This window comes from Varroa jacobsoni, unplaced genomic scaffold (assembly GCF_002532875.2).
Source record: "Varroa jacobsoni isolate VJ856 unplaced genomic scaffold, vjacob_1.0 scaffold_891, whole genome shotgun sequence".
Classification (NCBI taxonomy): domain Eukaryota; kingdom Metazoa; phylum Arthropoda; class Arachnida; order Mesostigmata; family Varroidae; genus Varroa; species Varroa jacobsoni.
In genome coordinates, this window is record NW_019213793.1 from 51,856 (window position 1) to 196,034 (window position 144,179).

Consider the following 144,179-nt stretch of genomic DNA (forward strand, 5'->3'; position numbering starts at 1 on the left):
TTAATGACATACAGGTTCGAGCAGCCGGAATGATGGGTTTTTCAGTAACTGGACGATATGTTACTTTCAATTTTAACGGGTTAACGTCAATGCATTTGATAGTTTTGAACTGGGTTATAATGAATACTGCCTACACATGGGGCGGGCGTTAGCTTTTCCTAGACCGACTTATAGCAGATTCGTGGATAACAATGAAAATGCTAAAAATGTTTGGTTTTTTTCGTTGCAATACCTTAACCGTATTTTTCAAAAATACACACAGAATTTTTGGGCATGAAATTGGATTGTATATAGGCATTTAGTAGTCTGGCCCATGCTCACATTGACTTAGATTGTCTGGTTGCATGTAAGATGATTTGATCCTCTGTGTTCGATAGGGCTGCGCGTTAATGGCGAAAAAGAGGACAAATGTTCCCTATGTCACGATATGCTGCATTTATATGAAATCTACGCCACGATCCAGTGATCGCTAAGTTGAACTACTAGCTTGAGGCAATGAAACACAGTGATCTAAACTCCCGTTCCGAACACTTTAAATAATATATTGTAAAACAACAATGATAATAGGCAAGAGTATTGCACAAAAAAGCTGATACCTTTCGGCTCATGCTATTCGCATTTGACGCAATAGTCCTGACACAGGGACGCATTCTCCTAGGTAATACTTATCAAGGTTTCTGAGCTCTAAGGAATAGGCCTTGAAACTTCAGACACCTAGAATAAAAGGATTGCTATACATACTGCTGAGCTTAATACAAATAGAATGTTTCTAATAGATTTTCAAGTCTTTATGGAGAGCAAGCGAATGGCGGACCCGCACTGTTGTTTTAGGTTGGCACAGACCGTGATAGCCGACTGTATCTGTCAGGGCAGTAGAGTGCGAAGAACTTTCGAATGTGTTATTAAGTTGCATAAATTTTACCATGAAAAGTCCTGATCAAGCGCTGTTTAAAGTTCACTACAAATTGACAGATGAGGTAATGGTTTTGTGGAACGAGTGGCAGAACATTTAGACGCGCCTACAAGGTGATCTGTCAAGATGACAAGCGGACAACTAGACATGAGCCAGAGTTCTGAAATAAATGAATTAACACTGCTATCCATGAACTGTATAGGATCAAAAATGATCAAATGCTTCATTAAAAAAGATGCAACATTATATTAAAACCAAACGTATGACAGTTTTTCGACGAATTTTATTTTGTAATATCAAAAGCGCTCTCGCTTTCCGCTGTAATCGTAAATATTCGAAATGGCAAATATTACGAGAGGCGTATTTAACGAAAACGCAAAGCCCTCTCGGTATGGCCATCACATCAGTCTATCGACAGTGGTTCGCCGATCGCTCCGCCGTATCAATTTCTACCTTCAGCGGAAATATCTATCGACGCTGCCGACTGGTCTTTTTGACCCGTTTTAAGCAATTCACTTCTTTCCAGATATGGTGATTTCTGCTCAAGTAGAACGGAGTAGTTTGTAGGTAACACTGAGTCTTCAGAACAATAAACACTGTAATTGTACCTTACCGTGGAAACGGTATCAATAGCTTTTCTGCTTACAGGGCGGGTTTTTTCCTTCCTAGTGGATAGAGGAGTGGTACAAGAAGTCAGATGGACAGTGGTCTGCAGCGTAGCCAGTAGGAATGACGAATAGTCAGCGCAGATTGCTCTCCATTGGGCCGTTTTGCTGCAATATCGCAGCGTATCGCATGTAATGCTAACTGACCCTCTGGGTCATTTGCCACTACTTGAGGTTACGGAGAGGTGGCACTATGGCGCGTCAATACGAGTTTGATAGGCTCAAACGCGAACAAATTCGTTTCGTTATCCGCCAGTGCCCGACTTGCGAAAAATCAGGTCACACGCTCTGTTGGGACTCTGCGGAACGGGGTGTCAGGGCGCATCGGCCTCGGCCCTCTGCCTGACCGTGGTTGGTTGGGCGTCACCGCCATTTACGCGAGTCTGCTTCATAAAAAGGGCGGTCAATTGATCTACGATGCGCTGTCCGCGTACGCTCACTCTCTATCTGTTGTTACGTTGTTATTTGTGCGCCGTTGTTTGTGCGCCGCTGGTATTTGTGCGCTACGGTGGATTTGTGCGACTTGCCGGCACTGTGCGCTGATCGCACCGACCCGACGGGTGGAGCGGGAGGGCGCTCCAACGATCCACAGGCCACCACCCGGCCCGAAGCGAAGGTGGCGCCGCCGAGTGGCGGAATCTAAGAAACTAAATAGTCTGAAGACAGCGCGTAGGGGTCCGGACCACCCAGGGAAGTCAGGCTATCCGAGCGTTTATATAGTCACAGACCTGGCGGCCGGACGCGATCTCGGTTCACTGGTCGCGATTGATGTCATCTTTTGCTGTCGCGAAGCCCCACCCGCTAGTGCAGAATCATTGACGCGGGAAAGCGCGGTAGTCTCAGCATTTCTCTAACTCGTTGCGCATGCGAGCATGACGCAATGCGATAAAATCGCAGAAACAGTATCGTATAAATACCAAATTAGCCCTCGCCCATTGAGCGAGGTAATAGAGCCTCCTCTGTGCTCGATCAGCTGATGTTTTGGCGGGAAGTAGAGAAGAATTATGTTGTATGATTGAGAACCATCGTAGCGGCGGTCTGGTCGCGACCGTTTGCCTATTGTTCTAATACGCACTGCGGATTGAGCCAGCGAACCAGTCGACATTGAGAACAGCGGCAGCGAGGGGTAGCTGGAGGGGGAAATCGCTATGGCTGTAACTGCCGCCGCTAGAGCATCATGGCTGTGGCCGCCGCTTGTCATATCGAAACGGATCAGAGATAACGGCGTCGAGTTGGGTTGCCGAGTGACTCACGTATGTTAGAGGATGAATAGAGTAAGGCTCGCATTTGTAGTGGAGAGTAAGCGGAGATGCAATTTCCAATAGACACTGAAGAACAGAGCAGCAATTCGTAGGAAAGCCAGAAGCAAAGCCATTGTTCTTAACGCTCCCTTTGGCTTGTGCTAAAAAATAATCAGGGACAAATATCCTATTCATTAATATTAAGTGGCTGCTTCAAAATACGTGTTCTATGAATCATGTCTTTGATATTATGACTAGGTACGAGAAACTTCTGTTTATCAATGTTCTAATGCTTCCTACCCTAATTTAAACCTTTATGCATCCTGAACACGTTTTGAAAACTGCTACGCCAACGCTAATTTGCCATGCAGTTGTTGGATTTGGTTGACCATTTGCACTGCTTGCATCCCATTTCCAATACGTTTTTTTTTACGTTGATGCGAGAGTATTTAGGTATTACTTCAGATAGCTGGGTGTTCGCCGGTACTCGAACTCGCTTGCGTCCCTTCACTTCAGTAGCCCAGTACATCGTTGACTGCGTTATCATGGAAACCCAATTGCAGTACTTGCAATTGCCCGGTCGAGATATACGACTAGAGCGCAACGCATAATTAGGTACTAATTTTTGAGCAAAGAGTCCTACCGTTCATTATTTGAACAAAATGATCGATTCTCTAGCTTCGTTCGAGTGATAAGACCAAGCATCAACCACAGACATAGTGAAAAAAAGACATTCAAACTTACAGCTGACATTTGCCGCAAAAACACAAAATAGTGTTCGGGTTAACTTTAAATAAAGTTAACCCGAACCATGCGGTCATTGGCAAGTTATTCAACTATTTTGTACAGAAAATTTTTACAGAACAGGACTAGTGTAGGGCATACAGTTCGGTGACCGCATAGTTCAAGCTCAAAAGACGAAAAAAGACGGTTTGATTTGTCTCCTCGCTCGTCACCAATAGACTTATTATCTACTGGGCTGAGTTAGACGCCACTCAGGAACATAGATCTCTATCCTTTGTCCGTTGTGCCATCGCACTGAGAATTCTATTACTAATTCCATATCTTTATCATCATAAAGATGTATGAATTTGATGGTTTAACTTCCCTGAGGTCTTTTTTAGAGGTTGCTTGGACCTCTAAAGTAGAGAATCGACTGTAAGATTGGTTGTGAAATCGGTAAAAAAACTTATCACTGAAATGCACGGCAATAAAAAGAAGGTAAATTATAATTTTTCATTATAATCAATTTTTAGCCTATTCTGTGGTATAGTCAACTTGAAAATGGCCAGTGGACGTTTAAAAGAAGATTTGAGTTTTTTTTTTTTTTTTTTCGCTTATTCTAACTGCCCTTCGTATCTGACGACTAGCATGTAACTTAATTTATTAAGTGACTGGCATTTAACTAACGTCAAGGACGCTGGGCTACTGTCGTACGTATTTGACAGTAGTAACTTACTTAGAACTAATGAGCTAACATCAACAGAGAAAACGATTAAGTTTATTTAATATGAAGTTTATTATTATTTCATTCCATATGCACCGTTGTTACTGGCATTGCGTTCAAGTTGTCAATTATTTTAGTGAATTATACTTTATGAAGGGGTAGAGGGGTTCGTCAACGATGAGAGCCAGGTACTCCTTTCTCCGATTGAGCCGTTTACTCTGTGGTATATCAAATAAATCGAACATGGTGTTTCGCTCCTCGTCCATGCAACACAATGCCAATATAGAACTACAGAAAAATCGTCTATGTGTCCCTGCTAAACGCGATAAAGATTACCGTTGAGATCCTGTACACAAAAAGGGCCAACGACTACCAAATTGAATTGTATTTAGTCAAAAGATGAAATGAAAGGCCACAACACTGAAAACGCTAAATCGAGCTTCGCAGTAAACAATGTCGCAGATAGATTTTCTGCGAGCGTATATTGTGGTATGCCCCGTCAATTTTACAATAGATAACCGAACAAATTGCTAGCCGGTACTTTGAGCAAAGCCATACGATTGATTAGTTCACAGTAAGATTTATAGTGCTTATTCAAAAGAGTATTTAGTCCATTAAAGGTTTTTTCATCCGCACTTAAAAAGTAAAATAAAGACAAATATTCAATAGTCTGTGCTGTTATTGGAGTTATTATCGTTATAGCCATTGTCGTCGTCGTCGTCGTCGTCGTCGTCGTCGTCGTCGTTGTCGTCGTCGTCGTCGTCGTCGTCGTCGTCGTCGTCGTCGTCGTCGTCGTTGCTCTTTGCCGAGGAACTTCTTCCAAGGGAAGTTAAATGTTCGGTGAAATCAACGTGCCTTACTGGACAGCGTCGTTCAATAGAACGGCGCCTTCTTCATATCGTCGCTATATCGAGAAAGCACTTTTTCTTAAAGGCTGTAGTTGATGAGGTTAAAAGGTGTTCTGCTTTCTAAAGGTCTAACGTGTTCTCGAGGTATTCATCGTAAAGATTTTTGGCTTCCTTCCGAATCCCGTCGACCAGGTTCGCCGTGACACTCAGTCGCTTAATCATTTCGTTCGTAGGCTCATCGAGCGTGATCATTTTCGGCGTGAAGCTTGTTGCCAACAGTCCCATAGCGGCGATTATTATGAGTCCACCCAGGAGCACGGGTATTTCGAATGCTGCAGGAATATTATGGAATTGGTCCTGTAGTACAAAGGATAAAACAGTTTCAGCAAAGATGATCATCAAACACGGGTGAGAGGACATCTATGGCTTTCCATGTACAATGCGATTACGTAAACAACAACAACAACGCAGTGCACATAATAGGTAAAGGTGGCATCGCAACTATATTAGATATAAACGCTAGTTATAAGACTGATTCTGTAATGTAGTATTATATCCATACGCATAAGCTCTCGGTCAACGACGCAGTAATTCAAATTCATCACATGTGATTCAAAAGGTTTTCGGTAGCTTTTATTACCCAGGTAACGATGACGGTGTGAGGTAAGCCGATTCCATCAACCCACTGTTTCAGTACTTGGCGATCCAAAACATAGAATACAAGCACAACAAGGGTCACCATCATTACACAGATTGGTATCACCGCGCAGGTGCCCGATAGAAAACAGCGACTCTGGACATGATACTCTTCCGAATCACGTCTTTCTCTGTAACAGAGAAGTCGTCACGATACAGCCAGTATGATTATTTGTTGCCAATAGTGATCGGATCGGCTCGGCTAAGAAAAATGCAGTGGCGGGAGTTTTGGGTGTTCGAGGGCGGGGAAGGGGAAGGGGAGGGGGGGGGGTAAGAAGACTGCGGGATCAGTGGCGAAGACTCCAGGCGTTACGGATGTAGACTATATCGGCTATTAGGGCGTAGCCGGGGATGCAAAAGGCGAGCGAGCAGGCTAACGGAATCTTAATTGTGGATGAAGATGTTCTCTGACTAATTTCCTAGCCGCATGTTCCTTTTACTAATATTATTCGCATAATTTTTTCCCAGCTGGAGAAAACATAAGGAAAGCGATTTTTTCTTTTCTATAGAATAAGAATCTCGCGATTGGAAGAGTACTCTCGTATATTTAGAAGTAAAGAGCTACATCATTGAATTAACTGTACTTTTGCATTGAACAATACTTTTATCGAGGCTATCGTACTTTTGCAATGGAAGTAATATCAAACCAAGTGATATTTACCCGATAATCTTGCTGATGTGGTCGCAGTGCGAAATCATTTTTTGCAGTACGTTATCCTGAAGGTTTATAGAGATAGCCCTTTCAATGAGTTTTAGCGATTCAGAAAGCTGGTTCAGGGCATTTGGCTGATTTTTGGATAGGCCCGGGATGAAGATCGGATAGAGCCAAAGGTCTGTGAAAGTTCGATTGATAGAACAAACACAAAATTGAAGTCAGTGTTGCCGAAGACCGTTTTTTCAAAAATTTATAGGCGCCATAAGGAACACAATGGCAGAGTGGAAGAACGCGCCGAATCAGTTGTTACAATGTTGTGGGAAAACAGGCCAAAAATTATGGAGGAGCTAAATTCGATGGAGCTTTGCACATGTGTCATGTAGCAGTATCTATAATATTATGCGTTATAATGCCTTACTTCTTGGTGATTACCCAGGGGGTACCCAGTTTTCGTTAGGCCTAACACTCGCAGCCCACGCGCGTAAGATGCGTAATGTAGTTCTTTCTAGGTTTTGATACATTTTTCCCCGATGGGTTACAGCAAAAACGTTGTACCGTAATCGTGTGTAAATGCATGCAAAATAACTGCTGACTGAGGTAACGAGCGCAAGGAGAGGGGGTGAGGCGTTATGAGGCAATGGAACATACTGATATTCGTAAAAGCGTTGAAATATCCAAAGCTTGCGTATGTTTTAGGTGATAAGACCAAGCGTATCACGCACCTGTTACTCATTGCTAGGCTGCTGCCACCGATGTGGCCATCAATCACAACGCTCATTAAGCAATGCTCCAAACACTGACCACATCCGTAATGCTATGCGTGTTGAATTAGCGGAATTTATTTACTAACATATTCATTGGACTGGACAACGAGACAGTACTATAAGATGTGGAATGCCGGCCGCAGACCTGATCACGGCCTTTGTCACATTGTCCGAAACGGACTTCTGTCAAATACGGGCGTCGCATGGTAACGAGCGGCCACAGAAAATCTGTGATTTAGGAAAGTAGGTCTTTTCAATAGACGGAACGCAAATCGCGTGCTTTTGCTATGTAGCACTAATTTGCTATGTTAAAGTTCTAAATCTCTTGTACTTACTTTTCATGCGAGCTATTTCGTATCCCAAGGTGCATGGCGCTTCCATACATCAGCAAAGCAGCCGATAAGGCTCGAAACTCGGTAAAAGTTAGAATGCAATTGGCTTTTCGACCGTGCAACTAGCCATCCCAAAGCAATAATCGGAATCAGCAATGATCATAATACAAGCAGCTTCAGAAAAATCGTGAATCATCCTTTTTTTTGTTATCTTAACGTAATCGCGCCGTATGTTGCGCCGTATTTTCAACGGCATGGCTGCCCATCTATAATAAAGTTATAGATAAGATAGGGGTGTCGCTTAACTTACGTGTCATGTGTGATCTGTTTTTTGCGGAATGCTATGCTGTTCTTATACAGTACGTACTTTCGCGTGCGATGGCTGGTCGACGTGCCAGCTCCGCGGAAACCTGCTGCATAACCTTTAGGCGATCAGCTTCGTCCTCGACGAGGTCGCATTTTGTCAGCCACAGCGACAACTGGGATAGGGTAACCCACACGTAACAACAAGTCAAAAGAAAGCACAACAGTATAGAATTATTAAACGGTAAAAACGAGCTCACTAGTTTAGCTGCTAGCCGGAAGTGCCTGCCTGTGTTAACCTGTTAATGGGTTTGTCAGCGTAGAGTTGTTCAAGCTTAGGATAAGCCATAACCTAGCACCCCATCAGTCAAATCGTACAGGATTCAGCGGCAGTCGTCGTATGAACGAAACTGATCACTTGTCGACGATACGAGCACGCTGCTAGCGTCACTACCGGTAGCACCACGACCGAAATTATCGTCATGGGGCCCGGCTATCTCCGCTGTGAGGCTGAAACCCAGAAGATTGTGCACGGTGGGAGTGAAAGGGGGTGAATAAAACGAGTTGTTAATCCAGTAGGTATTATGGCTGCCAGCGGCCTGCCAACGCTGCTAAGCCTGCTTCATCATTTCGCCGTGCTAGCCAAGCTACCTCGTTCTTTTCGATGTCATTTCATCGTATAGTGTGAGAATGTATTGCTACGAAGTACGCGGTCGTCTAACTCAATCAGGCTGAGTCGTAGTAGGTCATCGTCACGCCATTCAAGTATAGCGCTCCGTTTTCTGTCGATCCATGTATTCATGGAGAAGTAGAGGGCTAACCGGTGACCGCTGAATGGCAAAAGACCACGAGGGACGAGAAACAGCACAGCAGCGCCAGAACTGTGCTGTTATCACTTGCTAGCTTTCTGACCCGCTCCCCTTATATCAGCTGCTTACAGGGAATCGGTTGGGGCACGGTGACGACGACGACGACGATCACGATGTTGGCCGGGGGTACAAGGGGTCCTGGACTAAATGCATGCTGTGGGTGTGTGTGTGTGCGGGCGGCTGCTGAAACACATCAGGCAGGAGCAAGGACCGTTCGAACCTCTTAGCTCCCTTTTAAGGTTTATCTTTGTGGCAAATAGTCAGGGAGGCGGACAGGTAGACGGGCTAACGGTGATCGCGATGAAGGCATCGAAAACCGTCTCAGAATCAGCACAGGCTGGAACTCGCTAGTTTCTAGTTAGAGATATTCGGCAAAGGTAGGGGAGTTACGATACTGGCCGAATGATTAGACGATGCTATCGTTACTTACATACGATGATAGGGCAGAGGGTGAGTTAGTAGCGAAGATAGATAGAAGGAACGCCAACGATAGTGAACCGTAGATACTTACGTATACAGTGTACAGAAAAAAAGGTTTCTCGTTACAAGTTAGGACAATTGGCCAGACGACATTGTCATACATTGCAATGCAACTTGAGTAAGCCTATTTTCAATGAAAGTACGTATCCTTTAGGTATTTTCAGAGCAAAAACTGGAACAATGCATGCTTGTACCGAGATATATATATTATATATATATAATATATATATATATATATATATGGAGAGAGCGAGAGAGAGAGCTATAATAACACAACATTGATCGTGCAATTAGCTTAGCAATAGCTCGATTAGCTTGCCGAGTATTTGCAGAATTGAGCCACTATCGATTTTTATCATCGTGAATATCGCTCGCTAGTCTATCAAAACCTCTTGCTCTCCTTGTACTAACCTTCTGGGCATGATTTCTGCAGAACCGCTCAATATGAGTTATTGTCCTTTGACAGAGCGCCTGTCCCTGCGGATCGATGAAGACGAAAATCAAGTCGGCCATTGCAGCGATCACGTCCATGGCTGAGTCGATATCATACGTGTACCTGTCTCCCGCAACGGACCACAATGGAAAAAGGACACGTTCACAGATTCGTACACATTAAAAACAGCTGGAGCCAGCCGGTCTGTATGAGGTTGTTCCGGTACGACTTATCGCTGTTCTTTTCACAAAATATGTCTGACAATATCGAATAGGGTAAAACTATAGATTTATTTCGATAGCAAACAACCGACCTGTCTGCGCCGTCAACAAGTCCTGGGGTGTCAATAAAATTCACGAGCCTGAATTGATTCTTTGTTGACTCACTGACTTCGCCGCATAGGTGGTCCATGATGCCTGTAAAACATTAATGAAAACCCAACGAAAGTCGACTCAGTTTAACGTACAGCTTATTCTATGCTCTATATCATTTTATGCTAGTTATTTCTCAAAATGACAATACGGCTGACCTCCCGCAGATTCAAACTGGACCTATTACATTACAAAATGCCTGTGTGACAAAAATTATATAAATTAATTATTAAATATATATTAAATTATTCTAATAGGACTACGTTCGAAATCTACGCCGTGCTTGAATTTGTTCGCCAGTTGTCCGCGTCGTTGAATTTCCCCGAATATGCAATTTTAACACCCATATGATTTTTACATGTTTTTGTTTGTGTTTAGTCTATCGATTCATCCTAGCCATCATCTCCATTCATTTCATCGATCCGAATCGGGAAATTTCGTCAAAGTAACCCAGGTTAAACTGAGCCCAAAACACTTTTACCGCCCTTGAGACTATCCCACTACGACAAGCTAGTATGGGTACATAGTGATAAAATGACTAGTGGTTCCACATAGTGAAATTGCATGCCATCTGTACAGTTGACCTGGCACAAATCAGCCTATTGACAATCGCCCGTTCTGCAAGCGACTCAGATCGACTGATCGACGTTTCAGGAAATATTCATTCGCGGTCCCTTGCGCTAGCGTCTGATCGTTTCGATTCGGCCAACAAGTAACGGCCTTTACTACCACAGTTGATATGTGTACCCGGCCGTAATCATCGTCAAACATTCATATTAGGCGAAAATAACTAAACGCATAGATTGATTAGTCGAAGGCAGTAGAAACGTTTCTAAACAGCGTAATCATCGGTTTTTTTTGGGTCCAGCGATATTCTATTTTATCGTTATTATTTCAACATGTAGTCAATTGAGCGCTAGTTCTTCTTTATCCATCGACTGATGCCACGATCGTTGATTACGTCATCGAATTACGTAGGTAAGTAGATGTTCTTTTTTCTTTCTAAATTTAAGAACCTAACTGTGGCGCGGGCCACAAATGCTTCCCATTGAACCTTCATTATAGGCTTAATCCAGATTGAAGATTCGCTTATTACTAGCACAGTATCTAAGCAGATTTGGCACGAACACCCGCACATATTCCCATCAGGTTCGTCTTCTCGAACAGCTTCAACTCCAACGGAACGCGCTATTTAATTGAACCCAAAGCAAAAATGTAGCAACGGTAAGAAGGTGCGTTCTTTTAGATTCGGCAAATTCGGTGAGAAGGTAAATTCGTTCGACAGTACGCTTGCGCCATTCAGAATAAAGCCCCCCACGTCCCCCTCCCATCCTCCATCCTCGCGAACTGCTCTGTTTATAACATGTATAAACCTATCGCAGGTTGGCCAGAAGGTTCATTTACGACCACTCGGGTGATGCGTGGAGATGGTCGTGGTACGGTCTGGCCCTGCCTGCTCTTCGAGCGTTGTCTAGCCTGGTGCAACTCGGTCTGGCCTCATACGCACACATAAGGGTGTCTGTATATGCGCGAGCATATACTTACTGAGCTGAATACATACAGCCATCCCACTGCTATAAAGTAGTTTTCAGATGCGACGACGAGCTCACCGGGACGTGGACAAACTGACAAGGCGACCAAGTGCCTTCTATGGCGACTTCGTCTATGGCAAATGTCTAGTGGCAGAGCCAATGAATGCCCTCGGTGCAGACGATCAGAAATAAAATACAGTGGACATCTAGAGTGCGTCAGATCTGGAAATCAAGCAGTTAAAAGCAGATTGTGTTTCCACAGTTGACTATACATTTTCAGCATATCGTAGTATGCAATCTGCACGTATTGCTATTCTACGAAGATGATGCTTATAGTGTTAATAACAAAAAAGTGTACAATAACATTGGTTCGAAATATATTTTTGGCGGAACGTAAAATGACACAACTCCACAAGTCCGACTTCGTTGTCATGCTACAAAACGGAGACGAGGGTGTGCGTCCCGTACAGGTTCACGAGCTGTAGTATAATAAGGCATGCAAAAATTAATCTAGCAGTTGGAGGATCTTGCTCATAGCAGTATATACATTATTCTCAAGGAATAGTATCATCAAGTAAGATTGACAGGACGTCTTAAAGAAACCCTGAAAGCTTCGGTGTTATGTAACATGCAGGCTCTGTTACCTTTATTCTTGCCACCGCAAACAGCGCACTTAAGAGGGCAAATGTATGTACATTAAAAACTCATTAGGCGACGACTCACTTAGCAACGGTCACGACATTTAACGTGTCTCATTTTATCTCTCTATTGAGGCCAAACTATGGGGGGGATAGGTTGCAGATGAGGGCTATAAAGGTCTCCCATCCTCAGCCTTCAGCCACGTGCTTGCTGCCAGATTCTTGCATTGCTAGCTATAGCACTATGGCTTGGTCACCAATATAGAGGTGATGGTGAAGGCGACGGTGATGCTAGCGATTCGTTGCCTCAGTGCCAAAACTCACAGCTAGCGAACAGAGTCTCGCGAGTGGTATAATAATTTACTAGTGTGTACGTAACATGTCCGTACTAACGAACACAGACGTGCGTTTCGGAGATAATAGAAATACGGGGGTATACATCTGATGACGATTCTTTGTCTTTGAGTGCGCCGCAGCGCTTCGTCCTGACTTCGTGGCCCGCTCCGCTTTCACGATGAAGTTGTCGTTGTCTGGCTATTTTTTAGTTGATCTTATTCATACTCAGATTCAGGATGGCTGGGTCGAAAAAAACTAGATTTGCATATTGGGAATGGAGGCGACCTGAGCCATATACGAGACCCATATTAGATTAACTAAAGGTGTTCGTAATCTACAACAAGTGGAGAATCGCATCGAGATTAGATACAGCCAATTTAGAGAAACGGGACAGAGGCGCTCTGCACTTGCATGAAGCGAATCATTTATAGGTAGGAAAAAGTAATAAAGTACCATGTAGTGTTTACTTCGAAAAATGGACCCAAACAATAATAGCCGGTTGATTCAAAAGCTGTAATCAACGAGCGAATCGGCGGGGCCGGGCGATATATTTTTCGTTCCATGTTTTTCTTTGTGTTGTATGCAGCTGATAAAACCGCAGTATACCAGATACATTGCTTAGGTTGAGGGTTCGCTTTTACAAGCGCGCAGCTAAAACCGTCACAGTCTCCAAAGCATGATCACGTCACAGCTAACCACATCGTTTAGCCAAACTTGTTGTTAACACGAAAGGCAGTCACTCTTGAAGTAGCAGGCAATATTGCCATAACGGTCTTACAAGCATTCTAGGACGGTACCTGACGCCTCCGACGGCGACCGTAGTTCATTGACGGTCTCGCGGTTACCTATCACTGTCGCTGATGTCATCTGCATCCGGACGATGGTAATGGCGTTTGCCGCCTATCGTTACGGCAAAGGCAGCAATAACGCTTCACTGCAGCGCACTACAGCTGCTGTAGTGGAATATGCGCGGTACGCGCCTTTCTGTGTCTGACTGTGCCTCGATAGGGAATCGCGGTCAGGGGTTTAAGGGGATAGAGAAGGGTAGGGCACTTTATACAATATATAGACAGGTGTCAGTTTCAGGCGTCGTCCTGTCCTAAAAATAGGGCTTATTAAGGCAGCTACCGCTACTTGAGTACCGGCCATACTCTCAAGTTTGCTGCTTTCGCTGTTTCGAAGACGACCTCAAGCAGAGCGAGAGTGAAAGAGTGACAGGGGGATATATTTAAAGCAGGCGACGAACAGCGCGGAGTACGTCGGGCAGTGGTCCGAACCCCGCTCAGGGCCTGGAGCTGGATAAAGCGGAAGCTTCTAATTTGCTTGCCATGGTTTAACTATGCATACATGCGCGCACACACGGACACAGTCACTCAGACACGTAAGTAGAGAGACAGAGGAGGGCTCACATAGGTTCTCTTATCAGTTGGCCCAGATTTCCTCCGATGTCATCGTATATGCAAGAACCACATAGTAAAGAGGAGCTGCATAGTTATAACACTATATAAGCTTATCAATAATGTTAGGTTATCCAAAAAGTATTAACTGTTTTTTGGCTAGATGGTCTCTTTTTTTTTCTAAAATTATGGAAGTGCCTTGAAAATAGATCGTCTTGAATTTTTGTAAAAATTAACTATTTTTTGTAGTCCTATTACGATGCTGTCTAGGCCCATAAAAATGCATAATTGTTTATGATAAAGATGCGTTATTGGAAGAAACGGTCGCCTTCACCCTGGCAATTTCGATGTGGAAGATACTTCTCGTAGTGATCGACCAAAGTTGATAAGATCATTGCGGAAGTTACATTCGAATTAACCCCAGCAAAACCATAAGCAGCCATGATATTGCCAAAGGACATCCATCACAATTAGGCTAGTTACAAATAAGGTCGGTCTGCGGGGAGTACACAAATTGTGTTTTCGTCTGCTGCAAAACTATAGAAACGCCACGCCATTGGGTGAAATCTGGGATGGCCGACCACGTAATCACGCATTATTAGTTGCTGCCAAAAATTAACATTTTCACAATTCCAAAAAATCGATCAGAACTGAGGCCTTCTTCCACTACGACAGTGTCAGATCTAGACATATATAACCTAGCTAGACACCTGGTTTGAGAAAATATGCGTCGTATAGCCCAAATCTCGCACCGTGGGCCTACCACGCGCAGAGTTCTCTTAACACTGGTAATTTGGCTTTAATGGAGGGATGCAAAAACCATTTGCCGTAATTTTTCGCCTAGAAATCATAGAAGTTCCATGGTGATAGGATGATAATGTTACCGAGAAAAAAAAATGGCACCGAAAGCATTAGAGTGGCGCATATTTAATACAGGAGTGTTATTTTTGCTTCAATTTTGGCCTAATACATTTTAGAGGGTCCAATATGAGTGGCTTTATCGTACATTATTCTGTAAAGTATCTGAGCAAACGATCATTAAACAATCTCTTTAACGATTGTGTGGACCTCGAATGTCTTGTCGAAAGTGGAGGTTGCCTTGACGTTAGCTTGTGCTGCCGTTCCACATCTGTATCACCGGAAGTCTACTTGCGCCGTGTCGTAAGGACGGAATGTGACAGGGTCACCATGGGCGTCGTTGTTGCCTTTTCTACCGGGGTCAATAATTCATGCTCGTCTTTCTTAATACACTCCGCTTAGCGCTACCGTTCTCTATTTCGTCTCTACCAGCATAAGCAGCTTCGTTAGGAAAAAAAAGACGAAGAAGGAAGCTAGCGCGTTCCGCACCATCCCCAAATTTCTATCTTTCGCTTTTAACTCTGAAAGAAATCCAGTTTACTCTATGATGGCTTACCTGGAGGAGGAAGTGACTAACGAGCACGGAAGAGGAGCCGACAAGAGAAAGCAAACCCTAGACTTAAGTGGTAGAACAGATTAAATTCCGTGTTACACTGGAACACAGCTAGTGCTAGAACGGGAACACGACAACTCAATCCAACCGTTTCATGGGGACAAAGCCCAGTGTTTTCGAAAGGCCCGTCCTGGCCGCTACTGCAGGACTGATTTCACTATTTTCTTTCAATTTTTTTTAAGCTAAAGAGACTTGGAGACTACAGAGCAGGAGTCTTCGGAAAGAAAGATTGTTTAACTAGTTTCTCCCCTACAGAAAACAGACAGATGAGCTGGGGCCAGCGTGTAGTTGGCTGAAGACTGAAAGCAAGCGTACAGGTCGAACTACCCTTAACGCTTACCTATACTTGCGGTCTATCGTATCTGTTTGTACGCGGTCTGGTATAGCCAGCCTGTGAGCCAGTGATTGCCTGTGAACGACGTAGTGGATGCGTACATTGAGTGCCGCTGACGTTAGCCGTTCCTTTCAGGACGACGGGTCTTCGAAATGGTTTCGTGCCAATTTGGCCGACTGTGCAGCTGTCCGGAAGCGCTTTGCATACAACCATACTGCGCATAGAATAAGAGCTCACACCTGTACAATCGGCACTAACTCATATATTAGGCCACAATAGCACTACATATAGTTGCTAAGCTATTGTGTAATGGTTCAGGGAATCATCAGCTCGAGCAGGACTAGTTTACCGACTTCGAGAACGATGCTGTTGGTCATTGGAAGTTGTGCACAGCGAAAAAAACACAATAATGCAGTAGTATCGAGTAGGATAAAATGAGGTTCGCGGCGGGCTTGCGTCGACGATTCCTCCGCTTTCCACAGCCCTTCACTGGGCAGCTAGCTACAAAAATTGCTAGCTGACCCCGCGAAGAACGGTAGAAATGCAGATATTCTTCCGTTGGTCTCAGCTTGCCAATGATATTGGCGATGTACGTCATTCCGCTATTATCTTCAAATAGAGTTGACTATCGGCAATCGACATGTTTCCCTGATCACACGCCTCTAAAGAGAAAACACATTAATGCGCACGCAGCATACCTATGGTCAATTTCGGACGTGCGTCGTGACCCTCACCTGGAATTTTGGTGAGAGGTTCGAATTTTGGGAAAAGCTGCATAATCGTGTTGGACGAAAGGGTCTCACGTCTTTTGCCATGACAGATCAGGCTGAACTTCGATGTCTCCATCGCGACACCTGTTTTCTGAATATCTTCACCAATATACCTGAAATTAGAACGTATTAGGGTTATTTATCAATATATTCCTGCTGCCTAATCAATTACGTATGCAAACACATAACCAAGTCTCACAGGTTTATATGTGGGAGATTCGCAGGCTTACGGATCGCCTTTTACGATACAACAGGCTAAATGTGCTTTTCTCGACACAATGAAATCTAAAGTGTATCTGATAGCGAGGCGATAGTTATAGTGCCCACTCTGAAACGGTCTTCATTTTCCGTTTGGGTTTTCTAGCCATGGCACAGTAAGAGATTATGGTGCATACGATTCGGTCGGTAGTCAGTCACGTCAATAGAGGCTGTTGGTTTCGTTCAATTCTGCTCGGAGAGGACTCCGAGAGTTGACTCGACTGACCAGGAGACGCCAAAAGCGCCAAGTCAAGAAATCGCCGAATGGGACGACAACGATGAATCGGTTGGGCTTCTTAGCTCGCTATAGTAATTATCACATTCCAGTCGAGATTGCGCCCTTGGGAATCAGACAGTCGAGTCGCAAGTGAGAGTTTACTGTGATTCGGGCTTCTGCTGCCCCTCTCTCGCTTTCTCTCATAATCTCCCGGTTTTTCTCCCTATCTCAGATCTAACACTTGCGCAAGCGCTCAGAGAACAGTTCGAATTGCCGAATAACCGAATCGAAGTGGAGCGGACCACACAGGGCCATCGGCTGGACCTTACAATACGGTGCCAGCGATGACGATTTGTTAACATCTATGTAGTCTCTTCGGGAAATTCTTCATTGACCAAGGCACGCCGCCGGAACTGAAAATACAGTTTATGAAACTCGACCGTAGTAATGAACGCGTCGACCACGCAAGATGTATTGTACAAACACTTGAACGTCAGCCATACTGCATCTGGCGTTCAGCTGCACCAAATAAAACGAACGCTTTGGCCAAGTTTTTTATGATAAAGAAAAATTGTACATTACTCTCGTTCTTTCGTAACGTTCGTGGCTACGATACGCAATGTTTACAATCCTATATATATTATAGTAATTGTCAGCTACTAGCCAGATGCGTTTATGAGTTGTCACGACAATTGCTCGCTCCTATATAATCTATGCAGTTCTACTCCACTTTGCTCGATAACTTTTGTTGCTGCACCACTAGAGCATATTTATCTATCCACCATTGAACCCCACATTCTGTAAAACATCAAGAGGCAACCCGGTTGAACCCACCCGGCTCAAGACTCTTGCAGCTATTACTCGATCTTCTTTATTTTCACTTCAAGACTGTTTTCTAAATACAGACCTACTGAACGAAGAAATAAATGTGATATGACTTCGTGACTCGGTAAAAGCTAACGCGGAACTTGCCAAACGTTGACAGCGCCAAGATTCTTGCAAGTTTGGTAACAACTTGGTAACACTACGGCGTATTCTTGTCTGGACTGGACGTCAGACGGCACCCGGCGCCGTGCGTGATAGGCGACGATTTACGTACCGAGAGTAGAAAAACTTGTGTGGTAAAGAAGCACGGTGGGCACAGACGCCCGACAAGTAGGCAGACAAGAGAGATGGGGTATAGCAGAAACCTGAGAGGAGGCAGCTAGTTATTTCTCTCAATCCCCGGTTGAGCATCAGCCTGCTTCCTAGCGATCGAATGAATTGCACTGAAAGCGGAATCGGTAGCAGCAGTAGTAAAGCAAAGAAACGTCTCTCTAGGGGGCGCCTGCCGCTGTCTACGAAATTCGCGAGGGGGCCACTAGCCAAAAGTGTGTCGCTAGGAGATATAGGAGAAAGGCGAGCGAGTGGCGAAAAGCAGCACGAACAGGGAGAACTAAGCGCAATGATGGCAATAAGAGTCACTGCTTCGGCCACCTATCACCACCCATCTTCAGAGACTGCTAGAGTGTAACAGACAGAAGCCGCAGAAAGCACAAGGCACAAGCACAAAGCGGCTTCCCAAGAAGGGTAGCTGTTAGTCGGAAAAAGGCCACTTGGTTTTCGGGGCTTAAGCATCCCAGCACCCAAACGTTTTTTTTTGCTGCCGTTGTCGCAGCTGACGTCATTCTCCTCTCTGGAGCAGAACTAGCTAGCAACCATCCGACGGCGCCTAACGTTGCTACATCCAACTAGGGTCTCTGACCCTTAACTGGCCAATGAGCTACGTTGGAGCCTAGACGAACAGACGTTGCCGATTTAGATGGCACTCGTTCACTCTTCTACCACTGCTAGAGCTAAAGTGTGACTAAAACTTACTAGTACCGTAGCGAAGCCGAGAAGCGAGGCACGAAGTTTGCTCCACACTCTGAGTAATAGAAATACGGCGATCCCAAGCCGTCAACCGAAAGCCAGCTTTCCTTTCGTCGTCTGTTCCTTTCTCTCATCAGCCTTGAGGGTTTAACGTCCCACGACACGTTCTTTCTCTTTCTCTTCCTGTCTCGCTCTCTCCCTCTCCCTCTCTCTCCCTCTCTCTCTCTCTCTTTAACTCCAGCCGACTCTACGTATTTCCTCATTCCCGTGTTCCCCTAATGTCGGTTCAACTATGCGTCGAAATGAAACGAGCCGGTCCGAGATGAAGCTAACTGAACATTCGGTACGCTTTGGCGTCAAACACCGTCAGTTAGCAACGCTTAACGCCGACGTCACTGTCCGTTAGTGAAAACAGCGTGATGAGGACGCGAAACTATCACTTGGGCGTGGATGGAGCGGCGGTGTTCCTCCATTTCCTTTTAATATAGCAGTTTCCTGCCGCTAGACCTAACCTTCTGATCTCAGTGCCGGTCTCGGGCGGTTCCCGTTCGTTGCTCTCACTCCTGATCTCCGTTTGTCTCTTTCGCCTTGTTTTTTCTCTCTCACAGTAATGTTCAACCCTACTGGAAACGCAAGGGCTTTTAGACTTTGGCCGATGGTGGCGCTGACCCAGTGGTGGCACGACGGCGGCCGAAGAGATGTGCGGAGGCTGTCAGCAGCCGGATGCTCCTCCGCACTGCCGTGCCCCAAGCATCGAAGTTGGGAGCATAGCAGTGCGGAGTGCAATTCAAGGAGATTCAGTGGGTTCTTTGATTCGGTGAGGGAGAGAAGGCAATGCAAGGCAGTGAGTGCTCCCTAGCGAGGTCATTTGTTCAGTGCCCAAATTATGGCTGCTAACGTCGCCACTGCACCTACTCCGCTCAGAGCTGCCGCCTCCATTGTTGCTCTCCGTTCAGAGAGTGGAAGAGCAAAGCAAGTCAACGCCCTGTGTTTTGTAGCAGGGGCACCAGGCGGAACCAAGCAGGCACCAAAACGAGGCGTAGCCACTTGGACGGTGCCACCGCACCTAGCTTTGCTTGAAAGCTCGGAAACTTCGCAGTTTGGAAACTTCGCAGTTCGGTGACACCACGTTAGCGTAAAGCGCGCTGGAAAGCACAGCCGTGGCAGAACAGCGGCGCCATCAGCTATCTGCACCACGGAGGGTAGCGCACACTAAGCTATGACTCACAACTTGCAAGTCACCAACATCCGCTTGTCGGTTGTCGGCGGTCCGTTGTGTGCCGGCCAAGCTGGTGCCTAGTAAGCACTAACACAAACTGTGATTACCGCACGTGTGCACAGAGATGGTAGTTGGAAAACGGGAAATCGAGAGGAAGCCAGCAGACTCAGAACAGCCGACGCGCTGCTTCGAGGCTCACGGGTGAACTCAAAAATCGCCAGCGACCACTAATCTCGTCCGCGAAAGACGAAATCAAGCAAAGCGGATTGAGAGGAAGGGAGAAGATGCTGTACTGCATTTCCCGCTTGTGTGCCTACCGGTGCAGGTATGCATGGCAGGTTGCAAGCGGCATGCAATCAGCTAAACAGGCAGACGCAGCCGCAGCGCAGGCACTAGTAACGAATCCTAACGGGTCTCGCTGGGATCACTCCTTCGCGATTTCTTACCAGCGCCTTACGATCAATGCAGTCGGGGACAGTAAGCTACAGCGCCATCATCGCCGTAAGCCGCTCAGTTTCGATGTGTTAATCACCGCGATCGCTTGGAGCAATACAGGCTAACTCATCTAGTTTTAATAGGTTAAACCACTTTTTGCCAAAAGAATACTGTTAAAACTTTGCATGGTACGAAGCGGACTGCTACACCGACAGCCCAGTGAGATGGAATAAAGTACTTGCTGAAGTAGCCCTTACGACTAAGCTAGGCAAACAAAGGCAAAACCTAGGTTAACGCAAGGTAATTCAACTATGACCACTGTGAGAAGTTACCGGCGTTTCAGCAAAACGAGACTTGAATGTGTATGAGTTTGTTTTTGTGTGTAATGCTTTTAAGTCCGCATGACGCGCCTTGCCTGCCACGACCTGTCTTAATTAGGACACTACTTGGCTTTACTGCACAGCCGTGCAAAGTTTCGAGCCTTCATTGAACCGTCACGCTTTAATAAGTTAGACGGCTTAATATAAACTTTATCCCAATACCCATTGGCCCCAAAATATCGAGGCAGGGTCTTCGATTTATTGATGGACAGAGGAAACATCGTAAAATAGAGGAAAAAGGTTGTTCAGAAATGGAAAGGCCAATCACTGCTGCCTGCCTATCGCTGCCGTCACGATGGACGGTATGGAACACCGGCCAGCAGGCGTCTTACCAGTCGAACTGACTGATTCGCCTATTTACGAAATGTCTAGTGAGACAAAACACATAGATGTGCTGTTTGCCGTTGGGTGACGATGCTGTGAAGTGTTCGACACATGTAATACTTATTATATAATAAGTATAGTATAGGTTTTTGCATATATTTTCTCGTACATTCAATCACCGGTGTAATTGCTTATGGAATTACCATTTTTCGAACTCTTAGAGATTTATTTTTATCTCTGTACCGTCTATTTTTAAGAAGTCCAGCAAGCTAATTATACTTATTTTTCATTTAATCCTTCCTTCAACATAGCATTCTTCTGTCTTCAATTTTCTGCCATTAACATAGAAAATAGAGGTGTTGTGGTCATCATAGTCGCATACTTTGTGTGTTCTTTTTGTATGTTGATAGGGCAGGTACGGGTAACTGAACGTTGGGTATAAACGAGTCGTGTTGAAAACTATATCGTGTCCTCGGTTTTCTTACGGCAATAACGGTGTCTGTACACCCCCCCCGCCCCCCCCCCTGTACATATAATGTGTATATATCTATATATGTACACTACCATAGAGTAAAAAGTATATTGCATTCGCATATGAGTAGATGGTCAACGTTGTAGCAACGTACTTACGGAACTCAACAAACGCAACTTTGAAATTCAAAGTAGAACCGTCCTCGTGTTTTCGTATAAAATAAAATACGCATGGTTAGGGTGCGGGGTTGACTATCGTAATGGCTACGAGTACCTAAAGGAAGCCGTACAAGAAGACGGCTGCCGAGCGGATACGCCGGCCTGCAAAATCCAAATGTCAGCATTACCACTTTGCCTGTTCTTTTACCTGTCTGAACGTTGGAGGTGTATGCCGAATTTGGCGGTCTAATCAGTAGCAATACATGGGGCTTCTTCGTTTCATATTGCAGAGGACACGATTCATCTATTCGGCCTGTGTCATCCAGTTAATCTGCAGCCGCAGCTGCTGTCGCCCTCTCACCAAGGGCAACCTCGCAATTTCTCTTCTTTGAAGGACGCTCATTACAGTCTAAGAAAAAGAGCGCAAAGTCGGTGAGGCCGTAACACGAGGAGCAAAAATCGAAACTACGTCTAGCAAATCGGGTATATACAAAAACACGCGGAACGTTGGTTTGAATATCTTACAACGAATGCCGGACTGTGGATCTTCGAACAATCGAGCACCAAAAGCAGGCCGTGGAAGAACCAAAATGGTACTTCGATCAGCTTTACCCAGTTACTGCTGCTGCTGCTACTACAGCAGTAGCAACAGTCTTCTCGGTAATGTGCTGGTGTTCCGAAGTTTGTGACCTTTGGTTGGACCTAACGTCTTCACATAGGAGAGGCTTTGTCAAGTAGGCACACAAAAATGAGCCGCATCCGGTAGCGTTCGTGCCCTGTGACTAGTTTTGTTACGTCTGAATCCACCATTCTATCGTGCTTCTTTATGTGCAATGCGTCCTGTGACGGTGCCGAAGGCAAGCAGGAAGATGAAAAAAAATGAGGCAATAAGTAGAGGGGCGTGGAAGCGGCTTCACCGAAAGAAGAATATTGGTCCTCACCAAGAAGACATGCTATTAACTCTATACTGTTGGTAACTGCTATAAATACTGGGATTGTATCACTGAATGTGTAGTCTTAGAAAAAAAGGCAACTCATATACAATCCTGAAATTCAGGTTTCTGCGCAATGCATCTGCAGTGAATATGATCCTGTGATGCCTCTTTTCGAGAAAGTCTCATTTACATGTTGAAAGCGAAAGTAAACAGGGCCTTATGTCAGAGATGCAAACAAACGGCATGATATAACTAGATCATTGCTTCTAGTATACGACATTCGTACATCGAATCGTATACCATATCCTTATCATCCTGTAAAATCACTAGTAGACGTGCCTCGAGTGTACGGTACGTACACGCTACCAATTAAATGATGCCTTACTGGAAATTCTGCGCTGAATGTTGGGGTGTGTGTTCTGAGTTTTTTGGCGCTTCAGCCTTGTTGCAGCTATTCGAGAACAGCGACACCCGTGAAGTGGGGGGTGAATGTCCAAGGAACGTTTGCCGGTGCTTTGCTGCCACTGCGGCTTTTCGATGCCATTCGAAATGGCATCGTTTTTGTAAAGTAAGCTAAACAGAGGTTGGACAGCGGGGGAACAGAAGTCATGTTGCTGCTTTTGTGAGAAATTGTGGCTCTGTTAATAGCGGTGATAGAAAACATCGCTGCTATCGCAAGGAGCAGTTTATAAAAGATCCACGAGCAGTGTCATAAGCACGCCTACTGAGTGCAGCAATGGCCGCGGCGACGCTGCCTGTCGTCTCCGGCAACTCTGGCTATGCTAGTGGCAATGCAGCATTGCCACTAGCATAGCCAGAGTGCAGTTTACTCGTAACTAGTCGCAAAGCAGGCCAGACGATTTTTCCGAAGCAAGAAAGACTTCTACCCAGGCCGTAGCTGCAGTAGTCGTAGTCCTAGCGACTGTGCTGTCAAAGACAGGAAAGAGCCATCAGAGAAGAAGGAGCAAAAGAAAAGCACCAGCAGCGTTAACGGGCGTAACTGCGTGCTGTAGAAAATTACTGCATGGAGTGGTGAGCCCAGCAGTATAGTTCGCCCAGGACACACCCACGGACCACCCCCCGCACCGACACATAGAAACATATGTAAGCAATGGCCTAATAGTCGTAATTATAAAATATTAGAGTGAAAGCAAAGGGAGCGCGAGCGCACCAGCACGCTCGAAATCGATATAAGCGATAAAGACAAATCGATATCGGTGACAGTAACGGTAGTTGCGTGGGTTTGCCCTACGACTACTTCAGCTTTGCGCTAATTGTGGGCGCGTTTTTAGCACACTGCTAATCATATCAGTTGAGCTAGTGAAATCAAACGGAATTACTATGACTAAGGTGGTTCAGTAGTAGTCCGGCTGGACTATGCACGCGTGACTTACTATATTTATTCAACACACGCATGGAGTCGCATCGTGGATACGCTTCAGCTACAACACGGCTACGTTAAGCGCTCGTGATGTTTGACTTTTGTCCTATTTTATTCGACCAGGGGGAACAACTTACGCATCATCATTCGGATGTGCGTAGACACCCGCGCCTCTTGCCATCGTGTATCTGTTCACTGTTTGTCTGCGTTTGTTGCCAAAAAGTAAACAAACAAAACGTGTTTCATTTTTCGTTACGTTTCAGTCGCTACTGGTTCGCTAGCGCTGATGCTGTACTGAACTAGCACAGCCCAGCTAGTTCATTGCAGCTGGCGCCACTGATCTTCGCCGAAACGCGTACGAGTACTAGAATTTAGCTGGAAAATCACCGCTGTCGTAGGGGCGTCAATGCTACTTCGAGAATCTACTCCGGTGGCACTGTCGGCAGCGTAGGCCTCCGCTGCTTCAGCTGTTGCCGCTAGTTCTGTCCGACCCGGTATGGCATCATTTGACGTCTCGCAACGTTCGGTTAACGTAAAATAGCGGTACTGTGCGCTGACCGAAACGTTAGCACTGCCCCGCTGCCGTCGCCACGCACGAAACCCGGAAAAAAGAGGAACTCACCGGAGAAGTTAAGACGAGGCCAGGCAGATGTTCGTGATCGCACCGCCGCTCCACACGTCAACACAACGGTCAAGCAGTTAACGACGCCGGGCAGACAAACCGCCACATGGACGACGAATCACGTTTCCGGAATCGCCAATAGTCCAGGAGTGGCGGCTGCAGCGACGGCGGTGGCAGCAACAAGCAACAGAAGGGGTACTCGTAGTTCGGGCCTACAAGAAATGACTTCGGCTGCTATCGCTGTCGGTAAACACAAGCGAAGTCAGCGGCAATTTACCTGGTCAGACCTCACACGCCCTTCACATTAATGTCGAATTTTCGGTTGCTGGTAGTACCGCAAAAAGGTACTCGTCGAAATCCTTATTCGCTTGAAACTAGGATAATGCGGTTCTAACTAGCGTTCGGCACGCTCAAAACGGCGGTACACGTAAATATGGGAGGCTCAAAGGATGAGAAAAACAAAGACCTACAAAAAAGCACTGGCTTTAATGGTAGCAAAAAAAAGAAGCTCTCGATAGCTCTATGCTATTTTGCCTAAAGCTGCTCTATTGTCAGTTGCCTGTTCGCAATCTATCCGCTTCGAGCTATTCCCTTGCACCATCCGTTATCACCGCAATAACGCTCGGTAGTGGCGCTCCAGATGAAAAGTCAGCTGTGGGGCCCGTTGAGAGCGGGGGAGTCAGAAGAATGGGACAAGGGAAAATGGAGAAAAAAAATGTTGTCTTTTTGTGAATTTACCTGATCACGTCGCCGCACCACGTACGTGGCCGTGCACTTATAGGTCAGTAGGTTGCCATCACCGCGATGATGGATAAAGAGAAGGAAATCACGGCTGGAAGAAATAACTAAAAGCCCCGAGCGGGAACCGCGCTTACTTTCCTGGACTGACTTTGCCGACAACGAAAAAGCAGCAAAGACCAACACCGAAGACGAAACTGCCCCGTTTCACTGCTCCGCCCATTGGTGACAGCGATGGTCGATCGACTGGTGACTGATGCCAGAATTGAAAGCATTACCGGTTGCCGTCGGCATCTGAAAGCCCACTTTCAATGTTCATCATCTTCATAGGGTCGAGCAAATTGAGACATACGGCCACCTACATGGAGAGGTCACAGCAAGATAAGCGACCTGATGAACATGAGGAAGCAAATGGTGATTCCAGTACTGAAAAGATGTTTGTCTTTGCGCAGTCTTTCGATGGCGTTAAATGGGGACGGATGCATGGAGGACCGTGCAAACGGCCGAACTACGGTGACTGATGCGATTATCCGCTATAATAAACTAGAATTTTCTCTAGGTCGATTCAACTCGGAAATTTTTCATCATTTAGTGAGCTACTTTTTTTGCCAATACATACATACACCTGGTTGGTTCAATGTTAAGATCTATTCAATTTTCTTTGAACGTATTAGCAGCGAACGGATTAATGGCTACCGGCCGAAACGGCAAACTCTTGCTTGGGGTCTCAATTTGCTGTTTTTCGCCTTAACGACGAACAGGCAATGCTCAATTGAGGTTCTGCAGCAGCTTTGCGTAAGTAGGTCCGACTATAAGCTGGCCAGGAAAAGTGACCACATCGATGCAATTTCTCGGCAGACTGCCGCATATCCAGTTGGCCCTAAAAGTGAATGTTTCAAGCCTTCCATCCGTTCGGTGCCGCCGTCCATTCCATTAGATGGCCGGCTCCTGGCTCCCGGCTCTGGAATGGGCATATCTAACTAGTTCCTTACTGGAGCAGCAGCAAGTGGACTCCGCAAATGACGAGATGACTCGTTACTAGAGAAGGGTTACTCTCTTTCGCGCATTATACTAGCGTAACTTTGACAGAATCGAAATCACACGAGAAACATTCGGTAAGAGACAGCGGCCACTGACAGCCTTCTACAACTTACAATGAAATTTTCAATTTTATTGATTGTTGGAAATTTCAAATCGCCGGACCGCAAACATTCGTACTGCCGGGTTGTTGTTTGGTGACCACAGCGTAACAGACATCAATGAAGAATAAACTTTCGAAAGGCACATTGCGTCAGAGCACGGCTGTCCAACTGACGGGCTATGATCAATCAAAAGTAAATGCACATTTTTCTCATGTGTTACAGTTAAATATAATAGTAAAAATAAAAAAGGCAAGATCAAGCAAGGTTTGGTGTATCTAAGCGGCGTAAAACACATTGGAATAACGATTTACGTGAAAAGAGAAAATTGCAGCTTTCAATTCACAATAGATATGCCTGTATAGACAGCAGGTCCGAGTAATTAGCAGGCCCATCCTCTACGAACGGAGCTAGCGTATCCTTCCGAAGAAGTTCTTCAGGTTTGTCGAGCAAGGAGAGGCAAGCTCAGACAGTTTTTGGCTAAATCTTTCGATTTGGACGAGATCATTGTACGCTAAATGCTCTGGCCTTATGTGACGCGCGTCAGGCCGACAACGAGATGCGCGTTGGGCTGCTGCAAAGCTACGTTCGGAGACTTGCTGTGCGGTCTCTGAACCTCTCTATTCAAGAGACGAGCAAGGGATTGCCACTAAACGGCAGGCGAAATAAAGGCACTATAACTGGCTAAGCCAGGATTGCAAGCATGCTTTCTCTGGCGTGCCCGCGTGCCCGGTCGCCTCCACTTTTTCAAGGAGATACGGAGCGATTGCCGATGGAACGCTTGCTTCCGTCGGATAAACAGCGGTGCTATCAGCAACGACATCGGTAACCTTTGCAATGTAGTGTAGTTGCAAAAGTTTCCGGTTTTCAGCTCGCTCGTTTAATTGGCCGCAGCCAGATTTACTGAGAACGGAAAGTCAGCTTGCATCTCCGGAGCTCCGACACGCCATTCGGTTCCAACAAACGTAGCAGCTGCGGCCTCGGTTGTGGCTTAGGCGTTGTTTAGCTAAGAGACATTAACACAAATAACCCTCAGACAGCAGTCAGCAACAAAGAATTTACCACTACTGCCATGTTAGAACGACGGTGACGATATTTGGCAATTGTATGACTCTCTGCCGCCGAATCTGGCTTGGCCAAGAACGTTTGACTAGATTCATGCGGAGGGCGGGACGCTCTGTGGACGGCCGCCAGCTAGCTTGATTGTTATTTTATTTTGATAATAAATTTCACGGTCTACTACGATATTTTGTTAGCTTAATATTATAGTATACAGCAAGCGAAACAAAGATAGGCATCTATAGCAAATTGGTTATGGTCTAATGTAAGGGCATAGGACAAAAGGCAAGATTAGCTTGATACTCACTTATTTATAATCTTACGACCGTGTTGAATTTTGAGCAAGCAAAGTTGCGATAGATAGATCGTAGTATAAAATGTAGTTTTTATGAGCTTGGTCCACTCGTTCATCAATACAGATTAGGATATATGTATATCTGAATTTCTGCAATATTACTCGTATTTCCATAGACCTGGCTCACACCAACAGACCTATGACCAAGCGTAAGCCGAACTGATACCACAGACATTTGATAGAATTATTTAATAGGTTACCGACAAGTCTATATAAATAAAATTTGATAAGTAGTTACACGCGAGAGTTGATTACCAACCTTCTTACAGTTGAAATCCATAGTTGCCGGTAATGAGAAGGCATCTCAATTCGCCCGAAGTCGTACAAATAAGATAGCCATCTTGAAACTCTGCCCACTGGGGTTTTGTAAGAATTATTGCCATGGTCATGATATATCGTTACCAGCCACTAACGATAGTATTTCACCTCATCCTTCCTCGGTAAATCATTCACCATGTACTCTACGATTTCGAGTGGTTGAACTTTTCGAGTTACCGAGATGTGATCTTTACACTATCTTGAACTTTTTACAGCAGTCTCATTCGTTCTCGATCTTCAGAGAGCACCATCGCCATTTCCAACCAAGCACGTTATCCGACAATCCAACGTATTCTTAACGGCCTCAGCTCCACCGGTTTACAGCCCGTTGTCGTCATCCTTAGCGAATGCCGGGAGCGTATAGTTCCCCAAAGATAGGAGGAGGCTGGTGGCAGTTGTCCGACCATGGTCTCCGCTAGACAGCAGATCTGTGACGACTGAGATTACTCCGAAGTCGGAATACTCGTCATATTCCTCCGGCTGTCAAAAAGCAATAGACAGAATGGAGGAAGTTAACGCTGAGCGCTAGGCGGCCGCTATGCTAAAATGAGCACTCACTCATCGAACGGCAAACCAAGGCGGCCGACGCTGCTGCTGCCGCCGTCGCCGCCACCACCGCTGCTGCTGTCACAGTCGTCGCTCGCTCGCTCGCTCGCTTTCGCTATGGGGTTGCTTTGTCGTTTTCATACGACGTTTCGACGAAAACCACGACAGCAGAGCGACGAAGATCCTCCTTGCCAGGGTCTCCTCATCTTCCTTCGCTACAGAACAGCACAGCGTTGCGAACAGCACTAACGCCCGTTCACTCACACTGTCGTGGCTACGATTCGCCGATGGCCGCCGCCGCTGCTGCTGCTGCTGCATACTGGCACACTGACCGATTTCGAAGTCGACCGGAGTCGGCAGCATATAGACAGACAGCACCGTAGGTACGGTAGTTATTGCAGCTGGCGAATCCCCCCCATCAGCGAGTGCTGCTATTGCGTCTGCTACAACGATATTACTTCCACCCCGGCCATCACAAACGTCGCCACTCATAAAACCACCGCAGAGAGGCCCAATGAATGGAACAACAAGAAAATAGCAAAATGATGCCACCAAGAAGCCGCGATGCAAAAGTTCTTTGCGTCATGTGACGGCAACAGTTTGCTGGCCTTTGCAAGAGTAGAAGTAACGGCCGCAACAGGAGCTGCCTTCGACGGCGGCAGCGACGCGTTCGTTCGCCGCTAAGTTCGCCGCAACAATGGCAGCAGATGCACGAGCGTCGACGAGAACATGAATGTCGACGGAGACAGGACCAGCAGTAACGAAAACGATGTCGGATGAAACAATCGCAAGAGAACAGCTAAATATGAAAGCACTGTTTTTGGCACGAAATAGGCAGGCAGGCAGGCAGGCAGACAGAGACATACAGGCAGTCAGACAGCGTAACGCTGAACTGTTTCACAGCAGCTATCAAGCGACCCGCTAGCTAGTGCCAACCACTCAGATGGCTGGACGAAAAAAAGAGACACGTTGTTGCAAGGGGCTGTGAGCGGGAGATCACCCCCTCCTCACCACCTCCACCACCAGTAGTTCAATTCAGCTATAGTTAGTACAGCTTCAGTGCAGTTTTCTCCGTCACCCCCGCCCAACTAAAGCAGCTGCGGCTTCTTTTCCCTAAGCTAATGCGGATACCAGCTCCCTACTCCATAGCAGAGCCAGGTCGTAGTGCACACAAACGAAATGTAGCAGAAAAAGAAAAAGACGATAAAAAGAAGAAGAAGTCGTGGTGAGCCGTTCAGGTAAACATTTTTTTCTACTAACATCAACACGAGCAGCTTTCGACTACGATTCGTGCTAGTCCTGCGTGCACCGGGGGATGGGGGCAGATCGGGGTCGCGGGGTAGTCTTGCAACGGCAAGTGGCGGTGGCGGCGGCGGCAGCCAGCCGCGCTAAGATTTGGGCCAAGCTAGCGCCGCTGTTATCAACACCATCGTCATAGATGTTACTACAAAGCAACACTTGTCGATCGCTATTCGGCTCTGACAACAAGCAGCAGTCCATTGCAGTCGGGCGCTACAGAGGCGGCTTGAAAAGCTAAAATAAGTTGAAACTTCAATACGGCGATGTCATTGGGCCAATCTGACTTCGAATGAAGTGCAGATGGGGCGCAAATCGGGGGTAAAAATAAAGATGATGAAAGCGGCTTGCAGCTTTCGTCATCAGATTCTTCTCCGAGAAGAACGCTAAAGCGATACGGGTGTCGAGCACTCGTTAGCCGCTCACATCGGGTCGGGCTCGCAAAAGCTTCTCCTAGCAGGTCGATTCTATAAGCAACGCTGCTTGCAACGAGTTGCAGCTGCTTGTAGACGATGAAACGCGGCAACGAATAGCAGAGCGGCTAAGCTATGGAGTAAATCTATTGCGACCAAAAAGAGGATAGTTGCCGAAAATATGGTCGACATCAGGATTCGTCGAGTAACGAGAATTATGCTAAAAAAAAAAAAAACAAGGAGTAATAGTAAGCGTGAACTGGCAACGGAATTGATGTAATTTCTGGCTTGACCTCGAATAACAAAACAAATCCTTTTACAACTGTGTTACTATAAAAGTAGCAGTATACAAAAGGGACATCACACGAATCGATCACATGCGAGAGAGGTTCGATTACTACGTAAGTAGAAATTGGAATGGCTTGTCTTTAAGTCGTGATAACATGACTCGTGTGATAAAAAAACTTTTTCAAGGATATGTAATTTTCAAAGAAAAGACTTCGTAAATGATGTATTCCGAGGAGTTAAGTGGCTGGTACAGTATCATTCTAATGTAAAACTGTGTTCAAACGCAACAAGATGGTAACCCTTTTTCTTTTGCCTGTCTTGCTAGTACAATATAGAACCAACGACAGCGTAAGGCCAAAAAAGGTACTGTGGTAAAGCCGACTTAGGTCGAGCTTTTTTCCCACTCACCTAAAACATTTCCAGGACGTAGGTCATAAACCAACGATACGGCGCCATATGCTATTTGCAGGTGAAGTTAAAATGCATAGACGGTATGAAACAAACCTAGTTCACTCGTGCCTCAAATAATACTATTAAGCAGTAGCGTTAGTTTAAGCAAATATAAATTACTTTCTAAAAGAACAATGTTAATCTAAATAGGCGTCGTTGTTGAAAGAAATAGGTTGACGATTTTCGTTAGCGTTTTTTTCTGGTAACGGTAGAACTTCTCTGGTTTCTGAACGAAAACTTGTAACAAATAATCCTTTTACTGAAACAAAATTAACTATACTAAGGGAATTCTGCAGACACCTGCCGAAGGTGATCATCATTTGTCTACTAGTCCAAGATCCCAACTGTATGATGGATGCACTAAAGTTTCCCATTACACTTCTGCCAATTTTTGCCGTGCAGCTGAAGATACATATGGTCTGGTATTATCATAGTCGAAGATGACGCCCCTTCTGCCCACTTGTCCTAGTTCTCAACGGTTTGTCGTTATACTATTAGTTGTTGCCAATGGAGGTTGTGAAATTATTGATTTCACACCTCCATAGAATAGAACAGAATAGGGCGCCCATGGTGCCAGGCCTCTTTCCAGTTTCACAAAGCAAATAGCCACAACAACTGCTCTAGTGTCAACACGGACCCCGTCACAGATTATGGAGTAATGACTTTGTGCAGTACTTCGATTCGTGGTGATCAGTCACGTTAGGAACAGCCCAATTTCGTTGGGCTTCTACAAAAATGTCGTCCATATTGTTTTTGCGTCAATTCGTATGGCAACAAGGCATCAGGCTTCTCTTTGTAGTCAGTTTTGTTTGAATGCTTTGACACTGACATGCCGGTCTTGCTCAATGCTCACAACCCCTTTCGTAATTGGTTAGCTAGCGCAAAAAGCACTATTCACATTGAAACTTTCAGGACAAATGTATCATCTTTGAGCCGTTCCTTCTTTTTGGCATAAAAAGCACACTTTTCCTCCGGACTTCAGCAGCGCCGGGTGCCTTTTTGACCGTAATAAAATGCTATTTTTGCAGAAATTTAATTTATCTTTAAGGCACTCCATTTTCAACTCTGAATATAAAAGACATTTTAGCAGTTGTAACGTATTACTACGACTGGCACAGATTTCATCTTGGAAACGGCACCAACGCTGATACGACTCATGATTACTCATAAAACGATCTGTGACTTGAATGCCATCTAGCTAGGAAAAGCGTGAATGCGATTAGAAAAACTCTTCTGTAGCATTAGCTAATTTTACCGAATACCTAAAAATAGAACACAAAATACAAGGTTCCATTTTTCGAATACCCACCGCTCGTTTCCGTAGATCGTCTGTTGGGTACGTTTTGTGCCACTATCAGCTCATTATGCATTGACTATGCCGTTCCTCAGCTACCTCGCTAGGCATTCATCGTCTTCATTTCGACCATCGCATCCAACACGAATAATCTATGATGCTATATTTTTGTTATAACTTATGTAAAATAGTAAACAGTTTCAGGAAGAAAGTCGTATTGACATGCAGTCGTCAAAATTCATGAACATCACATATGAACGTTTGAAGCACGAGCCCATAATGTATAACATTTTTGTTATTATTACCTTTATACACACATAGAATAGCTACTGTCAACCCACTGAATTGTACTAACCATGAATTTCCATATCAGCAAAGTCCTCATCTCGTCGTCGTACAATACCATAGTGCCCCTTTAGATGTTGAGGTGGATCTCAGAGGAAGTTTCCTTTTTGAACTTGTGCTACCAGTTGTACTACTAGCGCCGATCGTGACCTATCGCTCGTTTGATTAAATGCCTATCGACGATACGGTAAGCTCGAAACATTTCGTTTACCCATTCACAACTAAAGTCATGTCGCTCTGTCCGAGAAGTGGTCTTGCCCTGATATACCTCAGCTGGCGTTTACCTTTACCTGACGCAACGATTCCTACGACTATCTAGTGCTGGGTCGCTAGAGCCTGCGCCGCTCTAGTGGCCCACTGTTGCTGTCGGTAGAGGGTGGAACCGTCCCAGATGGAAAATGTTAAGTCGCACCACTTCAACTGTCGCTTTTCCGATATCATTAACCGTCCTGCCATATATACTGTTAAAACAGCAGCCAGGACTCGGTAGCAGCTCTCGCGCAGCATGCTAGGATGACTTCCTGAATACAGAACAAAGCCGGACATTCAGCCGTAACCGATAAACAGCGGCGATTCGCCTTTGCTTGATTGCCAGCTAGCGCCGGTACTAGCAACGATACCGTCCAAGTTGCACAAAGTAGCAAAATGTTACCTTCGTGGGATAGCAGTTTTTCGGTTGAAGCGACAGAGTTCCCGACCAGCATGTCGCCGCAAAAACCACCCAGATTTTTTTTGACTAGATAGGGTACCCTGCCTGAGACGATACTTACAACACTGCCGATCTGAGACGAACAATTTGCTTCACACGCCTTTTGAACAGTTGGATCTCTATCCGAGATGAACCTCCAACGCCACCTTAGATGGGTCTAAGCAAGAGGACGGCACTCGTTAGTCCGTGCGAACGAGTCTACGATGACCGCGATCCCTTGATTGATTGACTGATAGCAGAAAATTGTTTGTAATAATTATCAGTGGCTCATAATAGTACAAGTCATACACACGGAAACGTAAATGTACTACAGTGTTACAACGCAAATTCGGACGAAAATAGGTTCAATTTCGGTTTTGATATAAGCACGCTATGTTGCTATTACATTACAAGAGCGGCACTCGTTATCGTCACTACGCTCCGCTGTTAATGAGATGAATTCTTCGTCAGCACATCACCACCGTAGATCGACAGGGTGCCGCCCCTCAGTAGGCGCTGTTATTTTATTGCCCTTCCCAGATTCTACTACGGGGCATTATGCTATACTGTCGATTTGTATCACAGTGGCATAAGAAACAATATGCTTGCTTGCCTAGAAATAGGCTAAAAAGCCTGTCATGACGGTCACCGCTGTCTCGTTCTCGACTTGTCACATGTGTTCCTTCGAACACCTGCCTTTCGCTCCTTCTCTTTTGCCTGCGCTTCTCACGCACTGGCAGCAGAAGCAATGGCAACAACATTGCCATCAAAAATATCAGCAGATGAGGTAGCCGAAACAAGGAGCGCGCGCCATGGCAAGTGCTTACTTGCGATAAGAGAATCTACTTTTGCTGCTGTGCCAGCTGCTGCAACAGTCGCAACGTTGTATGTATCGACGCAGCCAAGTAGTAACAAAAGCCAGGGCGGAGGGGGCAAACATGAGGAATGGGGAGAAGAGAGGTTGTGTTGACGCAGTAGGGGGCGGCAACAGAAGTAATAGCAGTAACGAAGCCCCTGCCGCCATAGCAGTAACAACAAAAACGGCAGCCATCAATGGGAACGAACAAAGCGATAACGTACACTTGCCGAGAGAAAAGGGCTTGTTCGTGCAGCGGGCCAACTGTTGGGTGCCGTCCGTGCTTTGGTCCCTATCACGGTGGGAGGTGAATCAATAGAAAAGCACAGATACGGCGTCCGCAGAACTGCAAGGACACCTAGCTATCGATTGGACCGACTGAGAAAAGGGTACCTCCGGAGGAAAACCCAGACGAGCAAGCGTCATTCGGACTTTCTTTTTCACTGGTTGTTCTCTTCTTAGCAGAAGACGGACGTGTGGGGTGACCTGGTAGACCAAACGGCGAAAAATTGGTATAAATGGACCGCTCTTTACTTTGAAACACATATATATATATATATATATATATATATATATATATGCACAGCGCCAAAAATCGTGCTGAGGCTAGCGCTATGTCGTTCAGATCTGTTTCTGCACCTGTCTGTTATAACTTCTCGGGCTACGAGCGAAGCGATGCGGTAGGTATGGTGCGTGTTGATTGCTGCCGTGTTGCAGACCGGAAACGAGAGCCTCTAGTCAATGTTCGGATGGTTCGTGGTGATAGTCGACCAACGTCGGTGTCTTTATCTCCTTATTTGCTATGATCCCGTAAGAAGCCCATGGGAAGGAAGTGAGCGTAAGTGAGCGTAGCGAAAAAACTAGGGAACGGATAACGCGCAATGCTGCTAAGGATAACAGAGGCGTTTGAACTGTAATAACCCCGTTGTAGTAGCGCTACAACTAGCGGATACCTCTCTAATTTGCCAGGAGCCGCCTATGGCCAACTGGGCTGGCTGGCTACCTTGCAGCTCAGCACTAGCGATACCTTGCCGCATCGTTTTCGCGGTTTCCCCGGTTATCCTCTTTCATTCCTCTACGTCTTGATCTCTCATCTTCGGTCTACATGTTCTCTCTACGGCGCGGTCCAATGGCACCCCCGGGCAATGGCCATCCACTACTACGCTAGCGTTACTGCTATAGCTGTAACTGTTGATAGTGGGAAGATGGTTACTCGACTGGCCATGATCACGACGCAGAAACAGCAGCTCTGACGGTGAAAAGGCACCAAATCGTTTCGAATAACCCCCGCCAGTCGGATTCAAGCAGCAGTCATCTCTCTCAGTACAGAACAGCAAACCGCTATGGCTGTATAGCATGCTGGCCGCAACGTAGGCGGGCCGTGGGTCGCTGAGTGAACGTTCCATGAAAACATTGTAAATACACTGAGATACGCAGATGCCAACGGACCTAACAGGTCAGAACATATCTCTAAGCGACTGCTACAAACCAGCATGGAACACTTTCCTTCACTCCGCCTTTGCTGGAAAGAGACATATTTATTTGCACATGGTGGACCACTGTTTGTCTTGTACTCTTGTTGTTGCTGTCCTGTCCCTCTTTTTCTCTGTTGCCTGTTAGTTACTGGCAAGACGCAGATCAACAGATCTTGCAAAGATTTTAGCCAGGCGTCCGCGTTTACTACTGTAAATAGTAAGATAGTAAAGGATGGAGTGCCACGAGTAAATTGGTGGACTGAGCCTCAGAAAGTCCCAAATAGATCTGTGATGACGGTAGCATCAGTACAGAATGGTGAATAGTGGCTTCGTTGGTCACAATGCAAGACCTACAACAATAATGGTGGTACATATAACGCAAAACATCCATGATCGGTAGCCATGTGGGGAACTGGCGAAAGCGACCGGCTAAAGCCGAAACAGTTGTCTACCCGAAAACGCCAAGCACTACAAACTACCCAAAAGAATAATGAGAGGATTACCCCTTCTATTTTCTACTGCTAAGTTAGTCGGGGCAGGCTGAGTTTTAAGTTAGCAGCGGTATGTACAGGGAGGAAGCTCTCCTTAGAGGCCATATCTTGCCGTCGCTGTCCAGTCGACAGGGCAAACGAGAGCTTCAGAGAACACTGTATAGAAAAGGGTCGTGCCCGCTATGCGCCAGCTAGAAAGCCATCGAGAGTCGATCGAACTGAGGAAGTGGACCCTCGCCTTTCGTTTGTCTTTTCTCTCTCTCACTTATACAAGCAGATGGCCTGACACAGCAACACACGTAGCGTATGGGACCCAGCAGCAATAACAGCCTTCTATCTCTGTGAGCGTCGTAGTTGAGCAGCCGACGCCGGTTTTCGGTGTCGCTACTGCCGCTGCCTGAATCGGCCTGCATTCATTTGTGATGGGCACCTGCACGCGCGTCACGATGACAACGAAAACTACGCGATGGAGCTCGTTGGGACTTTCTTGACGGAATACGTATTGTATCATCGTTAGGGTCAGAGGAAGGCGCATATGCCAGCGGCTATTTCTGCCGTTGTTACAGGCTAGCGTTGGTGTTGTTGCTTTTGTTACTACCGTTATGATCACCACCAGCTCCGCCCATCATCACCTGCAGATGCCCCTACAGTTACGCGTGCGCGTCTCAAATTTGTATAGAATAGCTGTGCGCTACAGGAGGGACGAGGCAAATGTTTGCGAATGAAACGACGAGATGGGCGAGAATAGCCCTTCGAGCAACACCGAAGCCTGCGAAGCGAATGCCCCAGGGGGACAAAATCAGATGGCGAATGTATTGTCGGCATATAGTGCTTGTCGGTCGGTCGACCATATTCAAAGAGAGCACTGCTTAAATCTGATTCTTTCTTTGTATGTTGATTTCCTGGCCATCTGGTTTATCAAAACGAACATTTACTGGGTTCATTTGGGTAAGACGGGCAAAGTCTAGTTTGATTATATCTATGTACCGTTGCCTTGCTTCTTTTGCTTGCCATGTACTATTGTACTGGGTTTCCTATCGAATCCGGAATCAATAATGCTTAAATAGCAACCTGAGTAGCGAGTCAAATGAAAATGATGAATCCCGATGGATAAACAAGTTAAACCCACACGCCGTCACTCGGGTTGGCGTGATTTTGTGGCGAGTTAAAGTCTGATCGCAAATGTTCCGGACACGCGGACAATTGCAATGGGTATTACGCCGCTTCTAAGTAACGTCTATCTCTCACGGTGTTCAATTTAAAACTTATAATTACGTACACTATGTGAGAGGAAGTAGTTTAATATCATTATAGCCTTGGTTTCGTACTACTAACCTCGATACATGAAGTGTTTGGCTACTAGGTTTATTTATTATACTAGGTTTACTAAGTTTATAGATTAAATTTAACTATATAATAAAACTACTTTCTTCATTGAAGTGAACCATTTTGGTTGTCGTAGTGTTTGTAATCTGGTGATCTACCTGTCCCAGCTTTATACATTTAACATGATGCGACTCACTGCTGCAACGATACCGCAAAGCGACCTATTCAATATAAGGCTTTTGTCGGCTAAAAATCATATTTAACCTCCTATTGCCCATCGGTCTATGTAGTCGGTTCTAGTTGGGCTTCTGACAATAAAAGGACAAGAATATTGATGCTATCTCGAAAATAAAAACGGTCCTTAATAGTGTTAAACAAGCGCCATCGTTAAGTAGATCGATATCCGATCGAACGTAGTAGGATCAAAAGATCGCAGCTCAGTAACTTCATTGTGCCAGAGTAAGTCGTTTGCTTCTTCACGTCCGTTGTGTTCCTAACTCTAGTCAGGTCTCATTCGCACCACCCAACGCCCTATATAACAGTCTTGTCCGTCGGCCTCTTACGAACACCACAAGTTGACTTATCCGTTCCTCCCCCGAGTCCCACGTGCTCTTCCCAGTCTCAACATTAGTTTGGTTGTTCCAAGCAACCGTCCACCGCTGGCTTTTGCTGTCGCCGGTGATAGTTATGCCAGTATCGTACTGTACTAGAGCTCTAACATCGAGTGGCTATACCATCGTATAGGCCAAGCTAAGCAAACAGCCCGTTGCAACTAGCACAACGTAACGCTGCTTGATGAGCTGCTAGCTGCTTTCAATTGCGGTGGGGCTGATACCGATGTTGGTCGATCGAGCTTACACCATTACGACCCGTGCTTCTACGCCTCCATGCTGCGGCTGCTTAATCGACAGCGTCGTCGCAAGCAAGGAGATAAGAGAGCACCAGGAGGACAGACAGTTGCTTCTGCTGACGGCGGTGGAGTTTGGCTGCGTGCGTTAGGAAAACTGGCAGGCTGGTAAAAGGCCTTTCGCGTTGTCTGCTGGCTTAATTCCGGAAACGGAAATGTTGTCATTTGGGAGAGGGCTAGCTAGCAAAGTGCATACTGCACTGCACTGCACCGGCTGGGCCAATAGCAGTTGTCGTGGTGGGCTTCGGCTGATGGTTGCCAGCGCGAAAGAAGCGGTAGCAGTCAGAAGAGGAGCCCAAATGCGTGGAGATCCAAAAAGCCAGTTCTAGCAGCCGATGCAGAAAGCTTCGTTGTCGACAACGCCAGAGATAGAAGCTGCTCCCAGTGGCGGCAACTGCTGCTGGGTTTCTCCCAACGACCACAGCAGAGGTTTCCTATTTAGGCAGACATATATGAACACACAGAGAAGGAACGACGCACGGCAGTTCTTCCCTCCGGAAGGGCAAGGGCAAGCCTGCGTACATCAGCTACCACGGACTACCACTTCATCTTCTCCAACCCGTCTCTTGGGGTTTGTTGGCCGCTTCTGCTATTACATCCCGTCGTTGCCGCTGTCGCAGTCGCCCATATCACTGTGAGCGACTGCCACTGGCTAGCATCCTCTCTGCAACGCGTCGCTCGATCGCCTCTCAAGCTTATGCGTATTTGTATATAGAAGGGATTCGGAAGTATCTGTGGCTGCTTGAGAAGGGGTGGCAAAAGGAGGTTGATGCAAACGGCAGAGGAGAAAGAAGCGTCTGCTTTACTGGCAACCCTTGTCGTCTTCGGTGTGCAAGGTCGGAGAGTAGCCACAGTGGAGAGCGGTGATGGCGGCCGTCACTTGGGCAGAGTCGGAGGCAAGGAACGCAGTCGCAAAGCCAGCGAGAGCTCGAGCAGGAAATAAGGGGGATAAGTTATTCGACACGAAGCCTGTCGAGTCATTGGGGTAGCCGTGCCGCGCTGATGGAATCGCCCGATGGGACGCCTGCCGGGTGTTGGCTATCAACTCGACAGTACGAGTTGCGTCTGCCGCTACTCCACTAACTTAAAGTCCCGGCTGTGGCAGCTTCAGTTCCGTCGATGGCGGTGGAGCTGCTCCTGTGAGTTTTAGTAGAAACGTGGGCCTGTTCTGGCGTCAGCAGACCAACGAAGGAATGCTGTTGGGAGGCTTCCACCTATAATCGGCAGTTGGCCGACCCAGTTAGCAATGCAAGCAAGTAAACGAACGATCGGACGAGCTAGCAAGCTTCCGATGGAGCCGACGGTTTAAATAAACCCTATCTTCACTCCCTTCTGTTTCATGGTACGTTATGTTTTCAACATAAGGTATACAGCGCGATGCCCCTTACTGTTTGCCTGCTAAATGAAACGCCAATTAACATCGATATTTAAAAGGTAATGAGGACAATAACAGAGCATATGTACACATGCAGAGACACACGCACCCGCGAATACGCTGAGGTCACACAGTAACTGGAAACAGCTGTACCAGCAGTAACGGCAACCTGTTTAATGACACAACGTGCCGGCCCGTGCCTACAAGATCCATCACGTTTACCGCAGCTGCTGCAGTTTCCGCTGTGTTCTCCACTTGCCTAACGTTTGTTAAGAATAACACCAGCGGATAGCGATTAATACCAGTGCAGGGCAATACGGGACACGAATGTAGTTAATAGAGAAATGAAAAATTTTCGTTTTCCTCGGTCTAGGATTATCTTTATCCCTATTTCACGAACAATTTCTATTATCGAAAGGATTAGGAGGAAGTTTATACGTGTGACTTGTAATTCCATTACGAAGAATCGACGAGCCACGAAGCTACCATGTATATGCTACTGTGTCATATATATTGATAACGTTAACTTTCGTGCCTTTACATTTTTCATCGTGCAGAAATACTATTACTATTAACTACCCAACACAAATACAGATAAGTACATATATATATGTCATGCATCCTCTATATTACTCATCCACGAACCTGAGACGCTTTGTTTCGGGAAGCAAACGTAATTATATATATATATATACATAACAATTATACCTTTTAATGCCCAGTCTGTGATTCTCCACATGTATGACCATAACGTAATACCCTTCTACAATGAGGAGGTGATATCAGCGGCCGATACATGCATAGTTCCTTTTGTCCTTGATCTTCAGTTTATCTAAAGTACTACTAAATATTGGGTTTATTACTATAATGTAATAATCACGTAATAATATCGCAAGTGATTCCGTAAAAAAAATGACGCGGTTTTTTTATATGAACTTCTCCGATTTATAATTTTTTTTTTTTATTTCTTTGCTTTTCTTCTGTCCTCGGAGCTTTCTCTCCCAAAACCCTCCATAGGCCATCACCTTGGCATGCTGTTCCGTTCATGTTTGAGGAACCACGCGAACTCAATTCGTTTATTCTCTACACGCACTCATTGTTCTCTACCGGCCAGCTCTTTCTCTAACGATTACTTTCTAGTCTACATCAGAACAGTCAAGAATTGGCTGAGAGCGTAAAGGAAGACGCTGCACGCCAAACCGTCTCACCTGCTTTTATCGGCTGCTCGCTGCAATACGAATAGAGTTGCTTTTGTCGACAGATTGGTAGGAGCATGTCAATGGGGGCAGAAGTGGTAGGCATCTTAGTAGTAGTAAAATACAAAAAAAAGCAAATAAGCTGATGTAGGTGGCAGGACCTGACATCATGCTTTGTTCGTTCGCTTCGATTCACTCGCGTTTCGCTTACTGAATTGTCTGGCTGGCTCGCCGTAGAACGACGTCCATCGCCGTTATCATAGTTATCCTAACCAAGATCTTGCTTCCACCAGAGTTGCTCCTAGCTTCTTCATTCCAATTTCTCATTTCTGGTTCGTCTTGAGCCTGCGCTGTCCCGTACCGTACCTGACTCTGTTCCGTCTTGCACAAAGAACTATACCGCCAATATTGTGCACGTGTCTGATTGGCGCACGCAAAGGATATAGATTCTGCTGGCTGGCTTTTCTGCCACTCGCCTAGTCAGGACACCTACAGAACGGCAACTAGGACATACGAAGAGACTGTGTCTCGGTTGCTCTATCGACAGTCGTGCCGTGCCACCGTTGCTCAGACGTGGTCTAGTCTGGGCCACTGACTGGTTGACTAACATCCACCAATCGAAGTGTAGATTGGGACAGGCGCTCGAAGGAAAACAACGCTGGATGGGCGCATTACGGTCTGCGGAAGAGGGGAGGGGTAGGCTGGTGGGCGAGAGTTCTATTCTAATGCCCAGATCTCCGCGATTTGATGCCCGCTTTTCCCCAAGGCATCGAGGGTGGCTCAAGGCAGGCTACTCGTTGAGTCTTCTACCTAGAAAAAGGTTAAAGGGCTAGTAAGCTAATAAGGCTGATGGTAGGAGTAGTTGCCAGCAAGTTAGTCCACCAGCCATGATTCAGGCAGGGCTGGCGCCTTTGCTTGCTTTTTGCTTTGCTTGTTGGCCTGCGTGACTGGCTTCCCGTCGCCGCCTTTATTCTGCTCGCTGCATTCCTCTGCCATTTTTGGCCTACAGAAAATGACCTGTCGACGCCTCTTAGCATCTTGCCTTTGCGGCAGCACTACCAACGGAGTTGCCTGCTAAGTTAGCACTGCTGAATTGTGTAGCAGCCGCAGCGACGGTAGCAGCGATGCCAATGTCGGCAGGCGTCACAGGCCATGCAGACAAAACACTTGGGAAGTGGTCGATTGAGTAGCCGAAGAGGCGGAAACTTACATAGGTGAGAATGGCTTGCTGAAAAACCGAAATATGTTTTTTTTTCTTTGGCCGCTAACCAACGCCCCATTACAGCGGCTCTATAAGGTTTCCGGTAGGCCTTCCCGACACGTCGAGTGAGCTAACAGGTTAATGCAGAACAAACAGAAGGATGAAAAGATGTCGACGTGGTCAGCACAACAGCGGGGAATGGACAGGATGACGAAAAAGAGGGTTTGAGGGAGGCAAAATGAAACGTGGAACGCGTAGCTGGCCTAAACAGCGCTAGGCTTACGCGTCCTAGAAGCTGAGCTGTCCGATCAAACAACTATGGTGCGGTAACTATTATGGGGTGACGGCGATAACAGCAAGGGCGGGCAACTTAAACTGAGCCCGGTCCCACCCTCCTTCGGCTCAGGAAGGCTACACAGGAACAAGAAAAGGCTAAGAAGGAACAATGACCAGGCCGGACGTGTCGGACGACAGAAAAGACAAACGTTTCTTTTTCAAGAAAAACCAGTGGACTAGAAAACGCAGACGGAAACGAAAACACGGAAGGCAGACCAAACGGGAATGTAGAGAACAAAATACAAGAATGTGCGAAATAGAAAGATTAAGTGCGTGACTCACTGAATGACGCTGTGCGCTGAATCGAGGGCGGAGGTATAATGGCGCAGATCTTTTTGAGGTCTTGCATAGATTGTGAAACCGTTGGTGACAAAGGCAAGAACAAATGATTCTTGTGAAGTGAAACAACACGGCTCTTTGCTGTTTCCGCTACTGCTACCTTGAGTCTTCAGTTGCCTTGACTGCTGAAGCAGCTCGTAATAAAAAAAAGATCCTCTATTCTGAGCAGTGGAGTGGCCAGGATCTGAAAGAACGCTTTGCTTTTACCATCAGGTTCGTGTTTCTGGTTCGATCGTTCGCTACCAGCCAACCACCCACCCACCGCTAAGTCTTGTCCTTTCACGTCGTCCAGGTAAAAACAAGGCCTGACGCTCAACGCTGGTGACACTCAGCACCCATATTCGATTTCAAACGGCAGGCCGACTGACTGCTGCGTAGGTCGCTGCTTCAACAGCTAGATAGCTTGCCGTGTGTTAGCATAAACGCACGAGAAGAAGGCTATGAAAATGGAAAGAAGGCAAAAGACAAGCCCGCGGCTAAGAAAATGAACAACAAAAACACGAGAGAAGTACCTAACAAAAAAGGACGGTGCCAATCGGAGACGGTTGGTCGCGAAGACGATTGTAGAGAGCCTTGTACGACGAAAGTACGGAAAGTTGCCAATGCCAGGACCAACATCGAGTGCTGGCAGGACTGGTAAATGTGAGTAGTGGAAAAAAAAATGCAGTTGGGCGTTCGGTTGGTTCGCTAAAGCAGGTTAGAAGGTACATGGTACGTTGCCATATGAAGTCTTTGACGCTGACAGTAACGGCAATAATAGCAGAGGAAAAGACGCGGGCGCAGATGGGGCGGCATACAAAGCATCTTCAGTTTTAGAGGCACAAGGCAACACACGATATGGTCAGATCCCTTCTACGGACCTCAGGCCATTCGCTGTTCCTTCGCATATTTCGTCCGCTAAATGCTTAGCGCCACGGCCCGTTATGATTCATCGCAACAGCTAACTGTACCTATTACTATGGAGATGAGAGGTTTTTCGGAAGGAAGTTTGAGAACAACTGGCGCACATCGAGTAGCGATGAGTACAACGATTTGAGGGGCGCGGCACGAGCAAACAAGATGACGATGATGTCTCTGGTGCTCTGGAAGCGGCAGCAACGACAGGGGTGGCAAATACAGCTGTGTGTAAACCTGAGCGTATGTAGAACGAGGCATGCACGGGTGGGTTCTATGCCTCTTAAAAAAATTGGCCCAAATTGGCGTAATACGCGTCCGCGAAAAAAAAAAACTACAATAGCAGGAGTGGTTGCAGCAAAGACAACCGCGCCGGATACTACATTAAAATAGATCACTTAATTTTTCATTGCTTTCAGTTGTATGGTTGTCCGAATTCTCTTGATGCCCCCAAAGGTGTAGCAAAATACCTCGGGTAGATTGCCCATACACAAAAATTAACTGAAAAAGAAAACAGATGTGTGCCCTTCACACAAAATGGTCTCAATCCATTTTACTACATGCTGCTACAACAAAAAAGTAGAACGGTGAAGTTTGCCCAAGTCAGCCTGAAGATGCATATAAGGCCCACTGGTAGGTCCAAAACAAAAAAAAAATTGAAAAACCGACTGACTATATTATTTGTTCATTATGTAACAACTTAACCAAGGAGTACTCGGGCTTTTTTTTGCAGAAACTTCTTTGCAAATAATTTTTTTACACGCTCATTCGCTTGATCGGGCTTTACTAAGTCAGTAGTAAACAACTGCTCCGAACCGCTCTGTCATTTTTATGAAACAAATGTGAATGGGATAAATACTTGCGGTAGAATTTAGAAGATGTCCAAGCGATGGCATCAAAATTAGCCATTGAATAACGCCTATACACAAATGGAGAAATAAGACACGCTAAGTTAAAGTTCTGTATGTATATTTTGGTTACTGACCTTATAATGGACTATTAATGGTCCTTTATTACGGCTTAGCAGTTTGTGGTAGATCACTACGTTGAATGTGATTACCCAGTACTATCTATTATCCAGCTTGCAATAGTAGTAATATGTTCATAAGTCAAACTCAAGCAAGTTTTAAGAAATGAAAGCATTCTTTGATTTTCTTACCGAATACGCCCATCTCTGCTAATAAACGTATATAGTTAACAGAGATATTACGTGGGCAGTTTGTTATAGAGAAGAACACGCTATGCAACACCAATATGGCCAACATATAGTTGTAGTATGTAAATATATATACAAACCGACACGCAGTGTAAAAATGCTAGCGTCTTAACACGACTTATGCGTACCTCACATTTTCTCATTTAGCGCACCTTTACCTAGGAATTTTATGGTGATAAATACTAGCTGGGCGCATCTTTACATTCAACTACGCCGCGTTACTAGAGTGTGCTTGCTAACGCACGGCCGTATATTCTTCATGATTAGCTGCAACACTACTCTGCCGGTAATCGTAAAAAGCGCATAGCAGACGAAATGAGCCCTCTAAAATAGCCGGTGTTGCCCGTTCGACCTTTGTCAGTTTCCTCGCGTCGAGTTCGAATTTCCCGGGGGGCGGATCACCCTGCTTAAAAAAAAAAGCTCCTGCCGCCGATCTATGAGTTGGCGCTGCGCACGCTGGTGCAATTTTGCGGTTCCTTTTTTTCGTACGACCCTAAATTTAGGGATCTTTTAAGCTGTATGGCCGGATAGCCACAAGTCAGCCCAGTTGACGTTCTGCCCAAGCCCTGGTCTATCAATGTGTCAAGTGAAAAGGCCAGTCGAGACAGCGAGTCCTTATAGAGGCTGCAGCTTTCGTCTACCAAAGTGCCTACTTTATGCCGGACCATTTGACCGCACCATTGCATCAGGCGGCCAGGTAGCCGAATGAGTCCGATAAAGTTTCATCTACGATCTCGCGCCATATCTGCGTGTTATCTGTCATCATTGCGCCGAAGACCGATCCCAACAAAGCGGAACTTCTTTGAACCACAGTATCCTTACCTTCCTAACCAGTTCAAGATGAATGAAGCAGGCACAATAATCGACTATTACCAAAGCATAAAAACCTTCCTGGCTGGGATTTTCAATCTGATGATGGTCGTTTCTCGGTAGACAGATCCTACCAACTTGCCACCACTTCCCGAATTAAACATCAAAGCCCACTGTCGATCAAGGAGCACTTCCTTCTTTGGGTTTTCCGGAAGGCGAGATGCCTCCTCAACACCAGAGTGATAGCAAAAAGTTAGGGCTTTCTCCGCGTGGAGCAACGAGACCGTAGCAAAGTTCTTCTTCCGCCGGTCCTTTACGCTGGGCTACCATTAACCATGTGCTTTGGAATTCGAGCTCGACATTTCAAGCTTGAGATCATTGTACGCAGTGGAGGGTCTTTTCTCTGCAAGCCTCTAGATCAATACAGATCCACATCATTCACAGGCAGCCGTCAGGAAGCGTTCCTATAGGCATCGGCAGTACTCGTCCAACGGACTGTCTTAAATTCGTATTCCTAAAGGGTCTAGGCATAACAAGCCAACTCAATACTTTACCGGTACTCCAATGTAACGCAGTTGCCAGGAGTTTCACCTTGAAGGAGTGATATTTACTTCCGGCGTCAGTCAGGTGGTAGGTAGGGTAGGCGAAGATCCGCTTGTTCTCGCCTTCGGTCTTGACCAGCACCGCCGCTATTAACCTTGGCTCCAGCTCATAGAACGCGCTTCTTCGTTGTCCTAGACTTTAGCAGTGGTCAACTTGACATCAGGAAACCGAATTAAGTCCCCAGTTACTTAACTGATCTTATAGCCGTAATATGCGACCTCCTAGAAACCAAAAGCGCATTTCCTGCCTTTAAGCCGTAAGTTGGCCTAGGTAATTGTCCCAGGATCTTCTACAACCGGGATATTAGGGCAGCGAAGTTCATCGAATAGATTCTGATATCGTTAAAACAGGCAAAAATCAACTGGTATTTCATGGACCCAGCGGCCTTTGGAAGGTTGCGGATGCATTTTTGACCAGAATGGCTTTTGCACGAATTAATTAAGGACATCCCTGCAGAAAGTTGTTGCTGAAATGTATACTAATATGCAAACATCCGCTGATCATGTTTAGTGTGTAGAAGCAGCAGGAATACGCGAGAATGCGGAGAGTGTTGTTTATGTCCGGCAGCGGATGCACTTCCCGCTTTATAACAGCGTTTACTCTGTTAACGTGCAGTCTAACCGTTCCGTCCATTCTTTTCCTCGCAAGTACCAACGGACTGACCGATCATTTGAAGTCTTCGTTGCATCGCATGTCTTAGATCTCTCTATATAGAAGCTATCTTTCAGTTCTTGCAAGATGTGTTGCCTTCACGTAGATTGACGGTGAATCAGCGCCGCCTATGATTCATCGTCGTATCGTGTGTTAGACTCATTACGCTTCTTTTTTCACATTATATTTGTTTCTCACAAATTGTCGTCGGCGAATTTCAATTGAACAGAACGTTGCTTAGTTGAAGGGAAATATCTTTTGAACCATTGTTATTATACGAATTGTTTATAGTTGTTTGAAGTCAGCCAACGACGACGAAATGGACAATACTACGAGGACCGCCACAGACAGAAAGGGTATAAATACCCCGGAAAGTGAGCGACTGAGGTAAATGGAAGCATATACCTAATGTTATATTAGAACTAAACGGTCTCACCTGACAAGTTCGTTACCGAAGTAAGCAGCTGGCTGGCCTCTAAAGCAGCCAGTACTCTACATTGTTCGAGCCGTTATTGTTCCTTTCACGTAACAGGGATTAGGAGTGGCCGACTGCTCCGTCGTAGTGCGTCGACCTCACGGAGGTTTCAGCCTTACGGGATTCAACCCCGGTCCATAGCTCGTCAGAGCGATGGCGGCTGCTACGGAGTCGTTTAGTATCACAGCCAACGGCCACGGTTGAACATCGAAGGATTGAAGGTTACGTTGCCCCGCGTCATCTTTCTGTCTAGTGCGCACGTCAGTGCAGACCATAGCTGCGCGCAATGAATAGCGAAATAGGGCACGTCAAGACACGATGGAGCTAAATGAGCACCTTTAAAGGTCTAGGGTCTGACAAACGTTAAACCCTTGCGTTGATAATGCTTGTTCCCCAGTCCTCCTGAAGCTGTAATTCACTTCGAGGCGCACTTCGTTTCAGCCTAGTTTGAGGTAGTATCAGCTCATAACTATATATAGTGAATTACGTAAGCGCACAGTCATATGATAATCATACGTACACCCACCAATTAACTGCCTTTACACAGCAGGACGTCGAGGAGACACGAATGCGAGGTGGCATAGCGTCGAGCATTTTTCAGCAAAGGTTAGGACAGTACCATGAACACATCGAAACAAGTCCACTTCTCGATGGTTTCGCCTATTTCACTGTATCTTAAGTTTTGCGTCTTTTGTCCATGTCCTTCGTCTTCGTTTTGCTTCCACATAGAAAAATAGTAGCGAGTATCAATGGAGCAATGTTGCTTCTTGCTTAGCTCTGCTCTGCGCACACTCACTGCCACACTGGACATTGCTAACACGCGTCGTGACGGTTGGTCTCGCTCTTCTGCACACACTGATAGCCTCGGTCCCGTCGTTTCATTGTTAGGCCATCGGCTTTCAGGTTAGGCAGCACACGATCTGGGTGGATAGACTGACGTTAGTCTTGACTTCCTTGATGCTTCTTACTCCTCCGAGCGGCGACCTTGCCGACCTCTGAATGCTGCTGTTCCGTTGCTTTGATCTAAAACTTCCTCTCATACACAGAGCGTACAGTCGTTGCGACTGTCCGACAACTGGTGTAACCGTGGTCACCCAACTGGTCTACTGAGTAGGCGGCAGCATCCGAGGGAACACCTTAGATTTTGCCCCGCTATAATCTCTTGGTGAGAACTGCCGTCGGTGGCATTGGATTGGACTGCGTTGACGTCGCCGTTTGTCTGTGTGTCGGAGGCGACACACGGCCAGCCACATTTCAGGCTGAGCAGCAGCAGTTGAGAGGAGAGCAAGCTAAAGGCCGGAAAGGACCAGAAAGGCTGCTGTACGAGACAGGCTGCTAGACGCAGTGAGATCTAACGGAGCCCGGAGCGGTCCGGAGGTAGTAGGCTTGGCCGGAGTATTGAAGGAGCCGTCAGCTATATACTCAGCAGAGAGCGCTCGAGGGGCGAGAGTCCGCCCCCTCGCTCACAGACGAGGCCCTGCACGAGGGCGCCACGATCGGCCCGCCGCGACGACGTAACGAGCAGCCGCCGAGCCATCCACCCAGCACCAGCTTTACTACTAATACATTTAATAACAGAGGGAAACAACACATACACAGGCATCTCATGCGGTGCCAGTAACAGCGGCAAGGAATGGAGCAAACGCAGATCAAGACGTTGACTGCTATCTAACGTCCTGGCACGCTACCCAGAAACAAAAACTACGTATGAAGAGGGAGGAGATTGGTTTGCTGGATGGATCAAGAAGAAGGATTTCAGAACCGAAAGAACATGGAGAACACACAAAAAGAGGGGACCATAAACACAGAGTAGCTTAACCTATACCAATATGGGTAGAAGGTGCTTTAAAACTTAAGATCAATTTTTAGGGAGTGATAAAATTTAATTAACCATCCATTTTCTCCAATGGAAGCATCAGGTGCGGACACTCCTTTTCCGCTAAAAATGTGAGCAAAATTCACTCGGCGGCTATTATTCGAAGGAATATGCGATTATGAGAGATGCACTGCTGGCGAAATACCTAGGGTAGAGGAGGATCGACCCCACCCCTTTTACTGAAATAATTCTGAAATAATAAATTACTGAAACAGATCAAATAATAAATAATTTCTATTAATCGTGCTTAAGAATAAAATAGTTTAAGGACGTCCGCTATGGTTGGAAACGTAGGAGCCAAATACTATCCGAACGTTGACACGACTAGCACTATAAAAATGCTGAAATTATCGTTATATTTATATATGATGAAATTTTAAAATAAGCATAGGCTAGGGAACTAATTTACTTCTCGATAGCGCGGATAACCTGGCCGTAGTCTTGATACTTACAAAAATAGTGATTATTTCCGAAGATATCGGGTGTTTTCGAGGCTATTCTAGTTATCCAGTTCGTCAACTGGTACTTAAGCTATAAGGTGGAATAAGTTGTATTTTTTGCTGAAATTATGTAAAACCTCGTCTATAGTGATTACTTTTTGACATGACTTTTTTTTTAATTTCTATTTGTGAGGACCCTTTTCATTGTATTAGTTTTCTCCGGCCGAAAATCCAGTATTTTTGAGACTGTGCGCCCTCTTTGCCCGTAGGTATTGGGCGTTTTTCCACACCATTTAGAACACTTGATATTAGCAGATAACACAACCGAAATAATTTAATTATATCGTTAATTAAATGTTATATTATTGCCCTCGATAATAGCAGCCTGCTTCGGTACTTCATTTGAACTTCATTCCATCAGCATCTGGATAGTACCATAGAAGAAGAAGCTAACTTATTAGCCCCCGTAAACACTCCTAGGGCCCAGGGGCGTTTTTAGGTATTTGCATTTCAAAGCAATCAAGTGTTTTTTGTATTTAATTATTAGTTAATAATATTAACTAATAATTAAATACAAAAAAACACTTGATTGGTTTCAAAAAAAAAATCAAAATAATAATATTTTGATTTAAAATGGTCTTCAAAGGAACGAACATACTCTCCTCTATGTCGATGTCTTTTCTACAAATTCAGCCAGTATTTCCCACAAAATCATTATGCTATACAATACCATATTTCCGCAATCATACTGTACCCTCTAAAGTAGTTTCTGCAAGTTTTTTTTTTATTTTGTTGGTTTTTTAGCGATGGAATGAGTACTAGCGCCCCATCCATCCGTAAAAAGTGCCTACCTTAATGGGTCCCCCCTGACCTTTTAAAGGGTTGACCTCAAATATCAAACACCCTTTTTAGAGACTAAAACGCCAAGCGAAAAAGAGATAGAACACCGTATGAAGAGAACCAGCGATGGCTATGGAGGCCTTCCGGGGCTTTATCATCATAGAGCCACCGTCGTCGGGCTGATGGGAAAGAACGATGAAAATAAATCTGTTCCCCACGGAGACGCTGACGTTGGCATGGCTAGGACCAAGTTTAATCAGTCCAACTCAGGTGGATACGTTATAATGGATTTGAAACAGTAATCACGCTTCGTATGCACGGCTAGTCTAGTCAAATATGGGTAAACAGTATTTGAATACAAATGATGAGCCTTCTGATTACGAAAGGAGAAAGAATTCACTGTTGAACTAAGGCACGAGTTGTTGATGGCAATCCGTCGACCTATATCCGTTTCGTTAGGGCGTTTCGCATAGGAAACGGGTAGGCAGATGTTCAGGGGAGCTGTGGCGGTCGGACACACAGACCCAACACTCGGGAATATAAGGAAATTTACTAGTTCACAATAGAACCAAAAGGGTTAAAATAGAAACAACATTATAGATTATTGCAAATAAACACGATGTATACTTTAGTCTAATTTTGGTCAAGGTATTAATAACGATATGCTTTTAGACTGGAATTAGTTTCTAGATTCTAGGAGATTATTATACATTTCCCTGTAGCTTTCTTTTAACACGCCGCAAAGGTGACCGCGTCGTATAAACTTATTTTTAAAATAGGACCGAGTCTGCCTGAATCGTTGTCCTATAGCTAAACAATGTAATTCATGTGAAATCAGCGCCAGATCTTCCGCGATCACAGCGATTTTTAGAAAAGGTTTCATCCTTGCAGACAAACCTCGCTCTTTTATCTGGTGGCGACTCAAAGGAGGTAGAGAGACCATCCACATTTTGAATTAACCATACTTGATGGCTTTCTAGTGAATGAATTTCTCAAAAAGTTTCTCAAAAACAAATGGATTGTTCGTGCGTTTGGTACCCGCTGAACGCTAATTAAGCTAGCGGGAAAAAAATTAACATATTATATATATATATGTACAGTAACTCACCATCTTGTTCAATGCATTAGAGTTATACGTATACGAAGGTCATTAGCCGATACGTATACCCTGAAATGCCGATAGTGTTCACGTCCCTGATATCCGATAATTTTTACTTTCAAAATAAGGCATATATATATATATATATATATGTTATCGGCACCGATTTGTATAAAAGCAAGTATTGTCAAATAGTTTGATAGTGCTCAATGCTTTCCTGTTTGCATCGTGGTCTTGCAATTGTGAGGCCGCTTCTCGTTTTTACTGCCGCCGCGACTGGCGATGGAAAGCCAGAACTGTGCCATCGAATAAGAGTAAAAAAAAAACGACCAGAGGGAAGTAGAAACAGCACTTTGATTACACGTCGGAAATCTTTATCATCAACATCATTCAACATATAAATTTTACATGCGTTTAAATGCAAAGCTCAGTGCGGCAGATATTGCAAAACATTTTCTACCATGACTAGTGATTGAATATAAAGAAAATTATCGTCTACTTGATGAATAAAAATCTAAGCGCATCCTCCGATGGGGAGGCGTTGAAGCACATTGTTCCACAGGGTACAAGCCGCTGCTGCTATTTCCCTGTAGCTGTTCTAAAGGCCTATAGCTTTAACCTCAAACGCATCCGTCGTACAAAGAAAGGACAACTCGACAGAAGCACGAAGGCACATACATACCACAAATTTTCCATCTTTTCATCGAATTGTTGATCGTTGATCAAAGCAAACACAGACGCGCCGCTCAATCGAGAAATCATCGCTACGGAAGTCGATTCTTAGTATCATTATGGCATGAGGAAGCCAGCTACAGAAGCTCTGTTTTTTAAAGCAACGGGATTCAGTTTGGCAAAAGGGTAAATCGTCCTTTGGGGAATATGTCATGTCCGATTAACTTTCCAGCATCCTTCTTCCAACCTTTCATTCATATACTGTGATACTATTGGCACGTTCGTAGAGTGCATATTTGCAACTATAATAGTTCAGCAGAAGAATAGATCACAGAAGATCTTGCGCAAATATCTAAACTCATACGAAATTACCTCCTTAGCGTAGCGAGTGATGATGCGACAGTGACGGCTATTTTTTGGTAAGAGCCTTGCCAATAAATCGATCTGAAAGCATCTCGACGTTACAAGTATTACATCTGGCTGTGACAAAAACCTTAAAACGATGCCAGTATATGAAGCCGCCCCCAGACAACGATCCCCTTATAAAGGACGGTAAAAGGTAATCGGGACCCTTACGCATGCGTCCATCATCGTCATAATAGTGCGATCGATGATCAATTCTGAGATGTCTACACGATACAAAAATACCTAAGTGAATCGCAACTGGAAAGCGGCCATCAAAAATAGAGTAAAAAATTCAGAAAGGTCGTGCAATCAGCAATGGCGTCCTTAAATCCTATTCACTTCGAGATGACGGTCAGTATCGACAGTCCGCTACCTGGTAGTATGGCCTAGTGAGAGAAAAGATTCGAGGCATCGTTGAAATACTTCGTGGAACGCTGTAAAAATATTAAATGTGAGATTAGTTTTTCCCAAGAGGAACGTTAGCAACGGGACACATAGCAATAGCTATTATGGCCGGATTCAAAACACAAGCAAATTGTCCGACGTAAGGAATACATGCTAGATGAAGTCGGCTGAGCTCTTGAGCTCCTCTCACATTCTTTGAGGGACAAAGAGATTGAATCCTTCTTCGCTAACACGGTTTTTAAGCGTCTGACGGCCCGAATAGCCCAGAGACGACTATTCGTTTATAATATGACGCCTTTGTTAGACGACCGAAAAACGCTTATAGCGCAATTTCTATCCAGAGATAAAAAAAAAATGTAAAACCGCTACGAAACTTATTGAATCCATTAGGTTAAGTGGTTAGCCCTTGCTGTGTTTCAAGTTCGTCAGGCCGCAACAACTGTGGGTCAATTGTTTCCGCCTAGGGGCCACGATTAAGTCGATTTGTCATATCATTCTGAGGATATTGGGCTCACGGCCAGGAGGGTAACGTCAGTTTCCTTCCCACGTGTGAGGAACCGTAAGCATCATAGCTGCTAACTGATAGCTAGGTAAGTCCAAGTCACAAGACAGACTTGTCGTAGTGCGGTTGGGTCTAAATTTACCGCTACAATAGAATCGTTGCATTTCGAAGGCGGCACGACGAATTGCAGGCAGAATATATTCCGCTTGACGTCCTGGGTTGTTGCAATGCCCTAAAATGTAAACTTGTACACACTCCGTACTTTTTTTTTACGAATCACACCAAAAAAGTACCCTGACATTTATGACATGGTCCTAAATGCGAAAGTATTTAGAAAACGCTAATAAGTGTATACGCGCTTTCCAAATCAATGATATCATAGACCGCCATTTTATTTAGTATTTCTTAGAGAACGCGCATCTTGTGTACACTATTTCGGCCGTATAGAGCAGGCGTGATTCTCGTACCATCTCTCAGCCATAGGAAACTGTTCAGCCCCTTTGTGAATTCTGAAGCATGTAAACAGAATGATTATTTTTGCTGGTACAATGAAATATCCTATGCACCGTGTCGCTTAACCCCCCTGTGTCAAAACTAGGATTCAGTGAATAAATCAAAGTTATATACATATACTACTAGTTAAGTCTAGTACCAAGGGCTTCAGTCAGAATTCTTATATCTATCTGCACAAAATTTTTCTTTGGAGCTTTTTCCCTCGTCACAGATCCTACGTAGAAAGGCTTGCTTTGATTGTTTTTGTATTCAACTCCTAGTGTGTTATTCAACTCCTCAAAAAAAACCCTGACGCTTCAAACTGTTAAGGCAAAATTCTTGTTTCGCCTTTAGTATTAAAGATCTAAAATTTTTCAACTGTTCGCTGTTCAAGCGTCCTGCAGCCTGATACGCTTGTCCTTTCTTTGTCAGCTAGAAGAATAGATTGGATGTCGCTTACTTTACTAGGCTAGCAAGCCAATGTCACATTACGTAAAATATCGTTATTCCCTAAATGAGACGCATGCGCAGGCCGCACTGCGTCCATTATCGGCCAAATACAGCTAATGACTGCCTATACTATATACCGCCGTAATCGGCTGGAGAAATGCGCCATTTGTTAGAGCGCTGGTCAAAAACAATTCCGGCTATCGAATAGAGACTACAATGAACAACTTCAAGTAAAGCAAAAGGTGCTTGGAAAGCGCTAAGGGTCGGTCCTCTTCTCTCCTCTGTTATGCGAAAAAATTAATAATTCTACCCTTCATACATATATAAAATGTGCTACAAGGATTATATCTGTCTAGTAGATGTTTAGTTAAGAGTAAATAAATAGAAACACATTTACAAATTTTTGGCCCTCGATTTGTTCGGCTCTGTTTTCGGTACCTTCGTCATTTTTAGCCCTGTTTTGTATGATCGCTCGTCCTGTAATTCCTTCTTTTGGCCAGAAATTCCGCCTCCGCAATTACGCTCCACTGACTGTTCCATATTCCGTCTATTCTGTTCATCGTATTTGCATCTATCGCTGCTATGATATTTGCGTGTGTCACCGCAATTATGCTTTTGTATAATAACGCGTTATCATGACATCACGAACCTTTTATTAAAGTGCTGTGTTTGCAAAAATGTCTTATCTCATCTGTAGATATACGCTCAGTGGCTAATACCTCGTTGGCCTCTTCCACCAGAACCACCAGAATGACCTAGAATGTCTGAGGACAATTTTCCTTGCTTGTATTATATCCCATCTTGTTTTCTGCAGTTCATTAAAAGGTCGGTGTTCAAATTCCGTTTGGGAACACTTCTCTGCCAGAAAATTATTGCACACGTTTCATTTAGCACTATTGATTTCACACAATCCCCTGCCTTTGATGCTACCATGCGTAGTACTCGATTCAGTGTTATCCTGACCGCTAGACGCCACCTTAAAGCCTAAATTTCTTTAAATTAACCAGCGAACGGCGGCCCTGTTTTATGCACATAATGAATGGGTGTCCTGAGCAATCTGCAACAAAGGCTTAACGATTCGAGATTGATCTAGAATCGATGAACTTCTACTGCTTACCATGAGCGAAGTCGTTCCTTCTGAGCTATTATTATGCTATAGAGAGTTTTGCTAAGACCCACGCTGATCATTACGTGGCCCAAGATGTAGGTGCAATATAAGAGGCGAACAGCTTTCCCCAATTAGAAAAGTGTCAAACCATTTTTCACAATGATCTAGCACCCTTCCCGTTGTTGGTCGTATTGCTGACAGCTGAATATTACTGCAAAGGTGTGTGTGTCCAGGCCGGCCAGACCTCCAAATCTAGCAATGTTTTCAAGCTAATAAGCGAACCCAGGTGCTCTTCCATAGCCGGATTTTTCCCAGTTCGCTTGCGTGCGCGCTTTTTTTAAAACAAACAATCTAATATTTAGCAGACGCAAACCTACCTATAAGGGTTAGCCAGTTAGCTAGCCAACGAGCACAGTGATTCGTTGCAATGCAGATTTACTAGTGCTAACCCCTGTCTGGATATTTATTAAAGCTATAATAATCACAGTAACTAAGGCGTCTGAAGCCATTTTGTGCCATCGTTTTGTTCGACCCGATAAAGAACATTTGACGGCATTCTTCTTATCAGCCGGTAGCCCACAATAACGGTATCTAAGTTTCTATCGTACCGTATCCGGCAAAAGAGGATTTTCTTGTTCCGTTTTATCAAATGTTCACTTTCGATAGTGGCAAGTTGTACCAGGTCCCTTCCTCGACATTTTCACCATTGACATGTGACGAGAAAATCGAAGCACCTACAGCCTAAAGGAAACGAATATTTCAGCCTATATACGCACTCTGTTGCTTCCTTCGAGACTTCCGTCTGACCTACCATTCCACGTTACCGAAGTCTGTTAGCGTCACGTTTTAATAAAGTATTCTCTATTTGTTTCGCCAACGTGTGGCCATGAATAAACGTAGCGTATATAAACACGCATTTATTAAGCTGAACTGTAGAGACCCTCGAATCCAATGCTTCGTGGGGCAAACTATATATATTTGCATAGGAAACTCGCGTAACTACACAGGCACTTTCTGTCTGTAAAAAACGATATAAAAGACATTATTTAACGACGACGTTAATAAAATTAGCTGAGATCAAACTGGGTCTGTTTCCTAGCGAACAAAGTATTTACTTTGTCTATCGAACTTCTTACCGGATTTGCAGTATGTTTACTATGAAAAACGTCATTTTGGTTATTGAGTTTCGACGTTCAGGAAAACATCTGCTATTTTCTGGGGCATCCTTATCCTGTTGCAATAGATATTCAAACAACAACAGATGGTATAGAAACGAAACGTTTGTGACGGTGTTGCATCTATACCATCAAGTATTTGTTCGTCACCGACATAGACATCGATGCTACGATTCTTTCGAAATGCTATTTAGAAAGTACTATAGAACATTACGTACGTTACGCGAGTGATAGGGTTGTAACTTATGTGCTAAAACAGTCGGATTTACTTAGTTGTCTGAATTCTCTCTGGTTAATTATCAAATTGTGTGATTCATTTCTAAACTGATCTAAGATTACAGCGCCAGTTGTTTGGCCAGTACTACCAATTAAGTCAAAACACGTAACCTACCACGCGCTACGCGCGTTCCCATGTTCATCGACAAACTCTAACATTCAGAACAGTTCTATAACATATGGGAATTCACTCAGACGGCTCACATATTGCCGGCTTCCCATTTTTTAATAATGTTCCTTATTCATACAAGCGGTGCACAGGGAAACATAACCGGACTACGAGATAACACGCCTGTATTCATATCCATACATTCTATGCGATCGAGGTACTTTATCATTTACCTCCAAAAACAATGGCATAATTTCCAACACACGATTTTCGATACATCGCGTTTATCTGAACTGCGTGCGTATTTATTATCTTCCTTGTCCTGTGTCTAATAAAACAGAACGGGAGCGATAATGGTGATCGCTACAGATCGGTGACACCCACTTTCCCCAGTAACCAATCGCGTAAGCTACCGTGGTCTGTATGGGGGTCAGTTGCTCCGACTGATGGCGTGAAGGAAATAGAAACTGGAGAATTAAAAAAGACTCGGACTATGCATTGCACAACGTTGCTGGCCATATCTATCCCCCTCGTGGGTAAAATCTCGAGCGCGAAATGAGATTCTACGGGCAGAGAGGATGAATACAGCCAGCCGAAACTATCGCAAGTCGGATCACGATGGCAGTTCCGGTTAAGGGTAAGCGCATATTCCCTGTTCCACCCACATTTGTCAGTGCTGCCATTCTCCTCCGCTTTTTCAATTGGTCCGTTCTGTGCTAGGTCGCTACGAGAAGCGCGTGTGGCCAGGAATCTCCGATATATCGGAGCGTAACCCCCTCGGCCTAGTTGACACCTTCATTTCTCCGTACTCCCGGAAGAACTGTTGTCGGAAAACCTTTCTCTGCGAAGAGTTTCTCAAGATAGGGACAGGGGCAGAATCGGGGACTGTTACGACTGGGGTTGTGCGACAAGACTCTTGCCCGGCGCTTCTCGCGCGATAGCGGAAGAAAACGAGAAGAAGAGTGAGCGTAAGAGGAGGCGGGGGCGGTGGCAGTGTTGCTGTCGTGGTAGTACGACGGTACTGGCAGCACCGGCGACAGTAGCAGCACCAGAGGTCGCATAGGCGGCGACTGCGGGTCATCAGATTCTAATCTTCGTAAAAGTGAATATAGCCAGGGGAAGCGGAAAAAAGTGGAGAACTGCAGAGGACTTTTGGCTCTTTTTTCCTTTAGTTCGTTTTTCCTCGCCTAGTCCCTCTACTGGTTACTTTTTGCCTTTGTCACCGTCGTTCTTTTTCTTGTATCAAAAGGATACTAGCCTTTTTTCTCTATTGCTGTATCCTTCTCTTCTCGCTTGATCTTCAGCTAGCGTCCACTTTGGTCACTAGCCGCCTCTAGCGGAGGAGTCCCTTATTCCCTTACTCTGCTCTTCTTCGTCGTCGTTCTTCTCCTCCACCTTCTTCTCAGGGTCTCGTAGCGGGCTCTCCAGCGAAGACTCGGCGCCAAGAATGCCGAACCCCAGCCCTTTCCGACCTCTGATGTCCCTGTTTTCCAACTCACACAGCCTCTTCACCCCTTTGGGTAAAGAACCCGTTCCGCGGTAGCTGGACGTCGATCGCAGACCGCCATACGTTGGTCGGGCGATGGCTTGGTTGGTTACAGCAAGGAACAGCGTGTTCCTTGTAGTTCGCGTAGCCTCATAGCTGCACAAAGCGAATGAAGGGCAAGGACGTTTGGAACGGTCTGGATATCACTGACGACTTGATCCCGTTCCGGTCACTGCCAACGACGGCGAGTTTGCTGTACCAGCAAGAAAGAGTCACAGCCACGAAGAAAGCGAAACGTTATTCGAACTACCGCCGTTCATGGCCAAAGCGATAACAAAGACAACGTGTAACGTCACAAAGCCAAGTGTTGCCATTGAAAACAACGACAGCGCAGGCGATATGCGCCGATAACTCTGAAACACCCGTACCTGTTTGGACACTAACCTTTGCTTTACATAACGCTAGAAGTACAATTTTTTTTTTCTTTCTTTATTTATGCATTGCAGCTATTGAAGATTCTTTAAGCTTTTATTTACATATATATATATATATATATATATATATATATATATATAGTAAGAAAATAAGTGAACAGCTAAGCTGGTTGCAATTGAATAGCAACGCTGAATGGAATGATCTTGCCCTAATGCCAGTGGTAGAGTGACTTTCTTGAAAAGGCCGAGCCTTGTTTGCTATCCCAAGCTTGATAATGACGACACAATTGGGCCCGCGATCGTATTTATCGCGGTCTCTGTATGCGAGGCGTAGCAATTTAACATGAACGAAGTAGACACGACATGCAAGTTTCTACAAACTTCAGAAGCTAATCAGACCAACATTTCAACTAAAAGTATTTGTCAAACATATATATCATATACAAACATATATGCCAGATAGTCAACTCAGTACAAGTGAGCAACTCGATATCACAGGCTAAGCTACTTGCTAATGAAACGTAAAAGCTATCACTTCTCGAGCTTGCGTAATAATAAGGTCACTATCCAGTTTCTCCGTGAGCCTGCAGTTCCTTCTACAATATAGCAACTAAAAGAGACACTGACACGTCTGACATTTCTCGCGCTCAACACGTACCTACAATACACAGGAGAACAGTCAACTCAAAAAGTAAAACTCAAATAGAGTTTTAAAGTAAGCAACAAAAAGCAATGTAAAGAGGGTATAAGGATAACCTGTAACGTCAACACGATTTCGAGAAATCAACGTTGGCCGATCATTACCCATTCCGTAGATAATTTTCAATCCTTGAGTAAGCAACATAACAATTATTGAATCGGCTAAATGGGTCGAAGCTCTCGATAGAAAAGAATCTAATTGATAGCTCAAGTTTTGCTGGTTCAAGTCACAACACATACTACACAAGCCGTATGATTAAAACAAGCTATCTCCGTAATAATTCACCTTATTGATATACGGAGTCGCGCAATGTGTGTACTTCAGTGACGGCCTTAACCGCAACCTGGACAAGCATCCGCCTGTGAATCAGCACCCAACGCGGACAACGGCCAAAGACAGTCACACATCGTTACCCTGCACACAACATAACCTATGCAGTTCATCTCATCCGAAGCCCACCCTGCTCCCTCTATGGCTAGCCTAATCTTGCCCTCGAAAAGCCCAAAATATCCGAAACAGCCTCCACTCCGTAGCGCACCTTGCAATTACCCCTCCCATTGACTAGCACTTGCTTGACGCTGCTGTGTTTATATCTCGTTAAACGTGGCTGGTGTTGGCGGACGCCGCGGCTCGTTATCCACGTCATGCAGGCTGCGTGATGCATTCTGTATTCGATGTCGATAGGCACGGAACGTACACACATCACAGATACCAACATAGCTATAATATAATGGAAAACGTTATAGTCTTCTGAGGCACGGTGTTCCATAGCTGGCTGTGAGCAGCATGCTTGTCTTCAGTTGTGTGACAGTTATCCGTATAGAGAAGGACAGGTGGGAGCGGAGCAGAATTACGAGAGCTCATTGTTAACTTCTCCAGGTAGATCTACGAGCACCGGCGCAGACAACTGGCGGCCGGCGACTGTATCTCTAAGGTTAGTGATAGTGATGACGGCCGCTTGCAGCAAAAGATTTTGCGTCGGTCTATTTGTACCCTGTCGCGTCATTCTGTTAAAGCGACTGCAGGTTGAGCGTCCTTTGAGGCAGACAGCGTATAGTGTCGTTCAGTACCGTATTCCTCGAAGTTAGCTGTGTTTCGATGCTGCTGCTGCTGGTGATGATGATGGGGATACGGTGTTGGTGTGTCCGACGGCCAAAAGTGGGGGCCGGAATAGGAACAGAGTCAAGCTATGTGACGCGCATGGCGTGCGTTCTGCCGTGTGGTCCCCAAAGCTCATTCGACAAGAGGAAAGAGTAAGGCTTAGGCCCTAATTCTGAATCTCTGAACCCGGCGGAATCGCTCGCTCATCCGCTTAGTCGGCGGTTAGTTCGTTTGCTTGGTCGCCTATGAGCGCTGCCACTAAAAGCGACGCACTTTACTCTTGCGATGTCCTATTTTGTTCCACCCTAACATCCGCTGAGAGCCAGAAGCCCCAAATTGGCTTCCAAAACCCTAAAATATCTAGTACGTCTATGGAGCATGACGACGGTCATATGTCCATCTGCTGGCGAGACCAACTACAATTTTCGTCTCTCTATTGCGACGGCGTCCCAACACAGACGGTGCGCCGACACGATACTGTCAACGGTGGTTTTGCAGACCACACAATACCTAACAACATCCATCCAACATCACAACAAACGGCACAGTCAACCGCGACGATGCAATCCAAATGGTTCGTAACTGTACAGTAGAATCCCATATGGCAAACACAAAAATGGAGACCCTGGCTGGGCCGGGGTCGGTCGGTCGGTCGGTCGGTCGGTCGGCCAACGGGCCCGACTGACTGTCTCGCTGCTAACGGAAACCCAGAAAGGCGGAGTCACACACTTGAAATTTGCTATGTTTTACTGTAGCAATTCACAAATTATATGGTATAGTTACGTAGTGTGGAAGCGCCGCGAAAGTGTGTACATAGGCCATTGGTACAAATGGGTATGTGAATACAGTTACACACCTTAGTGTGATAGTATGTTCGGCTGAACAAAATCAGCATGCGTAACTAATCCGTTTACTATAATTGGAGCCGTGATATCGACACGAATCACCTTAGCATACTCACGCATAATTAGTGTGCAGGATCGTGTGCAGAGAGGACCAGTGCTTACAAAGTATTGCAACTTCGCAGAAGTAAAGTGTTATTAATAGTATTAACTCAGTTGGACGTGAATGCAGATAGAATTCGTCTTGGACGGGACAGTTCCGCCTTTGGCTGTTTTGTTATCGTCGAGCTACTGTATCAGTCTTCATAACTGCATCGGTCACTACAGGCACCAAAGCAGAATAAAGCTTACAATTATATCGGCCATTGTTGAAAGTTCTCATGCGATAGATGACCAGAAAACAAGCTTTGCCTTAATCAACAACATCAGCCAATGGCGGCTTCGATTTTCAGACCGAACACGGCGTGAAATTTATAGCTGTGAATTATGATTTCCATTGCATAGTTTACCACCTTTCACATGTGGTCTGTAGCCTCTATTTGGCTGCCAATTAGAGAGGACGAGGCTTTAGGAACATGTAATTAGGACCTTAAACTACTCGCTTCCTAGGAGCCGAATAGGTAAAAGGACTCCTATAAGCATTTCGGCTTATGAAGCTAAAAAAATTACATATATAAAAAGATGATTAACGATTCAGGGAAGGCAAGGTTTTTTAGATATCTGCTGTAACTGATAAACATTGTTGATAATGCACCTTTTTATCCCTACCTTAAAAAATCTGTCTTGATCTCTAGCGCGTCTCTCGACACTAAAATTTGCACCAACGCTCAATATTTGTCTAAAGGATAATTGACCGCAGGAGACCAACAAAGTTCTCCTTGATTAGCGCTGGACATCGTGGCTGGCTGACTTTGCCATACCAGCCTCAATCTAGACAAGTGGTAAACAAACAAACAAACGTTAGTTGTCCTCAGAGGCATGTCGTATACGAGCAAAGCAAGTCGAAACGTTATTACACCTTAAAAGAGAGTTGTTTCGTTTATTCTCTTTTTCCTTTTTTGCCTCCGTTACTTGAATAACACTGCCTACATAACGTACCGTCGCCGCTTGTATTACAACTTTGCGTTTTTTTTGCACAGACCCCCTTCGCCAAAGCGTCGCCCTTTAAACATTTACACGCACGAAATATGTTTACTATTTTTGTCATTATCGAATTCCAATTTGCCCACCACTGGTGTCCCAGCTGCTTCTGCTACTGTTTTTGCTCTAAGCTCCTGAGGCTTCCAGGATAGCAAGGACTATAGAAGCGCTGGTCGGCAGCCAGTCCCTAGCTAAATCGATCGATCACTTCGTCAATCCGACGCTGATTCTCTATTTTTACGTTATCATCGTTTGCTTTAATCGTTGACTGTTGTTATCGTCGTTGTCGTCGTCGGCGTCGCTGCCGCCGCCATCACCGCGTGGGTTTTGTTGGTGCAGTTTTTCGGGGTATGATGCTGGTGGTAGGGATGTCGATACTGATGATATAGGTTTGACGCTGGCTGCAGTCATTGCTACAGGGGCATCTGCGGTCCCGCTTCTCATGAGCCCTCCTCTCGTTTACTTTCTGCCACGACTTCCTGCAAATCTACTCTAAAAACGACCAAAGCCAGGCAAGGCACCAGCCCCCTTCTGTACGATGCTGCTTAATGTTTGCTGCACTGTTGTCGAGTCGCACGACGAATGGAACGACAGCGATGATAGTAGAGAGTGCTAGCAGGCCGGACTGTCAGTCATAGCGAACCAATGTCCCTTTCCGTTTCTCAGTGTTTGTCAAGCGGCACCAAAACAACCGTGAGGCTAGTATACATGTACCGGCTGAATAGCATAGGCCAGAAAATTTAAATGTGCAAAACTGAATTTTGCCAAATCTGTTTTCTCTCCCTACCTCGTATCCGCTCCATTCCGTCCGCCACCCCGCGGACCAACGTGCGATGGCGGTGGCTGTGGCGAGCGAAAACGGTAGCGGCGATGCCGTCACTTCGTGGAAAACGTACCGTCAACTAGACCGAATCGAACGGTCGGGTAGCCATATAATCGTGCGGCTAACAAGAACTGATCCATGACGTCCTTTGGCCGACTGTGTCGACGAAAGCTGATCGAGAAAAGGGGCGCGGTTGTGCTTAAAGCTAGGGATTCCAGTTCACTCACTTGACGACTGTTTGCTGTCATCGTTGGCTTTGAAATGCCAAGAACTATACACACCCTCACAGGGTGAGCGCATATGGTGGTGGCCGCGTTGATCGACGCTAGCTGACGCTTTTACTACTGAAGGGGGCGTTTCACACAGCGTACTTCGATGGCTGTACCTCTATGCAGGCAAGCCGCAGGCTTCATGTCCTTGTCTCCTCCTCCTCCTTTCGCTTTTCCCAGTTTCTTGTATTCAATCCGGTCCTTCTTTTAGTTTTTCTTTTTCCCTCAAGTCTCTAAGAAGGAATGCCTTTTCTACACACGACGAAGAGCGCAAGAAGACAGTGGATGGCAAGGGACATGAGTACACAAACAAAATAACGAGGTAAAAACAGACATGCGCTAAACGCTAACGCGCTATGAGGAAAATGGAGAATGAAAAGGAAAGATAATGTTTTGATCTCTGCGGTAGGGGCCTGGAAAGACGGCGATCTCAGATAAACGGACCGTCGTCCGATGCGTGCGTGGATATCACATGATTGTTAACCCACTTGGATCGAAACAACAACAACAGAACTGCCAAGCACACTGCTCTGCTGCACAGTTACTTCTTCGCTGCCTGTCTGTCTGACTGATTGACTGACTGGTCGATTATAAGATTCTTTGGAGAACACTAATATATATATATATATATACTTACATTCACAAGGGTCATAGACATTGTACGGATCCACTGCTATTATGGTGTTTCTTTCACGTTTCAAGTTTTTCTCGCGTCTGCAGTTGCTGCCGCTGCTATTCCTGCCCCCTGAAAGCTATTCAACTCTGCCCATAAGCTGGTTGACGGCTTACGGCGTTTTCAGCTTTCTTTCTTCGCTTCCATTTTTACTTCTTGTTCTTCTTTTTCTTTTTTAGTCCCCCATGAAACGATGAATGAAGAGAGCATAAAGCAGAGAATGAAGCTCCAGGGGCCATAATCGGGATTAGACGGTGTCTTGATGAGTCCTCGCGTCTACCGCGGGAAAAGCGGCGGTGGCAGCAGCGCTGTTACCAGCTAGTGGCCCATGCGACCTAGGCGTTATTCTTCTTCTGAGTGACACGGCCTATAGCAGTGTTAGCCCCTATGTATTGAATTGAGATCCCTGGGGGCGTTTTTACCGGACCGTCCTACCCGGGACGCAATAAGTTAATTGCAGTCAAAGTAGAGGTGGAACAACGGTACAGCTTAACAGTTCTATTGAAACAAATGCTTTTCAGACAAACTGTAAATCTACCTATTTCTTCCCATTATTAACTTAGGCAAACTTATGGTTTATTCGACAGCTGTAACTAGGCGACACTTTAGTTGTTTTCGTCGACATACGCGTATTGATGGATTTTTTTGCAGGTTATGTATAAGTAATGCTATATAAACAATTGATGCTTGCCCTCCGCGCAAGATGGCATTATGAACTCATAGGAGCTGAAAAGGCTCCCTTTGGCCACCTAAAATAGCAAACCTTTCTTATCCCCAGCTAAAATTCAGAAGAAGAATCCTGTATGTTCAGCTGTTGGCGTGAAGTCAAGTGGATTGACCTCATCCAGCCTGCATGTCTGATCCAATAAAAGAAGTTGAAAAAAAAATAGGAATTAAGTTCTGTTTTCGATTGCGATATCATAACTTCCAAAGATCCTTTTACTGGGAGCAATTCGTTATTGTCAGCTGGACATATAATTATCCTTTTGCGAACCTGCTGTACCCCACGCATGCCTTTAGTATCTACACAGCCAACGCAGATTCTGCCAGCTCATCACATGCTCATTGTTCGGGATGGCTCGCTAACCGTTATACCAGGAAGGAGATTTTTGGCCAAAACAAGGTTGAACCACCGGGAGACCATTCTCAGTCACGGCATGCCAAATGGTGCCATTTCAGGTACAGCTTTTTCAGCTTTGAGGCCGATAGGACAGTATTTGGTTTTCAGGACAGTTTTCAACCGCGACGGCACAAACAATTCTAAATCTAAGCCTTTGGGGAGGCAAGAATCAGAAAAGGCGTGGCCTTGTGCGTCCTTGGGCGTCGAGCCGGTTGCTTAACCGGGCGCCGGCGCGGCCAGAATCTGGCACAATGTACACTGTTTTTTTCAGGAGTCGTTCAAATCATGTGATGTTTTTTTTACATCACATGAGTTGAACAATTTTTTCTGCAAGCTCGGCTCTGTATTCTCTTTCAGCAGCAATAACAAAAATGCTGTGGACTTCCAAAAAACTATCACATTCAGGGACGTATGATGGAGCAGGAGCAGCAGCAACATCGATAGGCAAGCATACAACCCCGCTAGCTCGACGAAGTATATACTTACATTGTACACTCATAAAATGTTGACCCTTCCACTTCTGATGCATGCGTTTCAAACAAAACCAAACTCTGATTTTAGATGTATAAGAATATATGTTACTTGTCATCCATCGACAATGGTACTGGTAGCATGTCAACAGCTTTATCGAAACCCTGACCACATATGCCATTGTTTTACCCCTGCGTCTTTACCCTAGCCATGATTGAGCAATGATTACATTGTTGCTTACTAAATTTAAGGATTCGAGGCGGTTTAGATGTGAGGTTGAATGTATACACATTTTGCGCTGCGATCAGTCATATGATTGATGCAATGTCTAACGCTAGTACTAGACACCTGCTTTGCGTGCAAGCAGTCCGATGCATACATCGTATGAATCTACAGATTCAGTTTAGCCCTTAATATGGCGTACTCAAACACAGAGATGTGCTCTAGTTTCCAGCAATAAATCCTGAACTGGGCACCTAAATCCACTGCCTACCGAACAGAAGCGACCGATTTTACCTAACGTTATACACTATTTGTCCAATGAGCAGGCCTCGATTCAGGCGCAGGCTAAGAAAAAACACGTCAAGTAGACAATGGACTACTCGAAAAATTCAACGAACACAGAACATCAAGCACATGAAGTATCCAGACAACCCATCAAGCAAGAGCCTTCCGAACCATAGAGACATCTTTGACGACTATCACTCAGTGAAGGGACACAGATTGATCCATCGGATCAAGACTTTATAATAGAGATACACATTTCCTTCAAACGTGCCTAGCCGGCAGCTTATAGTCTGTGGCGCCCGCTCAGCTTCCAATGCGCTCTTATTTTACAGATCACGCACACATATCGGAACCTCGAAGTCCGACTCCGAGGAGTACTTGGAAAACGTGAGACTATAGAAAAGTACTTGAGAAAAATGAAAGACGAATGAGGCGAAGAAAATTCAATGTCTTTATTTATACCGTTTTTCTCATCAAACACGTAGCAACAATAAGCTTTTTCTGCTTTGTTCCAAAATCTAGCTAATTTCACTGAAACCTGCCTCGGTATACGTTAATTGAATCTACCGAAAGTTAGCTGATACGGGGAAAGAAGATAATGATAACCGGAGCGTATAAAAAATTGTGAAAAGCAGCAAATCAAATGCAGCAAAGAAAATAGGACAAGATCTATTTCACCGAGGACTACACATTCTTTTGTCCATTTTTATGGAATGATTAAAGGTACGAGGAATAAGGAATGGCTAATAGTCCACAAGGTATTTGAGCCACAACGGCCGACGATTCGATTTGCATATAATAGCGAAACAGGTCTATCACAGCATTCTGTGTTGTTGTTTTAACCTAGTAAAAGTAACGTCTTGCAGGACCAATTTCACCCAGTTCAAATTTCCAGAAAATAACCGCCCTTTTTTAACTCATTTTTCACATAGCCTCTTTGTCCGACATGGACGCATTGTCCTGCTGGCCGCCAGTGATGTCTAAGACAACAAACCGATTGAATTAAGTGAAAGGCTAAACCTTTCCAGATGAAGAGTAGGCTTGCTGCTACGTGTCCTTGAGCCCCGCAGTTTATCCTGTGTCGTGTGTGGTAAGCACCGGGTGTGAAGACGGGAAACGCTACCGTAGTCTATGCTTAGCTACTATTATTACTTTTCGCCATGGGTACCACTAGTGCTGTTACTCATTTTGTCTGCGTATTTTATCCCTTGTGTTTTTCTTCTTTCTCGACCTTAATCAGTGTGAGGGTCCCTCCCAACTTTTTCTTCGCCTTTCATATTGCGTCGTTTATTTCGACCTTTCTTTCAACATTCGTACGGGGAGGCGCAGGGACAGGTTGGTTCTTCTGTGCTGAAAGTTCGTTACTGATGTTGCCCTAGCACGTTTTCTGCGCCTCTTCAGTCTGGGTAGGTGGCAAAAACTGTAGAAACGTTCAGTCCGAAGCCTTTACACGTCTCATACAAGTAGAAGCCAATGGGTGATCGAGTTAGATAGTGTAGTCTCTCAATAGCTCGTGCTGCTGGTCGCTTGCATGTTAGCTTCATCCAACTCCGCTTTAACCTCCCAACGTTCCTATGTATTTGAAATAGCCAGTATGCGGCTGCTCCTTTTGGAACCGCTGCCACTGAGTCTTTTTTCTGCCGTATCGGGCAGAGAACTCTGAACCAAAAACTGAAAGGAAAGAGAACGATAGGGCGAAGCAGCAAAATCAAACCAGCTTTCCAGGCCACAATGAGTCTAGACATGTAAGCGAATGAATGAGCAAGCATACAGCCAGCTGGTCAGCTACAAACACAACCCATAGCTAGCTAGCTAGCTAGCTTAAGTGCGGCAGTTTCGTGTTTGAGCATTGCATGGCCCGGGTGCGATGAGCAAAGCAAGCTACTGAAGCAGCTACTACTGTTACTGCGTGCACAGCAGCTGTATAGCATGTAGGTGGCCGTCAGTGTATGCGTCTGTATGTGCCTGTTACGTGCCGCGGGCTGCGCACGTCTCGTTCGAATAATTCAGCTCTTCCTCTCCCGTGACGATCCAAAGCCGTTCTGCCGTCTTCGGTGGGCGTACCTACTTTACAGAGCTTCCTATCTCCCCAATACAGACCACTATACACATCCCAATACAAACAGTCCTATGCACCCCTTGTCTGGCCTTCCATTCGTGGTTGCCCCTCTTCATTCGTCCCGCCACTACAACGACAGGCAAACAGTCAGACTCGCGATCCAAAGCAGAGCTGCCCTTGGGCTTTCCATGAAGCCCAGCGTCAATGGCAGGCGGCCAAGGAATCGGGGCCCTCGTCGCTCGTTCAGGCGAGCGAGTGAGCCGCCAAGAGTGAGCAGGAACGGAGTGTTGCCTTCCATAGCTGGTAAGGCTACTGCTTTGCCCACAGCTTTATGCCCCCAACGCGTTCAGTTTGAGTGCGTCGGGGTGGGCAAGTGAAGACGGACGGCAGTAGTCGTATGGGTGCAAGAACGGACATGCTTTGTCCCTACTATGCGGCAGACCCCGTTTCCCTCCTCCGGAAGAGCACGTGGGCCCGATTCTCGTTCTCCCTCTCCTATTATTGCCGCTGATGGTTGTTTTTGTCGAAAAGAAACACACATATAGACACAAACATAGGGTAGAAAGAACTGAGAGAAGAGTAACGCGCTGCCGTGCGGAGAAATGCGAAGCGAGAACGCTACAAGCAGCGGCACCAGCAGCACACATGATCGCCTCTAGCAAGACATCTACATCCACTACCGCTTCATACGCGAACCGGCAGTAACCGACTTACTAGCTAGGCTATGGATCAACAGACCATCTAGTGAGTCCTTCCAATTCTTTCACGTTGGCCACTTTTACTGACTGATTACGGTAGAGTGCGGGAAAAGGCACTGCGGGGCAAAAAACGGGCAATCCAGCCGGAATTCATCATTCTAACGAAGCCCAACAATCTGGATCGAGCAGGCAGCATCGTAGAGGCCTATAGACTACAGAACAGCCAGAGCCGATCAGAACGCACACCACTTCTGGCGTTGGCATTAGTCACGTAACAGTAATAAGCATGATGACAATTACAGTTAGCTATAGACATCGAATAGTATCATAAAAGACGACAAATTATTAGCTAAATGCGAGAGCTGCTGCACGGGAAAGACTGCGGTAAAAATTATCGAGGTAAGAAGAGACAGGGGGTTGAACGACACGTTATGCGTAAGAACTAAACGATACGTGGGGTCGAAATAGGAAATCGGATCTAGTCACCGATGCGGATAAGACGTTGCTATACGGTCAGAGTATCACTGTCGGGAACCACGTCACCACGGGGCTAACCCATAGACATGTACATGCAAAAGATAAGTTGATGGCCTGATGCAACCCGCGAACGGAGCTAAAGCGATGATGAGCCTGTGTTGGGATATTGCCCCGAGAAGAAATACGAGCGCATGAGCTGTAAAACTCGACAGACGGCGAAAAACACTGGTCGAAGGTCGACGCTCGTTGACTGACGGTCGCTTTCCATCTAAAATATGAGATTGGGCCACATGAAGACCACCGCTGGAACCAGCTGGGTTTCACTAGAGTCCGCCTCTACTTGAAAAGATACGTCGAATAATTCGTGCATTCGATATTCATCGAGGAGCAATCGTGATTAGCTGTTCGCCGGTCAAAAGAAGAGCCCGATAAGGGCTTGCGCCTTATGTTCGTGGTCATCGAGGACATTCCAGCTATATAAATGTTCCATTTGCAATAGGTCTATTTGAAGTGCTGCAAATGCTCGCCTACTTATAGACATCATGGAAATAAGCAGAAGATTGATTATGTACACTATTCCTTGATATAGCAGGTACACTGTTAAGCGTAGTCTGACCCGACTACCATATATCTACAGCGAAACAGTGCGGAATTACTAGAATAGCTTGAGAAGACTAGGCCGCTATTGAAAGCTCAACGTACATCATTTGCTAATCGTACTCTTTACCGGAAACTTGGACATTGACTGCGCATCAGCCTTGCTGTTGATTATCGGTGTGAAGGCCGGGAGTTCATTAGAAATGCGATCACTGAGGTCATTGAAAAAAATGTCCAGCTGCCTCCTCAAAATGTGTATCGTACATCGAGATACATAATAGCTATATAATGATAATAATAGTAATAGTATCGTAAGACGTAACTTACAGTAATTCTCAAAACTTTGCTTCTAATGGACTTCGTTCATCCCGAAGGACGTTTAATTTGACTTAATGCTCAACAAGTAAGATAATTCATGCAATTGGAAACGTAATTATTTTATGATGCGATAAAAACTGTTTACTGCCTTAAAGTTGCCCCTTGAAATTGTATTATTACTTCAATATCGTCTCCCATCGAAGCATAACTAACCAGCCGCGTTTCCTTTGAAAGCAAACTTGCATAAACGTAAATTGTAGTTACTGACTAGGATCAGTGTTGGCAGCGAGTATGAGACACGACTGTAGGAAAATATATTTCACCCGTTCGAAAAGAACTGGGACGCTTCCCATTTGCACTGAAACCCCACGCGACCGTGGGGCAAACGCTAATAAGCATACATCTTTATGAAACAAGAAAAAAGACAATACTTTTATGTCATAACGTAAGATCAAAATGAACAATAGTTAACACGCGCCCAAGTGTTTACCTCGAACAGTATCGAATAGGATACGACACGGCCTACTAGCGTTCGTATTTATACAAGTGAACCTGATCGGCAAAATTAAGCCTAGTCATATGGGCCACTATAATAACCACTCATCTTCTATAAGTATAATTGTAACGTCCAGCGTTCTTGTGACCGGGAATGGAAACTGGTTTCCCATTTTTATGACCAATTCAACCAAATGTTGGGTTCATCCAATTTTCGTCGCCTTGTTCTTCCATGCGTTATAATGAAACTATCGTTGGACGCTGCTGTCGCTGGCCCAGTAACGAAGGGAAAACCCTGCTAGCGTTTTTTTTTTTTTTTCTTTTTTTTTTTATCCTTCCTGTACCACCATCGGAACTGGATCCTGGAACAGCAACCGCAGACGGCAGAGATGGATAAGCGTCTCAAGGGCTCAATCATAGCCGATGCCATCATAGATCTAGGTAATGTTCCGCTAGATAGAACCGGTGGGAGTAGTTAGATTGAAGACAAGTAAGCAGAAGACTGGTTGCCGCTGCCACAGCAGCCCATACAGTGAGAGGCAGAGCAGATATTCATACGAAGAAACTGAAGATCACTACAATACAATTCGGTTCGAAGCGTATTGTCAAGTCTTCCAAGTAATAAATTGCAGAAATAGTGATCAAATATTGCGAGCTACATAATAGTAGTGGTAACGGTAATCCCATATAGATACTATAGAAAAGGGAGTAAGTGGCTTCAAGAATTACCCAACTCGCGGAACGAACACCGAACTTTTCAATTGTAGTTATTATTTTCCGGTCAGTTATTTGCGCCTTCGCTATATAAGCCTAATGGTTTTTTTAGCGATAGATATATATATCCACGCATGTTTCGATGGCTTATGGTAAATAGTACAGCGACTGATAGATAAATGCAGCTGGCATCAATACGTAAGTTACATACGTTTAGGCTATCGTATATATTGAAGCTTAACGTTAATAAATGGGACAGATCTTAGTTAACTTGGTTTTCTTCAAATTGACGAAAATAGAGGATGTAAAGTTAGACACAAGAAGATTCTTACTGTGGGTTCCTATGTCAGGATTATGGCATGTTTTTGGTACTACTCAGCGATCTTTCCTACATTGTGCTCGTATTCTGAATCCCTGCCGATTCTTGCAATCATCTTCAAATTGTGTAATTATGTGTATACATTCTCGACGTCCGTGTTTAGCTATGGTTATTTATAACCGTGTCCGACAGCGTCCGTTGTCGCCCTGTCTAATGCTGTCTTACCGACCTTTTATTTGTTGAACTGTTGTCATTCCCAGAAGTCGTTCAATATCTATACCGCTAGAGTACATACCCGAACGAACATGGGAAGTTTGCGGCGCCGAACTGATTGACGACCGAACCACGCGTATTTCTTTTAGTGGTTAGAGATGTGCATTCTGCTATGTATCGTACAGCAGTTGGTTAACTCGAATCGGAGCTTAACTTGTGCTAGCGTGCGTGCGTGCGTGCGTGCGTGCGTGTGTGAGTGAGCGTGTGTGTGAGTGTGTGTGTGTGTGTGTGTTTACGTATGAGGCTCCGTACGGGTATCAACATCAACGAAAAACTTTTCGACCAAGCAGAGAAAAAGCGACAAAGGACACAATGGTTAAACTCGCCTGTCTAAGTTTAACTATCAGTTTTGTAGTGGAACGCTCATAAAAAAAACAACTTTCAAGAAGAGAAAACGTTGGCCGAAGTTTCTTTCTCGTCTTCTTCCTGGAATATTCAAATGCTAGAAAACACCAGGCTAAGGTACACTAGAAAATCGACTTTTTCACCAGACCCAAGCTAGTTCTAGTGTCGGATAGCTCGGGTTCCGTAGAACAAAAATCCGACCAATCTTAATTTGATTATATAAACGAATTCGTCCAAATGAGAAGGGCTGCAACGAATGTAGTCGGCTTATGTAAACTTTTTTGTTATTTTTTAAATTTTTGTTTTAAAAGAATTCTTAATAGTACTACTGTATGTGCCGGATGCTGTGTTTACTCCGGGGTAAATAACGACGTTTGTTCTGAGCAAGCCAACTCGTATACCCACCTACGAGATTATACAGAGAATAGTAATGGCCGCAAAAATTATAGCATTTGTCTACTGAAACTTAAAAACACGCAAAATCGTTTAGTTGAAATAGGGTGGCACTGCTTAACGGTTTCAGTATTTATGTAGAGAGTTTTTCATGAACATGTAGCAGCTTGTAGTGGTAATTTCACATTAAATTATCATGACGATTCGCCAGTGTATCATTGTATAATAAGAAGCGTATACTCTTTATATACGTTTTATTATGAAAGGGATACGTTGGTTGCAGGCATGAATGAATGGCCCATGTTTTACTTCAAATTCATTGTATTTAGTTTTTATATAATCGTTGATCAACTATAGAATTTTCATTTGCAAGTTCTTTTATCGTGCAGTCTCAAAAGGGCTGTTCCACATACAAGCGGTGAACCCCAAGATCAGACAACGTTCTTCTCGAAATATGATCGTAGCAACGGGCAATAGCTACAAAGTGTTTCGGTCGCTGTTACGACCGTTTTTGCTGGTATGTTTATTGTTTGCGTACATTGTTTCCACCGCTGTCGCTCTAAGGATCTGCTTGTTCATATGAGGACACGCCACACACTCTGGGAACCACAGAACAGACCCCGCGACTGGGGAGATGATATTGTAGGTACCGTAGAGGCCGCAACCGTTGGACGCCAGATTTAAGTACCAGTCACGATGGCGCTACTTGACCGCTAAAAACATAGTTTGCGCGAGCCATGAGTGACTCAACATAGTGAGCACCACAACGACACCGGCTCCCGTAAGGCTGGGGTAGGCTCGATAAATCTTCGTTTGGGCCAGGGATAAAGTCTAGCGTGGCCTTCTGGCTTTTGACGTCGCTTCCTAATACTCTAGCAGAAGCAGGGTTCGCGTTGGCGGCTTACATTGGCCATCGTTGGGCTAGAGCGAGCGGCTAATACCGGCCGTTGCCGCTATTGAGGTTGGCGATGCAGCCGTTTTGATCGTGGCATATTCGTCAATTATTCATGGTAGGGGCGAGTCCAATTTTTGTTATGATGTACGCTGAGTCGGTAGCCAGCCTATCTAAACGCGGTAGCTGCAAGACGCTCTAGGCTCAGTCTAGCGATCGCCCGCCTGGAGGCTCAATGTTGCTTAGAACCAGCGGCGGCAGGAACTGTCCACTGACTGCCCGGAGGTAGCATGTACTGTGTCCGCTGCATTCCAACTAAATGCTAGCAATATACTATAGTCTATCGGTATCGTACGTTCTTCAGCTATTATACCCACAGAGGACATAACTAGCGAGTCATGAACGTATTTCAGTCAGCTACGCGAGGCGAAGGAAGAGCCAGAAAAGACGGAAAAGGAAATAAGCAAGTGGCCCTTCAATAGAAAGAAGCGATTCGCAGACAACGAACCATCTGCTCCTATATCGTTGTCTGAGTTGGTAGTCGCCAGTACGCGCCTAACGCTGAACGTTGAACGCACGCAGCAGTAGTAATGATAGAACTCTGGGAAACCACTGGAAACGGGCCAACAGGCTGATAGAAAGGTACGTTAACAGGTTGGTTAGATATACATAAAAGAAACCTGTACAGCAGCACGGCCATGGGGAGTTCGGGAGTGATGCTAGAGATCGCACGCGGCCACCGATACAGGCGCCCTCTACAAGCCTTGTTCCCGTAGCAGAAGACGCAATAGAGGCAAGGCCTCGTTCGAGAGTTGCGAAGTCTGCTGGAGCCCCCCGCTGATTTTGTTGGAGCCCACACTCCTTGGTGAGCTGTGGCTTCCAACTCGATTCGATTCGACTAGACACCTGCCCTCTACGATGCAACGCCTTCTGCTCTTGCTTCCAGCAAATAGGCATATGGACACGAACCGAGGAACGGCATAGCTGTTGAGGACCAAGGGACCTGGCTATGCGCGCCAGACCCTGTGTTCCGAACACAGGAAGCGACGCTAACGCGAGTACGAGTGGCGGCGGGCACGTTCTTCGTTGCTTACTCACCAAGAACAACAACCGTCAGCGGAAGTCTGGGGATCGGTAGCACGCACTACATCCAGTAGAATGAGAAAAATAAATGATAGTCCAAAATGATGCAAAGTGGAAGTTCTGCTACTCGTAAGTTCAAACAACGCGCAACGTTTAGACGCTAGCATTCGTGAAGGAGGTTTGCTTTGTACATATATTACGATAATAAATACTTAGTAATGATGCAGAATACTCGACACGAACAGCCATCAATAAAACAAATTGATACATATATACAGGCATAGCCCGCTTCAGGTCCAAGTATATGAGCCTTTGTTATTTGTTTATTATAGTTTTCTGGAAAGACCTTTTTGTGCACTGCTTTCCCGAAGCACATAATTCTGCCTCTGCGCGAAACATATAATCACCCTGATATTTACATATTTAATCTCAACAAAAATATTGGACTCTCCAAGATTTTGCTAGCCAGTATGACTAAGCTCAATTGAGTTGTTGCGCACATAATGTATCTACAACGATGAATTTCGACGTGAAATGATGTTTCCCTAAATACGGCTTGATAATTTTCTATCTTTTGAAGACTTTTCTTACTGTTTGTATCTGCAATCTTAGCGATATAAATGCGAAATCGGCTTCAGTGCAATTTTAAAAAGTAATTTTTGTCTATTTATTGCACTACTGTTTCCTTAAGCAGCGGCCATCGTTATTGCAGTTTGTAATAAGGGAAAAAACACAAGGCGGGTTTCATTTGATTAACGTCTCAAGTGCCCATAATCTTCCGCTGTACAGTGTAACCATATTAAGGTCTTTTACCCCCTCCCTCTCTCCATAAGAAACAAGTGTTCTATACTGTTCATGTTAATAATAAAAATGTCTACAAATATCATCCACGTTACTGAACGCGGAACGTAGATCAATTCACGTTTGTCTATGGACGACACTAGCGGATATGTGGGCGAACTGATTTCCAACGTATCACGCTAAGGGTTACCTAGCAGTAGACCCGTGACACGGCGATGACGGCCAATGCATTTTCGGTTCAAGTTTGCCATTTTGTTTTGCCGAAGCACGTATTTAGAGAGGCCACGTGAACAAGCTTGCCCGTAAATCACAACGTTGCGGTCTATTTTGCCGCGCTAACCAAACGTTGTGGTTAATACTCGTGCAGCCTAGAAAACAGCATCTTTGATGACTTCGATGTGGAGACATACATGACACCCCCGATGATTCCGTTTTGTTAAAAACAAATGAAAGTAAAGCTTGTTACTGAAGGTCTGCTGTTTCCATTATCCTAAACCGTACCGAAGCTGAAGATCCTGCAACCGTGCGATCCGCTTATCTAATAGAGGAAGAATTCTACGAAGTATTTACATTTTTATCATAATGTGCTAGGTACTGTCCTGATAATGGTACGTAGATCATCTTTATAGTGTTTACTGTATTATATCGCCAGGTGTTTTTCGTGGAAATTTGCGGAAGGAGAAAATCTGTAGAGCATTGCCGTTGCGGTAATATCTTTGTTACTCGAAATAGGCTTTGTAATTTGTGTGTACAAAAGTTCGCTGTGCCAGTTCGCGATACGAAACGTACCAGTTGATAAACGTCGATTTTCCAGATGAATGATTGCCAACCAGGAGGACGTTGATTTTTCGCTCAGGGATTTCTAAGTTGGGTAGGTTCAATTGACGATAGATATCAAGCAGACCTGAAAGAAGGCACATAGTATATGGATAAGAATTGTATGAAGATATATGCCTTCCACAACGTTTTAACACAGATGTGCGTTTGGCCAAGTCCAACTGCTGTTTGTCTCTAAACGTTAAAACGCAAATGTCTAATATCGAAAAGTTAATTACCTTAGCAAAAGTAAGGGAAACATTCCGGCATCGGGAATATTGTGCGCATTATAAGGATACTGCTACGAGGGTCTACGGAAAATCAGCTATGGTATAAAAACATAGCACCAATTCGACTAAAAAAATTGTCCAATTTATCAGCCGGGTAATTATTATAGTTCGGGCTGAAAAGTGCTGAGGGCACTGCGAAGATAATAAGTTATATAATGAATAATAGAGTTTCAGTATCAAAAGCAAAATTTCCAATATGGAGATCCGCCTCGAAAACAGAAGACACCAAACGAGTTTTAAGCTTCTCGCTTCCCCTACACTATCCGAAGCCTTTACACAATATTTGAACTATGGGAAAACAAACTAAAAACTTGATTCTATTAGGATAGCCTTTGGAAAGCATAAGGAGTGGTCTGCGGTTGGTATTTGTAAGCTTCGACACGTTCGTAGGTACAAGTTTATAAAACGCGCTTACAGAAGAAGCTGTCCTATCTTTTCTGTATAACTGGCATATTTTTAACAGCCTTATGAGATCGATGAAACATCGATAGCTGTCATCATCCTGCCATGCACCTATTCCATCCTGATCAGATTTCGCTCCAGGTTATAATAATTTTCAATCAGTGCGCACGCTCTGTTGATTTATGATGACAAAGCGGTCAGGCACGTAAGGCGTTCGCGTTTCTGCTTCTAGCCTAAAGTCAGGTCGTTTTCTTTGGCATTCGTTGTCGATCGATACCACCGAATGCTGCAACACAAAAAGCTGCGATCAGGCAAGGGGACTATTCTATCGGTCGCCAGCGTTCACTGAATGTAAAACATGCTCTCGTTTTAGTGACAGCCAAGAGCGTCGTTATTATCAGCGTCGCCAGCATCATCAGCATCATCAATATCAGCACTAGAGAGTTCTCTCGCTGCCGTTTGGAAAGACACACGCACATTCGCTCCCCCCACAGTCCCAGTTGGCTAGATCCGACTTACGTTTCTCCGGTCTTCTGGCATAAGTCAGATAGTTGGCTAGTCAGGTTTGCTGGCAGGACGCGATATTACTTCTAGCTCCGATCCGCCCTACCAAATAATATACCCGGCATTATTTTCATATGTAATGCTCGCGGTGTCGAACATTGTCGGTTTTCTTGCAGTTGACGGTTACACGCAGCAGTTTATGAAAACACTGACCCTAACCGCTTTCCAGTGCGTTTGCTCGCGCTTTCGTTGCGTGTTCTGCTATGTTCAACCGATCGCTCGTCAACGGGTGGGTCTTTGCCAGTCCGGAGTTGAGGATCACTAGTAGATCGGTGTCGATAATGGAGGTTCTCCGCTACTCCAAAAAGTCACACTACCAATGGACAATCATAAACACAACATCCGCATTACTGTGGCCCTATTGACGCCTGCGACCGATTTTTCGCCTCTTATTGCTGATAACACTCTGTGCGGTAGCTTATTAGGCGTTCCAGCGATAGGGCTGGTGGCGGCGATGCTACCAGGACGTTGTTGCCAACGTGTGTCAGTAGAATTTGATTGTCGAGGCCGGTTTTGTAACTGTATAGCTATCTCTAGCGAGCGGACACTCCCTATTAGGACCTTTATAATTTCGGTGCAGCGGCCCACCGTGTACCAGCAATAGATTCCACCCGCAAATATCGACAGGGCCTCTAGCCCGATATATATATATATTATCAACATGGATACCTATATTACGGTGAATGCCAACAAGACATACTTGTTCCTAGGTAAAAAGAGACAGTAATATCGTATCTTTTTTTGTTAAGACCTGTTTGCTCTTTTCTAGTGCAGCATGAACCCACGTGCTTTCGATTACCTTAAGCCAAAATGCACGTGTGCATAGTTTTTTTTTAACTTTTCTTATATTTTAGACTATGCCACATGAGGCAAGGAACTCTTACTATACTATTCAAACTTGTCTTCCACCACCAGCGCTATCATTGCCGTTCTAACAAGCTGTGCTAGTGCATACTGTTGGTCATATACATTGTCAAAAACGTACTGACAATTTGGCTTTACTGCCAGGTGAAAATGACATCATCAAGATCCCGGTACTTCCCCTCCGAAAATACTCTACCAACTCAATACATGTATCAAAGTCTTTTAAACGGAACCTGTTTGCCACAATATATTTCCTACTCGTTTGTCTTGGATTCTTTCAAGCGTCTTAATTTTTCCTTCAAGATGTCTTTGAGCTTGTAAGGTTTGTAAGAGAAGAGGGTCTTAGAGGGCTAGCTGAGTGAATTCTTCTACGCTAGTTGTTGGAAGGATGCATTTGCTCGAACTTTAACGAAGTCCTTTAACACAACTTAGCGAAGTTTTAAAATGTTCCAACACGACACGTTTGAGAAGTATACGTCTTCCGCGAGTTTCTTAAGGATGATTCGGTAATCCTGCAACATGTTTTGATTCGTTTTTTCCGCGTTTTCGTCCGTACATGCTGTGACAAATCGTCCAGTGAAAGGATCGTCTTCAAGCTTCACTCATGGGTCACGAAACCGTCAATGCCACTCACACGCTCTGCGTTGACTCGTAACCTAATCCCCGAAAGCAGCAGGCATATGCCGCTGTTTCGTAGTCTATTTCCATCTTGCAAAAAAAAACACAGTCGAGTGTCATTCATTTTAAAGCCCTTCTAAAATACAAAGTACACGTTTGAATGTTCTGAAGTTTGTTCCTTGAAGCGCAGGTTGACAGACGAGTATGACGTCATAGGTCGGAAGTGCTAGTCGATCTTAAGCCGACAAGTTCGGGGTATTTAATGATGGTCTTCTGATGTTCAACATTTAATCACGTATCGCTCAGCTTAGAAATCCTGGATAGAAAGTGGTATATGCGTTTTATTTAGATTAGACCATTCTGCTCTTTACGGCATACCCGTGTTTACTAACAAAATCAAACTGACGGCATTTTCACTTAATAACTTATGTAAATTTGAAACGTTTTTGTTAGCTCACAGTTACATGACTTGCCATCTTTAGCCTTTTCACGTCAGTCTACATGCCCCTCGTCCCATATCTTCATTCGCTTTGGTCTCGCTTCGCGCTGTTTTCTCGTTACCCACTTCACTTGCGTCTCGGTATTTTCCAGGCGTTAAAGCAGGGCTGAATTTATTTTCTCTCTATCCATCTCTGCCTTATGAAAAACCTTATTGTATTGGTTATCTCTGCCTGCGTAACTACAGTTAGTCCACTCAGTTAGTCAGTTAGTAGTAGTTTGTCGTCCTCTAAAAAGGAACAAAGGGATGGTGAAAGCCGCCTGTTTGATCACTCTGTGTCTCCGTTTTATCGGCGGGTGGCAGGCGATACGCCGGTCGCCACTTCCTGTCACCCCCAGAAAGAACTCCGGTAGTCATTCAAATGTCCTATCGTCTCACTACCATTCGCAAAGCTATGGGCAACCTGGGCCCAGGTGCAGCTAAGCTACTTCAGCACAAGTAGGAAAGCAGCAGCAGCAGCATCTTCTCCCGTAGAATCACCGTCTCATTGTTTCACCACCACGGTCGGCGCTGCCACTTCTTAGTTCCTCACTAGGGAAGTCGTGCTGGACTGCGTTCCTTTTTGTCGGCACCCCTGTTCGACGGGCCGCTGGGCACCGCTCTTAGGAGAACCAACAGTAGCGCCCAGCGTGCTCTTCGACGCGCATTGGGATAGCAATAGTGGGAGAGAGCGACCTGTAAATAATTGATCTCCCATCTGCCTTTTAAGAGTTGTTCCCTTCTCGACCCCGCTACTACTCTCTGCACGCACTGCTCATTCGGTGGTATACCGCGCAAACTCCTTCAAACTTTCCATGACGATGCAGCAGGGTGCGGGCAGGAGTGCGAAGGCGGTAGTGGCCTGCCTTAGAGAGTGTTACTACTACTAATACCAGCGTCCTATTTTATGAACGAACACACACACAGTTCCTCATCTCTCTTACGTTGGTCTCTACGATATCCCTGGCGCGTCCCCGAGCGCCCTCGCCCTGCTCGAGTTCCTTCGAGCGGAGAACACCATACGCCGACTCAATGTTGCCAACGGGCCTGAGACCCCCCTCGATAGCTATCAGTCACGTGCTTCTCGCTTGGTGCTCCTCTGCTGCTTTTCTCTGTGCCCCCAGAATGCCCGTCGTCCTCCTGATTCGCTCTTCCTTGTTCTGGGCTGTAGTGATCGTCGCCGTTGGAATTCCATCAGTAGCCGACAGCGTTACAGCGCTTCACCCGCCGCTACCGGTAGTGCTTGTCTGATAGAGGGACGGCGTGTCTCGTTGAATCATCCACTTTGTCGATAAACCCATCGTCCTCTCTGTCGGCTGCCAGTCATTACTACTGTCGTTGGCGTCATCGTTGTTCAAAATAGTCTGCAGCAGCGGGGTATAATTTGCCCCAACCTCAGAATACCTACTGCAGACAGCTCCGCTACGTGGTATTTTTTCACCGTCGGTACGTCCTGCCACCATCTGCCTGTCCGGCATACATGGCCGTCCAGTGCGGAAAGTACTAACTGGTAGTGCTTTGAGGCAAGCATCTTCTCTGAAAATTGAAGAGGAAAGGATTTACTAAATCTGGGCAAAGACACTACCGTAACGAGTAATACCAACGACGAAACTGGTCCAATGTCTGCTTACTAAACTGGGAACTACTGGAAGACACTCGAGGAACGACGAAGTTCCCAAAGAAAACAGTGCTTTCTACACGCTTAACTTTGGAAAGGAAGGCGGCCAATGGCTGCTGAAGCCGCCGTTCAGGCGCCAATCCAGTGGAGTCTGGAGTTGCCCTTTGCTACCACTGCTGCCCTGACTGCTTTGAGTCTCCGCTGGCGCTTCCTTCGTCTTCGTCGCTAGAAGGACTTCACCGTCACCCCATGCCCCTCCCCATCTTGTCAGTCTCCTTCTCAACCCTATTTTCTCCTTTTTCTCCTTGGCCCCTGTCACGGCTCGCCCAACCTCTTGGGCTGCCTTTCTAATTTCCTCATCGACCGAGCTCGATTGCCGTACTCCTGCACCACTCAGTCCTCTCTGACCTCGTCGATCATGCTGTCTAACGACCCCTAGAGCTCTCTGATTGCTTGATTTGACGACGAAAACCAGAGAAGTTTTTCAAGGGGCTCACCGCTCCAAACGTCGCCAATAGCTTACTGGCCATCGCCGCTCTTTTCTGGCCTAGGGATGCTCAACGAACGTGCGCTACCAGTGCTGCTTTTCGCTAGTTAGTATTTGAACGACCGTAATGAAACGATATCTTCTGTTTGGCATGATACACCGTTTACCTACCATTGCAGCTGTTGCTGAAAACGTCCGTACACGCTATAGAAACATCCATAATAGCAGCGGCGTCTGTACCGCCGGTTGTATCCTGCGTTTCGGTTAAGCTACACTACACACAGAATAGAAGTGGCACGACGCGTACACGAATAGTTAGTCGCGCGAAGACAGAGAGCGAACGAGATCGTGGCAGAAAGACGTGCTCGGACACGTAAAAGGCGAAGTGTACAAGATGCTACTGGTGGAGTAGACGGTATCGGCTACTCGGACCGACTGACGACGACGCTGCAACAACCCGCTGCTCCCCACAAGAGAGTACATATAAATGCGGATTTTACGCGAACGCATATGAAAAAAAGCGCGGGGATAATGGGGTTGCGTAAGGCGAATTTAACAGCGATGGTCTCTGCCGTCGTAGTGGGAATACGTGTGAGCAACAAGCGAAATTCCTTATTATCGAAAAATAATTGTGAAAAGGTTGCAGTGAACATTGTCAGTTCCTGTTCGATGACGATTCGGTAATGAAACAGATTATTACTCCGTTCTATATTTACTTTTATTTAGCTGGTGAGCTTATCTCTCGTCCAAAAATAGGTGGCCACCTGACTGGGTTTAAACGACCTGGCAGGTAATGATGAGATGACTTTAGTAAACACCCGCTTGTCATAAAATAACGGCCGGCTTAAACCAGCAGCTTATTCTTGTTGTGAAGCAGACCACGAATAAACAGGCAGCTAGCAAACGATATAATAGAAATATAATAGTCCATATGAAATCTATCGATAATCTACACGCTTCGTGCTTCGCTAGACTATAGGTAGCAATTGTTCGCTGGTTTCGAATAAGTTTTTTTTTTTATCTATGTTACGAGATAGTCATTCAAATTAAAGCTGTTGATTGGCAGCCGCCGCCTGGATTGATCACGATTTTAGTCGAAGTGTTATTATCTGGTGCGCCACATCGTTGCGGTGCGGTGCCCAGGCACCATGACCTAACCCATTTGTGTTCGTCGACTCGAATAGGAACTGACTTCAATGAAGCCAATAGAAACGAAACGCCTTTTGATCAGAGGATTACACCTAGTAGCGGATATACTATCCAGAGGATCTGGTTTGAAACATGTAGCCATTGAAAACGGGGGACTAAGGGAACGAGTCAACCCGTGACAGCAGAACTTTGTTATTTCGCATGTCTTTCGAGGGGCACACCAGGCCGCTAGAGCGAGTAACTAAAGTAAAAAGCTAACCAGGGTAGAGGGTCTTGATATTAAACGCTAACATATCTTTCCAAAGGGAATATAATGCTAGACAAGACAGCCCAACAGCTGTTTCGTTATTCTGACGCTCGATCATGGAAGAAGCAACTTCTTCTCTGTAAAGTAGCGATAGCACAGCCAGCCAGCCAGCCAGCGGTACGGTGCGCCCAACAGCTTATGTTCTTCGTCAGAAGCCCACTATAACTGCACTTCGTCAACGACCGCTCTAACCTAACTGTAGTATATAGTAACGGAAGCTTCGGGCCTGATTGTTTACTGACCCACATCTGATTGGCCCCATTTGTCAGTACCGACAGATTCTCGCTTCGACGAGAGCATTGATACGAAGCTAACGTCGGCCTACGATGTGAGTCAAGCCATCTGCAGCGACTTACTGTGCACCTCAGTGAAAACTCACGCAATTACAAGACGAATGAAGACCATATCAATTACAAGATAAGCTTGAGACCAGTCGAGAGGCGGGGCCGAGCGGGCTGGTACAGCTACGGAAATTTCAATAACGATCCAGAGATCGTACGTGATCAGAGAACGCTCATTTTACTTTTTTAGTTCTGTAAAAATCCAAATGCGAATGACCTTTGAGGTTAGCGGCATGAAGGTTAGTGTCGACTAGCTCATATTGAATCCGCTCATACAAGCGTACTTAATCAATCGATATAACGTTTTATAGAAGAGACACCGATCCACAATAGGCTGTGTACGACCGTATCATTTAGGAATAATTAGTATGTCGCTTCGACGGATCTATGCACCACAAGACGAACTAATCACATGGAATCAGTTAGCGCTTGATGACGGCACGGCAAGAGCCCAAAATTAGCGATACAAATCGTCGTTGCCAGCGATAGTCAGCACTGCCGCCTACTGTTATAAGCTAATACCCACGTATCCTTCTTCTCAACCTCAGCCAATCTATGTGGCCCGATCAGGCCGCAAACATTATCGAATAACTTTTCTTCTTCGAGACGGGTCAAAATGACGATTTCCGTACGAATCTATCAGGTTGCCGCCATCTGCCGCTCGATATATGTTCAATGTCAATGAAAATACACTTTTGTGCAAGCAGTATGTAGAATAATTAGTAACAAACTTAACAGGACGAGAAGGCCTGCGTGGTAATTCGTATAGAAATTACACTAGGCACTTTGTTCTTAGTTCGGTCCATTGTTCCATTGAAATCAGGTAAGTGAAGTATGTCTAAGCAGTAACTGAAAAGGACTAAGTAACGAATTGAGACGCTGCTATATATGAGCCTATATACTTTTGAGGACGCATAACCTAGTATATGAATCACAACATGTAGATCTATAAGGAAATCCAACCTATAAGCCTAACCTCGCCTTTGCATTAGCTTTCGGATAACTTAGCAATCCTCAGTTAAACAGAAACCTGTGCGAGCAAATCATTTTCTTAACGACCATTTATACGATAGATTTTTATCTTAATTGTTGCCGGCGGTGGCATCTTGGCATTGTGGTGCGATAAAATTGCGATTTGTAAAACAGTACGCCGCCGTTAGCCATGAACAATCGCATTGTCTGAATATGGTAGCGTACTTGCCCTGGCCATCCCCAGCCCATCAATGCCTGCCCATCCTAGCCTGAAGATGCATTATATGCCCTTATATTTTAGGTCCGTGTTCCATAAAATGAGCAATGCGTTCATAATTGATCAGCTTTTTCTTTTAGGCATTTCCAGACAATACCGACAGTGTCCCGTGTCTCGTACGCGAATGAAGCTGAAGTAGCGTTACTCTTGGTTTCAAATGGCAGCCATTCGACGACCCAAAAATGAGTAGAAACGCAAGAAGAGGGAGCTGAATACAAATCCGTCGTAATAAAATTAGAATATTCTGTAACTAATACTGAAAGTAGCTAAAACTGCTCTAAAAGATGGAAAAATAGTGGTCAGCTTTTAAGCGGGTTGACCAAAAAAAAAGGTTTGACGCAGAAGCGAATGACTGCTAAGACTGCTAAATATTCGCCTAGTGGTTGTGGCCTTGAATATTGTAGGCCCTGGGCTATAAAAAAATCAGGTGTCTTTATATTAGCAAACACAATCGACTGGAAGGTGCCAAAGAAGCCGAATACATGATTTGCCTTTTGCTGGCCTTACATTCGTCTATGCGCACGTATATTCACTTTTACTTAAATAGGTTCCATCCAAACAAAAAGTTGAATATGATCAATCTATTTAGTTCCGCCGCTGAACTCGCTCTATTAAATACGCCTTTCATCACATCCATGATAGGTTTGCAGTCTCTGTACTTAGAACACACACGGAGGGGGACCAGATATTAGAAGGTCGGCAAGGGGGTCGCTATCATCGCGGAAATCCAACATTGAACAATAATGGATGCGTCTGCTTTTGACAACTTACGGATTATGCTGTAGGCCTAAACAAAAATTAGCCTAATTAACCGTCCAGTGAGGGTAGATGGCGTCTTATCTTGGTGACCGTAATCATCTCCCACTACCTTTTGGCTCAGGTCACCATATTTGGCTTCATAGTAAACACTTGCGTTAGCTTCGTCTATGTCTAATATGTTGGGCAAACTTCAAGCAGATTACGCAGCTGTACCTTTTAACGGAAAGCATTTTTTGGGTCTAAAAACCAAATGAACATAGATCCCTTTTACAGAGAAGATATCTCGATTTCGAACGAACTATGTTTACTAATGAATAGATGTTGTACGTAGATACTCGTAATCCTAAGTGACAAGAAAACAGTGTAGATGGCCTAAGTGATTACGTGTGGCTAGATCCATGATAACGGAGGTTCGTCTTTTGTCCTCCCGCACCATTGCTGTGATCCTTCTACTTACTTCTGGGGTACGATAACCGATTACATTCTGTCGACTAACTTTCACGAGGCAGTGACCCAATGACTGAGCACACAGCCTGTACCATATGACGACAGGTTTCCTCACATAAAACAACTCATTCACTTTTGTTTACTTTGACTGACGTTGCCGATCTTTTTTCACCAGATCGAAATTTCCATTAGCCAACACTACAGAATAGCAGTAACAAAGTTTCGTTTGTGCATACATACACGTTATCATGGAAATAGTAACCCACTATACGACGCTCGTTAGAACAGACCTTGTGTCGATACGATACGATACGATAAACGACCGCCGCTATTGCATTGTATGTTAAATTGTCCGCGATCATGAATCAATCTCTTGCCTATTTAGCTAATGCTACCATAGTACCATAGCAGTAAATGTAGCAGAGTTGTTCGAAGGAGCGGGTCCTCACCTATACGTAGCTCTGAGTAGATGAATATGTTATAGGCAAAGTAAAATATGGCAACATCTCCAAACTCTGAAGAGCCACGCCTGTGATGTGTTAAAGGCCTAAATTCACCAGCGTCATTTGGCATCCAACTTCATGATTAAGACTGTGATTCGTTTCATATCGTGTGAAGGTAGCTTAACCTTTTAAAGGCAATCCGGATAGGTCAATCATGTTAATATCTTTAGTAATAGTCCCTCAAACGGCGGTCGTCGGGTAGACGTCAAGTGCTAAACCATGAATAAACGGCACAACAGCTCTTCCTCCCCTATATAATCACACACCAGTCATTGCAGAAAGAATAGTTACGCACGAAAGTTTTACGTTTTTCGATGCCTTAACTGAACGATAAGCGTTAAACGGTCAAGCGTAACAGAACTTGGATGCTATTTGTGTGACAACACTATTCTATTAACATATTTAAGCTAACATGTACGGATAAGCGTTAACCCACAGCCTATTCATGTTTAACCTATTCTCCATTAGACGGGAGGTAACCAGAACACTTCGACAAGTTCGGGTAAATGTGCCTCATAGGTACGATATGGGGCACCCTATGGTGTATATGGCAGGCCGGCTTCCCCTAACTTCAGCGCTAGTTTTTGGAAAAAGGTTTGTTCTTCTTGCGCTCTTTTTAGACGCGCCGACCTAGCAACGGAATCTCGAAACTTCACGAATGGTTGCGATGGAAGTAAGCGCTGATACGGCCGTTTCCTCTGCCGGGCCCCTTCAAACCGGGCACATTGCCATGGCACAACTCCATCGGAAGACGTCCGCTTTGCCTTTCACCCCAGTAGTTCTCCCTCTGACATAAAAGGGTGATATATGTTTTTCCGCGGATGAATATATAACCCTCGCGTATAAACAGTGCAACGGAAGAGTGGCAAGGAAATAGAAACGAAAGCAGAGAAGGGTGAGTAGCGACTGGCAGATCCAGCAGAGCTGCTTTGTGCTAGGCTACAGCTTTCTATAGCAATCCATATCTGATTTGCTGGGAGCAGAAGACAGGAAAAGGAAGCCAGCCACCCAACCAACCAGCTTCACAACAGTATGATATTGGAGAGAAACCAATAGCGATGTGGCTTTTTAACGAGACGAGGATAACCGTGTGGCTCAGCTAAAAAATGGCTCAGGCCAGAATAGAGGGCGAGTCGGAAGTTACACCTTTGCCTATAGGCCATAGGGAATAGGCTATGTGTGAGCTACAGATTAGGCGAGTTACATATTAGGAGCTACATATTAACGCGCCGCTTTTGACTGAGATAAAGAAAATAGAAGCACGCGTTTGATGTGGCCTTACAGGACTATTCTAGCCAAGAACTTAACTCTATAACCCAGATGCTAACGCAGCAGATAAACTATTGACAAGTGCAGATATTACCATCATTACTACACTTGTCGAATTTATTCATTCTGAATAGAGTCACGAGCTATGCACACATATTATGTACCAACATTAAACAGAATCTCTTGAGGGTAACTAATAAAGAAAATGACACCGTTTGGCGTGAGATCACGACCTTCGTTCGGAGTGAGCTTAATTTTAATCAGCAGTTTTTACCAAAATATACAGACTTGAACGTTCCCCTTCTGATATTTATTGCAGCATACTACAACTGCTACATTAGCGAAATCCGCTAAAAGATCATAAACCAGACCCAACATTTTCTTTGCATTGAATCAGCAAAAATGGCTGCCTCAAATCTGTCATAGCAAACGTATTCTGGAACAGACCCGGCTTGTAGCGACGCTTAAGCCTGGCCGGGTGTCGTGGTAATCACTTCAAGGCTCTTGATATCATGATCGAGTAAATCTAATCGTCTGCGATAATCTGCGTATCCAAAATGTCTCATGATTTGTTGCTTTCGACCGATCGGTTGCGAGATGGACAGATTTGTCGTCCACATACAGCTACACAACGCCGGACACGGGATAGGCGGGACATTCAAAGGCACAAATCGGCTGGCAACTGGCCTAGTGAGGTAACAGGTTGACTCCTCCGTCACGATGCAGGGCACTCCGCCTACAAGCTGCACACAAGAGGACGTCGCGATTGCCAATTGGCCATTTACTGCCTATCAACGAGAGCGCTGGGCGGGCCTCCGTTTTGGCGCTGCGCCGCACGCTGCAACTTACCTATTTTATGCTGATAATAATGTCGATAAGGGACTCAGCTGCTAAATGGACTCTATTCGCTAGACCGCTACCGTACACAACATGCTTCAAGCTTTATTAGAGTAGGGCCTTTAGTCCGTTTGGATGTAATTTCCATCGCTGTCAACCGAAGAAACCGCTAAACACGATCGTTTTTTTCGTGTGCAAGTCTCTCCCACATGAGAGATACCATTTTGAATATTTTTGTGCATCAGAGATATGCCTTGCCCAGTAATTGGCCTAATCTCTAATAGGCTACGCTTCTATTGAGCTGTATTTGAGCTTGGACTACCTTTTTTTTATAGAGGTATATGTTCACTGAGAACACTGATTGGAGAAACTATTATGTAATAGACAGGATAAAATTTCATATTGAAGTGGTCAATCGAAGCCGTGACGACACTGATAACAGAAATATCTTTAATCCTCAATTGAGTGTGTAGATGTCAAAAAAACAAAACGTACCATAAACGTACGTAAACGTTGCACGTATTTTTTTTAAGCACTATGTAGATGATATTCGTCTAAAGACGTTCTCGAGAGTTTGTTCTGTTTGACAAATGACATTGCGACAGCTGAAACTTGTTTCGGAGCAGCGAGCAATCAATACCATTAGTACAATGCACTTAATGTTGTATTATCTATGTATTTAAACTTCTGATACTGTTATCTCGGTTTTTAGTCACCCATTGATAATATTAAATTTGCAATACCTCTGCGTACAAACTTGCTGGTTTACCAGCTCGACAACTTAAAGGCGGTTCTCAGGGCGGTAGTCTGCACAGTAACTCGCAGACGCAATGTCGCTTACGACTTGCCCGTACCCATTTTCCCCGGCTTGAACCCTGCGAACCCCCAACTTTACGTTAGCACTGGATGACGGGCTGGACACGCCCGGCTCGCACGAGCTACACGCAGCAAGTCATAGCGTAGCAAACAGAGCGGAACCACTCCTCACTAACCACCCAACGGAACCTCCATGACCAACATCCGGCCAATGGGTCGACAGTCGGCTGGCGTCGAATAGTCCCAGTTTAGTTGCAAAGCCTCAAGGCACAGGGTCGACGGTGAGTGGTTCAAACACCGAGCTACCGCCACCACTGTCAGCCATTATGCCATTATTGTCGCAGATTATCGCACCCGTGCAGCTAATAAGCCGGCGTAGCAGCTGAATGGACTGAGCTGGCTGCATTGTCGCGGTTATGATTATAACAGTAATGAGTATAATGCCCGATGGCTCCGCTGGCATATTTTTCTCTTGCCCAAAGCTGGTGGTCAGGTCATGGCTTTTCTCATGGCCGCCTGATCTCGCCCGCCACCCCGCTCTGTCCTCTATCGGCCTTTCTTCTCTCTACGCATGACACGCAGGTGCAGCAGAAGATGCATCCGCCACTCCGAAGAAACCGGATCTTTGGCCTTTCGACACACTTCCAACCTGTCTGCCTGTTTCCCTTTCTACCTCTATGGTGGCTTCATTGCAGTGCAGAATAGCGTGCTTCAGTGCCGTATGAATTAATTCGTGTAGAGGGTGATAGATGAAAGAAGACTTAGTAAGCCCTTGCCGTTGTAATATAGGGTCTAGTAGAGGCATCGCGCCAGTCCCGAATAGGAGATGCTTTCAGTTCTGCTACGAACCTGCGCCCGTTAACGTGCCGGATAAGGTACCGAGTATTGTATACTGCTGTAGTATATACTGAATACCTATGCTGAACTGCATAACATTATGGTACGTTCGATAGCGAGGGTAGTAAGCACTAGACTGTATGGCCTGATGCTTTGCGTTGGGCACTTTTGTAGAATGACACTGACAGCTGCTGCGCCCGAGTCAGTCTATCACTGCACTGCAATGACCGCGGTGCTGAAACTAGCTAGTAACTACTGCATGACGAACTACGTACATCAACTTACTGCGTTTGATGCTGCGATAGATACTGTAGTTGATGGCTCATACCACTGTGGCTGCCACCCTTCCGGGCATGTTCGCCTGTCTATTCAGCTCAGGCTCATCCTAACCTTTGTTTCATTAATATTCAATCCACTTCGCTCCACTGGTTTGACGCATTTGATTCAATGCAATGGTCGCTTCTATCGGCCGGCGTAATACTGTCTATTGATATAATTTGGCCCAGCCCAGCTATGTATCTGATACTGACGATCTATTCCAATGTCAAATAGCCTAAATGTTGTGAATATCGTCCCGCGCTTGTGGCATAAAAGCTAGCACATCGTATCGTGTATTGCTTGTATTAGAGGTCACCTACGTCCAGTCACTGGGCTGATTGCCGTCCACCTTTGCTAACAATGACCAGTCCAATTTTCATTGCATTATCGTATTGACACTCTGTCACCTTTCGTATGTCCTTACAACAACAAATAAACCAAACAAGGTCACGTACACATATACGCATACCTGTATCTCGGCGTAACAATTCCAGATACACTGTACTTTGTAGAGACAATTGCCTGACGCATCGCTTACACGATATCGAAGTATTAGAAAAGCCGCAGATGATCAAATTGTTGACCTATCGTCGGCATTAGTCAGCTTTCCGTTTTTTTTAACGTTTTGTCACGTTACAAAATACTCAGAACTTATAGATATTTATTTCAAAACCGCTCACAATTTCAACGAACATAGCAGGCCGTATCGGTAGTATCTATATTACAGCATATTTTATACCCTTTGTATAAAAAGGTGAGTGTGCATTTTGGATCGTCGGATGAACCCCGTCAGCCGAGAAGGAGCTAGGTAGGCCAGAGTAAAATATGACTATTTCGACCAGAACGCAACGTGATAGGTCACCTCGGAACGTTGTACCTTAACAGGGCGCTAGCGCTCAAAAGGCCGGCCGCTTGTAAATGAACCTGGATTGTGAGTTATACCACAACGTAGAACTTCAGTGAACTTCTTGTTCTGCTTTACGGCGATTCCTGGTTACTGTTGGATAACGTTCGACAGATGGAGCTACTCGAATTAGATCTGACTTTGAATAAACTCTTAACGAATATATGACACTAATCAAGATGTGATATTAGTGGACAGTAACGCACCGAAACATTCTTGACTTTTTCGTTTTATTTAAATCTAATAAAAATCTTTGCCGCCGTGCTGAAGAGCGTCGCGGACATGTTGGTATTGCCGCAATGAGTAGTTTTATTTGCTCAACTCAATTTTACGTTATATACTCAACTGGTAGCCATCTTGCAATAATGCTTGCCTCTGCATAAGATGTATGCAAAATGGAAGTTAACGTGTTAACGTTCTCGTACGATGAGCGAATATTTTGTTCAGAAGTACTTAATTCTTGGTGAAGAGACTACGATTTCCTATCGAACAGATTCGAATTGGTCTGTACGCGCCTTTTCTATAGACTATTAACAGAACGGCCAAAAACTTATCGAAACTTCCTTCGGCGCAAGTTACTAACAAACCGCGCGATTTAATGATTCAGACTCACCGCAATATAATTTCTAAGAACCGTGTGCATCTGTTTTCATTCCATGAGCCCAACTTGTCATGTCAAATCATCAAACCAAACAAAAGTAATTTCAATTTTAGTTAAACTTTGCCTCACTGTTGTCTGCACTTGCCGGTCTTCATTTGATAAAAGGACCTTACAAATGAACCTGTTTCCATAAGGCTTTGAAAGCGCAAAAGCAAAACTGTTCAAAGAACACCTACAGTTATATACAGGTCTCTAGTGGCATCCTTGAAAAAACGAAATAAATTGTGGAATTGCCATAGAAAAAAAGACGTAAGTAAAATGGATATTTTCTTTGAAAAACGCAATAGAAAATATTTTAGACTTGATAGCTGTGTAATTGCATATTTTCTACCAAGGAAAACACGTACCCTTTTCCGGAACCCGGTACATTTGCTGGCTCAGAGCGACTACGCGGTCTTCTAGTGATAATTTGTTGGTACGAGAGCCTTCATCACGTTTTTCTGTTGGCGGTTCGGCCACTTTGCCGTTTGAGTAGGTCGGCCCGCGCTTGCCTGTAATCTTCTGTAAAAAGGAAGCCATTAATCTAAACACGCTAGTTCGAAACGAAGTTGTATTCAAGTAATCTGCAAAGGCTCTTTACACGGAATCGCATGCTACAACGCTAAGTCAACATGGTTTCCTCAGTACTATATAATTCTAGAGATCGGATAAGTTCCTATGATCAGATGAATGCGCTAATTCCAAAAAAGCACAAAAAACTAACAACGTAATAATTCGTATGCACTCGGCGTGTCGCCGCGAGGATTATCTAGGATGTTTGTTCTAAACATATAGACTGTCACGTCTTCATGAAGGAGCGGTGCTGTCAACAAACAGTGAAGTATGAAGCCATTACAAATAACCCTTACCGCCCTTTCAGTTTATCTATGAACGCTAATGGAATCGGGAAAATCTTGTAATCGTCTGCGGCGAATGGCGATACTTTTCATCAACGAAACACAATGACGATCCAGAATTCGGACGCTTTAGGGTCATCCGTCTGGGATGACAGAACTTCTTTTGGCCAAACTTTGCAAATATGGCCGAGTTGTTGTTGTTGAATGCAGAGAACGGTCCTTGACAGTCTGCGCTTACAGGTAGAAATTATCGCTTAGCAATGAATAAGAATAAAGACCTTGACTTTACCAAGCTTTTCAACAATGCAGACGTACTTTGAGAAGAGCTATTGTCCACTTGATCAAGGATCACTGCATCCTTTTCTTTGAAATTTTCTGGAACTAATAACAGTCGAAATATATCCTACCCTTTGATCACGAGAAGAATTCTAGGATCAGTCATCCAAACAGTCTATCTAAGGACTAAAGGACTATCTAAAATATATATAACACTGGTCAATTGCACTGCCTTTTAACGGGACTCTAACAGCGTACCCCTGTGAACCAGAATACACGGTTATATGTTCAATGTATGTCGAGGAGACGAGCACCTCTTGTACGTATACGTTTTGCCACAGCCAAAACATTTGGCCTCAGGCTCAAAGAAGCTGATACAAAGAAAGGAGAAAGATGGATAAAATGGTTTCCCGCAAAAGTACTTTTGCCGCGCACTTACTAGGACAGGTGGATGGAGGCACTGGGCAAAGGGAAGGCAGGAAGGAACACAGTCGAACGTAGCGTTGTCGAGTCGATGTGGAGCCGTAGAGAACGCTGAACAGAGAGAGCGGTACAGTTCTATGGTCGTACGCTTGGTCAGTTGTACAGCTTCTGTACTCTCGCTACAAGAACTACTGAAGGTATAGCTAGTAATGACGGCGGGGAAAACGCCGGTGAAAGGGGATCTACGAATCTGCACGAAAAAAAAAAGTACGCCCTCCCGTGTGAATGGTGGCTTTGGGAACAACTTTGAAGCCGCACGTCAGGGCCCGCTCGTAAAATCGCTTTCACGGGAGCGAGTATGTATTCGGAGGTACTCGGCAGGTAGCGAGCAGGCGAATCAACTAAACTCAATCGCTTCGTCTCATTTGCAATAAAGCCAACACCAAACAGCCAACATCACTAACGTTGCTTCTTTTCTCGTCAGCAACCGGACAGGTGTACGCGGCAAGGTAAGGCGTACAAGCGGAGTCACCTGCTCCAGCTACGAACGGGGTAAGCTTTAAGTGATACTAGTCGCTGAGAGTGAGGCTGCTGCTGGTCTAACAGCCGCATCTGCAAGCTCCTATAACTCTGTTTGGCTCTAACAACGGAGCTGGTATGGCTTTCAGGATGAAAGGGGTAATGTGCACCTAGTTCCGATAACCACCATTAAGAAGTCTCATGCCCCAAATCCTCCACGTCCTTTTTCGCCGGTCGCGGCGCGGCGCATATAATCAAATGGGAACTCAATTTGAGTGAGTTCATCAGGCTGCGTGTGTTGGAAATTTGCGACGGTAACGGTAAGTTTATACGTGCAAATAGAAAACCTGCCTCACTATTACGAATTACTGCATGAAGATGTTTTCACGTGCCGTCCCGGTCGACAGTGTGTGCATACTCGCTAGTACCGTAACTGGCGATAGTCTAAAAGCTTATAGTCAGCTTGCAATTTTGAAGGAGCCATAATTTGATTATGCTCTTTGCATTAATCCCGTTAGGATTACTTTAAGACTACATAAATGCTTCGCGAACAATACGAAACGCACAATGCGGTCTAGACGATCTTATCGTTTTAACAAAATAGTGTTCAATATTTAAAACATCCAGAATGTTCTCTAATTTAGTCTTCGAGCCTGCTCCCTGTAGCAGCGTCGTGGCTGAATTCATTAAGGAACATAGTACATATCTAACATTAATTATTTATTGTGAGTACATACGCTTCCGGAAGACTTGACGGTCGACATCTTGTCAGAAACAGCTTCGCGAAATTTCGGAATATGGAAACTTGGCTGTCTTTTTATAAACAGAACGTCTAATATATTAAGAAATGATTCAAAATTATATATAAGAGGTAACATTACATCTGATTCTGTGTAATGGATGAAACAATTAACGCTGACTACGGATGTACTGTGGACTTTGTTAGCATTTTCTTCAAGCGGACTGTCTCTAGCAGAATAAATGCTGCTTTACTAACAATGTTGAAGACCATCAACTCGTACGCCGTCAGGTACATCACACTATTACAAGGGAGATGTTCCCCGCAGCCAATAACAGTGTTTTCCGCGCGGAGAAAGCATGATCCCTTTCTAAAACATTAGAATATACTTCCATTAAATTATAGTTTTAAACTTAGCAGAAAACGATCACTTATCGTATGCCGATTTTCAGCGAAGTGACCGAGATACCAGGTTGGAAAAAACAACATTGCTATAAGGACGCTATGTAATACGTTGGATCAAACAATGGTTTAGAGCGACGATTATGTGTCTGTTATGCCCTTAAGCCAATAAAATCGACTGACGCACGGGAGAGGTGTGACAATAGATCCTTTTCAATATTATGATTGTCCTCCTTTTAGATTCAGCCACTAGTGTCCAGATTCAGGACTACCGCATAAGTATATCCGTAAGAGGCTCAGTTGTTTACGATTAGGCGACAGTTTTCATAGCATACGATATAACTGATTTCGATTTGCCTCTCGTCGATTTTGACTGGCCGCCCTCTTGAGACAGAAAAGATCTTCGGAAAAAAATATAAAGAGGCTGGAACATATAAAAAGAAAAGGGCTTGTTAAAATCGAGCTAGTTGTGGTCGATCGACTACTTACGCCAGATTTTCTTCAAATGCAATTTTTCTCATCGAACCCTGCCCGTAGACCCATCAAATTTCTTTTCCATGCAACCGGATGTACGTGTCATTCAATTAAAGTCAATACATCCCTGTTACAAAGTCAAAAATCTAGAACGTGTCGTGCTCCCTCATTATTGCTGAAGACCATCTGCTACCCGTACCTCTAACGTCTGTTTTCCATACAACTACTCGCACTATCTCCTCGATGCGATGCCAATTGAACACCTATAAATTTATCGAAAAAAGGTATTCAAAGCTGGTTCGTGTCTCGCATTGTTACTCGCAGGGTAGAAGGAGCAATTATTTTTAGAAATATATCTAAATAGTGATATGATAGAAAGATTACGGTACGATATCTGTTAAGCTCGTAAGGGAATCTCTGACGAATTTGACAGGGAACGTATAAGGGGTGTGTAAGGAAGATTCATTATGTATAATTATGCTTGCCTCAATTAAAGCTGTCAACAACAAAATTTACCGCTGTTACCGTGTACATGTTTCCGTCCGCATCGCTTAACCTTTTCTTAACAAAGCTTCAAACAATGATATTATGCAACTCAAAGTGACTTGGAAAAAATATACTTTACGAGAAAAAAAATCCAGTTTTCGAACTTAAAGCTCGGCGTGGCTCACGAACTTTGACCTTAGCCTTGCTCAGTGCCAATTCTGCTACCCCATTCTCTGTGTGAACTGCGTAGGTCTGACTAATTTTGCTTCAAGAAATGTACTAAGAATCACACTTATCTAGGTCTAGAAGCACACTTATGTTAGATCTAGAAGCAACGATAACGCAAGCACGATTGTGCCACTAGAATTAAATTTCACATATGTCGAGTAGCGACCTGCTGGAATCGTATGCCGAACTCCTGCAGGCTTCAGAGCCTAGATATATATGTAATCGTAGATTAATAACAAAAGTGTACAAATTTTCAATATAAATTAAAAGATCTCATAGTATCCATCTATGGTAAGGACCTAACTCTTTCTCAGGCTCAATGCATTGTCCTTTGTCTGGACCAAATCCTTTATGTGAATAATGCACTAGATCTAGACGTTTAAGAAATTCGAGGCGCCACAGTCGCTTGTGCCACATCTTTCAGGGCAAATATACACAGAAATTAGAATTCTAAATCTGTACAGCTAGTCTACCTATATAGGCAGAATTTTACACATAAAGAAAAAGCCCTCACAAGGGTTTGTAAACCGCATCATCAATTTGCAGGTTATCGTAACGATGTCTACTGATGACACCTGCGTACGCCTAAACCTAGCATGTTTAACCACCTTCCTCCGTTTAGCGATGTCGAGTCGTGTAGCTTTTCTCTATTTAGAAACAAATAACAGTAGGTAAATTCATAGAAACAACGAAGCTGTCTCGTAGAGAAAATTCGTCTTTGTATGATCAACTTGCAGTACTCAACCCGATACTTGAAATCTCAGAAAGGTACCTCAATTAAAACATGAAGACGTTTACTATTCCAATGGACCGCTCGTCGATTCCAACAGTCGTTCGATTCCATACTCAGCGTAAGCTCACAGGACAACAAACGATACATCAAACAAACAAGATAAAGCGGCTAGATCAATTACTTAATTTAGAAAAAATACCGTTCATACAATTACCTTTCGTTTGCTACTGGAGAGAAATCACATAGTATGGGATATTATTTTGTGTAAACTTATTTTAAAAATCTGTGTATAAAAACTTTATCGGGCAATCAACACAACTTATAATTAGGTGCCATTAATTTGTACAAACCACCGGATGACTCGGGGGTATTTGATCTCGTAGAAGTGTGCGCATCATAGCCCTTTCGATACATTTACGAGGTGTCTCACTGTTTCCTGTCTAACTAGGGGGCTCGATGCAGTGTTTGAGCTTCAGCCAGCATGCAATTGAAGATATTGCAAAATATACTGCAAGGAGTCTCGTGAAAGACACAGCAAGCCTGTTTGCTATATTTAGACTATTATTCGAATCGATAACTGGTCCTTCTATCTATTATAGCAATTAAAATTATCTATATATCCGCCACATATTTAATGAAAAGTTTATTAGATGCAATTGCAAATAGCGCCAGCATTAACACGCGCCAACTGTTCCTTGTATAGTAATGACTCACCAGGGTAACGAAAACAGCTTTTAGCCGACGAACTACTCCTATACACCCGGTGCTAACTGTTTCGATGCTATATTGTTTAATCAGCAAGTTACTATTAGAGCAAACAAAACACCATAAAATTCGAGTACAGACAGATGTGTTTCGTATTATACTTGTGCAATATATATATATATATATATATATATATATATATACCCGTTAATTTGTTTAAGCGTTATCCTGTTTTCTTCGCGACTATGTAGCCGGAATATATTCTGGAGAGTATAATCACATCATAGTGTTTCGAATTCTCCGCTGTCTACTCAAGGCACTCTTGTCGATTTCCTTCGGGCCCCGAAGGCACACCTGGCAAAAAGCGTTCAGAACAGCGGCGGGTTCTTAGGCTGCATCTCTAACGAGGAGATATCCTCATACACTGCATATATATATAATCAGCTTGCCTGAGGCTTCCAGGCACATTTTGTTCACAGTTCAGGCTTTTCTCCGTCTGTCGCATGCAGAGCAGTTAATGCAAACAGATTTGTCAGCCGGTTGACCGGCAGGCCAAGAAAGCCACCTGTGTGGGCCAGGGCCATACATCCCTGAACTTAAGCTGCTGCCAGAGCTGCCAGATGCTAGTAGAAAGTTCACACTGTGTATCACATGAACTGTTCGATAGTAGTGAAATTCGATATACAATGTACTCACTAGCGGTTGCTCTTCTCAAGGGGGAATTAAGTTATGAAAGAAACTTCAATTGTACACACGAATTTCAAATCTAAAGTGAAATAGATTAGGTAAGTTGAAGTCTATGCATATCGTACTTCGAACATCTGAAATCGTACGAAAAAGAGCTCCTTTAAGTCCGATTCGGGGTGCCAATTGTTCTCTGAAACTTTATTAGGTAATTTCTATGCATTTTTTGTATACCTCACTAGCTAGAACTATGCATAGCTAACAAAATACTCGCTGACTAGCTGGTGATATTCAGTAGATTGGAGAGTTTGTAGTGAGCGGTTCACCGGACACGGAATGATCGTCATTTCGTTGATAAGAAAGTTTTTCATTAGCTATTTGAGACCTGTATTCGAACAATCTTAAAATATCGCCAGTTGTTTCCTAACCTGACAATGACAGTTTTCTAGTCATTTATCCCGTTGGATAACTCACCGACGTTAGGAACATCACAGAAATAAAGACTTGAAGCTTCTGGAGTACTGGTTCAAAACTGGATTCGCGCGCTTCCACGACAAACACCCACAGAGCCGGGCCACTCGACAAATTCAATTGCTTTCAGAAAGGATAGCCTAAGAATAGTCTGCGAAGTTGTTTCGTTTTCGCGTCGGCATAGAACAACACGGACTTAGTTTTATCTCTTGCGGTTAACCTTACGTTAATGCACAATGCACTGCGCACGCAGACTTTCACAATCTCGATTAATTTCGTCAAAAATAATACACGACTGACTTTTACTTTAAAAATCGCCGGCGTCCATAGCCACCGCCAAGTCTGCTCTGTTTGCGAATAGGAACAAAGGAACAACTGGCGCCCTCAGTGATAAAAATTCGAAACTGTTTTGGCGCCAGCTCGCTACGGTATAAACATGAAGTCAGCACCCTGTATTGGACTTGTACAAAAGAACGCCGAGCAGTAAATCTGGCTAAGAAGAACATTTGATTGCGATAGCATTGACGCTTTTGAGCACCTTGGTGAACGATGTTCTTTAGAAAAACATCACCTAACGCGAAAGCTATAATTGCTTCACAGTTTATAGTTTATTTTCGCATATTGACGAGAATAGGACTAGATTAAGGAAATAGGGGGTGAGAAAGCGAGAATTCGAATGTAATAATAATAATGTAATATAAAAATAAAAAAGTAAATAATAATGTACATTTTCAATAACATCAGGTCTATGGGCCTAAAGCTTGGTATGTCACTCCGTGTAACTCGAGTCGGGGCTCCGCAGAGCGAACGTTGCGATCCTATACATGTTCGTTCCTGTCGTTACTATGGGATTACCTTCCGCTTTTATGCATAGTTTTTTTTGCAAAATCATGCTACCGTGTTTGCGTATGTCACTCGCTAGTATGATTATTAGCTAAAACACTGCGCTGTATTCGGAGTTCTCAGATCGAATAATTAGATTTGAATAGTTAGATTACGTCGAGCTTTGCAGCAGATCGAACAAATTAAAAGTTTGAACTTGTCAAAGGGTGCCTTTTTGACTAACCATTATTTAAAAAAAAAAAACAAAAAGAAAACACTACGAAATAGAACCGCATTTTTCTTATCCTGTAGTACTCCGAAATAACATTTAATAAAATTTAAATTTTATATTCGGTATGACTAAGACCAAAATCCAACGAGATCTTTTATTTCTTATTCAATTGAAAAATAAATTTTTGTGAGTAAAATCTGATACAAGTTTATTAGCGTTTTGAAGCAGTGCTGTGTGTACAGTTTTGTGCGTTGTTGCACGTAGTACATGGGAGAAAATTCAAGTATGAGGATTCACACAGGCGATAATGTCACTATTGACTTATGTATAGCACAGAACGTACATGCACACCGGAAAAATATTGTTTGGCTATTCATCATGTTTTTAGGTGCGTTCATTGTTAATTACACTTTGGTTTGGAGAGGAGTTCGATCGATTACAATTTCTGTTAGCTACCACCGTTTGTCAACACGGATGGGCTACACCCTCTCAGTAGACAACGGCTATACCTCTAACGTTCGAAGTACGTTATTCAATCTGTGATCTAGCGATTTATTGTAACAGACAGCATGCACACAAGCATATTTTCTGCTCACTAAGTGGCTTCAATGTGTTTTCTCAGCTTAGTCAAACTGCTCAAAATTGGAAAAGTAAGAGCGTTCAATATTTTGCCAAATGAGAAGCGTAAAATATCAGTAGACTATCTATCATCCATCGCACTTCGGATCATTTGAGATGTATTTTCAATAACAAATAAACTATGTAAGATGGACGTAGTAATACACACTTATGTCTTGTAGGATACACAAAAATAACACTGTAATTATTACATATCGTTGCAATATCGAATTGTGACATGAGTAAGCCCGCTATAACATATCATCGCCTGTTTGATCATTAAACTCGTTACTTTTCGTGGCACTCGTGGTACCTCGTTTCCCGTACGCGTTAGTCTGAAGGTAATATTTTACGACAGTCTATCGATATATAGGCAGCATAATTATTTCAAAAATAGAAATGTCCTTCTTCATAATACATTTCGAATAGCTGTTATTCAGAATCACATACAAAAAAATCCTAATTCCCTTTTGTGTGCGATTCTGAACACTAGTGTATACAAATGTTTTAAACATTTGTCTACATCAACTTTACTAAATCCTTCTTTAGGATCCTCAGGGTCTTCTTAAGGATCCAAAAGGCTGACCGTTACTAAAAGACGTATCTATGATGAATACGAAGATAATGAATTTAAGTGACATAAAGTTTACAGGATTCGAAGTTTCGAAAATAATTCACACGAACGAAGATACATTCGACCCTTTAGAATGATTAACTACAATTTCCAAATATTTCTGTTAATAATCATTCTTATAGCTAGTGGCTTTATTTGTGTACACAGAAAAATTGATTGTTGTTATACTTACTGATCAGCCATAACTCATACTATTCGATCACAATGTACATACGAGACAGCACCTGAGTAAAATGTATAGCAAACTTTTGCCTTGCATTTTAGTTAAAACGTCCAATGGATTATTGTAGATATCTACTTTTCTCGACCTAACAACACACAATATCGTTCACACAACAAAATAAATTTCATATTTACTATTATATACTACTACGTATCCCATTGCTTGTTGTTTCCCGGCACTTGGCTACGAAATAGGTCTACGAAAAGACACTACGATAAAACGTGAGAAAACCTGGTTATAGAATAGGACATTGATAACCTGCATTGCTTCATTATTTATTAAGCAGAACAAAAATATTGTAGATAGAAATGCATTTGTAAAAATGCGAATTTTTATAGTGACAATACATGATGACAACTATTTTCGGCACTGGTATGTTGTCTTTGACGGGCAGACGTATTACCGTTCGTGAAATTTGCAGTGACATCACGTTACCATTTTTTCTATTCATAGCACTTTGATTGGGGATTTATAACAGAACTTTTATCATAATCTTTATAGTTGATTAACGTTTGGCGGTAAACTTCGAAGGATTCATGTCTCGTCTATCACAGAAGTCAGTTCAATAGACTTAGCTATTTCTGGCGCATAATGGAAGCGAAGGGTTAGACATATAATAGAACTGCCCTGGGAAATAGCTCAGGTTAGGCACGATCTTATTCTGAACAGCCGCTGCTTTAATACTGCCAAACTAAATTTTTTAATTAAATCGAATTCACTTACAGACGGGATATGCCTGCATTGATGCTTATAGCATGATTGTGCTTCACTTGTAATGAATACAAAATGCGAAGTGTGTTAATCAGAACGCACTTCGTAGGCATTCACCTCTTTGTGTATAGACTTTTTTGTTTTTATGAAAATATAGGCAGCAGGGGGTGTATATACAGAACAGCACAGATAGCTACATTGTGATCTGCAACAGTTAATAATTTCTATTGTGTATATACAATCAAGCGTATGTTGCGGCCGCATGCTGTTGTGCGCGTAGATACGTTCTTGAGTGTGCTGTCTTTGTTCTTACGTATAAGTGAAATACGTTTTGTCGGTAGTTAACTTTTGAGTTACCGGTCCATATCACACTTGTTACTATAGTAATCTGTGGACCAGCGTGCATTCTTTTCTCTCGTTCCTAGCATGATTCAATTGCAGCTACTCCAAGAGCGTTCTGTCATAGTAGAAGTCGTTAGTACAGTGCGACGCTACGATCAAGGCGGTCATTTTTTTTTTCTTAACTTTTGAGACTTGTATCATGACGGCTTGGTCCTTTTTTTTAGAACTTATGTTCTAAAACGTCCGGTAGTTAAAGGTATTTTTGAATGGATTTCCACCAAGTCAATTGCTTCAAAGATAAACGAATTTAACAAATTTCTCAGCCGTAGAAAAACTCTTGGTAACTAAACATGTGTGGCATAGCTATATACATAAATATATCGCTACCATCCCGTATCGTAGATTCCATGGGTTGTAAATAAATTTTTTTTACTAGCAGACCATACCGCGTTTGACTCCTCATTTCCAGGTGGGTTTTTTAATGAAGTTGGCTTTCGGTGGTTGATGGTGCAAAAATGCCCGCATGCTGTTCTGGTTGTTATTGGTGTTGTTATCGCCAAACGTTCGGGTGCTCTGCGAGCGGACTAGAACGCGACGGACCTTGGTAGCAAGGCTTACTGGTGGTAGTCGGGCCGAACCTACCATCGAGAGCAGAGATATTTAACAGAATAGTTAGTATTTCTGATGATTACAGTACACGCTATGATTTCTAAATCGTGTGCATATCACAGACGCAAACAAACGCCCAGATCTAAGAACTCATTCAAAACTGGGTCTTATTGCGATGTAAAATGATCTAATTGGTACACTATATAGCTAGGTTCAATACAAATTGTAATGACGAAGTCCGTTCGGTAATTTAATAAACATATCGCTATGTTACTTTTTGTGCTGTAAATATTGTCGGGTTACTATTGTCCATTTTACTTTCTATGTAGGTCTATATAGAATAAATTTAGTAGGCCTAAATTAACTGAACGCGGCCGTTGAGAAAAACCGCTGCCGTGTGAAAAAAAAATGACACGTCAATGTATTCTTCAGGGGCTCTTATTTTGCAGCCTAAAACAAGTAAGCAATAAATCGTTAGTTTCTTTCGAAAACAATGCCTGTGTCGTTAGCTCATGTGGCCCTGCATAGTGGGTCTATAATATAGGCCCCTACTGGGTTTTTGCTAAAAATCCAATTCAAGAGATTGGCACGGTCAAATACCACTTATTAATAAGTGGTATTTAGTATTTAGGTAACGTAGACTTATTTTTTTAAATAAGTCTACGTTACCTAAATACTTATTAAATTTCTTTTAAGGGAAGCAGGTATTCGTATACAAATAAGCAGTAAATTTACTCAAGTCGGATGTGATTGATTCTGTCGAACAGCAGAAGCGAACGAACCTAAGCGAAACTACTAATGCTTTTGTCCTCTGTGAGAATAACTGATAATCCATTGACTCTGCCTATTCGACACGATACGGTACGATAGGACGGTAGTCCACATCGGAGATGCCCGCAACGAGCAGTTCATTTTCGAAAATAAACGTCTGCCTTATTGGATTTATAGTTCGCGATACTCTGACGGCCCTGACTGATGATCATTTTGTGGCACTTCTGTAAATATTATTTAGTTCTACGGAGAGATAATTGTCCTCTGAAATTTTCTGACGGTATTTGCCATATTTAGTGATACCTCTTACGCACCTCGTCTATCGGGCTGTGCTATAGATTCAGATTCTTCTATCGAAAGTAGTAATAAAATTCTAAAGTTCCGCCATGCTGTGCGAAGTAGAGCGCCATGGAAAGAGTACACGCCATTTCCCAAAGCAACCTTGATCAATCTTAGGTCTGTATGAGTCGTGATGATCCATGATTGACAGGCGTAGCCTCTCTATGGAAAATGGTCACGAGAAATGCTTAATAGTTTTCGAACACATTGTAATCTATCCGAACAGGCATGCTTTAATTTGGCTTTCAGCCTACACACCCATTAGCATACGATCAATAGCCAATCAAAGAAGGCTTATAACATTTGCACTGAATATTGAATTTGATAAAACGTAGCTCCGCACCTATACTAAATGTCTGCATGACTGTCTGTATTCAGTTTCTTTTATGTAAAACCTCTCTCTGCTTTTTTATGATAGCAAATATGATCTAATGCCGCAGGTTTTCTATCGGATCCAAGTCGGATCAATTTTTAGGCATGGCATAACACGCTTCGTTATATGACATTATAAGTCTTCAACCGGAAACCACTCTGGTCCCATCCGGGGACCATTCTGGTACCTGGGCAGATATTTCATCTGAATTATCCCACCGTGTTGGCATATTTTCATAATCCGGTAATAATACAAAAGTCTTGCATCGTGAATGGAAATAACGGCCTGCACGAGTTCGTGAATGGAAATAACCGCCTACACGAGTTCGTGAATGGAAACAACGGCCTGCACGAGTTCGTGAATGGAAACAACGGCCTACACGACTTATTTGTTCCCATGTTTAACCCTCCAATTTACTCAGGCTGGCACAATTATAAACATATTGAGCATTACTCGCTAAAACCTTGGAAATAAGATTCATCTGAAAAACAAACCTTTTTCCAGTCGTCAACTACCTAATGGAATTGTCTGATTCATGTGAAGAGAGTTTATACGACATTTTTTCGAGTGTATGGCAGTTAAAACTACTTATTTTAATACAATATCAGAGGGTCTCTATGGACCTACTAACTCCGCGTTTTGCCATTTTGACAGACCACTATAAATTGGTCTTTTTGTGACTCGTCTAGAATAATCCTGGGTCCTTGCTGCGTTGTGCACCGTTTTCAATCTTTGTTCCCTGTTTTTCTTGATGACCGATGCACCTTACTCTAGTACCTTCTGATCTACATTGACAACTGTATATTTCAATATTCCGACTCACTCAGCAATTTCTCTTTGCATTCTTGTCTTGTAGGAACCTGAAAATCCGCTGCTCTTACTTTTTTTTCCTTTTAGTAATCCCACTACCAGCTTATCTATAGTCATAAAACCACCAAAATCAAATGCACTTCAAAGTAACCAATGATCACAACAACGCCATCATCAGTAAATAGATGAGATTAATTGCTGTATAGTCTCAATCATTTATGTGTCTCTATAAAACGGGCGCATATTTTCTCGGAAATTTGAAGCGTAGTGGTTAATCTTCAGCTACGTTGTGATGAACAGTCATTTTACTACGCGTCTCAGCCTTTTTTGGTCAAGTTCGACAATGGGTGAAATTTCTAGATGGCTTCAATTGATTGCCCACCGACTGTTTGTTAGTTGAAATAGGAGACATGAAAGATGACGAGACTTGCACGCACGAAGGCGAGCATTGTTATAATAATTTTCTCTCATTTAAGCGCCTGTGATGGTTGCTTTTTTAGCGAAATTACTTTCAAAGCGTCCAATACCGTGAAAAAGGAAGCCTCGTCTAGGTTAAATGTATTTGGGAGAGTAAAATTATATTAATTCATAAGTTATTGAGACTTTATATTATACAAAACTTTATATTATTATAAAGTTTTGACCGCTTCCTTATTAAAGCTTATTGCGCGTCTAGGGGATATCTTTTCAGGTTGCAGCAAGGCTAGTGGATCGTTCCGTGCTAAAAACGCCATAATCCAGTTCTTCCTATACGCTTGTCGCGATGTCAATCTATCATATGTAATTGACTTGGCCTGGAAAAATCCTGCATAATCCTTGTGGGTGGGATATGCTACTAATATTGCCTCTTGACATGCTTCAAAGACACGATGCGAAGCGACGTATGCTCAGGAGTGCTCGTTCCTAATATGAACAGCGGCAGCTTTTTCCGCAATTTCGAGCTGTATTAGGAACGAAGCCTTGCTCATACACAATAGCAGCTTCCACAGAGCGAGGTATGAGGTGTGACCTCGGTTGCTGCTGCGCACGCAACGACGACGAGGCCTACAAGACCGTTTTAAGTGCGTGTCTGCATAACACCTAGCGCTGTGCGCAGCGTTAGTCTAGTTTTGGAACATAATACATATGTCGACGACATTGCGTACTTTCGACGATGGTCTATGAGAACACGATTATTTCACCGTGTTGGTAAATAAAATCACCGAGTAAACTTAAAGCAGCAATAAGTAGGGACTTGAGAAATAAGATTGAGATTTTTAACGGATTGAGAATCTTAAGCGATTTCTACGCTTCATTCATTATTTCGTTAATCAGTAATGTATATTATTCGGGTTATATCGGCACTAGTATTTTTTGCTCACGATGCCCTATAGGAATACCGACGTCCCGACTTCTCCTCGATTCAACTGAAAAAATAGTGTGGCACTTAAGCATGAGAATACGATACTTAGTTTAGTATGATATGTACACGCGTACGCGGTCACTATAATGAGTTGTACTCAAAGGCAACCTAATTCATCTAATTTTTCTCTTTTTTTGTGTTATTTTTTTTTATTTTGTTTTGTCATATATTGTTTCAGATAAGTTCGAAATAACATTGGCTTACACGGTCTCCAGAGTGATCTTGACACATTATGTAATCACTTTTATAAGACGATATTTTGTTTGGCATTGGAGATGTGCTTTAGAACAACCAGACAAGTGGTTACTTTTCTTCTTCATCGTACAATAAAGGTTCGACAAAATGCAAAAAATCTTAACTGTTCCATCTAACTTTAAAAAAATTTTAAAATTTAGTCAATGAAAAAGAAAATCTATTATTATCTCTTATCTAGTATTAAATTTATGATCAGTGCACATTTTCACAAATATGAAACTTGGGTAGTATTAAAATTTCAAGTCAACTGTTTCTAATGTGTTTCAAAAAATTGTTTCAGTTAACTTCGCTAGCTTATCATATAGAAGTCACTCTTCCCAATGTTCCCATACTCGATAAGCAAACTGCTGTTTTCGCATAAGCGGACCTTCCAGCAGGAAAAATACTATTGGTCGTCAGAAACAAAGTAAGAGACCAATTTGGAGAGTTCACGTAGGTGGTAGAAAAAACTTTCAGTTACCTTGGACTGCCTGGACGTCCCTGTCGAAACCCAGAACGTTACTCGCACTTGTTTGCTTGGTGATTGTATTGTTTTTGATAGCAGAACGAGGCGCTGGAATCGGAGGAGTTGCAAATTTACTAAAAGTCTGGTTTAAAGGACACTCGGTAGCATTTCGTGCGGGTGTGCATGGCTGCTGGATATCCATAGATGAAGACTCAGAATTTGATGCTAGTGCTGATAGTGGGATGGATAGCGCTTCGGTATTGTCAAGGGCAAGGAACCGTGTCAAAGGTATCTGTAAAAAGTAAGAAGTAAAAAAAAGTAAAAAAAAGAAAAAGTAATGTAGTTTTACGCTTTGTAATAGATAAACAATTTAAGCATATTCTACTTTACATCATATAACTTCACATTTCACATTATGCGAAAATTGCCGAGTTATACATTCAGCGATATTTTTCATTTGTTTTTAACAATTCAGTATTCGGAAAGTATAGTTTGTCTATAATAATTGAATGTCGGAGTTCTCTTTTCACAAGAACTGTGCTCGATTCAATGAAATCTTAATTCAAAAGATAGATCCTTAATGAAATTAAAAATCTTACCTCGAGCTGAGCTCCTCCCTTCAGGGCCATTTGAATGAGACGTGCGGCTAGCTGTTGTGTTTCCTAAAGCGCAATATGCAACATTTTAGTTGTAATAATGACTCTAATCTATATTGCTACATGTGTGCATGATTACGAAAAAAGTACGTGTTATTAAGTATTATTGCATTAAACAGAACTGAAAGACCAACCTGCATCTCTCTTTGAGTTGTATCATGAAGATATCGACTGTCCAACGGTGACATAGCGTTAGTTGATACCTGTGCAAATTTTACAGACGAATTAGGATTTTGAAGATGCATTTGAAACGCGTGTGGTCCTACGTACAAAAATAAATTTTCCCTAACTTTTTGCCCAAAGATTTTCTCAGAAAATTAAAACGTCGAAAATTCACTGAAAAAACAATGTCCATAGCTAATATTAGAATTCGAACATTCACTATACATATAATTAGACAATTCTTTTTTAATTTAATATTATAGTTTTTTTTTTACCTTTGTTCGTGCTTCAGCAATCATGCGATCCATGTCAAGTTTTTTCTGGCTCATTGCTTGGGAATTCTGCAGAAGTACATCAATGCTCTCTGATGGCAAACCTAATGAGCGAGCAAATTGCGCCTATACCACATGATCAAAGATAAGAAATTTCCAGGTACGATCGAGTAAGAACCTCAAGGAATAGGTGAGTCTGATTGCATATTGGATTAGTTTGTTCCTAAACAAGACTGTCCAGTTAAATTACGTGTATACGTTCGGCCGCTTTATAAGAGTTCAAAATGTACACGAATGCTAAAGATAGCCATTTCGACGAAGTCGTAATGGTACCCATGGCCGGCATTGTACATAACACTGTTCCTCGTAGAGCTTCGCCTAATAAGCAGTATTTATGTATAGTTAGAACGAAAGGTATAGACTATAAGCAGGAAATACTGTGCTATACAAAAAACTGAAACGGCAGTGATTTACCGATTTGTGTACCTGTTTCACTGCGGAAATAGCCTCAATTTCTCGGTTTCGTGCTCTGATTACCTGGCGGAACAGCTCTTCTGTATATCTATCAGCGATTTCAAGCACTGATGGCCCAATCTTGGCGTGAGGCGAACTCTCACCTATCGAATTACTACTCCTTGCAGCTACAGCGGAATCAAGGAGATAAAGGTTACTATTTCTAACGCGATAATTAAGTGATGATTCGTCAGTTAATACAATTGTTTCTTTCTATGTTGGTGGTGTTGATTTCTTTACAAACCACTGGATAACACCAATAGAAGCATTACATTTTGGCTCGTTTCTTGTGCGGTATCTATTTGTTTGAATAAGGTGTACTTACTGTTCAATTCCACTTGCAAGTCTTCGATTTTAGCTTGAAGTTTAGCCGAATTGCTCTGCTCCGTCTAAAATCGTAATAGTGAACGCATCATCTAATTTTCTTAGTACATACTCGTATTAAAAAAAAACTGTCTACGAAATCGTTTACGAATGCCATAAACCAAATACATTATACATTATAATAGCATACCAATCTGTTATGTTAAAGGGCCTTTCATCGACATTTTCCGTAAGAACTGTAGAAAAAAAATCAGATTAAAGGAATTAATCTATTTTTTTTCAACTTACCTGAAGCTGCTTACGCAATTGTGCGTTTTGCGTTTGAGCTGTTTGCAGTTGAGCACTAAGCGTGTTCACCAGCGTCATATAATTAGTAACACCGCCTGAAAATTCGCACGTAAACAATCCACACAAACATCTTGCGTTTGAATTTAAGAAATGAGGTTAGCAAGCAGGTTTAATAATCGGAAACGATGCCCATAAATGCAAAAGGCTCAGCAATGAACTTCTCGTATGAGTACGCTAAGATCTAAACTATGGGATGGTTAGATGCCGAAGACCTTTAACGCTGAATGGATGTAGCCTTTTGATAACCATAATTCGACTCTTTTTCACCTCCTTTAAACATACCTATGTTGTAGATGCAGTTATTAACCATTCTTATAAAAAAAAAAGACCTCTACTACTCCTAAACTAACAAAGCTTGCGATAACTCAAATATTCCTTAATAAAAGGGTTTTGTACACGCACTGGATTTTCTCTATTGCTAAAAGATATGAAAGCTCTTCATAAGAACCCTATGGATAGTTCAAGCTGTTTGTGTAACAAATACATAATCTAAGTCCAAAGGGATACTCACCAAGTGCAACTTTGTTCTGATTTTTCGTTACCGTCGTCTGAATCTTGCGAGCTCTCTGCGCGTACAGCAATGTCTTATGCGTCGTCTCATACGAAGCCTAGATACAAAAACACAGATGCGGATAGCGATTTATTATTAGCATTATTTACTATTACCGATTAATAGTGATGGTCACCACATGTACTGCAGTTATCCAACAGATAATTAGTCACAAAGAATGAGTCCCTTTGATAATAACCAGCAAGTTTTAAAACACTACGACTTTTTTTTATATTACATATTTTTTTATATTTTTACTACGTCCGTTAACGAATTAGAAAATACAAAGACTGAATATATTCCACACCACAATGAGCCGCTACTTATAAGAAATGATTAAAACTTACAAAAATCAAGAAAAGTAAACTTACGTTTGATGGGCTGATTGCAGCAATCATCAAGGTAACGGCAGTGCCACCCAGCGAATCCTTTAAGATTCGGGTCAGTTTTGAGTCTCTGTATAACATTACCAGCACAAATATCAACATCAAGTGCAAAAAACCCCCACGAAGTAGCAAAAAATAAGACATACATGAATGCGAGAAAAAATAAGAACTAGACCTGAGCAACGTAGAGAAAATTTCCATGCAGCTCGTTTTAGGAAAACATTAGAATTTTGACTACAAAAGTAGGTTCGCTATGGTACAAAACGTGGGCTGTCAGTTCAAAAAGTAATTTTCTACAATTTACGGCAATATCGCTATATATATTTAACACTATGCATTTCCTATATATAAGTTCCAAACACTCTGGAAGATTACCTGTAGGGCACGTGCGCCTTTTTGTTTTCGGCAAGGGCGTTGATACAGTTGCCCAATGCTAAAAGACTTTTATTAATATTCGTTCCCTCCTGAAATGTGACAAAATACTTGTGAAAAAAAGTTGAAAAGAAGATAAACCGTGATTCATTTTTTGTCTGGAGAACTTAACCACAAAACAACACTTGGTTCGGAAATGTGTTGGCAAGCAACTTTCTTTTACTCCAACATGACCTCATCTTCCACCATATTAGGTTCATGATTGCTACAATATGTTTAAATTAAAGCAGATAGATTGCTATGTGTTTGCTTCAGGTGTACCTTAAAACGGTCTCTGCTCCGGTTCACTCCTGCAGCCCGTTCACTGCCAGCTAGATCAATTAGAGACATTTTACTCTCCTGAAGTGTACGCGTTATTCTGTGAATTGAGGTGTTTGTCATTTGTTAGAATGGAAGATTCTATACGACATATCAATAAACAACTACCACAAAAAAATTCTTAATGAAAATAGAAACCTGAGACCTCAGTTCTAACAAATTTAACGATGTAAGATTTATTCAATGATATAACATTAGGTAATAATTTCTCTCAGTTTAGAAAGTTATAGCTGTTAGTGGTGGCACATATTACTTAACTTCGGTTAATCAAGAAGCTGACAACTTACTTATTTGTGATCTTGAGACTGATTTGAAATATAGCGTGTGAGCGGGATGATTTTGCGTTAGCCTGAGTTTCCGATTGGCTTCTTCGTCTGCTTCCCTCCTATATTTACAAAACGATCAGAAAATGCGGAATTGAATAAAATCGGATTGATGAGTAGTAGGAACGAAGGATTTTTGTATTATTTGTACCAAGCATTCATTTGCCATTATCTAACATAATTTCATTGCGTTATCTTTACATTAACCTGCACAAGAAAATGAAGTTTGTAAAAAAGGCGTTGCACTATCGCACTACCCATAAACCGTGCCAGGCATTACATATTTAATATCCTTACTAAGTTGTACAGTCGTAGTTCTGAAACTTCATTCACCTGTATAAGTTCCAAGATCTGTTCCATTGTCGTGACAGCATGATGTGATAGACCGCTGATAAAAACGTTTTTTCCTGCCTCGCGGATCTCCAATGGTTTTGCCTCGCTTTTTCCTGAAATTTGACATGTAATAATATTTTTTAACGTTCACTAAGCTACCAAAAATCAGTAGACCATGGGACTCTCGAAAACGGCAAGGCTATAAAAATCTATTGGGTGAAGTACGTAAGCACAGTCAATGATAAGTAAAGTTAATCTGCATGCACAAAATCCTATATGGGGTGAAATATAAACCTCAAATTTCACATTTCGCGAACTAAAAGTATGCCTTACTCTCGTTATTATCTCAGATATTCTCGAATTTCAAATATCTTGTTACTGTTCAGGAACTTCAAACGCAAAGAACGAAACTTACCCGGTCGAAGTAGATCTAAGATATTTTCATTGTAGATTTCAAAATACGATGCTTGCACTTCAATAACGTTCTCCGATTCAAGACCTTCAAGCTGCGAAAACAGCCGCTCCATCGTTAGTGATACGATACCCCGATTTGTGTCCTGGCCCATCATCGTATGGGTTTTTCCTAAAATTATTAATAAGTTATACAAGATTAGTCTATAGAGTAAGTCGATATTTCTGCATCATAGATTTATGTAAGAGAGAAAGTGTACTTAAACTTCACTGAAATTTTACTTACCGGACCCGGTGGCTCCATAGGCAAACACGGAGCAGTTGTATCCGTCAAGAAATGACGTTAGGAGAGGTACTACTGTATCTTCATAAACCTAAAATGTAGCAATAGCCGAATCTGTTAATGAATGAAATGTTAATGAAAACTGTTGCATCAATCCTTACAGTAAAGTAGGGTAGGTAATTTTCGTAAGTAGTTTAGAAAACCATAACTGGCATAGCTTCAAGGGGTTATACTGTTAAATGTTACTAAAATCACATACGAAAGTCCCATACCTTAAGGTTATCGCTGGACTCATCGAAGACCCGATCGAATTCGAACTGTTCATTCTTTTCGGCCATAGAGACGATCTTAGAACCCTGCACACGAGGCTGTCGTTCTAAATCCTCGTAGCTACTTTTTGGGTCGAAAATCAACCTACCAACCATACAAGTATGTTAAAATATATTTTTAAAAATACAGCCTATAAATTAAGAAAATGGCCGTCTATGTGTATACGCCCGTGGGCGTTGCCAATATCTAGGCAACCTATAAACTGACAGCTGAGAAAGCTGGCTGTGGTAAACGAGTCATCTAAAAATGAGTGTATACAAAATGTTTACGAACTGTCTTTCGTCCAGTGCGCTGACAACGCGGCGTTGGCTATGCTCTTCTTCATAAGCGGATAATGGCCGAATCCGTACAGCAACAGCCATACGACCTTTGGATAACTCGATTCGAGTTGCCGATGTCGGCACCAGATCCTGCTCTTCAAACAAACAAATACGCCCGGGTATATACAATTCATTAAAAACTGACATACACAAAAGGAAGGTACAATCTACAGCGAAACTTAATGCAACGATTTCAACGTTGAGTAGTTGTATGCCTTATTTAACGGGATATCATTATTTCAAACCAACTGTCGTTATAATGGGAATGCTACCTAAACACCGCTAATTCACTTTGAAGAAAACAGATTATTCTGAAACTAATAACAAATGTGCTTCAAAGCCGTTATAGAAGCGACTATTTTTTCCTCACCTCTGAAAAGATCGCGTGAGCAAGTTGGACTCCTGTCTTCCCGATCGATCTCCTAGTTGAGCGTCGCGATGGAGCCCGCTTCAGTGAGCGGCGACTCGGCGCCATCTGTAATTTGCTAACATCATCGGGTAATGAGAACAACGCTGATTTCAGCCGAGTTACAGCGGTTATAACTCCGATGTGTGGCATTTGATTAAAGTCGTTACAATCGTTGTTCTTTTGTCTATAGCAATGTTTTTTTTGACAGAAGTTTACTCAGACTTCTGGATGATGAGTTGGTGTTCACGAATCTGACACCTGGAAGTTCTGCTTCTAGTCAAGCTACCTCTTTAAAATACATCTAGGATACGTTATATTGTAGCTAAAAATGTCACTTGTCCGAAGTCCGCCATTAGGTCTTAACCTTGGTGATTTTGGCAAAATAAGAGGTCGGAACATCAAACGGTGCTTTCAAATAGAGGAAATAATGTTTTAAAGGTTTTTTCAAGTTCAGATATGCACCGAACGACCATTTGCCGCTTATCATTTTGAGTCATACAAATCAAATTAATAGATTTGCAGTATGGTATCAGATATACAATATTATATGATGTTCACTGTACCAAAAGTACGTCTTTGCAGCAAATTACATATAAGGTGAAGCTGCGGACTCAAAGTTGGACAAATCTCTATTTTCGTGGATCTTCTTTCCTTTACAAGACACGTAGGGTATCGTCCCCGGTAGTTTCAAAAAAACAATTGAAACAATAACTAACCTAAACTCAATGAGGGGTCATGATTAAATATTAGTATATCTAGATTTGACGAAAAACCTTTACTCCTTTAAGGAAAGCCAAATTTATAATAGAGCATCATATAAAAAAATAACCATTATCATCGGTTCACTTAGTGTGATAAAGTGATGTTATTTAAAAAGTTACGTAGAACAAAGAAGTAACGTTTCCAACTCTACTTGAGAAAAAGTTCTCACTTGAATTGCTAATGATTCAGAGAACGCTTTGACATCTTATGAAAAAGAAGCTATTTTTATTAACTCTATGTTGGTTTTGTTAAAAGTTCAAGGTAACCATTATTGCTAACAGAAGTCCACACAGGCATAACTACGTCCAATATGAAAAAGTTAAATTTCACCAATAAGGATAAACAGTAACAGTTAATACGGAACAAACTTTTCAGTTGCTGAAGGCCGTTCCACAGAGCCTCGTTCGCTACTTCGTATTCATGCACAGTAATAACTGAACTTTTAACGTTAATATATACGCCAATTTTGTAGCGCTTCGTATATTTAATACATCATCTAAAACTAGCACAACATGTAACTATTCTTAAAAAGAACGAGTAACTGATAGAACAGCCCGCCAACGACTTCCAAGATGGCGTAGCCTTTGAGAGGTTGTGATTTTTGCTCCGGAGCACGCAAGCGGTCAGGAGTCCGAAAGAGAAAGAAGCGGCGAGGCAGCAAGAAAGAGTGTGGAGTTCATGCTTGAACGAAATGGCGCGACGTTTCAAATTTTTCTCATACGGTACCACGCGATTTGAGGGCTAAAACACAGAGACCGCAATCTTTAATTTTCCTTACATAATGTTGAAGAAATTATGATTAACTTTTGGAATTAAACAGAGGCATACACCAGGGGTTACGCGTTACAGCATAAGATGGTGAACTATCATAGGAAGTACGAAATAACATGAATATGCTATTAATTTGTCGAAGTCATCAACTCGTAGATTTCGAGTAAATATATTAGGATAAATTTGTTGCTAATTCATTCATCAAAGTCTTTCATCAAGTGGTATATACTCTTGGAACATGTGACATTGAATTTTACAGATTGGTTACCACAGTTTGTCCAGGAAATGTCTCCTTGACCTAAAGTTCTAAAGTAAATAAAAGTGGTTAAGGTGGAATAATGCGAAAATATATGATGAAAGATTGAAATCGAAAGAAGACTGAATTGAAGATGCTAGAAAACAAAACTTATTTTCACAAGCTAGCGATAATAATCGCACAGAAAAATATTTCCAGATCAAAAATATGGTGTTTAGCTAATGCAAAAATCTACTATATTTTGGTACAGGGTAAAGGAAGAATGTAAAATAAATTGCAGAAACTTTTTACAGTCTTCAATATGTGTTCCCAAGGCCCGTTCTTTTTCATGTTTTCCCTTTATGAGAACAGTTGTTGAACAATCGTAATATCGCAAGAACACGCACCACATTAAGTAGCCTAGTAGTCTAAAACAGAATATTCGTTAGCAAATTATTATTCGTTGTTAAAGAAACAAATGTCAATGGAGAATTTTAGTAAAATATTTATCTAGGATCTAGCGGCGGTTTTTTTTGAACAGCTGTTTTATTTGTTCAATATAAGACCTGTTTGCGGCATTGCTTGCCAGATGGCGCTACCGGTGCTGCTCCGAACGCAAACGCTGGCAGAATCTGAAATTGTTATGGTATTTGTAAAAATATAGCTTTGCAGGGATAGTCTCATCAAGGAAACGTGTTTAGATAAACAATATATAAAAGATAGAATATTTAAGGAAAAAACATTTGAATATCACACGAATAGATTGAATGATAATTATTAGTGTATTTTGGTTAAGATTACTAGTGCTTGTTACCGAACCCCCCCCCCCACGGCCACACACACACAACACACACACACACACACACACACACACGTATACACAAAGCAGTGCACGTGACGCTGGGGAACAAAAGCGACTATAGTAATGACTGAATACCCAAAAAAAATTGGAGAAGACGCATAACTATATCTCTCTCCCCTAGAAATAATAGTAATTAAAAAATCGCAATATTTTTTGTTCGCGTAACCATCGATGTTTTTTACAAATCGTGAAATCGTTCAAATATTTTCGTCCCCAGTCATCGACTTCGTAACACCGATCAAATGTCTTCTGATAACATCATATTGGGCTGTCGTAAAAGTGTTTATAAAGCAAATATTTATTCTTAATTTTACAATAGTATTGCTACACCAAATACGATAGTAAACTGTTTTAACTGATTTCTCGCTACCATTTTTCTAATAACAACATAATCACTGATCGTCATCATATGTGACTCTTTTTTTTCCAATAACGGATCTTGGCCACAAACGGCATACATTTACTTATGGGCCTGGGCGACATAGTAAACTTGTGAATTTTGCAGAAGTTTACACACATCTTCAAGGCGCCCAGTCTTAAATCTAAATAAAATTATTTCAACAATGTTCATACTAAATACTATCGAATCTTAGCTTTCATTTGATTCATATTATCTGGGCCATGTATTTATAACGATGAGTATTTTTTCGATAAATAAATGGATCAGTATCATGTTCGATACTTAACTTGTTAGGCACTCGCTCGGATGACCAGCTAGCTATGAGTACGATGCGGGGTGTATCTCCTCCTGGATTCAAACCAAAACCGCTGTGAATCTCTGAATCTGTTAGGCACACGCGTTAGTGCCGTTCGAACGATTTGTGGCGGCGCACTGGATCTGATCAGCATAGCAAAGAAATAAGCATTGTAAAATGTTATTATTGTCTAACGAATGAATCGGATAGCACAGACAGATCGGAGAAATACTTGTTACGTACAGAGACGTATCTGTCAACTGTTTTTTTGACGTATTGAATGTTGAGCGTTATTCCAGCGCGAGTTGGCTTTGGAGCGAATATAAGGTAATCCAGATGCATTGCTGCTGTTGCTTGTTCCTATAATCGTATCACTAAGCACTGTTTCGTGCAACTATCCAATGAAGTTTTTGATGCTTCAATACTCTATCCACAAGACAAACTGATGACCTGTATGTATGGAGAGTTTATGTTTGCTTAAAGTGGTCACTCTGCGCTGAACCCTTTGCGGGCTGCTAGACTGCGTGATAAAAGTGAATGATGGATTGAATAAGTCTTTTCACCGCTATCTTCCTGCCAATTTTTGACATTTTTTTGGACGATAGATACGTTTTTTGAGCCTTGCAAAAAAAAATTATAAAAATATATTTTATTCTATGTTATTCCATAATAAGATAGTGTTTCGTGTGCAGAAGTGATTGAAAATAACAGATTCATTGTAATCGGGAAACTTGTTGATAACTGTAGTTCGGTGCCCAGATTATAGAAGCGTTTTAATGAGATAACGAAATGAAGTCGTAACACGGCAAGGTGTCAATCTGCGCACCGGGTAGGTGTGCAAGGCCAGAGGTTATCTATTCCTATAGAAGCGAAGTTAAATTTCTTCAGGGTTGTATTGGTAATTTTGAAATGAGAATTTGTCACCTGTTGCAGTACTATATATATATACGCTATGAAAACAGATTAGGGGTCGGCACGTGTGAACTAATAGTAGCAAAGTGACGAGGTTATTCGGGGCTTCCAATAGAAGAAATGACCACAAAAGGATCACTGCAGCAGCAGAATCAGACACTTTCGCTGGGATCACTGGATTTATTTGACAAACGATACAACACAAATCGAGTTCTAGTTACCAGTTACTAAACCTAGTAATAATGGGCTGATGAAACAATTACAGGGACGGACTATATGTTACGATAAACTGACTACAGCGTAAACTAATCATGGGATTAGTTGAATCAGTGACAAACCACTATGATACCAACTGATTCAGAGGTCGATCTAGAATATTTCTAATAGGCCACGTTTACCATGAGCTTGCTGCTGTTCTGATCCGAGCCTTTGTTGCCGCATTTCATATTTACTGAATATTCCTCAAAGGCGTATTTTTCCATAGCGATTTATTAACATCGCGCCGCCATGTTGATTGTGGTAATGTTTTGGGGACGACTGTGGAAAATTTCACATTAGAACATTAAGCATCACTAGTTGTTCTTTTTGCGTACGACATTGTTATTTAACAACATTAAAGGATATTGTTGTTTGTGTTTCTGGAGAGGGCCATACTAACGACGACGCCATCTTGTGACACGGAAATTGACAAGTGCTAATTGCATTGGAGAAACGAACGTGGAACTACGTATCGGGACTCGGAACCACGAATTACAATAACTGAATATGTCTACAATTGACCGATCTGCAACCTAGCTCAGATCTACTATATGACCTAGTCAGTTAAACAGCGACAGACTGACGTCGCGATGGGACAGGTCGGTTCTATTCGGATGAATGAAACTTACCCAGGTCGGTAGCATATACACGGTGAGATTGCCAAACTATTAAAGATTAGAAAGTCATTAAAAATTAGCATTAAGTAATATGTTCATCTGATTTTACTGAAACGGGCAGTTGTTAATGCTCAAGCAGATCACGGTTGTCTTCAATTACACATACGCTGCCTTGCATTTCGTCACCGTTGTCGTCACGCGAAGAGGATCAAAAGATGCAGAAATGTCCTGAACGATTCGTCGCCATAGTAGAGGTGTCGGTGCGAGGTGTGCACGATGGACTTTCAACACAGGCTCGTGCTAATATCGTCATTGTAGAAAAATCCCGAGAAAAGCCTAGGTAGACAGATAAAGCCATTGGTCCAGCAACTGAATGCTGCGTTTGTGTATAATGGCAGAGAAGATAGTTCTCGAGTTTAGCTGACTGACTCAATCCGATTAAAAAGTGCGTCTCTATGCAACATGGGCAGGTATGGAAAGGCACGAAATTCTCATTGAGCGACTGAAGGCAAAAATCTCTCGCTGTTCAACCTCGTGATGCCAGATTGGCTGAGTTGTAGTAATGATACTAGGTGGAAGGCCCTAAACACAAAGAAGGCCGCTGACGGGACCCAGGCTCGCCATCAAATCCTGATCGCCCAACAGCTTCATCGATGGTCGCAGAAGGACACCAACGAATATCGTAAGCTTGTTCAATTGCTCGACCGTCCGTTCTCTCTGTAATGTTGCGTTCGGGTTCTTCTTGTATCTGTTTGATGCATTGTGATCGGGTCGCATCGCTATCGGTGCTTCTGCTACCATCTGTATCATCTCCGTGTCGCGTCGAATCGTTACATCTCATAACAGAAATCGACGTTTTCCACCAATTGTAGTCGCTGTTAGGGTAACGCGGATTCGTGCAGGGCGAGTGCCTAGATAGAGAAACACGACTCGGTCATCATTTAAATAGAAGGGTCAAAAAATTAAATGGAACATAACAGCAGCATGCAAACTATATACGAAAGTATCTTTATCAATTGCAATATTATGGGCGAAGAGGGTCCAATACAAGTTTTAGCCAGTTTGTATAAAATACTCACTATTGTAGCAGACACTTGAGCCATTATTGAGCAGAGATCTCTTAGGCATTCTCAGGCATAGCAGACATCTTGCTTAATTGTGACTTTGTTTCAGTTTTACGGCCTAAACTCTATATTTAAGCTATTCCCAACAAACCACAGCAGTTTTAGGGTATTTAAGGAACATCCTTGTTCAAATCATCGGTTTGGAAGATTCTCATCCGTGTATGCCATTACAATAATAAATATGATGATAGTGTGCAGGTTCCCCATTCTATTAAAAACGAATCCCCAGAGAGGTCGTCTCGAGATTTTTCTGCAATAATCTTCAGTAGCTGGCATCAGTTACTGCACTGCTAAGATAAGATGATCCATCTCTCATCTTCTGCTAGAAATATCGTACCGTACTTCTGCCAAATGTACTCTGCATTCGTACGCAGCATGTGGGTGCACAGTTGCCCAGTCAACGCCATTATGTAAATTTATTGGGCCAATTTGAATTATTTCTTTAACACTGGGTATTCGCTCTTAATGTTTATGGGCCATTGGCGAAATTGTTTTCTTTGGACCCCTCGTTATTTGGAACGTCTTTAAGTACCATGGATACTTAATATGTCTAATATAATAAAATATAGACAGAGTTGTCTTATGGATTTTTTTTTAATAGTTAGTGTAAATTGTCTAGGTAGATCGGCCGGAAACTCTTGTCGTATTTCTGCTAAATTTTTGTGCAATAAATTTGATTTGTTTAAAAGTTCACCATTATCCAGTTCGTATTTAAATTAGAATGGTCTACATTACTTGCTAGTTTTAATGCGGGTTCTAAGAAATCGCAGGATCCTCAATAACGTTTAGGCTTCACATCATTCTTCAAAATGGCTTTTTTAATCCATCCATGTTTTTAATACAGGAGCAAATTACCGTCTGAGAGAAAGGAATATCAATTGCCAGTTGGATCGTCGAAATAAGCTATAACGGTTGGTCTTTTTAAGACCTTCTAAGCCTTTTTGCGACTTTTAAACTTTTCAATTTTTCTGAGCCTTTGCGACTTCTGCCTCCTACCAGCCTAAAAGTTAATTTTACTGGATTGTTCTGCTTGTATCATATTTGAGCGACACTTTAATAAGTCTACATTTATCAATACCACTTTACACACGGTTGCTCTAGAAAAAAAAAGTGCATTAAAGAAGGAATATGCTGACCGTCACTGATAGGTGCTTTAGGTCCTGAACTGAGACCGTAATCGCGGTGAACGGTGCATTTATTAAATATGAATGACCATTAGAAAAAAAAAACACATGTCCACATATATATATGCGCATGACAAAAAAAGCTAGAGCAATTCGCAATAGAAATAATTATATGGTCCTGTGTTATTTCGTACTATAGAATCTCAATACAAATGTAGTCATCTTTATATACTCGTAAGGGCTACCAGTGATAGGCTGAATAAGGCATTATAACATAGTTGAAAACAAATAAATATAATGTTCAATGGACATTTGCTTTAAAACATGCCATGAGCAGACGTTTAAAGGGATCAGAGCAGTTAGTATTATCATTAGTGTCAGTACATAGTGATTGTTAAACAATTAGGACTAAAGATTTCCACTAATATCTAATACGCACTTCGTGGTTTGCGTGACCCCGATATCCAACACAACAAATTTAGACCTCTCGAATTTTTCGACTCGTGCGTGTCAGCAGCTCAGAGCTAAATACTGGCTACCGTGTTATGGTAACTTTTCAGAAGCTGGGCACAATTGTGTGACTTTCATTCGTACTTCAAGTTGAAACTAATCATAACGCTCGGCGAGCCATACCAATAAGAAAAGGTACGGAAGAATGAAATATTCCTTACCGAGCATCTAAAATGCCGGCAACTCTAACAGCTACGAGCTATACGATGGGTACATCGGTGTCTCGCTAGTCGAGATTAGCTAGAAGTCACGCTTTCGCATCATTGCTTTAAGCTAATTATCGCTTTGGTAACTTTTCATGACTATTATTTACCTAAACGATCGTCGTCAATCAACTTCAGCCGAGTCACCGAAATGGTCGTCGTCGTTTTTTTCAATCGTATGAGGCCAGTCCCACTGCAACAAATACACACTAACAAGCTGAAAATCGACCGCAGATACCTGCTGCACCCTTCATCAACTTCGTCCGTTCTCAATGCAGTCGTTCCCAATTGAGGTGTCAGCCTGGAACTGAGATGTTACAAATACGAACACTACGAACAAACGAGGATCGAGCAGCTCAAAGCTGACTGGTCGCCGTGGCTTTGCGAATGCTTTGTTGTCCTACAGCAGCGCTAGCACAGCAGATCCTACCAGTTCTTGGGGTTACTGGTACGATGCGCGTTACAATTGCAGGCCGTGGTCGAAGACAGAATGGGAGACAGACTCTCCTATAAAGAAACATAGCTGCGGATTCATCCCTTCGAAGGTTCCCGAGTGCGACAAGATCAAATGGCAGCGGGTGAGCAGAGAGGGACCAGAGCGGAGACGGGGATGCGATCTGATTGTGGATCCGAGTGAGGGATGGACATGGATAATATAGTCTAGGAAAACTAGACAAGAAACATCGCTTCAACAGCCCTTTTAGGCTACCGCTGTTTCTGTCGCTCTGATCACTTATCTAGCGATACGCGTCTGATCGACGCACCGCGGCTTTCTTTAGATGCGCAGCTGATCGGCAGCCAGTATAAGGTTTTGTACGCTCATAGGCCGAAAAACCCAAATAATGGACCGACAAAACCAATCGTGATGTGAGATCGTCGATACAAACAAGGAAAGAGTCTATCGCTAGAGCTCGGCTAATGCAATGATGATGGGTCAATCATCACAGGTGAACTGAGTAACTATTTATTAAGGTAGTCTGATACAACCTGTATTAATACGCCATTGAGATTAGAAAAGACATTTGTTAATGCTAACATGATGAATTTCATCGTTATAATGAAATGCGCTGGGGCGGATATACGCAGTCGAGGTATGAGTGGGCGCCTGTGTGCAGTATTTTTGCAAGCAGTTATACGCCCCTTGATACAAACATGTTAAGAAGAAACAATTTTTGTTTCGTGCTTGTTTCCTAGCCACTTATTTCAGGTCGCTAGTCATCCACTTAAGTAAACTGCTACACATAATTTCATCTCTTTTATCAGTCGGTGAGCCTCGACCAGTGTCAAACGCGGCCGAATCGGTTATTAGTAGCAGATGTCAATGATTATTATCTCGGCGGGCTCTAACGGTACTGTTTAATCAGAGGATGTTACTCTGAACTAGTGTTCACCCTATGTAAACACGAAAACAGTAGAACTACTTTTGCTGGGTGGTATTTGTCGATCGAGACACCCTTTCTCGAAGGCGATCGACGACGGTTATCGCAGCGCCGGCTATTGTTTGCAAGGTACACATCGCTACTATTAAGAGATATAGACCCAGCGACAATGAGAAGATGTGTAAGAAGGAACAAAGATACAAGCAAACATATTTTAATGGCACTAGTAGCCAGGCGAGTGTCAGCGTTACTCTAGCCGTATGCAGATGGTACAAGTTGCACTCAGGCGTGTCGGGCTGCCCCTCCCTCCCCCTTCCGTTCTCTCGCTCTCTTTCTCTCTTTAATCACTCAGAGGAGTTTGTCCTTTTTGCGTTCAGCTCATTGTTAAGTTAGTTAGATTAACTTCGCAAATCCTATCGACATTTTCGACCATATGCTGTCGTCCCCTCAGCCGCCGGCCGCTGCTACAATTTCCTTCTCTACGAGCGACGCTTTACAGGACATCGATTGCTGGCGCACACCGTTACCAATTATTTCCGACTAGCTTACGGGCAACGCCTAAACACTCGTTAACGTTGTTGACGAAATGGCAAGTCGCCGTTCCATACAATTTAGCTAAAGGTGCTCACGTAAGCTGCGTAACACTCATTCCTGGGGTGGTTCGTGTCTTCTGTGCATTTAGTCGAAGGACAATAATGTGTCTCTATCTAGTATAGTGATTATATCTATAGAAACTTTGCCAGCCGACTAACGACTTGGGTCGTGAAGGCCTGTCTCGTGTTATTGCCGCACAATACAGAAATGATGAATAAACAGGATAGATTGAAATCCTAAGGCATCAGCCCTTGTTCCAACAGTCGAAGTGCGCATATTCTCACCTCTTCTCCTTCTACTTAGGTTAGTTGTCCTTTTCCAAATGTGGTTCGTTCTGGTCGCAGCTTCTCTAGCCAAGCACAGTGCGTGGTGGAACCTATTGCCCGAGATCTGCCGGTCCCGGCTTCCTGCTGGCTGAATCAGCCATGTTCCTGCTACTAGCATCTGACGTTTGGATCCTGATATATGGACAGGCCAGCCGACGCCTCGAGCGCAGCTCAGAACTCTGCCCTGGAGCCTGCGGCAACTTAACTCTGGTTGGTCCCGTTTACTTTCTTCCTTTTTGCCTATTTCTTTCCTTTGTTGGCAGTCCTAGTCTTCATCGTCAGTGTCCTCGTTGTTGTAGCCTTCTTTCGCGTCCTGCTCTCTTCTCGATCCTTCCTGCCGCAATCTGTTACTGGCGCCAGCAATTCTCAGCACCATCGAGACTGTTAGCATGGACGCTGCTTGCCGCCCATCTCGTCGCGTAAAGGAACATACGACGATGCTTATACGCATGCCTACACAGCCAATATGTATCATCATTATATGTATACCGATATAAACATTGTCGCATGCAGTGCTTACGTTCTTACGAAATCGGACGGTTAGTTTCTCTTCAGCCACCTCGCCGTATCTTAGGTCTTGAGTAGATTACGAGATCAGATGTAGTAGGCTCAGATGATAGGGTATCGGATCCATCGCTTGCAAACACAGTAGCAACAGTAATGGCATAATAGGCGGCACATGGCAACGACGCGGGGCCAGGATAGGCGACGATAAACGATGGAGCGAGCCAGACAATAATAAGATAGAAGACAAACGGCTTAGCATCAGTTTAGCCAGTTTCTGAGCGACAGTGTCCCTGGCTGTCGATCTGTCTGTACGAGCGGGTCGATTTGCAAGGCTGGAGGTTGTGGCGGCGGCGGCGGCGGCCAAGCTGGTGGCCGCGAGGTGCCAGTCGATAAGAGTGCAGCCGCTACTGTCCCATGTCCTCATCGTATGTCATTTGTCTCCTAATTGACTCATAGGTTTCGCTGCTGCCGGCGCCGCCAGCTCTGATGGCGCCTTGGGCTGCGCGTTATGCGGGTATGATTATTGCAAAGCGCTCGTTCATCTGTTGCACCAAGCGTTGTTCATCTCGGGTGAGGTGGAGAGAGACCTCAGTGACTATCGGACTCCCTTGTCGACCTCCCTCTCCCCCAGTTTCGTTCGTTTGTTTCTCTTTTTCCCACCTCCTCCTTGACCAGAAACACGATGGCCAGAACGGACAACGGCTGGGTGAAAATTACAGCGAACTCGAGTTGCCCGACTGTGGCGTTACAGTGCCTAGTTGCATGTAGACAAGATGGTTGTATACTCCGATTCGTGAGCGGACCCTGCTGCGGCTACTGACATCGCCATCGCTCAGCGATACATGCAAGTGGAGCTGCTAAGCGTCGCGGAAGAAGTAAGGCACGCCTTTTTCACTACGCGGTGTCTGTCTCGCAACCCACCCTCGTGGACCCTATTACATAGTGCAAATGTGTTGACACGATTTAACCGGCAATTGACTTACAGGTCGCTCGTTTCACGCATGAGATCGAACTGGTCGTGCCAGAACCGGACAGATACATTTATAAGCCCTATCGGTCAAGTTATTTAAACATGCCTGTATCATTACCTTCCAATGATCGATCAGAAAATGCTTGAACAGATCATGTCATCTTACTTTATGTGCACTGGTCCGTACGACGAATGCTGTTTCAAGCCGTTTGTGCGTCTATCTCGCAGTCCGTCCTACTACGAAAATACGATGCTGAAATACTCTTCACGTCGTCTGATTTAAATCTGAAATGGAAACCGTTTATAGTGGTCGCTGGCTGGAAAGATTATGGCAGAAACGAAAAACAGAGCCAACTAATATATTCATGTGATGATTTCAATGCCGACGGCCGTTCACCAGAATACACTTTTTATTTCATTTGGAACCCAATTTTTTTTCTTGCAACATTTTTCGACATACAAACCCAATACAGTACGCCCAAAACTGATAACTCTATTACATTTGCTAACCAACAGAACTATTAAGTAGTTCAAAATCGTCCCTCAACTAGTCTTCTGACGCTGACCAAACCGCGTCATCGAAACTATTACGTAATGTTTGAGGTTATTTATAGCAATAAACAAGAAGGGTCCGTCTTTCTTGATCATTTCGTGCCATTTCATTGTAAATGAGTAGTAGGCGAAACTGCAATGTTTACCATTGTCCGAACCAATAATAGACGCAGTAACAACAACGCGGATGAATAAAGATCATACAGTAAGGTACGATTCTTTTCATGTGAAGTATTGTTTTACCATATGTTCATCCACCGACTCAACTCAACTTTGTACGTTCGAACCATCGCCAGCGTCGCTGCTGCTCATCGAGAGCACTGCACGGAAGCGGCTAGATACATATATACATGTATAAATCAGCCTTTACCTTCTCTCGCATTACGGAGCAGAAAGACTCTCTGCAATACTTGACAGACCATTCTTTTGGAAAAAATTTGCTTCATGATGGTGCACGCAATTGCGGCAGAGTGTACTTCACCGATTGTCGCCTCTCTGAGTTTTCCCACGAGAACGTCAGCGCTGCGGTTCGAAGTGCAGATAGCCGCTAGGTGATCGTTGCGTCTGACATTGTCAGTAACGGAACATTCGACTCCGTTGCAGAACTGTGTATGTGCTCTTCTTGCGTGACGCTACAACTATCGCTATTATTACTTGCCAAAATCATTATAACGGCAGTAACGAGCTTGCAGTCCTGGATGTCCAGCACGCTCCTCAGGCTCCAGGAGGCAGTTCGGCTTGCAGAATTCTTTTTCTCATCCCAATGGCGCTAGCAACTTCTGCCACGGACCGGCCCTGTTTAGTTTCCCTGGTAGGCCACGGCTGCTCGCCAGCTTCAACGGAAATAGATATATGAGTCTACTCCACAAGAAGGAGGCCAACTGTATAGGCCCTAGGCCACCGCCCCCGCCACCGTATTTTTTCCATTCCAGCGCACCATTTCACCAATAAGACCAGTACAAGCATTTCGGTGCTGCGGGCGTTACTCCGTTGCCTCGCCTGTCCGTACGTTTAGCCGTTGCGTGCACTTATTGGTAGCTACTGTGAGCGAGCAGCCAACTAAAACTCTCGTTCATCTTTCTACGAAGGCCCTGGCGGTTGTCTGCGAGGTGAAATCATCGCATGAACTTGGTGACACCGGCAGAGGGCGCTCGCGTGCGCCGTTGACCTTTTAGCGCAAGTTTTCAGCTATATCGTCGGCGGATAAACACAGCAATCTTGCTGTTCTCCATTCACTCTAGTGCAGACATCATATATATACACATATAAACCTAACATTTTTTACGTTATAATGTGGCGCGTACAGTAGCCCTACTAATACGTACCAAAGCCAGTAGATCCAATAGTTCTATCGGTGCTGTGAGTCTCATAGGCAATCTGCCAATGAGAGCATGGTCACCGCCGGAACACCGGAACAGCAACAATTCAAGACAATTTTTCTATCTAGCGATGGATAGACCTACCTATATCGGCGACTCTGGCGCCTCTATTGGTCGCAATATTCTCTGTCAAAGTAACGTTATAGGGAGATAGTTGGTGCGCGGGCGAATGCTGTTTATCTCTCACCATCTCTCTCTCTCTCCCTCTCTCGCCTCTCTCTCGTTCTCTCGATTTCTCTTTGCACGTATCCAGCGGCAGAGGCAAGATAAAGCTGTTGGATAGCAACACGGCTGGCTGACGGCGGCGAACGGCGACGATGACGACGACGGCGATGGTGGCGGCAGCAGCAGCAGCAGTGGCAGCTATCCCTGAATAGCTTTGGTTGGCGGGGTAGCTCAGCCGGTGGCGATAGTGTCGGCGGCTACGGCGACGATGACGACGACGACGACGACGGCGGCGGCGGCGGCGGCGGCGGCGGCGCTGGCGATGGCGGCGGCCGCGGAGTGATGGCTCCGCCCAGGCCTGTAGCCGGCGGCCCTCGCTCCGCCTCCAAGATGGCGCACTGGATTCACGCGACATTATTATTAGCGCTGTCCTTTCTGCAGCAGGGTGGCCGGATACTTGCTGCTGCATGCTGTTTCGTGCCTCGCAGCCGCTATCTGTCTGCCTTACGGCGCGTCCTGAGCTGTTGGTGCTCTGGCACGCAGTGGCGCTGATTCGTACTCGTAACCGAACGCACGAAAGGAACGAAGGCGCAGGGAGATCGGGCACCTACACAGACATCGAGTCGACAACAAAAGCTTCACTGTTGAAACCAGCTGTCTCGAAGCTGAGCGAAGATCTGCAACAGTGGGGAGAATAACAAACCCGCTAGCAACCAGTTGATGGGTACTGATTGCTATTGCAGGATTCGCTATAGAGCTCCGCAAGTGCGCTACTCTAGGCAATGTCATGTTAGACATATTGGTTGCGTGTACAAATTCAAAACATTTACAGAAGTGAGTGTTATTACATTCTGTATGGCAGGCCAAGGCGACAGAGACGCCTCGAATAGCCACGCCTGATACCAAAATTTCAGCGAAGCGATATTTAGAGATTACGTGAAGATAGCTATTATAGAAGGTGTTTCTCGCGACCGTAACAATGTGCTGTTTCCCTGAACAGCCGTAGATTGGAAAATAGTTTGATGAGTTCACAGCAAAAACACTACCAAACGGCCTCCGAATTTCATAAAAGTAATTTATAGGGAAGGAGCAAATCAACAAGGCGGTCTCATTAGCCGTGAATGCAGTGTCACGGAGAGTGACTTTGCGGCTAGAGCATCAAGAAGTATTGATGTTGGTGACGTGACGGTGTTTCGTCATAGGACGGACAATAATAATAGCAACAACCAGCCAGTATCCACTGGTCGACCGTAGTGATAATGTAACGTGACGACGATCGTGCGGTGCATGTGTGCTGATGTGCGCTCGTGTGGTGCCAAAAAAAGAATCGTGTTTAAACAAACGACTACATGAAATTTATGTGCCTTGAAAACTGTCGAGACAAACTGTGGGACATTGGAGGACCGCGCTTTTTAAGAACCGTCTTCGCATACCGAGGGCTAAAGAGAGATTCTAGCAACAGTCAAATAAGTCTTGACAGCTAAATGTTCACCGGTTTGATTTCAGTGGAACCGAATTTCACCTGGAGGAACTTACGATTCCCATCGGTGTTAATTTGTCAGCGACCCCACAGGGAGACAGTCTTTATTAGGAAGACGCAAAGGTTGGTGGTCTTTAACAAGGAGAAGCGTTACGTCAAGTTGGAAATCGTCAAAGCTTATGTTCCATATATGTGGGTACAATGAAAAGCACCCGTTGGCTACCATTCAATGCTGTTTGTATGGCATAATGTGCTTTCGAATCCGAGCGGGCGGTTGGCTAGTTTAAACTGAATCTCGTGTTCAAGCGTAACTTACACAAGGAATGAGTTCCATTAAATTAGTTTCGATTTTTACGTACATCAAGGGATTTCATCAAGTAGCGGATACGAGCGCGAAGAAGTACACATTTGTAGAACAAGAAAGGAAACTGATTATGTAAATATCCACAATCTTCTGACCTGAAAAGATCTATAATTTATCAATTACACTAGCTGGAAAGGTTCATTGGGGATCGATGAGTAGTATCGGTTAATGTATTCAAATTGGTAATGTAAATCGATAATTGCATCTGTCAATTTTAAGAGAAGGAAAGAAACGGGTCTTAGAAAAAAAGAGCTAGTTGGGCTGGAGGCTTACGTTCCGAGGAGCGTCGAGTATCCAGGATCCGAATCCCGTAGTTGATCCGAATCCCAGGTATACGATAAAAATCGTACATTGTAGAAATTAGCCATGAAATTTACCATCAGCCTCGAACATTTCTAATAACTGACATACTTCACATTAATACAATATGCCAATTGGCATTCCCACGTACTGGCGCTAGATAATTAAAATGACTTCACTTAACCTCTGTCACGTAGATCGTCACTCGACGTCGCGGTGATGAGCAGTCCAACTATGAATTAGTTAGCATTAAACGGAGTAATAGACGCAGCGGCTCTTCTCACAAGTAGGACGTCTTAGCTTTGTTTTACTACTCTTTCTAAACCGTTATGCGTCACGCATTTAAATGTATGTAGAAATATCCTAGACTACATATCATCACTTAATTCTATACTCGTGGCTTGCTTAAAGGTCTGGCTTATTTTGTCCGTACCCAAAACAAACACACAGCCCGAAGAACGTCGTTTTAAACATTTTAAAGGAATCGTTTTAAAGATGTCAGCCACCTTTGCCTGCACTCAACTCTGCCATCATGGCTGGATCGATATCGTGAGTAGGAGTATCATTATACATTGATGCGCCTTTGTCGTGTAGCCGATTCGAACGTCTGGCCCTGTCAACTATCGACGCAAGCCTGCCGGTGCGGTGCGACATCGACAGAGGATTCTTTTCGGTGTTCGATGTTAGCTAGCAGCAAGCGAAGAATAGGTGGTTATAGAGCGCCTGACACTACCGTTGCTACGACGGTATTGCTACGTACGATATTACTCCGACAAGCTCTAGCCTAGCGCTCTGAGTGCGACCCGCCGAAGACGTTCAAAATGCTTATGGTTGTTAGTTTTGTCTCATACGGTCGTGCCCTGCTAACACCCAGATTATTAACGACTCACTGTACCTGAGGTAGTTTGATTACACAGCATTTCCTAGGAAAAATAGCGGAGTTCACCTACGTCGGCATTAATAACATAGCGTTGCCTCTGAGCGGACGTTTTCTTTTAGCCGCGCTAGATAGACCCGGATAAAGTAGTGTAAGCTAGTGTAGGTGAGCCTTTTTATAACAGGTCGCCAGCCGATCATGGCAAATTACCGATCGTACAACGAATGTGACAAATCTTCGATAACGTTAAATCAACGGTAGAGAAACAATCGCGTTTTTTTGGTAAATACATTCGTACTTGGCCCGAGGGCATAAGTCTAGTAACGGTAAAAAAGCCGGTAAAGAGAAATAATTTATCACTTGTTTCTGGCATTGTTTCCTTTTCATCTCATCGTGCGGTGAGCCAAGTGCTTATACTAGGGTGCCTTCACAGGTGATAATAGTAAAAACCTGTCTACTGCTCGACGTTTGGTGCTAAGACCTCTCAGAAATCTGACAATTACCGGAGCTGTCTGTGGCCGTCTTGGCAGTAAGATGGAAATGTCTAGAACTGTCCGGCGCTCTTGCTTGTTCTTTACGTCTTCCGGCGTCGCATCCACTCGAATAGTGCGTGTCTTCATAACTCTGCCATTTTGAAACCCGTCTACCGCATTCATAGTAAAGTTCGAATAGGTTCTATGCTTACTTCCAACAGGCACTAGTCTATCTTAAGCTTGTTGCATGTTAGGCCACACTACAGTGTTATGACCCGTAGAACGAGATCACTCATTGTCTAGACCGGTTTTTAGCTAAGCTGTGAATTGTGAGATGACAGATTCCAAGCACAGATTTCCAAGATCTCTTTCTTACCAGCCGCCGGCATTCAGAGCCTTTCTAAATTGGATTATAAGCCCCACAGCGTTAATATACCGTGTGCCGTTCTGCTAAACCTGGAGGATACAGTGTTATCCAAAGTGAGTGATGTGAAGCGGTTGATGCTGACGGGTCCATGTTATGATTACCTGTGGCCGACGGCGGGCTAGCTAAGAAGTGGCGCTCAGAAGTAATTCAGTTCTGGGCGTATCGTTGCTCGCTAGAAACTACAATCGGGGGCCAAGCTGCGGGGGTGAGAGTGACATCTTGTCAGTACGAGGTTACTTCCAACTTAACCCAACAACAACCCTGGCGAGACGGAGAGAGAAAGCGACACTGGTAGCGCCATTCATATGAGATCGGTCGATGGTACTGAGGGTTTGTTTGTGTTTCCGGGTCGGACCTGGGCTGCCAGCGGCGGCAGCGGTATTACGACCACATTTTGTTCTTTGGGGGTGGTCTTCACGGCCGGCGTCTCGATGATGTTTTGCTATCGAAAAGTAATAGCGATTAAAACTTCGCATTTGTTGCCGGAGCGGCTTGACTAGCGAATAACGAGCCACAACATTGCTTATGACATATGGCGATTATCCTTGATGTCCTATAGTAGAGAGGTTCGGTGACTCAACTATTTATATACAGCATTGTATTGCTTATAATTGTTATTATAATGAATGCATACAAGCGATAGAAATTGTTTACAAACGAACTGACTAGGTGTCTGGTGCGTACGGTAGTGGTAGTGACCTTATTCGATGCAAAACTTCACAAGTTAGTATTCCGTACGTAAATACGTTACGTCTTAAATGTTCTGTATAATTTACGAAAGCGATCCGCAATAGGATACTCGAAGGACAAGGAACTCTCTGAGGAAAACCAAGGTTAACAAGTCGAAAAGGCAAATTCGGCTCAAACGCCCTTCCTAGCATATCATTGGAAATTAACCAAATGGAAATATGAAACACACGCTAAATGCAACAGAGGAGCAAGTAATACAATGACGGTCATGGTAAGCATCGTCATGCGTACAATCGATTTGTATGACTTGGTTCGCGTGATAAACTTACAGGAATCTATTGAAATAATGTGCAATATGTTTTTTGGACGACTGGTAGGTCGGTAACTTTCTTTAGACAATAGTTGTATATCTGTCTCGTCCATACGCCCTGGGTCCTTGGGTTTCAGCTATCGGAAATCGTTACCCCATACCCCACAATACTGCCCTTGCTCTCGTCATCGCTTGTGCTGGCACTATTATCTGAAGCTGTCTCCAATTTGTCTCAAACATGCATGGAAGAAATTCAGTGATAAACAACAATTCTAAACAATCGCAGCACGCGGCTTTACCGTGTTATACAGGTTAAATTGTTGTTAAAATTTCTCGTAAAAAATGTTGTAGAAAAATAAAAAAAAAAAAGAAATTTCTTTGCTATTAAGAGGCCTGTGTCCCATATTTGCAGGGACTTCGTAAACCGAAGTTTAAATCGGTCGTTTACTAATCCATAGGCAACAATTAGTTTCGACCTCAGCTTCCTCTTTATCATTTCGGCTAAAACATCCGATTTAAGACCGGAGTCGTAGCCTTTATAATCGACGATGACTAACGATCATTGCTTTTCAAGCTGTTATTTTGGGTCGTAAATAGTGGCCCATTCTAATTCTCCAGAGATAAGCATTGTGTGTGTAATTCAAGACTGTACGAGGTACTGTTTATTCGATAAGACTAACAGAAACAGTAAGTATAATTTGCCGCTATGCTATAAATACTATACCATAATCATCGATGGAATGGGCTGTTCGCGGTAGATTTGCCCAACCCTCTGAGCCAAACAATAAGGAGGGTAGCATAATGTAGTTGCAGAACCTTACTGGGAACCCTTAATATAATCATATAATATAAAAGATGCGATATTGGACAAAAATGAAGTTGCGCTCGATCGAACTTGAACTTTCCACTGCAAAAATGGACGCCTTCTTCGATCCCTCCTTCGAACTGTTCATTTTCTATAACTAGTATAGACTATAAATACTCTACACAAGAGTGCTACGGCAATAGATCTGCACAATATATGACGGCTTAAGTTGTCCGTACAATTGTTGTGATGGTACAACTTTGGTCTCTGGGTTTCTCGTATCCAAACAGAGCGTGTGGATATCTCAGGGCGTAAGCATCACACATTGAGTCTCAAGTGGAATTCTATTTGATCACTGATGATCCCCTGATTTATCTCGAGTCATATTTGTTCATTCGCCCGGTATATAACTTTACCCCTTTGGATTACCGCGTTATACGTTTGCACACAAGATTAGATCAAACGATTGTACCATGACAAGCAATTCTATGTGACTATCTTATTTTTTCGTATCGATATACTAAATAGAGCGTTGTCATTTGTTCAGTCCCGCTATTGTTACTAAGCGCATGTTATTCTGCAACTGCGGTCTACGGAAGGCCACTACGCTCTGTGAGTAAAACAGCATATAACTTTTCTCCGTTAGTGATCTACCATCACTACGAGATGTCCGCGGAATTACCAGGTAAAAGGAAATGACGGGGACAGCGGCGTCGTTGACAGGCTTCAGTCTCACACGTACAGGATAATCCCGCTGGAGCTAAGTGGGATCGCTTACAGGTCGCCGGCGATGCTTTGTTGTCCAGCCCACTATCCTCAGTTTTGCCCCCGTGCTCGCACAAGACGTATGTCGGCCCTCTTGCTTCTCCTTTGAGTTCTTTTCTACCCTCGAATAACTCTGCCCTAAAGATTTGTGTCCGAATCTGTAGACAGGCGGGCCTGAAAGTGGGAGTGAGCGACGAGAAAACTGTAATAGCAATGTGGCAGAGAGCTAACCTCCAGGGGTAATATCTGAAATGACAACGACACAAGTTTTTCATACACACACGCGGCCATTGTTGACGTGCACATCGCTCATCGGACGAGGAATAAACGGACGGACGTACGGACGAAGCCCTTAATACTGTGCTCTGTCCAGAACTTTCACATAAATATATACATGTCTCAGGAGACAGGAGTCATGCTGCAACACGAGGTACGAGGAAGGGCTAAGAGCGAAAGAAGCTAAGAGTGGTTGCGAAAAAGCGGAAGGGGGATGAAAAGGATCTGGGAGAATTAAGGCGAACGGCGACAGAGTGAACTGGTAGCGTAATCCTCGTTTACCTCGTAAGTGGTCGGTAGTGCTTGAGGGGATACTGTCACAAGCAGGATCGACTGCAACAGGAGCGTGCCGTACAGAATTGGCAGGTAAGATGGATACGACGGGCAATTCGCGCTGATGTTTTGCGACCACAGAAACACGTGGTTGTTTTGGTATTATTAAGTTAAGGGACTGCTGTTGGCTGTTGGGAAAGTTGCTACTGATACGTTTTCACTCAGTAGTTGAGCCCTTACTAACGCTTTGTCTTTTAATGTGCAAAAGTTCGACCGCCTTGATGTAGGTCTGGAATTATTTCTTTCAAAGAACAGCGGGCCATTTGGGGGAACGGGCTATGAAGAATCTGCCTGCACCGTATTCATTGTAGGGAAAATTATTATTATATTATTAGCTTTTAATTAGTATGGATTACTTAGTTGACGAGAGCCGATATTCAAAACGTTGCCTAAAAGGAGGGTGTATGTAATACGATTTCCTGGTATTATTCGCAGATACTCGGGCTGTGCCTGTTGACGCTTGCAAATACCGGAAACACTTCTATTGCCGACAGACAGCCATTTTGAGTGTACCTTAATAAATATGACATAATCGAATTGATTACAAATTGCTTCAGTACAAGGCAAAACCAACCCAGTTTAGGGTAAGCCTTTTGTGGAGCTCGACTGAAATGCGTAAAGCAGTCTACTAACGCAACCGAATATAAGACTATAATGTAGATATAAGTTATAGCAAAAACTCTACAGCGGGTCTACTATATAGATTTCACGGGCTCATTGGTTACAACCTGACGCGAGGTCAGTCTTGAAGACTTCGACCCCACCAATCCGAAGACTAAAATTGGCTGGTTTAGCAAATAGCAAGTGAGCGAATGGATTTTAATGAAATAATTCGCTAGTGATGATGCTGCCGCTTCTTCTTCCCCTTATCCAGCGTCGACGAAAAAGAACAGAACCTATGTTGAATTGTTTCCGCCATTGGCTAAGCGAGCGTACGGCCGCGCCATTGAGCTATCTCGGTGCCAGCGGCATTTTTACAGCTCGATAGGCCAGCCCGGTAACGCCCATCTCGTTGTCGCAACTGTTAATATTATTTTAACTTATAGGCAAGCCACTTCTCGGCTCTAGTCCTTCTTCTCCACTGGCTGATGCCTGCTAATCTAAAAGCGATTCCCGCAATCGCCTTTCAATGCAGAGAAGCGCTGCGAGCGCGTCTCTCCGCTTCTTCGAGTCAGAGCCGACTCGCATGGATCGAACTGTCTTCTCGACTATCCTCTATGAGGCTCTCGCGTGCTGACTACATATATATACCGAAGACTCCCCAGTCGCTTGCCAGCAGTAGCTCGTCAGATCTGATCTTGGTTCTTGGTCTCGGTCGGATTCAGCAGGAATCGCAGCTCGGACTACCACCGAGAGGGAAGCGGCTAAGTAAGAGTCGTCCGCTACCTGAATCTAAACGGGGAGACAAATGCCGTTTAGCGGATTAAACCTGCTTAAATTCGATAGCAAGCACTGCCTAAGACTTATTGCCGCTGCCGATGCTGTTGTTGCAGACATTATAGCAATCGAACTTCCACCACCGTTATATCTCTGTGTGCTGAATAAAAGCTCTAGTACGAGACCTTCGTCGAGGGATCCACGTAGCAAATAGCTGTCCAGAATTGGCTAAAATGGCCCACGTTTGGCTCCTCCCCAATGGTCTAAGTAATAGACAGACATATATTCTTAAGGCAGGTAGAGGTCTAGAGAGAAATAAATGAAGGCCTTCAAAAGGCACTGCGAAGCGTTCCATGCAAGGTAATAGGTGCAAAGTTGACGATAGCATTATAAACGATGTTAACTATGCAGTCGATTCCTAGAGTTCTGAAGGTCAATCATCTATGAAGTGATTTGCAAAAGAGAAGCGTCATATCAAGAGTTGCTGGCTATTTATCGGTTAGGCTGGCTCTGACGGAGACGATGGCAGGCGTTGTACAGCTGAGCTGCCGCCAAAGGGCGCCGTGATGGGGGCAAAGGCGCGTCGGAATGAAGACAAACTGTGGAGACGGCGAAGGATGTCTACTAAGAGGATGACTACTCCGCGATAGTCGACGACATGTTTGTCGCCTTTGTTAGCCTGGTGTTTTGTGGAAGAGGGGGCATGTCATCCGGGAAAGCAATTATCCCACACAGCCATCGTTTTCCAAGTATACGACGAAGCGCTTGCATTGCTTGTCATTTTCTAGAAACGACCGTGAATCATATCATGGAAGTTCTGGGAATATTCAATTATATCTAGATGTTAGTTAGTTCATACTGAGACATATATTTTGATGACTCGTACACGACGACGGCGGCGGCTTGTACAATATACTCATAAATTTGAGAGATGACTGTTAAGAGGAAAAAGCTTACGGGAAAGAAATGCCCGCCTTGTTATGCAAGACGGGGGCTTTTTTCTACTAAGTATGCAAGTTTTCTATATGTATGTATGTATAACACGGCAAGAGGTAATCATACGTCGACAAACATATACGAGGACATTGCTATCCAATTGAAACTTCCTTATCAAATGACAGTGGAGTAGTCGGTCGGCTTTTGGTTCCAGTTAATTTGACAAAGTTAGGTTGTTCAAAGCGTATATGCAAGTGTCTATTTACAGCGAAATCGAGTCCTAATGTTGAACGCTGATTGGTCCTATGCATTTTGCCAGACTAAATGTAGTTCGTCGTAAAGCTGACGCTCATAATGCATACTCTAGTATTAATCAGAAATGTATCTGATGGAATGATGGATTTTTATTGTGACACATCTGCGTGTGATTCCATGCTTTTTAACTGCTCGACGCTGACACGCCTCCATCTTCTCGCGTCGCGCACGGAACACTTGGCAGAGATGAACTCATTAAAACCGCCGCTAGGGTTACTATTATAGGAGACATCCTGCGCTAATCTACATCGTGCAAGCTTGTTGCCATCGTGCGCTGATGTCTGTGGCCGCCATATCTGAGGGATAGCCACTACCGATGCCGTTCCTGCTGCGATTCGCGAACGGTCAGCCTTCGGACTTTTCTCAATGGCTAGATTTAGTCGTACATTTTGCGGTGAACTGAGGTGCATTCGCAGGTAATTTATCCAATCTCATGGTGAATTAGTGATGGCGGTGGCGGCAATAGCGGCAGAATCGGATCGGCGCAGTAGATCGTGGCCTAGTCCAGGCCGTTCGTTTTGTCTACTTTGGTGAATATCAACGATTGCCGCTTCGCCAACTCGATCGCCACTAGTAGTAGTCGATGTTGCATTATTCTAGGTACTATCGTTCAACTACTGCTCCGATTCGAGCTGGTGGAAGAGATGGTTATCCACGGTGCTTCGTGTTTCTGTCCCTGGTTTGAGCTCGCCTTACGATTCTTGCTCTCAAAGTCTGTTTTAGCACGATACCTATACGCACACATTGATAAAGACATACAGAGATGCATAGGGTGGCAGTGGCTATGGAGATCGCGTAGATCGTCTACGGCCAGGCTGTTGGGCCTGGCTGTCGCATTCTACACTCTGCCTGGGCCTGATGATGACTCCTGGTCGAAGAAGCGACACCGCGTCCGTGTCCTCTCTATCGCTTTCGTCCCCCGGAGCTTTGAGCACCCGATTTAACAAACCAGAATAACTATGGCGTTGGCTTTCTGTACCTCGAAAGAGTGCGAAAATTTCGAAAGCAAGACAGACGAATCATCTGTGGCGCATTGAGACGATGAGAAGCCCGTCCTCTTCTTTGGCGGCGACGGTGGCAGCAGCAGCAGCAGCAGCAGCAGTAACAACATGGCGAATTCTGTCGCTGACACAAAAAAGACATCACGACTAGCGCGCTAAGGCTGCTGCTAGTAATTTTCCTTACAGTCATCAGCGTATCGACGACTGCATGCGCAGAACAGAGAAACCTAAAAGCGTATATATATATATATATATAGGTGAAACATCTATATTTTTACAGCCTTATTTATGTTACAGCAGTGCATGTTTCGAGTAAATGCATTATACATACGCACATACACACATACATACGTATGTACATGCAAGCTCTAGTGCGCAAGGTAACGATTGAGAAGGCTGAATAGCTCGTTTGTTTCGCGTGCTTATATCGATTATTCGTACATTGTGAGCACCCGCGGGCTCTGCACAACAAACAGGCTGGCCGTGGCCGACAGGCAATGGCAGGCGACAGTGCGCGATGCGCAATAGAGAAAATGAAGATGTAAAGATGCTGCGACAGTCAGCGCCAGTGTCTGTGAGGGTGATCCCGTCGCTGTTCCAGCAGCTAGCAGACACCTCACGACGGCGGCACACTACTAGCACCTCGGCCGTTGTCGCCTGATATCTCTATCAGCCAGCTAACGCTTGCCATCCCCATGGCTCCATTATCGGCCATCCATCCTTCGAAAATGACTGCGTGTAGTCGTAGCTAGCAGCAAAGAGGGTCCGAGCAGCGAGAGCGACCGTATGACACACAGCCCGGCGATGGCAGCGGCGGCGATTCTTTCTAGCATTTCGCCTTCTGGACTATTGTTGTCTGTATAGCGATACGCTGACGATCGAATGGCTGAGGAGGGAGCTTCGTCGCCTGATTGTTGCATTCGGTTGGCTACTAGAACGAACTGTTCCGCAGAGCAAACGATTGTTATACTACTTACACCATCACTGCCATTGCCGTTGAGGTCGCTACCGTTCCTGGCTAGATCGACAAGCCCAAGACGGGCCTTACGGAACAGAGTGCTCTCTTCGCCTACTCTTCGCTCTGATTGTTGTGACTCGGTAAAAGCTTCTGCAACTCTGCGAGCTGTGGGCGCACTGTGAAACAGCTACAAATTGCTATCGCTTCCAGTGCGGCGTCGCTGGTTACCGTGATGATAATGGCCGATAGTTGTGGTGGCGACGGTGGTGAAGGCAGCTAGCTGATCAGTGCTGCACGGCTGGCTCGGACGGGGCGCTTGAAAGAGACAGCGAGCCTCTCCACCCCTGTTCGAGACTTCATGAGACATTTCGGGCAGCTCTGAAGACGGATCGTAGCGCACACACATATAGACAGACATACCGATTGGTAGATGGAACATTGCAGAATTGGTACCGGCGAGCACGAATCGCTAGCAGGGATCGTAGCGTGGCATTAGCCGCAGCAGCAGCAGCAGAACTACGAGTAACAGAAGTGGAGAAGCTCGTTGGCAGAGAAGCGCCCTTTGTGAGGAAGCGACACGCAGCGAGAAGGTTTGAGCCGATCTATCTGTCGATGCGTCGTAGAGTTACATTACGAGTTGCGTATAGCCGGTTACAAACAGGCGAGAGACACAGGCAGAGAGACAGACAGGCAGGCAGGCAGGCTTCACTGTTCCTAGGTCTCGCAGGCTAGGCGACATGTCGCCGCATGCAACGATCTAATCGTTTCACTGCTATTCTCTTTACATTATTACTACCACTACTCTTATGGCGACTGCTGTTACGACAAACGCTACCGGAACCGAACACGGAGCTATCTAGGTGGAGATATGGAAAGATAACAATGACACCAAAGCAATAATCAGTAGATGCCGCTCGTTGTTACCATTGGATAATGATACATCGTGTAACAGCTGCGAGAATTGCACTCGCCTATTGAGTATGTATGCGTACAGCTGCACCTGACCCTCCGTTGTTTTGCGTTTGACATTGGAACCTCTTCTTTTTCTTCTGCAATGGATACTAATCAACAGATAGGATCACAGCAGATGGCCAAAATACTAGAAGCGACAAGCGATGACTGTCGATGGTGATGACGCTGGCATGAAGGAGCGGTAGACACATGCGACAGGAGGCCACCGAGGACGCATCTCCGGTATATGAAATATTGCCTCACTCAGAGAATACAACACAGCATGCAGGAACAGAATATCTGAGCCAGCGAGCGTGTGTGCATTAGCGTAGTACAAGGACGATGGTGAAGGTGGCGAAATCAAGGGACATTTAATGAACGATGGGCCGAGCGGCGCCTTAGACAAGCGACTCATTATTCCGGCTAGGAACATGCTTAAACTTCGTTATGCGTGAACACAGGATTGGCGTCTTATTATAATAATAATAACAATAAAAAAAGCCTTCTACAATAGGTATAGTAAAGTAACGCAGTTTTTTGTTCCAAGACCCTCAAGATGTAATCTGGGGCCGTCGTGTGCGAAGTTGTTACAATAGGGGAACGTCTGTCCGATTCACCCTAGCTTGCTTAACATATGTCAGGTGTACATTATGTCCCAGGTAGGTAGAAATGCGCACACCTATTTTTTCGTCGCAGTCACTCAGTGGGATGATCCTATTTATGTATTCGTGCTCCCTTGGTCATCGTTCGATTGGGGCTCCTGATCAGAAGTGTCATCTCTCGTTTAGCTATGTCCTTTTTACGATGATCATGATGACCATGACGAAGGAGTCAGCCACAGTCGAGTCTATGCAGAGACATCGGCAGCGACTGAGAGCGGGGCATTTCTCGGAAATGCGACACGTTCAAGCGACTAACTCATATCTCACCGCTTTAGCTTTATGCGTACTTTGTAATCTGGTTGTGCTGTTGACTCTCGCGCGATGAACGAATGAGGTTCTCGCACGAACGAAAAAGGTCCTAGCACCTATATTGTCCGAGCAAGAGTTTTAGGCGGAGGATGTAACTTATTACATTGGAAAAACCGCTATCAACAACGGACCCGAGACCGACTAATAACGATGAGCAATAGAGTAGTAACACCCGCCGAAATACGAACCGATATGTTGGCTTGAGCTTAGCTACACCGTCGAACGGTCCAGTAGTGCAAATCCAGTTCAGTCTTCACAGCGAGACAATCAGGACGAACGTCGACTGATTGAGACTGCATGCTTTTGAGTGGTTTTCGTCCGCTGTTAGAGCTATGTGAGGTCCGAGGTCTTCATTTGGCCACCTGAGGAATATGTGATCGACAGCAAGACTTTTTCTACCGAGAGGATGAAATAGAAAAACCTCCATTGAAATACTGTAAAGGAGAGGCAAAGAAAACAATGAACGTTGATTCCGATATATCTATCTCTATCTATCTCTAGTAGCTATTGAATCTCTTTGTCGAGACAGTGTGCATAGTACACGGCATCTTTTTTCGTCAAACCGAGTCTTCTAAGTACTTCCAGTTCCTCTATGATTGAGACCGTTGGAAAAATTACTCTCGTCATAAGGCTGTTCGTTCAAAAAGCATCAATGACGTGATATTGCTCGACAAATTTGAACCCTCTCCCGGAGGTTTAGCGAAAGAGGATACTTACAATTAATGCATATATATGTTTCTGTCTGGTAGTTACTGGCAGAAACGTGAATACGCTTCTATAGAGATATTATTTCACGGCAAGTGTTTCAAGCCTGTCTGTCCGACAGCTTTCATCAACGGCGACAGGTGGATGGACGAATGTAGTTGTGCTAGACCGGCTAGACCGTCAATATTTCGAAACAGGCTTCTTCTGAATGAAATGTTGGGCCTATTTCTGTTGTTGTGACACAGTGTTGTGACTCTTCGAAAGAGTCGAAGGAACTTCTATCTGTCCAACTTGTCAGTGCAGACGAACTACTTTCTCTCCTATTGGTTCATTTTCCCAAACATCTTTCGATGCCGTACAATCCACCCGCCTACGCAAATATCAATACGAATCATCGCTCATCACCGTCGTCGGGAGGCCAAAGAAAGCGGACACCCTGAATAACCAAACGGCAAAATTTCGCAGCCAGTTGCTCGTTCGCCGACAGCTAAACGAAGGGCTTCGAAGCTATTCAAGATACTCTCGCTCCTGCCAGCCTTATCTAAGAATGCCCCCACTCTTCTAAGTACCACCAGCGTTGTGTCGACGCAGACGGCGAAATGAGATCGTTGCCTATGAGTAACTTATGGACGTGGTTTATCTTGTTCACCACCTGACTTAGTCTATAACGTTATAGCTTAATCTTTAACGACCAACGATGTACAGCGTTTCTCTAGACGACTCAGATCTGGTGCGTGGCCACCTAGTA

General features: G+C 44.0%; 2 protein-coding genes and 1 long non-coding RNA gene across 8 annotated transcripts; all 3 read right to left on the reverse strand.

Moving 5' to 3' along the window:
• Nucleotides 1–4,319: 4,319 nt before the first annotated feature.
• On the reverse strand, nt 4,320–100,562 carry LOC111264729 (EH domain-containing protein 2). 3 transcript variants are annotated; one of them, XM_022840842.2, is made up of 10 exons: nt 100,220–100,562; nt 93,588–93,741; nt 77,496–77,610; nt 16,460–16,608; nt 9,960–10,062; nt 9,625–9,769; nt 7,929–8,040; nt 6,472–6,643; nt 5,755–5,941; nt 4,320–5,471 (listed from the first exon to the last, which is right to left on the reverse strand). In XM_022840842.2, the coding sequence occupies exons 1-10, from the start codon at nt 100,232–100,234 to the stop codon at nt 5,235–5,237; spliced, it is 1,389 nt and encodes a 462-aa protein (XP_022696577.1). In that variant the 5' UTR covers nt 100,235–100,562; the 3' UTR covers nt 4,320–5,234. The 3 variants fall into 3 exon arrangements, with proteins under 3 accessions (XP_022696577.1, XP_022696579.1, XP_022696581.1); XM_022840844.2 differs by lacking the exons at nt 77,496–77,610; nt 93,588–93,741; nt 100,220–100,562 and adding an exon at nt 48,354–49,200; XM_022840846.2 differs by lacking the exons at nt 77,496–77,610; nt 93,588–93,741; nt 100,220–100,562 and adding an exon at nt 28,298–28,847.
• On the reverse strand, nt 33,759–48,347 carry LOC111264730 (uncharacterized). Its single transcript, XR_002683034.2, has 3 exons — nt 47,789–48,347; nt 40,216–40,365; nt 33,759–33,854 (listed from the first exon to the last, which is right to left on the reverse strand). It is a non-coding gene; the product is annotated as an uncharacterized LOC111264730 (long non-coding RNA).
• Nucleotides 100,563–102,999: 2,437 nt separating the features above from the next.
• Nucleotides 103,000–119,979, reverse strand: LOC111264727 (kinesin-like protein KIF18A). Of its 4 annotated transcripts, XM_022840840.2 has the most exons (23): nt 119,808–119,979; nt 118,490–118,640; nt 117,507–117,572; nt 116,303–116,675; nt 115,134–115,248; nt 114,717–114,853; nt 114,386–114,527; nt 114,117–114,204; nt 113,835–114,002; nt 113,420–113,532; nt 113,051–113,148; nt 112,707–112,803; nt 112,389–112,477; nt 111,999–112,083; nt 111,589–111,685; nt 111,018–111,112; nt 110,731–110,794; nt 110,367–110,533; nt 109,896–110,018; nt 109,593–109,661; nt 109,402–109,464; nt 108,818–109,094; nt 103,000–104,436 (listed from the first exon to the last, which is right to left on the reverse strand). In XM_022840840.2, the coding sequence occupies exons 5-23, from the start codon at nt 115,236–115,238 to the stop codon at nt 104,258–104,260; spliced, it is 2,256 nt and encodes a 751-aa protein (XP_022696575.1). In that variant the 5' UTR covers nt 115,239–115,248; nt 116,303–116,675; nt 117,507–117,572; nt 118,490–118,640; nt 119,808–119,979; the 3' UTR covers nt 103,000–104,257. The 4 variants fall into 4 exon arrangements, with proteins under 4 accessions (XP_022696575.1, XP_086826316.1, XP_086826317.1 ...); XM_086970190.1 differs by lacking the exons at nt 117,507–117,572; nt 118,490–118,640; nt 119,808–119,979 and having other exon boundaries at nt 115,134–115,238; nt 116,303–117,410; XM_086970191.1 differs by lacking the exons at nt 117,507–117,572; nt 118,490–118,640; nt 119,808–119,979 and having other exon boundaries at nt 110,430–110,533; nt 116,303–117,410.
• Nucleotides 119,980–144,179: the final 24,200 nt, after the last annotated feature.

Coding starts and splice junctions, on each gene's coding strand:
- LOC111264729 (XM_022840842.2), bottom strand. Junction 77,611..93,587: donor GTACCGGGTTCCGGAAAAGG/GTACGTGTTTTC, acceptor GCCTTCTTTCAG/GTCTGCTTGATATCTATCGT. Junction 5,942..6,471: donor CACATCAGCAAGATTATCGG/GTAAATATCACT, acceptor TCTCTGTTACAG/AGAAAGACGTGATTCGGAAG.
- LOC111264727 (XM_022840840.2), bottom strand. CDS start 115,238: ATGGCGCCGAGTCGCCGCTCACTGAAGCGGGCTCCATCGCGACGCTCA. Junction 111,113..111,588: donor TCAGAACAAAGTTGCACTTG/GTGAGTATCCCT, acceptor GCGAATTTTCAG/GCGGTGTTACTAATTATATG. Junction 109,662..109,895: donor TTGCTGAAGCACGAACAAAG/GTAAAAAAAAAA, acceptor AAATTTGCACAG/GTATCAACTAACGCTATGTC.